The sequence below is a fragment of the Ranitomeya imitator genome, chromosome 1 (assembly GCF_032444005.1).
Source record: "Ranitomeya imitator isolate aRanImi1 chromosome 1, aRanImi1.pri, whole genome shotgun sequence".
Classification (NCBI taxonomy): Eukaryota; Metazoa; Chordata; class Amphibia; order Anura; family Dendrobatidae; genus Ranitomeya; species Ranitomeya imitator.
In genome coordinates, this window is record NC_091282.1 from 766047961 (window position 1) to 766192139 (window position 144179).

At 44.8% G+C, this 144179-nt stretch overlaps 1 protein-coding gene across 1 annotated transcript; it reads right to left on the minus strand.

Annotated features, from left to right (window-relative positions):
- Positions 1–44581: 44581 nt before the first annotated feature.
- On the minus strand, positions 44582–78576 carry VRK1 (VRK serine/threonine kinase 1). Its single transcript, XM_069735489.1, has 13 exons — positions 78479–78576; positions 57439–57614; positions 56661–56716; positions 54500–54569; positions 54333–54420; positions 53601–53709; positions 53410–53502; positions 52041–52173; positions 49333–49453; positions 49034–49092; positions 48105–48280; positions 45129–45198; positions 44582–44760 (listed from the first exon to the last, which is right to left on the minus strand). The coding sequence occupies exons 2-13, from the start codon at positions 57602–57604 to the stop codon at positions 44681–44683; spliced, it is 1221 nt and encodes a 406-aa protein (XP_069591590.1). The 5' UTR covers positions 57605–57614; positions 78479–78576; the 3' UTR covers positions 44582–44680.
- Positions 78577–144179: the final 65603 nt, after the last annotated feature.

Consider the following 144179-nt stretch of genomic DNA (forward strand, 5'->3'; position numbering starts at 1 on the left):
CCCTTCTATTCTCCCTACAGTAAAGTATCACCAAAAATAAAATATATTGCACTGTGACCGTTGTACAGTAGAAATGCCACCTGCAGTGGCCAACAATACAGTATGATGCCCCCTTATCTGGAACCAAAAACAGTATAATGTCTCCCATTCTGGCTCCCATATTGTTTAATGTGCCCCCTAATTCTGTCCCCCACATGCTTCTTTCTCCTCCATAGTACATCACAGACGGCACAATGTAGTAATGTCATTACGCCATCTGTGATGTCACTTATGCTGTGTAGAGCTATTGCAGGACGGATGCCAGTGGCCCTGCTCCTCAATATTTATCAGCTGGATGTGCATCTGATGACGTACAATCAGCTAAAACTAAGCGCTGCTACCAACGGGCTCCCTACACACTCAGCTTGGAGGAACCATCAACTTTTAGTGACCAATATGGTCTGACTCAGTGTCCCACCAGGGCTTTCCCCAGTCTCCCGGCAGACTAATCTAAGCCTGGATAGATTTGAGATAAACAAGTATGAGACAGTCAGATATTGAATAGATAAAAATATATAAGACAGATAGATAAATGTTAGATATTTTTTACGTGTGTAGCAATAATGGAATTCATGTATTCATGAATCACACCGTGCTAGCACACAATGTGCTTTGATAGTAAAATATAAGACAGGTGGATGTCTCCTGGAGATTTTTCTACCACCGCACACTCACACCACAGATAGAGTACATATTTCCCACCTCTCGGTCATCTTTATATTCCTCGAATGCCTCCGCTGTAGTCGCTGCCAGGAGTCACGCCATAATGGCAGCCTCTTAACTGATCTATCACTCATTTATTTAACCTTTCTTCTTTTTAATTACCTTACCATGGCCATTATGATATTTGGTCTTTGCCAGGAGTAGCGTAGTCACGGTATGACGGGCTCGCCATCAGGCATACTATTCTCTTCTTTCTCCAGTTCTCGGTACATTTTGCTGAATTAAGAGACATGAGGCTCGAGGTTCAGAAAAATTCTCCTGAAATGTCTCCAACTGCTGATATTTATCTCATACATTAAAATTCACAGTCACTTAACTTTTTCAAAGGTTGCACTCCGCTTGCCAGATGGCAGACATTAGAAGCTTTCAAGTCGGCGAGAACGGAACTCGCAAGTAAAACTTCTATTCTTCCTAATGGTAACAGTAGTTCTACGAGCCACGCACCAAATTTCCAATGTATCACCTTAATGTTAATGAGCGTTTGATCGTTATCCTGGGGCGTTAGTAAAGGACATCGGTATTTGCTGACCCCGTCTCCTATCCGCTGACCTCAAGATGGAAGATGACGAGGAAAAAAAACCTTAAGGAGCTATTCAGAGACTTTAATGAATCATACATTTAACCTTTTCTGCTAAGACACGATTCAACGTACTCCTTGGCATGTGGGCCTGGTATTAAGTGGAACATTTTTCAAGGAGATTAGATCAGGATGCCAGCTTTGTGCCAACTGAGCCTACAGTGAGACAGAGCCGGCATCGCTCACCGTGGTGTGTGTCATGGCTGCGTGATGATAGATAGCTCAAGAAAGTTAAGTCTCCATCATTAGGAAGGATGTTGTATCAATGCCAGAAACCTGCTGTAAAGCAGTGATTTCCTTCAGTTGCCAAAGGGGGGTTTAGGCCGGATACAGATTGTATCAATTTTCTAGTTTGGGGGCCATGTAATTTTTAGGATTTGCAGACTTTCCAATGTCTATAAGGGGCAAATGTCTATGCAACCCAGATGGGCCTAAAGGTCTATCAAGGACCATGTTTCAGGATTCCATGATCTACAATATTTGACAAACCCTGCTACATCGCTTCATTGGGTACATTGTTATACTGCTGGCTAGTTCTGCCTTGCATTCTGTGACAAACTCCACTCTGCAACATCTCTTTGTATTCTGCTGTACTGCTGGCAAGTTCTTGGACTTTGTGACAAACTCACCTCCGCTGTACTACTGTTAGATTTGCATTGGTCTCTGTAGTTTTTGGATTTGCCAGTAAGACTAATGACTTTGGGGGCACCTGTCATCACAATCTTGATATCTATAAAGATCTGTCAATGAAGCTATCTGCAGAGCAAGGAGTAATTGAGACAGAGGAAAACTGGAAATAGTGATATCAATGCCCTTACTACAGTGTCATCACTTAGTAGTCATTCCATTTCCCATCATTTTCCTGGTGTAAGGTGATATTTAGATCATTTTTCAAACTTTTTGAAGTTTGGGAGAGGATTAGCCACTGGAAATTTTTAGCACCGATCATCCTGTTTTTGCAAGTCACCATTCTTCACCCACAGGGGTGGATTAAGGGTAGCCAGGGCCCCGCGCTGTTCAGACAGTGTGGGCCCCCCGGTCATGTGGCGGGGTCATGATATACCTGAACCAGATTATTCCAGAAAAGTAGCTGCTGTGTGAAACTATAACCTGTCAAACATCCAGTGATCTAGTCAATTTACCCTTCAGTTAGTATTGTGTTGTTTTTTTCTTCCTATCACCATATGTGCCAGTATTCACAGGGGATCTGTACTTAGTAGTGTCTGTGTAGAGGTAATACAGTGATCACCGGTGACATTATACACAGGAGCTCTGTATATAGTATACAGTGTATAGTGTCAGTGTATAGGTAACACTGACTCACCAGTGACCTCTCTAGGTGAAGTCCTTCATCTTTCATCCAGCGCATACCGCCATCACTTCATCCAGCCAGGACTCGTCTCTGCAGAAAATAACACAGTTATCTCGAGCTCCGCTTGCAGAACACTTTACTTAATTTTTCCCAACTTCTACATTACACCACATGAAGAAAAAAAGCGACATAGTGTATCACTCTACACAGTAACAGGACCGCCCCCCATTTAAAACAGTGTCCTCAAAAAATAAAATAAATACATTACTGCAGTAATAATATCCCTTATGTTCTCCCATCCTGCCCTCATGAGTATCCATCCTGCCCCATATGATCTCCCCATCCTGCTCCATCAGTCTCTATCGTATCCATCCTGCCCCATGATCCTGCACGATCTGTCTCCAATCCTGCCCCATGTCTTTCATTCTGCCCCATGTCTCCAATCATGCCCTGTATCTACATTCTGCCCATGTCTCCAGTCCTGCCCCCAGTGTGTCCAGCATCTCTGCCCCCAATGTGTCCAGCATCCTGCCCCCAGTGTGTCTAGCAATCTGCCCCAGTGTCTCCAGCATATTGCCCCCAGTGTCTCCAGCATTCTGCCCCCAGTGTGTCCAGCATTCTGCCCCCAGTGTGTCCAGCATTCTGCCCCAGTGTGTCCACCTTTTTGGCTGTGGACACTTAGTCAAAAATCAGCGCCATACTTTTTACAACGCCCCACACAACCATGTATATTTAGATTCAAAAGGCTTACGCCGAAGCGTCTTATTATACAACGCCAATGGTATTAGTTGTGGGCGTTTAGATACTGGCGCTGTAGTGTGCCACTATCTATTTTTCTTAACGCTGCCTCATTCTGTGTAGCGTTATACTTTCACACTTATTGTACTTAGAGATCTTTTCTAATCGCTCATGTCATTTCTGCTGTTGTGCGCATGAGCGTCCGGCATTCTGGCGTCGGGGCCGCGGCGTCTCTGTGTCCTTGGTAACGCCATGAACTCAACATGTGCGTCCGGTCACATGACGCTGCGTCTCGGATTTCCGGTCTGCTTGGGCGGCGCATGTGCCGCTTAGACGGCGGGGATTTACATCAGCGTCCTCAGATACCGATATGGTATAAAAAGCCCCTCGGTCATGGAAACACACACTACCCCTGACGAAGGACTGCGTGTCTGAAACGTGCGCCGGGGTGCACATTACCTAGCCGCTGGCAGCCTGGGAACATTCCCCTGATTTATTGTAAGTAAATTGGCATTTCTATTGCATCTGCACATAGCACTTTATATTCATGGTTTTTTTGCTTGCATTTTGCACATATTCCTCTGGTGAGGATTAAGTTGTTACACATAGCACTTTACTTCACCATGATCTTCTGTGATTTTTTGTGATTTTTTTGATATTGATGCATATAATTACACATCACTAGGCACACACTGGTCTTTATATATATATATATATATATATTTTCACATTTTTTATATATATTTTTTTTTATCCCTGGTGTGCATACGTGATAGACGCCCATCTTACCCTGTAGTATATTATGAGGATCTGGCTTGACCTATTATTTACGGCTTGATTTGTGCACAAATTTCTTGGTAATTATTTATCTATGTATGTATATTTTTAATAATATTTTTTTAAATGTTTGTCACTATTGTTATGAAATAAATAAAATTTGATTTTTATACTATAATCATTCCCTGTCACGTTCTCATTGGTTCAGGATCTCTGTGTTGAGAGCTTTGTTCTTCCCAGTGTGTCCAGCATATTGCCCCCAGATTGTCCAGCATTCTGCCCCAGTGTCCAGCATATTGCCCCCAGTGTCTCCAGCATAATAGCATATTGCCCTAGTGTCTCCAGCATATTGCCTACAGTGTCTCCAGTATATTGCCCCCAGTGTGTCCAGCATATTGCCCCCAGTGTGTCCAGCGAAGCTCCCTCCACGCTTCTGAAGCGCGCACTCGCCGGCGACTGACAATGACATCAGACTCCTATTGGCTGGCGGCTGCTAACTATTGACGTGCGGGCGTGCGCCCGCATGTCAATAGCGTTAACTGCCGCAGCACCGGTAGGGGCCCGGTGAGCAGATAAGACGGGGCCCGATGCAGGCCCCCTCTGCCCACCGTGCCCATACGCCAGTCAGGGCAGTAATGCCTTGATGGCGGCGGTCAATCTGAGCGGTTGCCCAGGGCCCCCCCACACCACTGGGCCCTGGGCTACCGCCTAGATTGACCTCATTATAATCCGCCATTGTTCACCCAATGCACACCTATTGTCCAAACACCACCACCTCGAGATTCCAGGATACAAGAAACTTTACAAAACAGTTGATTTCTTGAAGATTTCAGATGGGATTTGCTAACGTTTTGGGGAATCTGGGATATTTTCCAACTTTGGATCCTCCTGGATATTCCTAGACAACTGACATGTATGAGTTAAATAAGTCATTTTCTTGGTGTTTTTTTTTTTGCTTTAGTCTTGTAATTCCTGCATGACTGATACATTTTTAACAAAATTATTATAATATAGCCATGATTACAAAAATTTAGCATGAAAGCTAAACAAAAACAAAAATTTGGATCCTCACTCACCTCTCTCCATTCCTGCTTCTAGATAAGGGAACTGAAGGTAAACTAATCAAATTTGCAGACGGTGCACAGCTAGGAGGGATAGCCAACACTAGAGAAGACAGAGAAAAGATTCAGAAGGATCTACATAAGCTTTAACAATAGGCAGTGACTAACAGAATGGCATTCGAGAGAAATGCAAGATTCTACATCTAGACAAGAAAAAACGAAAATTACATCTACAGAATGGAAGCAATAGAACTAAGCAACAGCACTTGTGAAAAAGACGGGTATACGAATAGATCACAGACTGCATATGAGTTAACAGTGTGATGCAGCAGCAAAAAAGGCAAACAGTTCTACGATGTATTAAGAGAAGCATAGAGTCTAGATCACGCAGTTATCCCCCTCTACTCCTCCTTGGTCAGACCTCATCCGGAATACTGAGTCCAATTCTGGGCACCACATTTTAAAAAAAACATTGATAAACTGGAACAAGTTCAGAGAAGAGCTACCAGGATGGTGAGCGGGCTACAAAGTATGTCCTACGAGCAACGGTTAAAGGATCTGGGAATGTTTAGCTTGGAAAAAAAAGAAGGCTAAGAGGAGACTTAATAGCTGTCTACAAATATCTGAAGGGATGTCACAATGTAGAGGGATCATCATTATTCTCATTTGCACATGGAAACATGAGAAGCAATGGAATGAATCTGAAAGGGAGAAAATACAGATTAGATGTTAGAAAAAACTTTTTGACAGTGGGGGTGATCAATGAGTGGAACAGGCTGACATGCGAGGTGGTGAGTTCTCCTTCAATGGAAGTCTTCAAACAGAAGCTGGACAGACATCTGTCTGAGATAGTTTAGTGAATCCTGCATTGAGCAGGGGGTTGGACACGATGACCCTTGAGGTCTCTTCCAACTCTAACATTCTATGATTCTGTGAAACCATTCTAAACCAAAACACAAAAGTTTCTGGTTGCCTATTTCCTTAAGTAAGCGCTACAGATCTTACCTTTCAATTTGACCCTCTAACATTGAGCCCATTACATATCTCTTGAGTGGATAAACCACTGTTCTACCAACAGATATTATTCAAATCATCATCCACATCAATCTTCACAAACAAATGCATATTGATCACTATTTGAGCCAAGTTGGTGTTATTTTCCTTTCCAGGATCCTTGGTTCCATGAGTTATTAGGTACTCTGCTATGCTGCTATGCACTGTGTCTACCATCTTCCTCTGTTTCCCTGCACATAGGGATGCCGTCGTAACCTGACGAACCTCTTCGACATAATTTTCTAGGAACATTCATGCTAATACTGTTATCAAACTCTTCATTCCTTGGTTCCATGAGTTAATAGATACTCTGCTATGCTGCTGACCACTTTTGAAATAGACTCTGTAATAAACTCAGCTCAGCCACATTATTAGGTCAACTCTGCTATACCACTGCCAGGTCTGCTTTGGATTTTGTGGATAAGTCAGCACTGTCACATCATTGAGTCAACTGTGTGATACCGCTGCCAGTTCTGCTACTTTTCTGAGTCAACTATTCTTTGGCCACCTGCATTGGACTCTGTGGCAAAATCAGCTTTATTGTTCTGCTGACAACTCTGCGTTGAACTTCTGCAAACTCAGTTTGATACTTTAGGTAGCGATAGAGGATCTTATGATTCCCATTTGCTCCCTGCATTGCAATTAGGCCATCACAGCTTTCGTTGTTCCATCTGGATCTCCCCCCTGTCCATGTCTTGTAGACCTCGTAGGACCTCAAAGGTCCACTTCACCAGGTGATAAAACAAATGGATATAGACATTGATGTAAATGCTGATATGAATCCATTCAAACTCCTCGTGTTTACAAATAGAATGTACCTGACAGAAATCAGAGGACAAGTAGTCATGAGAATCCCTCAGTAGTGCATCCATGCTGGGATCAATGGGTCTGCAAATTTAAGCCATTAGGTTATACTTGCTGGCTTTGAGTAATGACTTTTCAGGAGGTAGAGGATTGTTAAGTGTAAAGTATGGCGGTTTATCTACAACCACAACTCTTTCTGTGGGTCCTTAATTCTGTTACATATTGCATTTTCCTCCTCTCTTGAATATGTGGAGATTCCCCGAATCTCCCACCTATGCTCCTTTACAGGTTTTGGGTGGCCTTTGCACCTGGATGAGATTTGCCATCTGAGAGTTCACGTTCCCATTTTTTCCGAGACTCCAGGACGTTTTAGGAGAGAACGACATATGTTCCTCTATAATAGACTTTTCATACTGGCTTCCTACGGAATGACAGGCGTGACACTGAGGGTGAGTTTTATTCTCTCTTTTATGCCTTTTGTCCTTTTTTGACTTTTGTGCATTTTTTAAGCCCACACTATTATGTTTTATCTAATTTCAGCAACACAATAGAAGCATCTGGATCGATTTATGTGCTCCTCTGAGAGACCCCCGATGGCCCGTGTTTATCACCTTGGTCTTCAGGGCCGTGCCCTTAATTGGAGCTCAGTGTCCCATTAACAACGGTATCTCCAGAGGGTCATATGACCATTTTAGCACTGCAGTTATCTTCCCGCTTAATGGACTACAGTACAACAAAGGACTTTTGTCTTCCCGTCCCAGTGGTTCTCTATTAGATGTACAGCGGTCGTCAATTAGCCGCGAGTTTAGAGGAGAAAAAAAAATAATAACCCCGTGCGGTGAATTCAAAGGTTCTCTCGACTCTCTGAGCCTAAATTGAAAAAGATGGTTGTCTGAGGCTCTGTGCATGCATAAAGCCAGTCGTTGGCTGAGTAGCCACTTCTTTCAGATGCTGGCGAGTATCTCTTTCGCGGCATTAGGACTTGTGAAATTGAACCTGATTGTATCAGTGTTTCAGATTGTTGCTTCCTTCATTTAAAATTCTGCAAAGTGTCCTGCACGTAACTATCTATAGAATATGTGAGGCTGGCAGATAATATGGTAATGATGTCTCGGCTCGGTCCACCAGCACATTCCTCACCAGTAACCAAGAACAAAGGTTAACTGCTTGGGAAAATAATACATTTTAGTGTAAATCACAAAGAATAAAAAAATTCTCATAAATAGAAGCCCTCGCATCGTACGCTCCTAGCATGTTGTGAAAAATGGTAGCAAGTCCCGTAACCCTTCAAGCTTCTCTTGAAGGGTTAGGTTACCTGGTGATATAGTGATTAGTGTTGAGCATTCCGATACCGCAAGTATCGGGTATCGGCCGATACTTGCGGTATCGGAATTCCGATACCGAGATCCGATACTTTTGTGGTATCGGGTATCGGTATCGGATACATAGAGATGTGTAAAATAAAGAATTAAAATAAAAAATATTGATATATTTACCTCTCCGGCGGCCCCTGGTGAGTCCGCGGGTAACCGGCAGGCTTCGTTGTTCAAAATCAGCGCTTTTAGGACCTGAGAATCACGTCCCGGCTTCTGATTGGTCGCGGGCCACCCATGTGACCGCCACGCGACCAATCACAAGCCGCGACGTCACCGCAAGCTATTAGCGCGCTCATTTTTGAAAAATGAGCGCGCTAATAGCTTGCGGTGACGTCGCGGCTTGTGATTGGTCGCGTGGCGGTCACATGGGCGGCCCGCGACCAATCAGAAGCCGGGACGTGATTCTCAGGTCCTAAAAGCGCTGATTTTGAACAAAGAAGCCTGCCGGTTACCCGCGCTGAGTTCAGGGGCCGCCGGAGAGGTAAATATATCAATATTTTTTATTTTAATTCTTTATTTTACACATCCCTATGGATCCCAGGGCCTGAAGGAGAGTTTCCTCTCCTTCAGACCCTGGGAACCATGAGAATACCTTCCGATACTTGATGTCCCATTGACTTGTATTGGTATCGGATATCGGTATCGGCGATATCCGATATTTTTCGGGTATCGGCCGATACTATCCGATACCGATACTTTCAAGTATCGGACGGTATCGCTCAACACTAATAGTGATACAAACTCACAGAATGCCGCAATCCAACCAACTATAAAGTCATGGGAACTGTGCTAAAAAATTAGATCCTTAAGATTTAATAGTAATGGGGTATAAATGTGTATGAGGCTTTCCCAGAATCCTGAATAGTAACATTTACTAGATATGTTGCAAAACAAGGGAGGTATCAGTTGCATTTTCAGTGTCTCAGAGATGGACATTTAAAAAAAAAAAGATGATATCTAAAAGTTTTGTGGTGGCAATTGCAAAATATCTTAGCTTTTTAGAATATAACTAGCTGAAGAGCCCGGCATTGCCGGGCACAGTAACTAGCCGTGGTTAGTTATAACAAATTATAATGATTTTATTGCACATAAAAGCATTTCACATCATATATTCATCACTACAGATTTGCAACACAAATTACCTAAATGATTACCCAAGTATTGATAGTATTTTATTTTCACCTCATTCAAGAGCCGTTAGATAAACATTTTTGGTTTTTCCTTCCGATGCAAAGATGAACAGATTTTTGGCAGTTTGAACTCTTGAACAGGCCACGTAAAGTTGACCATGAGAAAAGCATGGAGATTGCAAATCGATCCCTACTACTTTCAAAGACTTCCCTGAGCCTTGTTAATGGACATTGCAAATGCCAGTTGAAGTGGAAACTGGGGGCATTTAAAATCAAAAGGCAAATCAGATGGAATGAGTGGAAATCATGGAAAGAAAATGTCCTCTCCTTTGGCACATTTTGTCAAAATGGTTGCTTCAATTACATTTGTAAACAGGTTCTCAATCAAGAGTCTTGTTCCTTCACACAGCTTTGGTGGATCTAAATTTCTCAACAGCTATAGCTCTATACACAGCCTCATACGGCAGCAGCACCTCACTTCTCTCATTTTCCCATCACGCCTCTCATTTCCCCCTCACATCTGTCATTTTCTCTCTCATTTTACCCCCTCAAACCTGTCATTTTGACCTCACACCTGTCATTTTCTGATCACTCCACTATTTTCTCCTCACTTCTCTCATTTTCCACTCACACCTCTTTATTTTCACCTCACACCTAATTTTCCCCTAACTCCTCTCTTCTCCTTACACCTGCACAGCAACTTCCTGTTATGAGCACATCAGTGTAATCCATGAGGCTCCTCTGTTTCCCTTGACATCATGCCTCACAGGAGCAACTCCATTCTAGACACAACGGAGCTAGATGTGGCCTGTGCCTGCTGCGCACTGATACTCTGAAGGTGGCGGCCCTAATTGTAGCTCGCAGTGGCTGAGACGTCGCAGCCGGTGAGTTTTGCAGGGTGGCTTTCGAGGTGAATGTGTCTCCGCCCGTGTGGACGGGGCTTTGCATGTGGAGTGAGTGTGGCTATGTGGAGTGGGCATGACTTGATACATACACACACACTACACTCAGTTTTATATACAGTATATAGATGTATGAACACTTTGACTCCACCTTCAGAACAGTGAGTGCAGCTCTGGAGTATAATACAGGATGTAACTCAGGATCAGTAATGTAAAATTTGTACACAGGTACTGCACTAGCAGAATAGTGTGTGCAGCTCTGAAGGATAATACCGAATCTAACTCAGGATCAGTTATGTAATGTATTTACACAGTGACTGCATCAGTAGAATAGTGAGTGCAGCTCTGGAGTATAATACAGGATATAACTCAGGATCAGTGCAGGATCAGTAATGTAATGTACACAGTGAGTGTAGCTCTGGAGTATAATACATGATGTAACTTAGGATCAGTAATGTAATGTATGTACACAGTGACCATCAGTAGAATAGTGAGTGCAGCTCTGGAGTATAATACAGGATGTAACTCAGGATCAGTAATGTAATATATGTACAGTACACAGTGAGTGCAGCAGCAGAATAGTGAGTGCAGTTCTGGGGTATAATACAGGATTTAACTCAAGATCAGTACAGGATCAGTAATGTAATGTACACAGTGACTGCATCAGCAGAATAGTGAGTGTAGCTCTGGAGTAGAATACAGGATGTAACTCAGGATTATTAATGTAATGAATGTACACAATGACTGCACCAGTAGAATAGTGAGTGCAGCTCTGGAGTATAAAACAGGATGTAACTCAGGATCAGTAATGTAATGTATGTACACAGTGACTGCACCAGCTGAATAGTGAGTGCAGCTCTGGAGTATAATACAGTATGTAACTCAGGATCAGTACAGGATCAGTAATGTAGTTACACAGTGACTGCGCCAGCAGAATAGTGAGTGCAGCTCTGGAGTATAATACAGAGGATGTAACTCAGGATCTGTAATGTAATGTATGTACACAGTGACTGTACCAGCAGAATAGTGAGTGCAGCTCTGGAGTATAATACAGAGGATGTAACTCAGGATCTGTAATGTAATGTATGTACACAGTGACTGTACCAGCAGAATAGTGAGTGCAGCTCTGGAGTATAATACAGAGGATGTAACTCAGGATCAGTAATGTAATGTATGTACACAGTGACTGCACCAGCTGAATAGTGAGTGCAGCTCTGGAGTATAAAACAGGATGTAACTCAGGATCAGTACAGGATCAGTAATGTAATGTATGTACACAGTAACTGCATCTGCAGAATAGTGAGTGCAGCTGAAAATATCAGGACCCATACATGCAAAAAACTGATAGAATACATTTTCGGAAAGAGAATCTTGAAGGAAGCCGGAGCTTCTAATCACGTTATAAAGATTATTGCGAGCGCTAACATTCACTATATGTGCCGGAATTATGTAAGAATAAAATTAGCCTCTTTCAATGGCTTATTTGAATTAAGATCACAGGAAGCGCTCATCTGCTTGTCATGCTTTGCATTAGAGTCAAATCGTTCTACAGTGAAGTGCCATGTCTGGGGTGACAATGACAAATTGTCACTAAATTACAAAGACTTCTGGCAAAAAGACAAGCTATTGGGGCTACAAGAACAATGATCAGCGCAGAAAATTGAAGTGTCTGTAGACTTCTGTTGCCACCAGTCACACACTGGTAGCTTTCTTGTGGCCCAATAACCCTTTCCCATAGACATTTTTGCAGAAAACTTACTTTAAAATGAGAATATCTGAGCTTTGCTGACGAAAAATCAATTCTGTAATGGTCATCTGTACATAAAGGAAGGCTGACTAAATACAATTTTACCAATCTTTAAACTCCATATTAAAGGGAACCTGTCACCCCGAAAATCACGGGTGAGGTAAGCCCACCGGCATCAGGGGCTTATCTGCAGCATTCTGTAATGCTGTACATAAGCCCCCGATGTTACCTGAAAAAGGAGAAAAAGGCGTTATATTATACTCACCCAGGGGCGGTCCCGCTGCTGGTCAGGTCGGATGGGTGTCTCTGGTCCGCTGCGGCACCTCCCATCTTCATTACAAGACGTCCTCTTCTGATCTTCAGCCACAGCTCCGGCGCAGGCGTACTTTGCTCTGCCCTCTTGAGGGCAGAGGATAGTACTGCAGTGCGCAGGCGCCGGAAAGGTCAGAGGCCCGGAGCCTGCGCACTGCAGTACTTTGTCTGCCCTCAACAGGGCAGAGCAAAGTACGCCTGCGCCGGAGCCGTGGCTGAAGATCAGAAGAGGACGTCTTGTAATGAAGATGGGAGGCGCCGCAGCGGACCGGAGACACCCATCCGACCTGACCAGCAGCGGGACCGCCCCTGGGTGAGTATAATATAACGTCTTTTTCTCCTTTTTTAGGTAACATCGGGGGCTTATCTACAGCATTACTGAATGCTGTAGATAAGCCCCTGATGACGGTGAGCTTACCTCACCCGCGATTTTCGGGGTGACAGGTTCCCTTTAAGTAAACTTTTTTCTAACGTGAAGCAAAGCCTAAGTACAGTTCTGATGACATAATTTTCATAACTTTTCATTTAGATATAGATATTTAGATCAACAAGTCTAACATAGAAGGGGCACTACATATACAATGAAACAAGAGGATTCCCATAAAGGAGGAATACAGGAATAAGAAGCGATCCCAAAATATTGAGCGGTAAAAACATCAATTTTATTAAACAATAATAAGAAACCTCTCACATGATAATTCAGAAATGCCGTTTAGGGGACACGTAGCATAGATCTCCAGGGGGAAGCAGAAGAGTATTTCAAAAGGTATAAAGTAAAAAACTGTACAGGGTGAATATAGGTACAGTGACTCCCTATAGCAGAAGATCATCCCCAATGTAAACATCAATATGTGCAATAAGATAAACACAAGCCCTTTACTGGATGGCCAACCTACAGGATAACCGGAAATGTCACTGTGCAATATACAGTGGGTGCGGAAAGTATTCAGACCCCTTTACATCTTTGTTTCATTGCAGCCATTTGGCAAATTCAAAAAAGTTCATTTTTTCTCATTAATTTAAAATCGCCCCCCATCTTGACTGAAAAAAAAAATAGAAATGTTTGCAAATTTAATGAAAAAGAAAACTGAAATATCACATGGTCATAAGTATTTAGACTCTTTGCTCAGTATTGAGTAGAAGCACCCTTTTGAGCTAGTACAGCCATGAGTCTACTTGGGAAGGAGGCAACAAGTTTTTTGCACCTGGATTTGGGATCCTCTGCCATTCTTCCTTGCAGATCTTCTCAAGTTCCATCAGGTTTGATGGTGAACGTTGGTGGACAGATGAACTCTTGAGCCTGGGAATGCCAGCTGATTTTCCCACGCTCAAGAGTTCAGTGCGGGTCAGGCTGTGAGCCAGCACAGCATCAGTGACATCACCTCTATTCACTGAAGGTGTTCTCGCAGCCGGCATGCTTTGACCCCATCCCTGGCATTTTCCCACATTCCTGAAGTCACAGCAGTTCATGCCGCTGCCTCACAGCCTGACCCGCATTGAACTCTTAAGCGTGGGAAAATCAGCTGTCCTTTTCCCACACTCGAGTTCATCTGAGTTCAGGCTGTGGGGCAGCGCAGCTTCAGTGACTACACCGCTAGTCACGGAGTCTGTGCCGGCAGCATTTCATTCATTCCCCAGTAGTTTACAGCTGGTGCGGTCGCATTAGCACCACTCCCGGTTGTAAACTGTATATCCCCTAGATATGGATTATGGCGTGGGACTGAACACCGGACGGACAGGTATGGTATATTGTTGGTTTATTATTTTTTCTTTATTACAGGAGATCGAGGGCGCTGCATGGATTAGCAGTATAATAAAGATGGCAAAACTGTGTGGTGCATGATGTCATTAAAATACTTTATTCTTACTGGGTGGTGTTTATTTAACCCTTTACCAACTATAGGATTAGTACAGGATAGGTGTCTTATTGACACCTCTCCATTACTAAGCCAGCTTGATGTCACCTTACAATGCAAAGGTGGCATCAACCCCCAACTATTACCCCATATGCTACCTCTACAGGGCAGTGGGAAGAGAGAGGCTAAGTGCTAGAATTGACGCATCTTAGAGATGCACCATTTCTGGCGTGGCTGTGAGCTCGTGTTCGTAGCCGGAGGGGGCCAATAACCATGGTCCCTTCCTAGGCTATGAATATCAGCCGACAGCTGTCTCCATAGCGTTTTATGGCTACTAATTATAGGGGGAATCCACATAAAATAGAGGGGCCCAGAAAAAAATTAATAGCCAGTAAAGGCTAAATATACAGCTGCGGGCTGATATTCATAGCCTGGGAACATCCATGGTTATTAACCCTTTCCTAAGCAATAAACAACGGCCTACAGTCCATGGCTTTCCCTCTATGGCGCAGAAAATTGCACAGGAACCCACGTAATTTTTCCCCCGAAAAGAATCTTTTATTAAATACAAACTTGTCCCCTAATTTGCAGACACACTATAATAATTGTATTGATCACACACATCTATATATCAAACTATTCTGCATGGATTTACTGTTTGTAAACCATGCCTCCGATCCTGTTGGCGCCTGCAGTGATTTTACAGAAGCCGACAAATAAATTAATGGCTATTCTTCTATGTATCTCTCCATGCAATATAAAGATATATATATACTAGCTGAAGAGCCCGGTGTTGCCTGGGCATAGTAAATATCTGTGGTTAGTTATAGCACCTCACTTCTCTTATTTTCCCATCATGCCTCTCATTTCCCCAATCACATCTTTCATTTTCCCCCTCACATCTCTCATTTTCTCCCTCACTCCTCTCATTCCCCCCTAACACTTGTCATTTCGACCTCACATCTGTCATTTTACGATCACTCCACTATTTTCCCTCACTCCTCTCATTTTGCAATCACACCTTTTCATTTTCACCTCACACCTCTCATTTTCACCTCAGTATATACATGTTAGTCATCTCCCTTATATATAGTATACACCTGTAGGTCATCTGCTCCTGTATATAGTATATACCTGTATGTCATCTCCCCTGTATATAGTATATACCTGTATGTCATCTCCTCCTGTATATAGTATATACCTGTAGGTTATCTGCTCCTGTTTATAGTATATACCTGTGTGTCATCTCCTCCTGTATATAGTATATACCTGTAGGTCATCTGCTCCTGTATATAGTATATACCTGTGTGCCATCTCTCCTGTATATAGTATATACCTGTGTGTCATCTCCTCCTGTATTAGACCGCATTCACACATTATTTGGTCAGTATTTTTACCTCAGTATTTATAAGCTAAATTGGCAGCCTGATAAATCCCCAGCCAACAGGAAGCCCTCCCCCTGGCAGTATATATTAGCTCGCACATACACATAATAGACAGGTCATGTGACTGACAGCTGCCGTATTTCCTATATGGTACATTTGTTGCTCTTGTAGTTTGTCTGCTTATTAATCAGATTTTTATTTTTGAAGGATAATACCAGACTTGTGTGTGTTTTAGGGCGAGTTTTGTTTGTCAAGTTGTGTGTGTTGAGTTGCGTGTGGCGACATGCATGTAGCGACTTTTGTGAGATGAGTTTTGTGTGGCAACATGCGTGTAGCAACTTTTTGTGTGTCGAGTTGCATGTGACAGGTTAGTGTAGCAAGTTGTGTGCAGCAAGTTTTGCGCATGGCGAGTTTTGCGCGTGTTGAGTTTTATGTGTAGTACCTTTTGAGTATGTGCAAGTTTTGTGTGAGGCAACTTTTGCATGTGTTGCAACGTTTGTGCATGTGGCAATTTTTCCGCGTGTGCAAGTTTTGCGTGTGGCGAGTTTTCCATGAGGTGAGTTTTGCACTTGTGGCAAGTTTTGCGGGAGCCTAGTTTTTGCATGTAGCGAGTTTTGCGCGTGGCGAGTTTTGAGCGGCGACTTTTGGGTTTCGACTTTTATGTGGCGAGGTTGGTGTATGTGTGGTGAAATGTGTGCTGAGGGTGATATGTGTTCAAGCACATTTTGTGTGTGTGTTCATATCCCCGTGTGTGGTGAGTATCCCATGTCGGGGCCCCACCTTAGCAACTGTACGGTATATACTCTTTGGCGCCATCGCTCTCATTCTTTAAGTCCCCCTTGTTCACATCTGGCAGCTGTCAATTTGCCTCCAACACTTCCTTTCACTTTTCCCCATTATGTAGATAGGGGCAAAATGGTTTGGTGAATTGGAAAGCGCGGGGTTAAAATTTCACCTCACAACATAGCCTATGATGCTCTCGGGGTCCAGATGTGTGACTGTGCAAAATTTTGTGGCTGTAGCTGCGACGCCTCCAACACTTTTCCTTTCACTTTTTTCCCCATTATGTAGATAGGGGCAAAATTGTTTGGTGAATTGGAAAGCGCGGGGTTAAAATTTCACGTCACAACATAGCCTATGACGTTCTCGGGGTCCAGACGTGTGACTGTGCAAAATTTTGTGGCTGTAGCTGCGACGGTGCAGATGCCAATCCCGGACACACATATACACACACACATACACACACATTCAGCTTTATATATTAGATATGGGTCACTGACATATATATACACACACACCTATTCTATGTGTATATATCTATTTTATACTGTACGCGGCAGATCAGTTGCTGGCTTTTAATCTACCTAATTATATATATATATATATATATATATATATATATATATATATAGTTTTAAAACGATGTGTACAGTTGTGTATTGCAACGCGATTTTAGCATGAGCTTCTACATACAGAGAACTGATGTATGTAAAAGCTCATGTTAAAATCACATTGCATACGGATGTCATACGGTTACTAGATGTGAGGAAATCGCATCCTCGCATTGCAAACGGATTACACACGGATCATCGTACTGAGAAGATTTGTGTGATTCTCGGCCGTCAAAATCGGACCGATTTTTTATACACTAAGTGTGACTCCAGCCTTACCGTCACATGCTGACGAGCTGCTCTTAGTAATTCTCTCAATGTTCAGTTAAACACTACAGTCTCTCACTCTTCAGAATGGCTAAGATGCCATACAGTGGGTGCAGAATTTATACATATGGTATGGGGATGTCCAGTTATCTTACCTTTTTGGAAAGAGATAACTTCATTATTGACCTCTCTTGTACATATTCCCGTCCCTTTGAATCCATTAGTGTGCTTATTTGGGGTACTGGAGGAAGAGATGTGGGGACACCATGTGCAAATCTTTTTGAGAGAGACCCCTTTCTTAGTAAGGAAAATAATAGCTTTATGTTAGATGGGCAATACACATCCATCTCTCAGGGCCTGCACTGAGCTGGTAAACTCAATTATACCTTATGAACGAACATTATACCAGAATAGGGGTTGCTTAGACTTAGGGAAATTTAATAAAATTTGGGATGTATGGAATTCGTCGTACCTCACTATGTCATCACGTGGTTAATAGCCTAGGTCCAATATGATAGAGCTGGAGGTAAAATATGCATTGGTTCACACTATGCTTCAGCATTAAATTATTAACGAGATGGGGATTGTTTTAGCAGTAAGATAGTTTTAGGGTTCTAATGTAGGTACTTTAGACGTACTGTAATATTTCAAGTTTTATATGACCAAGTCTATGTATTGATATTTGCATTAATGAAAACTCATTGTATACATTTACTGTTTTTCATAGCTATTATGATGAGTGCATATATGCTGAGCTGGTTATATGCAAAATATGTACAGTACAGACCAAAAGTTTGGACACACCTTCTCATTTAAAGATTTCTCTGTATTTTCATGACTATGAAAATTGTACATTCACACTGAAGGCATCAAAACTATGAATTAACACATGTGGAATTATATACTTAACAAAAAAGTGTGAAACAACTGAAATTATGTCTTATTTTCTAGGTTCTTCATAGTAGCCACCTTTTGCTTTGATGACTGCTTTGCACACTCTTGGCATTCTCTTGATGAGCTTCAAGAGGTAGTCACCGGGAATGGCTTTCACTTCACAGGTGTGCCCTGTCAGGTTCACTAAATGGGATTTCTTGCCTTATAAATGGGGTTGGGACCATCAATTGTGTTGTGCAGAAGTCTGGTGGATACACAGCTAATAGTCCTACTGAATAGACTGTTAGAATTTGTATTATGGCAAGAAAAAAGCAGCTAAGTAAAGAAAAACGAGTGGCCGTCATTACTTTAAGAAATGAAGGTCAGTCAGTCCAAAAAATTGGGAAAACTTTGAAAGTGTACCCAAGTGCAGTGGCAAAAACCATCAAGCGCTTCAAAGAAACTGGCTCATGTGAGGAGCGCCCCAGGAAAGGAAGACCAAGAGTCACCTCTGCTTCTGAGGATAAGTTTATCCAAGTCATGAGCCTCAGAAATCGCAGGTTATCAGCAGCTCAGATTAGAGACCAGGTCAATGCCACACAGAGTTCTAGCAGCAGACATCTCTACAACAACTGTTCAGAGGAGACTTTGTGCAGCAGGCCTTCATGGTAAAATAGCTGCTAGGAAACCACTGCTAAGGACAGGCAACAAGCAGAAGAGACTTGTTTGGGCAAAAGATCACAAGGAATAGAAATTAGACCAGTGGAAATCTGTGCTTTGATCTGATGAGTCCAAATTTGAGATCTTTGGTTCCAACCACCGTGTCTTTGTGCGATGCAGAAAAGGTGAACAGATGGACTCTACAAGCCTGGTTCCCACCGTGAAGCATGGAGGAGCTGGTGACACTGTTGGGGATTTATTTCAAATTGAAGGCATACTGAACCAGAATGGTTACCACAGCATCTTGCAGCGGCATGCAATTCCATCTGGTTTGCGTTTAGTTGGACCATTATTTATTTTTCAACAAGACAATGACCCCAAACACACCTCCAGGCTGTGTAAGGGATATTTGACCAAGAAGGAGAGGGATGGGGTGCCACGCCAGATGACCTGGCCTCCACAGTCAGCAGACCTGAACCCAATCGAGATGGTTTGGGGTGAGCTGAACCGCAGAGTGAAGGCAAAAGGACCAACAAGTGCCAAGCATCTCTGGGAACTACTTCAAGACTGTTGGAAGACCATTCCCGGTGAGTACCTCTTGAAACTCATCAAGAGAATGCCAAGAGTGTGCAAAGCAGTCATCAAAGGAAAGGTGGCTACTTTGAAGAACCTAGAATATAAGACATATTTTCAGTTGTTTCACACTTTTTTGTTAAGTATATAATTCCACATGTGTTAATTCATAATTTTGATGCCTTCAGTGTGAATGCACAATTTTCATAGTAATGAAAATACAGAAAAATCTTTAAATGAGAAGGTGTGTCCAAACTTTTGGTCTGTACTGTATGTCTTACTTTTTTGTTGTTTAATAAACAAATTTAAAAAAAACTACAATCTCTGCTACATTCCGAAAAGCAGAAGCTAACTGGCATGTGACGTGCGAGTAAATATGAAAATCAGGTTTGAGTGGTCAGGTGATGACCCCTGGAACCAGAAGGCAGAGCTGAATCCTGACAGTATTGCACGCTGTTGCAATTTCGCATTCTACAGTGCTTAAATTTATCATTAAATCTCCTAGAAAACAAGTGTAGTTATCCTCAATTTATTAGATGGCACAATACTTACATTAAAGGGAACCTGTCACCTGAATTTGGCGGGACTGGTTTTGGGTCATATGGGCGGAGTTTTCGGGTGTTTGATTCACCCTTTCCTTACCCGCTGGCTCCATGCTGGCTGCAATATTGGATTGAAGTTCATTCTCTGTCCTCCATAGTACATGCCTGCGCAAAGCAATCTTGCCTTGTGCAGGCGTGTACTATGGAGGACAGAGAATGAACTTCAATCCAATATTGCAGCAAGCATGCAGCCAGCGGGTAAAGAAAGGGTGAATCAAACACCCGAAAACTCCGCCCATATGACCCAAAACCAGTCCCGCCAAATTCAGGTGACAGAGTCCCTTTAACATAGCTCTGTATCATGTTACCTCACAAGTTATGGATTGCTACATGTGTACAGGATCAGAACAAATAACTGTACATATAGTAAATATATCACCAAAACCATCTATTGTATAGAAATACATCACCAGAACTATCATCACTACAAAAATACCTTACCAGAACCATCATCAGTACACAAATACAACAGCAGAACCTCCAACAGTACAGTAATAGATCTCCAGAAACATATATCAGCACAGGAATACATTGCTAAACTCTTCATCAGTATATGATTACAGCACCAGAACCAAAATCAGTACATGAACACAGAACCATCATTAGTACATGAATACAGCACTAGAACCACCATCAGTATATGAATACAGCACCAAACTAAGTACAGTGATCAATTGCAGTGTCAGGTCAGCCTCATATAAAATGGTATCGTATGAACCTGCAACTCCCTGTATTTTCTTAACAATGGTAAGGAGATACTGGGAGTTGTTATCATCAGACTGTGAACCATACAGGAACCATAGTAATTTGAGACAGTCAGTATTACAAGCAAACATTTACACCCAGTTACCTTATAGTTGACATGGTTTCTGATTAGTTGTTCTCATTCCATTCATTTCCATCTGGTCCAGACGCCATGATGAATTTTCACATCCACAGCTCACCTCTGCAGACTTTTATCTTTTCCAATCTTCTGCAATACATCTCGACGACACAGTGCCCTTGAAAATAAGTGTCATTATAATGCTGCTGAATATAAATATTAAAACATCTGCCCTTTGCTGTGCTACTAATCAACTGCAACTACAACGGCCACAGTCTGCCCTTATTAGATATAACCGCCATGCTGTCTCTATTTTAAGTGTCTCCTAACAAGCCACCCCTTTCTATATTGGGTCCCTTCTTAACATTGTCCCCTCACATTGGTTCCTAACCATGCTTCCTAGTTTGTATACTGTGCCCCTCCTCACACTCCCTCATTATATGTTGTTCCCTTACATTGTACCCCGTGCTGCCTCATCTCAATACTGCCCAACATACTACCCAGTTGCTGCCCTCCACACTTTTCCCTCCAGTACTGCCTCCTCGCCCATATCCTCTAATTCTGTCCCCTTGCACTTTCCTCCCCATACTGGTCACTCAACTCCCCCCATACTGTCCCCTTAAACTTTTCTATAATGTCCCTTCACACTTTCTTCCCCCCATACTGTCCCTACACACTTTCTTCCCTCCATACTGTCCCCTCCCACCCTTACATTTCCCCCTTATTGGCCCCTTACACTTTTTCCTGAATACTGACTCCTCACAAGATTCTATCCCCCAATAAAACTCCTCTATATCTTCAGCTCAATCGGAATGCCCTACCTTATTGCCAACCAGATCCTCTGAGGTACAGGAGTGACGAGGATCATTGATATAATTTAGACATAATTGCATCAAATTATGAACATCTGAGCAATAAGAAACACGTGTTATGATCCGGCATTGTTTAGCAGCGTGTCCTGCATACAGTAATACTGGTTCGTCACCTTGGCGTACCACATAGGAATAAGCCAGTATTAAATGTTTGTGTTTCTTAGGCAGCCCCTCTCCATGTGCCTAGTCAGGGCATTTGGATGTCATATAAGAGACTTTGACTTCGCTCTTGGTGGAGCTAGACAAATACTCCCAGTAAGTGTGGCCCCTTCTCTGGGGTCCCAGCTAGTCACTGCATGACATGACTGCTGCCAGAGTTGTATGAAGTGGGATTAAGATCTAAGTGTTCTCCATAGGCAGAAGGATCCAGCTGCCATATATACAAGTGGAGAGCCCAGTCAGGACAAGGGGGATACTTGGTACCGGGTCCTGCGGTTCACAGGGGGATGTCACAGTGGCTGACCCGGTCCGTGGCCCTGGGACGTCCATGTAAAAGGGAAGGGTCTTTAAAGGGATAAAGTTTATGTTTGTGACGCCACCTGTGGTATTCGGTCAAGGTGACCGACGCTGCTTTAAGGGGTCTGCTGGGGTGATGTTATGGCAGCTACATGGTATACCTTCCCATAGGTGAAGTATAACCCCAGGGCTTCCCAGTATGTAGATGGTAGAATGGTGAGAGGTGCAGTGAAGAACGAGGACACAGGTTGCAGTCTCTTTACCTTTACTGAAGACTTCAGCATACACAGTCCAGGGCACCAGATCACAGGGCAGATAGAGTACGGCCGGTTTGGAGGCAAGTCCAAAGTCCCTTTGTCCAGGTGCAAATCAATAGCCTTCCCTTGCACTGTAGTGGTGTAGTCCCTTACTGCATAATCTTCAAATAAGGGCCTCACAGATGTGGTGTCTCTCTCTCTGTCTCCCCCCCCCCCGTAGTCGGATAGGACAAAACCCGTATGACTGGTGGCTTGAAGCAGTTTGTAGGGACTCTAGCACGCCCTGGCCTCTGAGGGGTGCCACCGTGCCTCCTGGGTGTAGGTGCGGACAGATAACATGCAATTAGCTGTCCTGACGGTCTCTGAAGTAAGGCATAGAGGTCTTTACTACCTCAGTGTTCCGGCTACCGGTTATCTGCGCCTCAGAAGGAGGCAGCCTGCTCCTGGCTGGTCCCCTTCTGGTATCATCTCCTGTGCTTTGCTTTCCTTCATGCTCGCTGCAATACAAGTCTGCTTTCAAAATGTCTCTTTCTGGGAGCTGCAGCTCTGTGGGAATGCACAGCTCCGTGGACCCTCTGTCCTTCTCAGACGAATGTCTGGAACTAACTCACTTTCCCTACAGACTACCAGTTATATATATATGGGGAGTCACCTAGTAAAAAGGATCAAAAGCTCCCCCTGATGGCCTGGAGTATGAATGTGTTGCATGTTTGTGATATCTGGATGCAGTTATCCTTCCTTGCCTCCAAATGTAGCATCACTCTCCCCTGGAGGAAAGCAATACCACTGTGACGACCAGGACCCTGGGGCGCCACACAAGAGGCTCCTGCTGCAATGTCCAGGACTAGAGATATCTCCAATCCTGGTCATTAATCCCATAGTTTGTAAGCTTGCGAGCAGGGCCCTCACTCCTCTTGGTATCTATTTTGAACTGTGATTTCTGTTATGCTGTAATGTCTATTGTCTGTACAAGTCCCCTCTATAATTTGTAAAGCGCTGCGGAATATGTTGGCGCTATATAAATAAAAATTATTATTATTATTATTAAACCCCTTAGATGTCACGGTCAGAAAGAGGACACAGATCAAAAATTGAAATGGACTTTTGTTAAGAAAACAATTCATGGGATAATCTCTTTATAGTGAAGGACTGATCTTCAGACTACCAGGAATTCCGTACTATTGGATTCCAGATTACCAGAATTGTTCTGCATTAGTCTTTTGTTTCATTGGAGATTACAGCAGATATTTTCTATAAACTCTCAGCTCAGGCTCCAAGTGTTGAAACATTAGGGAGTTGCTGCTTGAGGTTGTGCCGATTGCTCATTCCTCTCCAGCAGCCGATCACAGTTTTAGCATAATAAGAGGCGGGCAGCCATTGCTGTACACAGCGGTGTCGTCAGCCCCGGATGTGCGGAGCACAGGAGAAGCAGAAAATAACAGACACAACCCTAACACTTGGAAAAAGGAGGCACCGCGACAGAATTCTAAATTTTCCTCTGAACTAAGAATTGTCCCACGTCACACAAGGAACAAACCACACAATGCTTTTTTATTTTTTGCAGGCACTTGAGACTTCATTTTTTTTTAACTTTTTTTTTTTTGCCGATTTCGGACAACATTAGTGGAAAAATAAGTATCGTGTCTTCCCCTTTTAATGACCACACAAGGCCACTAAACACAAACATTTCAAAATTTGCTCCCCATTCTGTTACAAATATTATTAAACATTGGACCCTTTTTTACGGGGGCGAGGCTGGTAACAGCAGCTTGGGTTTACATTGCCATTTTATATACACATTTTACTTTCTATATTTTTTACCTGTCATTTGTGATTTTAAACATTATAAATATTAAAATATTTGTATTTTCATCTTATTTCCCCTGTAATTGTGGCTGATATATTAGCCCCAGTTACAGGGGAAATGCAGCCTCTTAGCTGCATAGCAGAGCTGTCTGGATCTTCTATACACAGTGATCACATGGCCACCGTGTATGGAAGAGGAAACACCATCAGAACTTCCCATTACTGCAGACACAGTGGTGCTTTTTTTCTTTAGTGCTGTGAAATGGAAGCCACAAATGGAAATAAACCACCTCTGCTTTCTCTATGGGGACTTTGGCTGTCCCTGACATCCAGATCCCAACTCTTACAGCTACACAATCACAATGTAGCCGCTCTACTATGCAGAAACCTTTTAGAATGTCACGGCAGAATAGGAGACGGACCGCCCGGACGTTTAAAGTTTATGGGTGGTTGGAAGCAGTTAATAAATAAAACTAGTAATCTTTCAATTTTCACTGTGGCCACTGAGGATATTTTAGATTTATACTTCCTTTGCATTCAGGAAGAATTTTCAGCAGTTTCCTTATCTGCAGAGGCAGGATTACAATGCCAGGTAAACACCTCTATAAATAGTTAATAACACAGGATCCACAATTCACAATAAGTGATGTCACAGCTCACCTCCCCCTCCTGTACAATGACTGATAACACCTCTATATACAGTAGATAACACAGGATTCACCATTCACTATAGGTGATGTCACAGCTCACCTCCTCCTCCTGTACAATGGCTGATAACACCTCTATATACAGTAGATAACACAGGATCCACCATTCACTATAGGTGATGTCACAGCTCACCTCCTCCCCCTCCTTTACAATCACTGATAACACCTCTATATACAGTAGATAACACAGGATTCACCATTCACAATAGGTGATGTCACAGCTCACCTTCTCCTGTACAATGACTGATAACACCTCTATATACAGTAGATAACACAGGATCCATCATTCACAATAGGTGATGTCACAGCTCACCTCCTCCTGTACAATGACTGATAACACCTCTATATACAGTAGATAACAGGATCCATCATTCACAATAGGTGATGTCACAGCTCTCCTCCTCCCCCTCCTATACAATAACTGACAAAACCTCTATATACAGTAGATAACACGTTCACCATTACCTTTGCACACGCTGATTAGTTGCTTCATTACAACAGATATGGTCAGATCTGTTTATTGCTGCTAATGTACATGTGAAATTTCAGAAACATAGTAAGAGTCTTAAAAGCACAATTGGTCAGTGTGAAAATTGCAACATTTGCAAATTTTAATTTTTAATGCAAATCGGATGAAAAAAATTGCCAAAAATTATAAGAAAACAAAATCTGATTGAAACAACAGGTCGTTTCCTGATGACACATTCCCTCTAAGTTATTCTGTAAATGTAAGGGGTCCAGCCTTGCTGACAGATGTCCTTTTAATTATTCCATCTCCTTTCAATGTTTCTGATGGTAAAACGGGAAAAAAATAAATTCCAGATCTGGTTGCCTCCACTCTCTGATGTTGCCGGCTGTCTAGCACAAATATTTTCTCTACCAATTTACATTTTGAGAAAGACATGAAATAAAGATGATTTTCCGCACTGGGCGACTGCGCGAAGTGTCGCTGCCCATGTGCTGAGCCATTTGTTAAAGCCTCATAAACGGCATGTTGTTTTTTTTAATTAAACACATGGTAAGGGAAGGGCACGATCAATGTACTGTCGGATTTTAGTTGTTTTTTTTATATGGTGCACAGTCAGGTGGTCGCTGTAAGGAACGGGGGGAAGTGGGGTAATTTTATTTTAAAGAAAAAAATGCTTCATTATTCATATTTTGCTTTGACAATATGGACATGCATGTTACTTATAAAAGGGAAGGCAAAAAGAGAAGATAAAGGGGTATGCCCACCGTTTGAAGTGACGACATAGCCTTTCGAAATAGCATCAATTGTTGTGGCAGAGCAATGCAAGTCCTGCCTGAACGCTGAGCATTTAAGGGACCTGATTTTGGAGAGGGGCTCCTCGGGCCACCCTTTATTTATACACAGGACATATCATCAACAAGGTCCACCAAGTAATTGTTAATCATCCCATAAAAAATTGACTAGTGGCAAGTGATAAGCTCCAAATGGAGTCACCTTATACTGGACCTTTGGAATTCATTATTGTGACCCACTTGTGTGGCCTAACGACTCTGAATTGGGTGGTGTTTTAGTCACTTAAACAGCAGGAAGGTGGGAGCAGAAATATTCTGAGGATCAATTGGATCCCTTACAACCGGACACATATTACAGCTGGAAAGTTATCTTTGCATCGTGAAGAGGGAGCCATCACAAATATTCCCACATAGCCATGCCCCATTTCAAGTCACTTCTTCTCCCAGCCTCTTCCATGTATCTTCTGTGCCACATCTTCAAAGAAATTTTCCAAATGGCTATTTTTAATAAGGTTTCAAGAAAGAGTTTTTCAGATTTTCTAACACTTCAAACTTCTCAACGTCTATGGAGGTCTTCACTATTTCCAGTAGTCTCCAAAAGGTTTTGGGAAGGTTTGCAAGTTGGATCCCACCTACTAGTGGCATCTAATAGTGACTTTCCATCAAAACTAATGGTGGGGGAGGGAGAATTTGCTAAAAAACAAAAATGTCATGGGAATCTAAGTTCTTTAGGATCTAAGAGCAGCTTCTTGGGTCCTCCAGAACTGTTCTTCCTCTATAATTGGGGACTGGAAGCCAACACCTAACTCAGATCCCTCAGTCACCTAGCAAGTACATAGTGAAGCTTATTTGATCTGCTCTTCCTGTAAATTCTCCCCTGAGGAGCATATTAAGGCTCATGATGTGATCTGTGGGACCTGGAACTGCAGTTGATCTCCTTTTGCATCTGCATGTCAGAAATGGCAACGTATCTGTCCATCTCTCCCCACTGAATATAACTGCCAAGAGTTCCAAATTGGCTGAAAATGTCCCAATGTTACAAACACAATCCTGGCAAATTGGAAGCTGCCAAATAAAGGAGGAGTCCCATGAGGAAAACTCCAACCACAGCCAAAAGTGGTCATTTCCTCTTGATTTGGAGTCTTTCCAATACTGAATTATCGGCATTCTTATGCAAAAGACTTAAAAGTCCCTTTTTTGTCAACAGCAAAGTTGGTAATTGAGGCTGAAGCCTATGAGAGTTTTGGACAAGTCAACACCATGCACTCTCACGCCTTTAATAGCCAGAGCCCCGCGTATAGTCACTAGTTCATCTCTTCTTGGCTGGACACAATCACCAAAAAGCCAAAAGTAAGCAGCATAAACATTACCATGTATTAAACAGGTGGGGAACCTCAGGCATGCAGACCATTAATAGCCCTCGATGACCTTTAATCCGGCACCTGGGCAAATTCCTGGGGACCGTAGTGCTTGGGCCAGCAGCTGTATTTTGAAATATCCTAATGGCTCTTCGCAGGAAAAAGATTCCCCACCCTGATGTAACTGTAGCCAGGAAGTTCAACGCCCAAAAGGCTTATATTTTTGAAGGTATCAATAGCCACGTGGCTAGTGGATGTCCTGCGGCATGTGCCATGATGTTGCTCTAGCCATGATCCTGTGCTTACATGGGTTTGGCTTTTCTTCAAATACACAATGGATGCTTCCTTAGTTTCTATTAATTTCATTGGCGGTCACAGCATAAGATGAAATGGATGAAAGAGTATAACTCTAAAAGAACTTTGGTCCAGGGTGCCCTTCATTAATGAACCACATGTCACACATTGACTAGGGTCAATACTTTTGTGATTAAAGCCCTAACTAGCTCAAGAAAATCCCATTTTAGGTAACGTCTTCTAAAGTTGCGTCCTTCGTTAATGATGTTTTTGTCGTCTTGTTATTACCCCGTTCTATTTCCACTTAACCTAAGAAGTACCAAAGAACAGGAGGACAGGATACACAGAATTGTTGTAGGCGTTTACGTAGGTCGAATGGGTCTCTTTGGCTGACAGAAGCTATTCTTAAGGACACGTGCTGGATGCATCTTGGCAGGAGCTTCACTGAGCCTTTCTGCTAGCTGTTAACTCCTTGCAGAATAGAAGGCTTCCAACTTTTATTCCACAGGGCTCAGAAACAAAAGGAAGACAGTCCTGTACATGAAAGGAGTTGTGTTCCACAAATCAGCCCTTATTAATGCAAATGTTCAAAACAATGGCCATCCATTGACCTTCTGAGATCCAATAGTCCTTCACTGGACTGGTCATGAAACAGTAGACTGTTGTCACAACTCTGGTCCTTCTGGACACAAAATGGAATCTTCTCTATATAGATATTTAAGTTTGGTTTTTTCATCTATGACTTTCTGAAAGGAACTCGTTCATATTACTTTAGATTAGACCAAAATATTAGTTTCTAAATCTTGTTTGTTTGTTTTTTTAAATTTGCAAAATGTTAGTCTAGACCTTGTACAGAAAATTGTTCCAGGATTAGAAAAAGTGCCACGCCTGTGAACAGGTTGTGTCGGGTAGACAGATGAGATAGACAGATATGAGATAGTAGATGGATAGATATCAGAGACAGATGGAGAGATCTTTCTAGTCCTTCCACATCCTCTAAGTGACCTTCCCGATACCGTCAATAATTGATAGGAGTGCCGGTGACACGGCACATGGTGTGAGCGCACAAGCGATTGTACATGGGAATCAGTTGTAACGTGGATCCTGTCGGCACAGATACGGGGTAAGGCCGGAATAATTCTGTGCCGTCGCTCTCCGTGCCAGTTTGTGTACTTCTACACAGAAACATTGAGAATTTATAAGACAGCTGACACGGTCTGGCACAAAAGCCTCTTCTCAATGTGTTAAAAGGAAAATTCAATTAAAGATATGTTCAACTGCTGCGCGTCCAATGTCGGCGGGGAGCCGCGAAACACATGCTTTGCGCATTACTTCTCCCGTATGGAGCCCAGTCTCTTGTGTTCACTTTTATGGACCTCATATTCTTCCTAACACAAAGCAGCAACTTGGCTTTAAGACTGAACAGAATTATTTCTACATGACTGAATGGGGGGGGATGGGGAGTATATTCAAGAAGGATTAGAATAAAGCACTAACTTATTGTCCCCTACAGACTGTGCCCCCTCATCATCCAAGGACTGGATCTGGTAATGGTGCTTAATTCGTTTTTCCTTTGCATGGGACTGAGCTGCAATACCGTTGGACAGCTTATAAGACAAGGGTGGCACTGTTTGGGGGAAAGAAATATAAAAGAAAATGTTTTAATCTAATAAATCCATTCAATAAGGAGGCATGCCCTATTCCAGATTGGAAATCCTCTTCTCGGCACTAAATAAATTACTTCTGCACGTAGGGGGAAAGGATTGTCCAGAAGATGGAAAAAAAAAAAGTTTTCAAAGGTCTCAGATGGGTTAAAAAAAAAAAAAAAAAAAAAAAAGAGAGCTCCCGTTTTGACTTCTAAACTAAATCTGAGCTTGCACCCTTGAATGGGTGTTAACAAGTTTGAAAGTTATCTCCTATTGAAAGGATAAGGGATAGCTTTCCCATCGCCGTGGCCCCCATGGATCGTGAGAATGGAGGTCGATCATGCGCTCTGCCTCCCCATTCATTCTAATAACAGTATTGTGCACCGCAATCCTTGATGTTCCCATTAAGAATGAATGGAAAGGCCATACATGTGATCGACCTTCACTCCATTCTCAAGATCAGTGGGGACCATGATGGTCAGACTCCCAACAATGGGAGAATTTTCCCCTGTACCATGGATAGTGGATAACCTTTAAACACCCCTTTAAGGTCTTTATTCACATTAGACTGAAGACAGTAAAGGTCGTCGATATCGGCCTTCAGGCTAATGAGTATGGGGGACTCTAAATTCTCCCCCCAAAAGAGGACGTCAGAAAAGCATCCAATCTGTAGGCATTCTAGCGGACAATCTATTTGTTCTTCATGAGACAAGTCACTGCCAGCGGTTTGGTCATAGAGAAGGCAAGAATGATTTGCTTGACCCTCAAACAAAGTTATGGATGACCAGTAGTGAACGTGCTCAGATAAGGTGTTCATGCTCGGGTGCTAACCGAGTGTCTTCGGAGTCCTCGAAGAATATGTTCAAGTCCCTGTGGCTGCATATGCCACGGCTGTTCAACAGCCTCAACACATGCAGGGGTTACCAGATTGTCAGCCGCAAGACATGCAGCCGCAGGGACTTGAACAAATTTTCGAGCACGCCGAAGTCACTCCGTTAGCACCCGAGCATACTTGCTCAACACTAGCGACCAGGTGACAAGCGAAAGAATGGATGACCGTGGTAGAGGCTAGCTACTTTCTGTCCCAGGAACTGAAAAGCAGGAGAAACCTGAAAAACGTGTGATTGTAAGGAATGAAGGATACTTTGTGTATGGGTCAAGACCTGCTGGCTAAGATTCTGCTGTACAGCAGCAATCAGCTATATTTCCACATATGAATGATATCGTCATCATCTCGGATCTTCCCAGGCTGCCTCATTCCTCTCAATGCTCCATTGTGTGCACGTCCATCACGACGGACGAAATGGTGAGACTACATTGCAACCAGAAGGTGCATCAGATGGAGGCGGTGATAAAAAAAAATCATCTAAAAGAGGGAAGGTTGTCAATAAAACCTAACTTCATTAAGATGCCTGAAAACTCTGCCAGACACAAAAGGACACAATATAAGGCTCATCTGCAGAATCTACTGTTATTTGTATGAGCATTGCTGGGTTTATGGCCAAAATCTTACACCCACGAGGCTGGTTAATCATGACAACCCAAACAAGACTCATGGAAAAATAAAATCATTTTGGGCATAGGTTTCTGAACACGAGAGAGATCAGCTGAACAACCATGAACAACCACAATTGGATCCTCAGAAAATTATTATTATTTTATTTTTTTTTAATTAAAAACCTAGACTAAGAAAACATGAATACTAACAAAACAAAACTGAATCTAAAGCTTTGCTGTGTAGACTGAGACATGTCTGCAAAGTCATGTCCAATACTAGAGGAAAAAGGTGCCATACGTACAAACACAAATCACAATTTTAATGCACTATCTCATGCAACAGACCCCCATAATAAAGGCGGAGGCAGCACACGTACAAATACTGATGAAACAACCACTCACACAGCGACCAATCATGGAGGGGACGGTTGGATAGTATCATACGTGCACACAGATAAGTCTTGTATAGGGCACCGGTCACACAGATACATGCAGTGCACAGTGTCTGGCTTACAGCCTATTAGTTCTGCACTATATAAGTGTACCCCAACAGGACATATACCCCAATTCTCCCCACCAATACTACAGGGCCTGGCCTCAGCCTGCAAAAGCTGAAAAAACATGAGGCAATAGCTATTTTCGCCAATACACTCATGCTCACAACCAGGGCCGGTTTTAGGCAAAGTGGGGCCCCAGGAAACAGTTTAAAATGGGGCCCCAAATGCTAACATATTGCACATCACACAGAAGCATTTATGTTGTATTTACATGTGCCGAGTTCAGGCCGCTAAACGAGTGTGATCGACAATATTGAAGTCGCTCGCTTGTTTCCTGGCCTCTTTACATCAACTGAGAAAGAATGATGGGAACAGAACGATCACTATTAGACATACAGTATCATGTTATCAGCAGCACATCTACAGTTTGTACCAGCGATGTGCTGCTGAAAACAATGATTTTTCTTCCCATGTAAACAATCCAATCACTCAATGAATATGCAGCATTTTGTTTTTTTTTTAGTAAAATACACCCCATAGTCCTCTACATAGTATAATGTGCACCACAGTCTTCCATATTGTAAAATGCACACCCCATACCCCTCCATATAGTATAATACACTCCCCATAGTCCTATAGTATAATACACTCCCTATAGTCATCCATATATTAAAATACACTTCTCAGTCCTCCATATAGTATAATACACTCCTCATAGCCCTCCATATATTAAAATACAATGCTCAGTCCTCCATACAGTATAATACACTTCTCCTAGTGCTCCATATAGTATAATGCACTGCCATAGTCATCCATGTAGTACAATTCACTTCCCATAGTATAATGCATCCCATAGTTCTTCATATAGTATAATGAATTCCCCATAGTCCTCAATACAGTATAATGCAGCCCACATATAGCATAATGCTGCCACCCCAGACTATAAGGCTGCCGTCACACTAGCAGTATTTGGTCAGTAGTTTACATCAGTATTTGGAAGCCAAAACCAGGAGTGGGTGATAAATGCAGAAGTGGTGCATATGTTTCTATTATACTTTTCCTCTATTTGTTCCACTCCTGGTTTTGGCATACAAATACTGATGTAAAATACTGACCAAATACTGCTAGTGTGACGGCAGCCTTATGCAGCCACCCCACAGAATATAATGTAGCGCCCTGAGTATACTGCAGCCCTGCCATACAATATAATGTAACCCCTCATAGAACATAATGCAGCCCCCTCATATACACTGCTCAAAAAATAAAGGGAACACTTAAACAACAGAATTTAACTCCAAGTAAATCAAACTTCTGTGAAATCAAACTGTCCACTTAGGAAGCAACAGTTTGACAATCAATTTCAAATGCTGTTGTGCAAATGGAATAGACAACAGATGGAAATTATTGGCAATTATCAAGACACACTCAATAAAAGGATTGGTTCTGCAGGTGGGGACCACAAACCACATCTCAGTACCAATGCTGTTGTGAATTCTGTTGTCAAGCTCCCTCCTGTGGTCATGAATGGTACTTCGGCTGGTTCTGTCCATGGGCTTCCTCTGGTAGTTGTGAATGGGGCTGCGGCTTCTGAGGTTCCTTCCACAGGTGACGAGGTTAATTTGTTAGCTGGCTGCTCTATTTAACTCTACCTAGATCTTTGCTCCATGCCACCTGTCAATGTTCCAGTATTGGTCTGTTCACTCCTGGATCGTTCTTGTGACCTGTCTTCCCAGCAGAAGCTAAGTTCCTGCTTGTTTTTCTTTAGTTTGCTATTTTTCTGTCCAGCTTGCTATTTTGATTTTTGTCTAGCTTGCTGGAAGCTCTTGGACGCAGAGGGAGCGCCTCCGCACCGTGAGTCGGTGCGGAGAGTCTTTTGCGCCCTCTGCGTGGTCTTTTTGTGCTGACCGCAAAGTTACCTTTCCTATCCTCAGTATGTTCAGTAAGTCGGGCCTCACTTTGCTAAATCTATTTCATCTCTGTGTTTGTATTTTCATCTTTACTCACAGTCATTATATGTGGAGGGCTGCCTTTTCCATTGGGGAATTTCTCTGAGGCAAGGTAGGCTTTTTTTTTCTATCTTCAGGGCTAGCTAGTTCCTTAGGCTGTGCCGAGTTGCATAGGGAGCGTTAGGAGCAATCCACGGCTATTTCTAGTGTGTGTGATAGGATTAGGGATTGCGGTCAGCAGAGCTCCCACGTCTCAGAGCTCGTCCAATATTATTTGTAACTATCAGGTCATTCCGTGTGCTCCTAACCACCAGGTCCATTATTGTCCTTACCACCAGGTCATAACACAATGCTTTCTGGATGATGTTTTGGTCACTTTTGAATGTTGGTTGTGCTTTCACACTCGTGGTAGCATGAGACGGACTCTACCACCCACACAAGTGGCTCAGGTAGTGCAGCTAATCCAGGATGGCACATCAATGCGAGCTGTGGCAAGGTTTGCTGTGTCTGTCAGTGTAGTGTCCAGAGGCTGGAGGCGCTACCAGGAGACAGGCCAGTACACCAGGAGACGTGGAGGGGGCCGTAGGAGGGCAACAACCCAGCAGCAGGACTGCTACCTCAGCCTTTGTGCAAGGAGGAACAGGAGCATTGCCAGAGCCCTGCAAAATAACCTCCAGCAGGCCACAAATATGCATGTGTCTGCAGTTAGAAACCGACTCCACGAGGATGGTCTGAGTGCCCGACACCCACAGATGGATGATGTGCTCACAGCCCAACACCGTGCAGGACGCTTGGCATTTGCCACAGAACACCAGGATTGGCAAATTCGCCACTAGCACCCTGTGCTCTTCACAGATGAAAACAGGTTCACACTGAGCACATGTGACAGACATGAAAGAGTCTGGAGACACCGTGGAGAGCGATCTGCTGTCTGCAACATCCTTCAGCATGACCGGATTGGCAGTGGGTCAGTAATGGTGTGGGGTGGCATTTCTTTGGAGGGCCGCACAGCCCTCCATGTGCTCGCCAGAGGTAGCCTGACTGCCATTAAGTACCGAGATGAGATCCTCAGACCCCTTTTGAGACCATATGCTGGTGCGGTTGTCCCTGGGTTCTTCCTAATGCAGGACAATGCCAGACCTCATGTGGCTGGAGTGTGTCAGCAGTTCCTGCAAGATGAAGGCATTGAAGCTATGGACTGGCCCACCCGTTTCCCAGACCTGAATCCGATTGAACACATCTGGGACATCATGTCTCGCACCATCCACCAACGTCACGTTGCACCACAGACTGTCCAGGAGTTGGCGGATGCATTAGTCCAGGTCTGGGAGGAGATCCCTCAGGAGACCATCCACAGCCTCATCAGGAGCATGCCACACACACTACTGAGCATCAATTCCTTGTCTTGAGGCATTTCCACTGAAGTTGGATCATTCTGTAACTTAATTTTCCACTTTGATTTTGAGCACCATTCCAACTTCAGACCTCCATGGGATATTAGTTGTGATTTACGTTGATCACTTTTAGGTTTTATTGTTCTCAACACATTCCACTATGTAATGAATAGATTTACAACTGGAATATTTCATTCATTCATTATCTTGGATGTGGGATTTTAGTGTTCCCTTTATTTTTTTGAGCAGTGTAGTATAATGCAGCCCCTCCATAGAATATATGGTAGCCGCCTCAGAGTATAATGTAGCCCTCCTCATATAGTATAATACAGACCCCCTTAGAATGTAATACATCCCCCCCATAGAATATAATGTAGCTAACCCCCCCCCCCCCCCCCGAGAGAATGGCCCCACAGTCCAGTACTTACTCACTGATATATTTTAAAAAAAAAAACACAATCCTCACCTCTCCTCGTGCTGCTCCTGGCTCCGGTCTCAGCGACTGCACTGCCCGGCACACAGCGGGTGCGCGATGAAGTAACATCATTGCACACCTGCAGTGTCAGAGAGGAATGATGGGAGAGGGAGCGCCAGCTGACTCTCCTCCATCATTGCATTGAACTGTAAAGGCGTCATAGATGCTGGTATAGTTGAATGCGTCGACGCTGGCGGGGGGCAGTCGGCGCTGACAGAAGGGGTCGGCGCTGGTGGCAGGCGACTAGTTGGGGGCCCCTGAGGGAGCGGGGGCCCTAGGCAGCTGCCTAGTCTGCCTGCCGCTGATGCCAGCCCTGCTCACAACCTACGTCAAGGGTCCTATTGTCTTGCAAGTTCAGACCTTTCATGTGGGTTGCGAGCATTTCATTTTTGGCCAAAATATCAGCTAGTGCCTCATGTATTGTTTCATCTTCTGCAGATGTGGCCAGACCTTGTAGTGTTGGTGGAAAAAATTGGGTGTGTCTGTCCCTGTGGGGTGCACTTAAATAGTGCTTGGGAGCCCACCTGATCGAGTAGCATGGGCCTGACCAATAGGATGTCAGTTACACACTGCACTACACCTGTGTGATACAAGACTTATCTGTGTACATTTTTTTTTTAATACTAGGCAATCACCCTTCTCCATGAATGGTCAGTTTGTGAAGGCTTGTTCATCAGTATTTTGCCCCTGTACTGCCTCCTTCGTTTATCAATTGAGCTGCTGAACCCTGCCATGCATGGATAGTGGCCAGGGTTTGACAAGTAAGGATGCTTTTTTTCTGTCATAGTTTTTAGATCTATAGGGGTTCTCCAAGTAATAAAACAGCCCAATCCTAATCACAAAAATCTTCAGTCTAAAAACACCGCTCCCCAAAACCTGTGTCTCAACTGACAGAGGAGATGTATCATAAGCACATAAGCCTGTGAGCTGCCAGAGAACGGCTGGGACAAAAGAATTAATGTTATCCTCACTCAGGAGAGTTGCCAAGTGACAATCCAGAATAGGCTGTTATGACAGTACATAAAGAATAACACCATTTCAGGACATTATAATCTGTATTCTACATTTTTACTAATTTTTCCTCAGTAGGCGCTGTCTGATTTTCAGTGGTCTCTAAATGAGTGGGTGGAAACTAGCTGCTGTCTCTATGTAGCACTTGTTCAGAAGCAATGGCATGGAGGATATTATACTGCAGAACCAAGCTGTAAATCCATCACGGAGGTGAGAAACACTTACTAGAAAGCAAGAGTACAATCTGTGCTCCTCCCTCCCCCATTGACTTAAATAGGCAGCTGTAATCTAATCCCTCAGTGAGCTGGCAGTTAGTAATGGGCGATTGTGCTCGGTCCTGCGTGATTGAGTAGTGCTAAGTATCGAATGGTGCACAAGTCCCCCATAAGAAGCTCATCTGAGACTGGCTCTTTGTGTGCGGTTGAACGACACGGACAAAGACACAGCAGAAGGCCTCAGGCAAAAGATGGAGCAGCAAAGGTCTAAATCATGCCCCGATATAAGTAAGAACAAAAAAAAAAAAAAATCAGATCAGGCTCTGTATACAGATAAGACTTCAGGAGTGAGACATGGGTCAACATTTTATATTTTCAATGAGACTACCTGTCCATGGACTCTTCTGTCCATTAAATCTGTCTCATCAAAAAAATCTGCTTCTTTCTTCTCCTGGACTGATCCTTTACTCTCAATTCATGGGTAAGACCTATATTCAGTGAAGAGTCTCCATTATTAAAAAAGATGACAGTTGGTGCTTCTAAAATTCTACGGAGATAGGTGAACTAGAGACAGACACATTTTGCTGCAAGTTCTGCTTCTCTCTCCACCAGGATTAATCATTCTCAACTTGAAGGTAAAAATCTGTATTCAGGGAAGACAGATTTTTGCCATGACTGCGATAGATGACAATTGGTGCTCATAAAGTTCTATGAAGGGGAGGAGATCTAGTCCTCTATAAAGTATCCTATCAGCAGCAACTGTCATCACCTCTCTCAGTAATGTAACAATCAATCAGTCTTGGCTGAAAACAGATTTAACCCATGAACTGAGACTTTTGAGAATGAATGATCAATCATAGTGGAGAAAGTAGAACGTTCGCTCCTCACTAAAGCAGAAGTATCAGCAAAATATCTGTGCCCACCTCTAGCTATTTCCATCTCCATAGAAGTTTACAAGCACCAACTGTCATCACTCTCGAAAATGGGAAAATCTTCAGTGAATATAGGTTTTACCCGTGAGTTAAGAGTCAATGATCGTTCTAGGAAGAGAAAGAAGATACCGGATACTACAATTTCCATGTGCACTATTAAATTAAAAATTGAAGTGACTGACACTTTAGCTCCCATTTATTGCCTCCAACATATTAGTAATAATTTAAAAAAAAATATAGAAAAATAATCCACAAATGTAGCAAAAATGTAAATACACAAGCTTTATAATATCAGTCATGAAAGTTTCAGCACCGGCTTCCTTCTCTGTAAGCGTACAAACATCGTTAATGGAGGGAGCACACATTAGAGCTAGGACTTGGCTAAAGCATTGTTTCATTCGGCTATTAAAATTTAAGAGTCGCGTTAGACAAGACATCACCACCAGCAATGGAGCTCGGCAGAACGAGCAGAAGGGAATGGCAGCCTGTCTGGTCCTTCTCCCCCGGGGATCGGGAGAGGAGTCATCCAGATAGGGTTTCTCCATACTATCGATATTTACGACCTCCCAAATCTGGTGGAGGAGATGGAAAAATTCATAATTTATGGCGGATTATTCTTCATCTCCACGACCAACTGAGGACATGTTAAAGATTAGTGGTAGGAAGGCTATACACAGGAGAGGCTACACTCTACCGATACGTGGCTGCGCGAGGGGAACCGCTTCATTATCGATATCCTCATTAAGCCATCAGATGAAGCAACGAGCGGTTCCCCGGTGAAAACTTATCATATACAGTGGCCACTTTGAAACACAGGTAGTGGAATCTTTAACATTCAGTAGTCAAGTATCTCCCCGCTGCGCCTGTAAATGTCAGTCCAGTTTTTTCACGGCTGTGCGCACTGATTAGAAACAGCGGGGGATCTCGGGAGTACGACTACAATACCGGTAAGGACACTCGTCTTTGCGGCACTACTCAAGTGATTCTTGGAATGTATTACCCTGCTGTTTTCTAATATTTACACACAACTGGAGTCATCAAGAGCTGTAAATGCAGTCGAAAAGGCAGTTCTCCAATGCGGTGAGAAAACGCACGCATGTAGGAACGCAGAAGAAAAAAAGAAAAAAAAAAATGTAAACGGTAAATTTCCATATTTTATGAACTGTATTCACTAAAGATGGGAGAATCTATGGTCAACCCCACATCGGGACGCCGAGCATTGGACACTGCAGGAAATCAACCACTGTCCCATCATATGATTGATGTCGAGGGGGGGGGGGGTTTGAGGTCAATTTCTATAGTGCACTGACTTTTCTCAGGTCTCCAATAAAGCTGTAAGCATGTATAGAACTCCTAAACCGCCATTGATCTGTAAGGCTAAGTTCACATAGTAACATAGTTAGTAAGGCCGAAAAAAGACATTTGTCCATCCAGTTCAGCCTATATTCCATCATAATAAATACCCAGATCTACGTCCTTCTACAGAACCTAATAATTGTATGATACAATATTGTTCTGCTCCAGGAAGACATCCAGGCCTCTCTTGAACCCCTCGACTGAGTTCGCCATCACCACCTCCTCAGGCAAGCAATTCCAGATTCTCACTGCCCTAACAGTAAAGAATCCTCTTCTATGTTGGTGGAAAAACCTTCTCTCCTCCAGACGCAAAGAATGCCCCCTTGTGCCCGTCACCTTCCTTGGTATAAACAGATCCTCAGCGAGATATTTGTATTGTCCCCTTATATACTTATACATGGTTATTAGATCGCCCCTCAGTCGTCTTTTTTCTAGACTAAATAATCCTAATTTCGCTAATCTATCTGGGTATTGTAGTTCTCCCATCCCCTTTATTAATTTTGTTGCCCTCCTTTGTACTCTCTCTAGTTCCATTATATCCTTCCTGAGCACCGGTGCCCAAAACTGGACACAGTACTCCATGTGCGGTCTAACATACATCAGACTTTCTGCAGCCAATCCAAACCAAACTGTGGATTTTGGAGCGGATTTGTCTGCAGAAGTTGTTGGTAAAAATCTGCAAAAGTAATGACATGATGTGGAGGAAACAGAAAAAAAAAAAGTCAATGCGGCTGCATGTCTCGTGGCTGTTCGACAGTCGCAACACATGCAGGGATTGCCCAACAAACAGGAAATCAATCCCTGCATGTTTTGCAACTGTCGAACAGCTGTGACACATGCAGCCGCAGGGACTCGAACGTATTCGAGTACGCAGAAGTCACTTGGTTAGCACCAGAGCATGCAGACTCCTTATCCGAACACAGTCGCTCATCACTATTACAGATCTGATTGGAACATCTGCCAAACAGACACTAAAGGATTTGTCCAGGGTGAGGATGCATACATGATCCGCTGGTATCGTGCACATTCCTAATTTTAATAACTAGGATACATGAACGATACCTAGCAATGGCACAAACCTCACAGCAGGTACGTGGAGATTCAAAGTCAATGACACTCGCCTTTTGATGCAGAACCTTTATAGCCTAAGGAGGATGAAATTAAAGTATCTGGCCGGATACTATATCGACAAATTAGGGTAACGCTGCTGTCACAGTGTCTTGTGGTCCGATACATGGACCAGATGCGGGTCTTTAAACCCAAACTCGCCTCATTTCTGTCCATGTATGAGCAGGGTCCCTTCCAGCTTAGGTGGGCGACGCCACGGCCTGGTGTCCATGGGGGGGTTGCAGCAGTAGTGTGGCGGCGGCAGAGGTGCGGTATGGCATGCGCAGGGTCCCTTCCACCGGTGAGGTGACGCAGCGGCCCGAAATGCAATGTGAGCAGCAGAGCCGGGTTGAATATCGGTGGCGGCGGCCATCTTCCCGAGGCCGCGCGTACGCAGATGGAGTGCTCTGCTTCACGGAGCTTCAGGAAAATGGCCGCGGGAGGCCGCGCGTGCGTGACGTCACTGCTGTGCTTTACGGCCGGCGCTGAAACAGACACCGGAATGTAAGTATGTAGTGTTTTTTTTTCTTTTCTACACTTACACTGGTAACCAGGGTAAACATCGGGTTACTAAGCGCGGCCCTGATGTTTACCCTGGTTACCAGTGAAGACATCGCTGAATCGGCGTCACACACGCCGATTCAGCGATGTCTGCGGGAGATCCAGCGACGAAATAAAGTTCTGGACTTTCTGCTCCGACCAACGATGTCACAGCAGGATCCAGATCGCTGCTGCGTGTCAAACACAATGATATCGATATCCAGGACACTGCAACGTCACGGATCGCTAGCGATATCGTTGTTAAATTGTTCAGTGTGAAGGTACCTTTACTGGTCTAGATCTTGCGGCTGCTCTGATAAACAGTGTTACCCAAGGGTTGGCTGCTGTTTTCACAGTGCAATTGCTCCTAGGGCTGCTATCTGTACTTTTAAGGGTATGTTCACACGTTCAGGTTTTTTCGCGATAAAAACGCATTACAAACTGCAGACATAGGCATCCTATCATTTAGAATGCAGTCTGCAATTTTTGTGCACATGACGCATATTTTTCTGCAAAAAAAAAACATTGCGGTAAAAAAAAAAAAGCAGCATGTTCATTAATTTTGCGGTTTTTCTGCGTTTTTCCCGCTATTCTATGCATTTTGTAAAAAACGCACCAAAAACGCATGCGGATTTCTGGCAGAAATGTCCGGTTTTTGTCAAGAAATTTCTGCTAGAAAATACTGACGTGTGCACATGCCACAAAGGTACTTACTGAAAGGCCCAGATCTAGACCCTTTTGTAGAAATTCTAATATTTCAGCAATTGGGACCCCGTCTTGTAATCTTACCCCGGAGGTGGACAAAATTTTTTTCCAGGTTTTGCCATAGATTTTTGTGGACCTACTTTTCATTAGTGTAGAGACTAACTTATCCGAAAAACCCCTTTCCTTAAATAGTGACATTTCAAACTCCACGCTGTCAGGTGGAGATTCTCTGACTGAGGGTGGAACACCAGTCCCTGTAATAGGAGGTCCGGAAGAACCCTGGGATCGGTGACCGATAGCATCCTCATCCAGGAGAACCAGGTCCTCTTGGGCCAGAAGGGGGCTATTAGGTTGAGCCTGGACCTGTCCTCCCTGACTTTTCGCAGAACTGCTGGGATGAGGATAGTTGGAGGAAAGGCATACGCAAGAGTCTGTGTCCAAGGAATCGTGAACGCATCTACAGCCTGAGGGTTCCCCCTGGGGTCCAGGGAACAAAAGGTTTTTACTTTTTTGTTGTACATATTGGCAAAGAGGTCTATTACAGGGATTCCCCACATATCTGTGATTTTGTCGAAGATGCACTGATTTAGATTCCATTCTCCCTGTTTTAATTGGGTACGGCTCAGGAAGTCCGCCTTCTGGTCCTCTACTCCTCTTATATGCAACGCAGAAAGGGTTAGGAAGTTGTTCTCTACTAAACTGAAAATTTCAGAGGTGGTTTCTATTAGTGCTTGAGATCTGGTTCCCTCCCCCCCCCCCGGTGGTTTAGGTAGGCTACCACTACTCGGTTGTCTGAAAATACTCAGACACGATGCCCCTGTAACCTGTGTAGGAAACCCAACAAGGCGCGACTCACTGCCCAGAGTTCTTTTTGGTTTGAGGAGGCCCCGTGTTCCTGACCTGTCCAAACCCCCTGAGTGACCCTGTTGTCCAGGTGAGCTCCCCACCCTGTGGGACTTGCATCTGTGGTAACGATCCGAGATACCTCCATCACCCAGGGAATCCCTTTTGACAGGTTATTGAGATCCATCCACTAAGCTAGGGAATGAATAGTAGCTAAACTTAGAGTCATGTGACTTTCTAAACGTCCTTTTAGTATAACCTGGTTTCTCAGAATGTCCCATTGGAGAGGTTTCATGTGGAGTTGTGCCCACTGAACTGCTGGAAGGCAAGCAGAGAGGGGACCCCAGTAATGACATCGCCTTTCTCAGAGTCATGGAAGGATTTGAGCGAGCTTCTGACACTAGACTTACTATTTTTTGTTTAATCTGGACTGGGAGGTGGCATTCTTGAAAAATAGAGTCCAAGGTGAGACCCAAAAATTCCTGAACCCGGTTGGTTCTAGTTTTGATTTTTGAAGGTTTCCAAGCCAGCCTAAATTGGAGTATCTATCATTCTGTCGCATTGTTGGCAGAGTTGGGCCGAATTGCTCACAATCAGAAAGTCGTCCAAGTATGGGACTATCAAAATGTCTCTCTCTCTCAGATGGGCCATCATCTCCGCTATCAGTTTGGTAAATATGCGGGGTGCAATTGATCTGCAGTACTATTATAAAACAGTTTGGAAACAGGTTTTTGATCGTTGACTTTATTGACTCAATTTTGAATTTCTGGTTTCTTACATAAGTGTTTAGCTGTCGTAAGTTTATTATTGTCCGGAAGGACCCGTCCAGCTTTGGAACTAGAAATAATGGGGAGTAAAATACCACCCCTCTCTCCAGAGGGGGGCTTCCTGGATTTCAGCTTTGTCTATCAGTTTTATAATTTCCAGTTCTAGGGCCTCTTGTTGTTGAGGGGAGGACCTCAGCAGGGTTACCACGTAGTTTTGGGGAGGTAGGGAGAGAAAGTCTATTCGAAGCCCGAATCTTATTAAGTTTAGAATCCAAGGGCTGGATGAAATTTTCTCCCAGGCCGGGAGGAACTGAGATAATCTCCCTCCCACCCTGGGGGAGTTGTCACTTGGGGGGGGGTTCTCACTTGGGGGGGGGGGGGGGGGGGGTTCTATCCCGTGAGGAATTACAAAGGAACCCCTTGTCCCGTCATCCCATCTGCTCTGCTCCCTCGGTGGTCTTCTCCTAAAAAAATTTCCTATTCCGAAAGGGCCGTTTAGTGAATGGTGGGGCCAGATTAGGGAACCCTTTTTTCTTGTCACCTGCTTTCTGCAAGATATCATCCAGGGTCTCTCCGAATAGAAACTTGCCCTCGCATGGGATTGAGCAAAGCTTTTGTTTAGTTTGTAGGTCACCTGGCCAACTCTTCAGCCTTTTCACCCAGAGGTCAGGTTCTATGTTTTGTTTTCCCAGTTCTTTTCCTTGCCTAACATAAACGAAGAAGAGGGGACCCCAATTACAATAGTGAACTTTCACGGAGATCACTCACCAATCTGACGCAACCACGGATACCGGTTCTGGAGGAGTAGGTTCCTGTAGAGTAAGATCCGTAAGCGGTAGCTGGTTAACCACGCTGGAGCTTTTGCTGCGCTGCGTGGAATGGCTGCTGGACCTAGAACTCCGGGTGCCATCAGTTCGCTTTTTCTGTATATCCGGTTTTGCTCATTGGTGGTGGTGCTGCTGCGGCGGTTGCAGCTGCTGGTGGCTGTTCTCCATGGTATCTCCGTGGGACGGCATGCAGCAAGGAGCTCCTTAACCTACCCCTTTTTAAAATTAGCGCCTATTATTAGCCCCTCCCCGTGGCTGCGTTGCTGGGGGAAGCGCGATCCTTCCCCCCCCTTCCCCCTGTGCGCATGCTGCCAGGGACCCGGAAATGCTTATGTATAGATCCGGGGTGGCGGCCATCCCATCTTGGTGCACCTCATGCACTTAACTCCTCATGCGCACCCAGTCTCGGGAGCCCCTATCTCCTATCCGGAGACCCCTCGGTCCCAGCAGTGGCGGCTTCGGACACCGCACCAGCCGTGGAAGGCATCCCCGCTGCCAGAACTCGGACTGGCCGGCTCCTCGGTTTAAGCTTCGGAACAGTTTCAGGTACCGACCTAGCAGGTTCTCAGTCAGGGACAGGAAACCAAACTGATGCAGGGGAGAGGTACCGCCCATTTTATCCTGTAGGTTTCCTGTCCCTGAAGGGCGGATCCCCTCTCTGTGGTGCTGTCATGGGGGAAAAACACGATAGATCAATCCATATTTTTGTATATGCTTTTGGGGATTTACGTTCTCCCCTCTGAAGGCTTGGTGGGCTCCTGACTGCCGAGAACCCTGTAATATATTTTATTCCATTGCATGAATGAAGGATAGTACTACAGCCAGACACAGAGACCATTCATAAAACGTTTATTCTCAAAGATAATGTACACCTGAATAGTATTTCCCTACATATCATAAAAACACATGTAAAATAAACCACATAACAGACTTATTGTTTCTTCCCTCTTCCGCGTCCTCTTCCTTTCGGTGGCGGCTTTGGAGAAGTGGTGGCAGCTTTTGGAGGGCGCCCTGTACAGAAATCAATTTTAATATGGATGTTAGGAGTAGAAGTAGTAGTTTGTCAATAGATAAACGCAGCGACTACAAAGAAAACCTACAGCATGTGCGAAGGGAGTTTTGCACTGGAGTACCCCTGCCCATAAATCCAGCCCTGTGTATCGGTCCATGAGTACAAGGGTCCTCGCACCCTTGACAGCCATTGTGGTCAGAGCTCACCATGGAGAGAAGGATATGAAGACTGCCAAACCAATGACGCCCTGCCTCCTCTCCACAATAGGCAGCACCGGACATGTGAACGTGTGCGGCCCCCAATACTCGCCCACCATCAGACTTACCAAGTCCTAGGAGCAGGAGATAAATGTGTATTTGTTCCTCACCTCTGGGAGATTTTTTTTTCACATGCTTTTCTTCCACCTCGTCATCATCAGAAGCTAGCGGCACCTTTCTCTGCAAGACAAAAAAACAAAAAACAAAACAGCCACATTACTAGTCATAGATTGCACCTCCCAGAAGGAAGAAAACAGAGTTACAGGGCAGCGACGGAGAGGTGGCATTAGAGGCAGATTTCTACCTTCTGGAGGGGAGCAAACACAGGCAGATCCGGAGAAGAAGACGTCTGCCGTATTATCAGGTTACAAATGTCGGAAGCAGTGTATGCAGGATGCACTCACATCGGAGTCTCAACGCGTCTTTTCATGTTCCCCATTTCAGGCACATAGTTCCTTGGAAGTGACGAGTTACCGCACCCACAAGAAACATGCAAAAATAGGAGACGGAGGGAACCGCAGACAGCTGTGATCCTGATCAGCGCTGATCTCCAGATGTGCCGGGGACAGGTGAAAAGACAATCTATCACTTACTGGGCTACTTGCTGCAGTTTTAATAAAAAAAACCCTGTTCTTTCTGCCACAGATCTAGCAGTGCTCCAAATGCTGAGCCCTGCATAACCCAGCTCACACCACTGATTGGCAGCTTTCCGCCTATGCACATTGTACAGAGAAAGCTGCCAATCAGTGGTGTTGGCGTTATACAGAGCTCTTAAATATGGAGGGCCACAGGGCAGCAGGTTCATTAGTCCACTGGTAATCTACTGCTCATAAAACTTTTTATCAAAACTGCAGCAAGCAGCCCAGTAAGTGACATCACTGGAATCAGGGTCTCCGACTCTACAATGTGCAGCTCATGACCACAGGGACGTCCCTTCCAGACAACCATCTACCATAACTGGATCATCAGGGGAATCACCTAGGGGCTGTAAGACCGGGGGATTAATCCAAGACCCCGGGTTCTCTGTTCAATAAGGAAGTAGAAAAAAAATGTAGATTTAAATCACCCAACGGCCTGGTCAGGAAGGAGTTAAATGGACGCAATGACAGGAAACGAAAGCAAAGAGCACGAAAATCATCCACTTCTCGTGGCACTTAGCGCACCGCTACCAGCACACATCTGATCATCCTTTACCCCTCCATACTCTGCACGTCCTCACAGGACACCCCCGCATACTCTGCACGTAATCACGGGGCCCCCCCATACTCTGCACGTCATCACGGACCCCCCCCCCCTCCATACTCTGCACGTCATCACGGGACCCGCCCCCATACTATGCACGTCATCATGGGACCCCCCATATGCTGCACATCATCATGGGACCCGCCCCATAATCTGCACATCATCATGGGACCCCCCCCATATGCTGCATGTCATCACGGGACCCCCCTCATACTCTGCACGTCATCACAGAATTCCCCCCCATAAACAGCACGTCATCACAGGACCCCCCTCCATACCCTGCACATCATCACGGGACCCCCCCCCCCATATGCTGCATGTCATCACGGGACCCCCCTCATACTCTGCACGTCATCACAGAATTCCCCCCATACACAGCACGTCATCACAGGACCCCCCTCCATACCCTGCACATCATCACAGGACCCCCCCCCCCCCCCCCATACTCTGCACGTCATCACAGGACCCCTCCTCCATACCATGCACATCATCATGGGACTCCCCCTCAATATTTTGCACGTCATCATGACTGGAACCCCCATACTCTGCATGTCATCACAGAATTCCCCCCTTACACAGCACGTCATCACAGGACCCCCCTCCATACCCTGCACATCATCACAGGACCCCCCCCCATACTCTGCACGTCATCACAGAATTCCCCCCCCCCATACACTGCACGTCATCACAGGACCCCTCCTCCATACCATGCACATCATCATGGGACTCCCCCTCAATATTTTGCACGTCATCATGACTGGAACCCCCATACTCTGCATGTCATCACACATCATTACAGAACCCCCCATGCTCCATCCATGATGAGGAACACCTTGCTGTCCCCCCACCGAGGGCTGGTCTGTACACGTACGTAATTCCTGTGCCCCATGTGCAGTTACAGATTTCGCTCTCCCTGAGCATTGCTCTCGGACAATTATGTGGAATGACGCCGGTCTGACAATACGGACGGCAGCTGTATGGCCACATTGCTGATGGGGATAGGGGGTGAGGGGGTGGAGAGCGCCATCCATCTCTCACGGAAAGAGCGCTGCTCGCAGATTACCATCTAAACCCTGCTGGGCTGAACAGATTGGATTGATAATTACATACAATAACGGCGATGGGCAGGTAACCCTCAGCTGGCACCAGGCGGCCCCCCGTGGGAACTCCCATATGCAGTCTGCACTGATGGAGAGCATTAGGTCGGACTCTTCTGCCGCTGCACGGGCCTGATTATCGCCGGCGATGACTTCGAGGTTAGCGTGTCAGCAGATCTGTGATGCATTAGTCAGGAATACGCACAGACAGTTCTCATTCTGAGACCGGCTCATTACTGCACCGGCCTAATGGAAAGACGCCACATTAGAATATTCCTCAGCTATGCGCCGCTTGTTCCCAACGTTCCTCACCTGCACAATAGGTGGCATTAAAGCCACCGCCATGGAAAGCGTAAAACACTGCAAAAAGCCTCAAATCAAGTAGACAAATGGTAAAAGAGGACGAGGCTGCAAATCTGATAACTAATCTGCCCAGACAATTGGATGACGCAAGAGAAAAGCAGGAAAAGGACAGCGATGGCCATCAGACGTGACCGAACGCTCCATCCTAAAATCGGGCACTTTATGCCAAAACTGACCTGTAATGTCAGGCACAAACCAAGGGCCGGGGTGGCCAAGATTTTGTGTTTTAAATCTTGGGCAATTCCTTTAAGGACGTTTTAACAAATGGGTACAGTGGAGAATTTTGTAGAAATACACAAATGGGCCAACAATCTTCCTTCAAGGGATACGAATGGTAAAGTCTTGCAGCATCGATACCAAATTAATTGCAAGTCAATTACATACCTTCCGGGATTTTACCGAAACGTCTCCGTTCTGAGCGGAGGAGAAGTCCAGTTTTCCGTCATCCTTGGCGCCCAGTGCTTTCAGTCCCTGCAGGAGGATGTCTCTGAAGTGCTGATACTGAGGCTTTGCTGCATAACCCAGGGCTGCAACGGCCTCCATGTATCTCCCCATCTCATCTGCAATAATCGTACACGCAATAAATAGGCTATGTGCACACGTTACGGATTAGGCTTAGGAATTTCTGGTGCGGATTCTGTCTCTCCTGGCAGAAAACGCACCTGCGGATTCTTCGCGTTTTTTGTGCGTTTTTTTCTTGCGGACTTGCTGCGTTTTTTACCCCTGCGGTTTTCTATAATGGAATGGGTACAAAAACGCTGCAGATTCACAAAAAAGTAGTGACATGCTACTTCTTTTAAACTGCAGCGTTTCTGCAGCGGATTTTCGGCAATGTGTGCACACCATTTTTTTTTCTCATTGATTTACATTGTACTGTAAATCAATTGCGGATCTGCAGCGTTTCTGCACTGCAAAAAAACGCTGCGGATCCGCAGAGAATCCGCAACGTGTGCACATAGCCTTATAGTTAGAATAGAACAAAATGTGGTATGGGACAAAGTTAAGCAAAAAAAAAAACCAACACCAGATTGCAATCACGTCTGTAAGGATACTGACTGCACTGGTTGTTACCAAGATTTTACAATAGCCCCTGTCGATAGGATAGAGCATGAATTAGTGAGAGAATTGGGGTCTGCAAAGGCTTTTTGGAAAAGTGGAGAACATGCTCAAGCTCTGCAGAGACCCCGTTCTGGGTGCACATTATAATGAGACAGGACTATCAATAGAAAGGGAGAGAAATTAAAAAATCAAGACCACCTCTTTATTGCCCCCATACTAAACGCAATTGGCCAATGACCACATCTCAGACCTACCTGGCCTCTTTTTGCCTGGAAAACACGTTTCTATAAGTGAGGGAATGTCATCAGAGTATCTAAAGAAAAAAAAAAAAAAAGGACATGTACTTCAATAGGAACAAAGTTGTAGTACACAAGAATGGCCACTACCACATGCATTGCGCTGTGGTGGTCGCCATAGCGGAGGGCCGTTGACAACTGGAGGTGCTGAATGCTGGACCCCCGCTGAACTGATGCCTCATCATAAAGGTCAGCATCGTAGTCCCAGACGAGCCCTTTAAAGGGTTACGTTTTAGGACCTCGGCAAGAGCAGGTACCTCATTTTTGAGCTTGCGACGTAGTTGGGGTCCGTCAGTTTGTCTTCCCATGGAAGTTTCCCGCACAGCCACTGGATCATGCAATAGCCGAGAATTTCCAAGTCTCCTCTTCTGGAAGGATCTGAAGACAAAGAGCAAAGTCTGTGAAATGCTGTGTGGTGCCATTCAGTGACAGCAAGCAGGAAACATTCACAGCACAGGAAAATAAAGGGGCCCGTACGCGAGACAGCTGAGAGCCGAACCAAGATGCTCTCGCGACCCCACAACACATGGACCCTCTGCTCAATTCGGTATGTGGAGGCGAGGCAGCCCCCGTACACGTCGAATAGTCCTGGCGACATTAGCATGGGGCCTGTAGAGGACGCGACACCTCTCCTGACATTATACACTATAATGGATGACTGCTCAGTGTTGTGCCATCCCCATGTTATTCCTCCTGGAAATTAATTGATTCACACAATTCCAGGAGGAATAACAGAGGAACTGCACAACTTAAAATTGTGAAAAAGATGCCCCAGAATGGTAAAATTAGGTATTAGTGCAACAGACCAATCCGTCGTGGCGACAGGTGCCCTTTAACCCCTTCATGCAACCTGCCGGTCATGTAGATCACAGTCAAGGTGTGGGGGGAGGGGCTAGAGTCAGCCCAGGAGCTGAGCCCGCTCCATAAACCGCAGACGCAGGCAGCCATGTATTACATCAACAGGAGTGATCGGCACCAGCAACAATCCCGGCTGTTTAACCAGTTAAATGCCGCTGTCAATCTCATAGCGATTGCAGGCACTTAAATGAAAGATCAGTCAGTCAGTCTCAAAGTGGTTAAGTTCTACTTTGAAAACTTAAAGGGGTGTATTCCACTCCTGAAAAGTAATGATTGAGAGTCTGACTTCTGTAACTCTAAATGAAGTGAACGGGGCTGAGCTGCAAAAACCGGACACAACCTGAGGACAGGAGTTGCTTCTTTTTTTTGGACGAAAGCATCCATGATCTTCTACTGTACAACCCCTTTAATTACTCCACTAAGATTAGTAGAAGAGGTGTCGGGGGTAGGAGGTGGATCGCAGACTCTGGTCTGCAGACAATGGACTACTGACGGAGACGCAGGGATCTTGTTACTTACCTTCATAAGAAGCCATTCACCCACATTTTAAGGCACTTTCTTTGGTGCCCAATAGCAGGGGATTTTGGGACTCTAAAAGCAATCAGCTTACGTCCAGATCTACATATACAGGAATGACAGTTGGGCAGCCATCTCGCTGGTGAAACCTTCGCTCCTCACGTGAATTGTTTGGGTTGGATGTTTTTCACCAGCCAGATAAAGCCCAGAAAAATAAAACTAATTTTCTCCATCAGTCTGGAGAAATGCGATTTCCAAGACTCCAAAGGATGTGACACACGAGTGCTGTGCCAGGGAGATTTACATACTGTATGTAGGAGGCCTAACAAGTTGTTTGGACAGAAATATAAATTACTTCTGCAATAACAGCCCCCCACCCTCCGCAGCAGAGCAAGTGAGCAGCCGAGCCAAGCGCCTCAGTGCCACGATTGTGAGGAACCGCAGCGGACACCAGAAGCGTGGCCTGTCCGGTTTCCTCGTAAGCCGCAGGAATCGGCAGCGACTGGAGCAAGCTCAGGTTGCTACCCTTACAGGCGATCAAGATCTTGAGCCCACTCCATGCATCCCTCAGCGACCCCAGATAAAAATCTACATCACAGGGCATTAAGTGGTTAATTTTATATTTTGATAGATTGGACTTTTACCTATCAAAAAAAATACCAAATATACATACATACATACATACATACATACATACATACATACATACGCTTCTCACAGAATTAGAATATCATCAAAAAATGTATTTCAATTCTTCAATACAAAAGAATGAAGCTCATATATTATATATAGTCATTACAAACAGAGTGATCTATTTCAAGTGTTTATTTCTGTTAATGTTGATGATTATGGCTTACAGCCAATGAAAACCCTAAAGTCATTATCTCAGTTAATTAGAATAATTAACAAAAAACACCTGCAAAGGCTTCCTAAGTGTTTAAAAAGGTCCCTTAGTCTGTGTCAGTAGCTCCACAATCATGGGGAAGACTGCTGACTTGACAGATATCCAGAAGGTGAATTGTACCAAGATAGCTGAAGTCAGATAACTTAAGAGATTTGGATCATTTTCGGCAGCCAAAAAGTCGTATGAAAGTTTCTCCAGGTGTGGATCTGCGCCATGCTGCTCTAGTATTATTTACTCTAAAAGTTGACGGCCATCTCCTCTGCGTAATACACGGACAATTTTCACTATGAGTGCGGAGGAAAGGCCCAACGTTTTAGCAATCAATGTAATGCTCCATCGTGCGTTTTACCATTTTTTTCATTCAGTTTATACTGAGAGTTGGATTAAGCTCATCACAACATGTGGGTCTGTGTTTTATTGCAACATATTACAGCAAATGAAGCGTGACAAAGAGTTGGGCACGAGAAGTGTCCACCCTAGGCCGTCTCTAAATGCTCACACTGCAAGAATGCAGCCGGTCTCTACATGTTGGATTATCGCCATCTATACCTAAAAAGTCCATGTACATTGGTCCCGACACCCAACGGGACCATCATATGGGACTATATTCACTGTTACGCTGTACATTGCCGCATATTCTCCCACCAAAACTGGGAAGGAGAAATCCATTCCCATAAATCTACTTACTAACGCCTTTGTGAGCATCGATGCTTGTGAACTCGATGGTACCATTGTGACATCTCCGGGGATCTTCTATATACTCCTTGTGCACTCCCTCTGGACTGTATCTGTAGGCGAGGCCATAATCCACCAGGAACACCTGAAGAGGTAAGAAGGAATGGTGCTGTAATAACGGGAGAGATCGTATGAATAATGGGAAGCGTCCTGGCCAGCAGCCGACAGACGCTTCTGTACATTTGGATACTCTGGAAATAAAGTAGCTGGGGGTTAACACCAGATATTCAATGCAAACTCTGCAGAAGAAAACGAGTCTACAACCTCCATGTAAGATATGGTCATGCAACCAAGCAATTCTTCGCTCTGGGTAACAGAAGGGCTCCCAAGTTCGGCATCCTTCTGGACGAGATCCGCATGCCCTACTGTTTGTGACAAAGGTCATGCGGTCAGAGATGGCTCTACATTGCAGAGTACTTCGGGGGAATGCAGTCACATTGTGACACACAGGAACCATACAAGAGACAGTCACAAGATATCCAATTGGTCCCAGCTTGCTTGTCACATTGCACTACGGCTCAGTCACCGTGATCTATGGCCACTCGACCAGTGTCGCAGCCAAAGCCACCATGTAGCTCCAGCCTTAAACCTCCACTCATATTTGTTAGTGTTGGCAGCACACGCAGATATTGATGGATTCAGCAGACACCCTAAGGGCACAGTCAGACGGACAATTAAATGGGGCCGAGATTTATGCCATAAACATCCAACTGGCCGGCGGCTCTCCAGACCGGAGTATGACAGTTGCATACAAATACATGATGCAGCTACCCTCAGGTCAGGAGAGCCACAGGCCAGTCCATGCACGGCGTTTCCATCTTGATCCGTCTGTGTCCTAATTGTATATGAGGTGCAGGATGGACAACTGATTGTCAGGGTAGATGTTGCTCAGGCAGATCTGATTTCAGACCACCAACTTGGAGATAAGCTGTCAGCAGTGATGTCTATCAGTAGTGGGGTGAGGGCTCCTGAGACATCTGAAATAGGTGATGGCTGAAGCATTGCTTGTCAAGAAGCCACCTAATGTCTATGGGGGCCATTAGGGTTGTTCTAATGGATTGGCAGAGACCAAAAGTGTATATACGTGTGATATCTTTTTGTTTTTGGAAATTGCATTGACAAAAATGGAGTGAATTCCCCGTTACTGCTCTCCTCCTCCCCACACAAACTCAGTAAGGGTGCATTCACAGGGCCATATTTCACGGTCTGCACTACGGTCGCAGTGTCAGGGACTATGAGGCCGTTCCGGTCAGGAGACCCACAGTTAAGTCAGACACTGCGTCTGTGACATAGAACGTAAAAAACATTGTGCATAACATACCTGATCTGGATGTTTATGATGCAGGAGAAGGTTGGAGGCTTTAATGTCTCCATGGACGTATTCATGCTCATGTATATACTCCAGAACATCAATCTGAAAAAGAAAACGCACCATAACATGGGATCATAATACGAATGAATAAACCGCATTGTAGAAAGGAATGAAATGTAACGCAAGGCCGTGGTACTGACCAGTCTCAGTCCTAACTGCAGCACAGTTTGGTGGGAGAATCGCCTGGAACTCTCCTCGAATATTTTCTGCAAATCCTTCCCAAAACGATCCATTACCATAAACCTGTAGCTAAAAGGGAATTTCACATTTATTAAAAACTTGCCCTCGTTATTATTATTATTATTTATTGTTATAGCGCCATTTATTCCACGGCGCTTTACATGTGAGGAGGGGTATACATAATAAAAACAAGTACAATAATCTTAAACAATACAAGTCATAACTGGTACAGGAGGAATGAGGACCCTGCCCGCGAGGGCTCACAATCTACAAGGAATGGGTGAGGATACAGTAGGTGAGGGTCGTTATACCCTTGTGCAGCTAAGGGCCGGCCGCAACGCCTGTGATCTGTCTCTGCTGCCGGAGATGGATTACCCCTGACAGCAAGCAGAGGATACGAGGCTACACAGAAAGGCGACACAGCGGGAAACACTTTGCAGTGATTTGTTTTGGTCCAAACAAAGTCGTTTGCAGTCTTGTTATACACGATATTGACCATCAGTTGAGCCTAAACAGCCTAAAAATGAGAACATTTTGCTTACACCCAGAGAGAAACGCTGCAGTCCATAAACTTCAGGGGTTACTATGTATCGGAGCCCTGCCAATCTGATATTAAGGACGGGATGTCTGGACAAGACTTAAGAAAAAGCTGATACTTTCTTGATTCTTTCGTGTGGTCACTCTTGATTTACCTTTTTCCATTTTTGCCATGGAGCCCAGAGCCCCAATATTTGGGTACGCCAAGGTATTTTAATTTATGACTGCTCGTCCATTTCTGAACTAGAAAAAATAAGAAAAGAACTTTACTTTATAGCGAGGAGTTAAACATGAACGTGATAAAAAGGGGTTACCTACTTACTCATGTCAGGTTTGGCAGCTCGCATGTAAAATTTGAGTTCAGAGAAGAGAGGTCCATTGTCGCTTGGTTCCTAAGGTTAAAAATACAAATATATTATTTACTGCGGCTTTTTGATGAATGCAATTTCCTCGCCAGTATCCTGGAATTGTCATCTTTCCCCAGAATCGCACCGAATGCTTTACTACAAGTAGTTGATGATCGAGGTTGTGTTACCTGATCTTGAGCAGAACCTCCCGGGTAACATGTCCTTAGATGAAAGGAGATCATACATGACAGGTGTCCTATATATATTCTATATAATGAATATGATGTTAAATGGTGACCCCCATCATGTGAGATTGTTCACGATACCCCCCTACATGAAAAGGCAGACCTGATGGGAAGGGTAGTCGGATTATATCAATACCTGATGTCAGATACCACTCATCCAATGAGTATTGTCACAAGACTGAGCGCACAACAGCTCACCCAGATCCTACCACATTTCTGCAGGGTTGTCAACTCACCCAGATCCTACCACATTTCTGCAGGCTTGTCAGCTCACCCAGATCCTACCACATTTCTGCAAGGTTGTCAGCTCACCCAGATCCTACCACATTTCTGCAGGGTTGTCAGCTCTCCCAGATCCTACCACATTTCTGCAAGGTTGTCAGCTCACCCAGATCCTACCACATTTCTGTAGGGTTGTCAGCTCTCCCAGATCCTACCACATTTCTGCAGGGTTGTCAGCTCACCCAGATCCTACCACATTTCTGCAGGCTTGTCAGCTCACACAGATCCTACCACATTTCTGCAGGGTTGTCAGCTCACCCAGATCCTACCACATTTCTGCAAGGTTGTCAGCTCACACAGATCCTACCACATTTCTGCAGGGTTGTCAGCTCTCCCAGATCCTACCACATTTCTGCAGGGTTGTCAGCTCACCCAGATCCTACCACATTTCTGCAGGGTTGTCAGCTCTCCCAGATCCTACCACATTTCTGCAGGGTTGTCAGCTCTCCCAGATCCTACCACATTTCTGCAGGGTTGTCAGCTCACCCAGATCCTACCACATTTCTGCCGGCTTGTCAGCTCACCCAGATCCTACCACATTTCTGCAAGGTTGTCAGCTCACCCAGATCCTACCACATTTCTGTAGGGTTGTCAGCTCTCCCAGATCCTACCACATTTCTGCAGGGTTGTCAGCTCTCCCAGATCCTACCACATTTCTGCAAGGTTGTCAGCTCACCCAGATCCTACCACATTTCTGCAGGGTTGTCAGTTCTCCCAGATCCTACCACATTTCTGTAGGGTTGTCAGCTCACCCAGATCCTACCACATTTCTGTAGGGTTGTCAGCTCTCCCAGATCCTACCACATTTCTGCAGGGTTGTCAGTTCTCCCAGATCCTACCACATTTCTGTAGGGTTGTCAGCTCTCCCAGATCCTACCACATTTCTGTAGGGTTGTCAGCTCACCCAGATCCTACCACATTTCTGTAGGGTTGTCAGCTCTCCCAGATCCTACCACATTTCTGCAGGGTTGTCAGTTCTCCCAGATCCTACCACATTTCTGCAGGGTTGTCAGTTCTCCCAGATCCTACCACATTTCTGTAGGGTTGTCAGCTCTCCCAGATCCTACCACATTTCTGCAAGGTTGTCAGCTCACCCAGATCCTACCACATTTCTGTAGGGTTGTCAGCTCTCCCAGATCCTACCACATTTCTGCAGGGTTGTCAGCTCTCCCAGATCCTACCACATTTCTGCAAGGTTGTCAGTTCTCCCAGATCCTACCACATTTCTGCAGGGTTGTCAGCTCTCCCAGATCCTACCACATTTCTGCAGGGTTGTCAGCTCTCCCAGATCCTACCACATTTCTGCAGGGTTGTCAGCTCTCCCAGATCCTACCACATTTCTGCAGGGTTGTCAGCTCTCCCAGATCCTACCACATTTCTGCAAGGTTGTCAGCTCACACAGATCCTACCACATTTCTGCAAGGTTGTCAGCTCTCCCAGATCCTACCACATTTCTGCAGGGTTGTCAGCTCTCCCAGATCCTACCACATTTCTGCAAGGTTGTCAGGTCTCCCAGATCCTACCACATTTCTGCAGGGTTGTCAGATCACTGGGCGACTACTTTTTAGTTCAAACAGAATTACGCAGCAAATAATGGCGGCCAACTTACCACTTTAATGACGTAAGGAGCATCAGGTCCTACCGTTTTGGAAGAGTTTTCATTCGCTGTTGTGCAAAAAGAAAATATGTTAGAACTTGGTGTCCCACTATGGTGAGATTTATGGCTAATATTAGAACAAAATGTGGCTGTAAGCAATAGTGATGATACATGGTTTATGGGGGCAGGCTGATCGGCCCCCCAAAGAAAACAACTTGGATTTTAAAATGATTAATCTTTACTCCACTGGAGGGGATGTGTGGAGACAGCATGAGTTTGTGACACAGGATAGGGCATGTTGAAATCCAACATATCTGATCCTTCTTCCCTGCTGTCCGGAGAGAATAGAGACAGCACTGTACACACTAAGTAGTTGGCCACTTCTGCTGAAACCGGCAAGTCTGGCCAACTTATAGGAGCAGATCTGAACTTTAAAGGGTTTGTCTGGTGTCACTCGCTTGCACATCAGAAAGATGGTGTCGATAGTGTTAGGTCCACACATACATGCAGGGACACAGCCACCATCATGCACCCGTCCTGCTAACCTGTGGGAGATGCAGTGTTGTCCTACCAAAGAATCTTATGTGACAATCAGGGTCACTATCTGGAATTTGAGGGTGTACAGATCTGATGAGGCCAATACTGATCTCTATATAGACTGTGCACCAAAGCAAAAAAAGATGGAGGCGCTAAAAGGGGGAGAACAAGCCGCCTATGACTCTGTACTCCTCTGCCTCCATCATACTAAAGCACTCTAGTGACCGGGCCAGAATAACAGCAAAGATCTTACCAAGGTAAAGACGTCCAAATCCACCCTGGCCGATGGGCAATCCCAATTTCCACTGCTTTTTTGCAGAATCGGTGAGCACTTCTCCTTGTGGAAACTCCTCGGCCAGCTTATATTTAGCGGGGGCCTTCCTGGCAGCGGGTGCCGCCCCTTCTTTCTTACGAGGCATGGTAGTTACTCTGCAAAAAAACATTAGAAATCTGAAAATCCCAGCAACCGGTTCCAGATCATAAAGGCAAATAACAGGTCTAAGAAAATTAGCCAATCACAGGCCTCAGTGATCATATCTTCCCCCTAGTTCCAGCGTAGACCACAAGGGTAGCCTACACTGAATCTGGGGGGGGGGGTTACTGCTCAGCTATGACTTCTTACACCATGAATGGAGCACAGGCTGAGCATTGGCACCTCCGATCCTTTTCAGACCGAATACTGGGATCCATTCTCTTTTGGGAACGAGGGGGGGGGGAAGGGGGGGGGTTGCAGCAGTTTGACCCTCCATGACCAGTAACTAATCACCTAATCCCAGCACCAGGGGTTATCGTCAGATTTAGAGATTGACCCTATTAAGTCTTTTTATGCAGCGTGTGAATGGGGGCTGCAGAAACAACAAACACAAAATACTTATGCAGATTTCAGTGCATATTCTGTGGACACAGCGCCCAATAAGCCCCATGAAACGAGTCTGAAGTACCAGGCCTATGTTACTCCTCCTTAAAAGCTAGGACTAAACTGACAACTTAGTCCTCAATCAGACATTTGTTATTCAGAGACATGATCTGTGTTTTTAGGGATATCTCATGACCAACGTGGCCCATAATAATAATTTTTATTTATATAGTGCCAACATATTCCGCAGCACTTTACAATTAAGCGGGGACATATACAGACAATAAATTCAGTACAAGTTAAGACAATTTAAACAGTGACATAAGGAGTGAGGTTCCTGCTCGGAAGCTTACAATCTACAAGGAAATGGGGGACACAATAGGTGAAAAGTGCTCGTTATTTCAGGTATGGCAATTATAATAAATAGGGATTTTGATATAAAGCTGCATGATCCGGTCATCAGCCCGTGTGTTTAAGTGCAATAGTCAAGTATCAAGTGCAGTTATCATGTGCATGGAGGGTGTGGAGACAGATGAATAGTAGGGTGCAGATTCACATGCAGATAATATTTGGAAGGAGGGAACAGGACACAGTTAGTTTACTGAGTAGTTGATGTGGTAGGCTTGTTTGAAGAGATGGGTTTTTAAAGCACGCTTGAATAGGTCGGTGCTAGGTATCAGTCTGATCATCTGGGGAAGTGCATTCCAGAGAGCTGGCGCAGCACGAGAGAAGTCTTGGAGACGGAGGTGCGAGGTTCGGATTACGGGGGATGTTAGTCTTAGGTCATTTGTAGAACGAAGGGCACGTGTAGGGCGATAGACGGAGATGAGAGAGGAGATATAAGGCGGTGCAGAACTGTGGAGAGCTTTGTGGGTGAGAGATGAGTTTATACTGGACCCTGTAGCGAATGCGTAGCCAGTGTAATGACTGGCAGAAGATGGAGGCATCGATGAAGCGGCTGGACAGAAATATGACCCTGGCTGCCGCATTCAAGATGGATTGGAGAGGAGAAAGTTTGGTAAGAGGGAGACCGATCAGAAGAGAGTTGCAGTAGTCCAGACGAGAATGAATAAGAGCGACAGTAAGATTCTTAGCAGTTTCAACGGTGAGAAAAGGTCGGATTCTGGAGATGTTTTTAAGATGCAGGTGACAGGAGCGAGTGAGTGATCGGATATAGGGAGTAAAGGAAAGTTCGGTGTCGAATATAACCCCAAGACAGCGGGCATGCTGCTTGGGAGTTATGGTTGAACCCTCCAGGGTAATTTCGATGTTGGGTGGAGCGAAGTTAGTAGAAGGGAGAAACACAAGTAGTTCAGTTTTGGAAAGATTTAATTTCAGATAGAGGGAGGACATGATGTTAGAGACAGCAGACAGACAATCCTTGGTATTTTGAATTAGAGTGGGGGTGATGTCAGGGGAAGAAGTGTATAATTGGGTGTCCTCAGCATAGAGATGGTACTGGAACCCAAATCTGCTGATTGTTTGTCCAATAGGGGCAGTGTATAGAGAGAAGAGGAGGGGGCCTAGGACTGAGAGAAGAGGAGGGGGCCTAGGACTGAGCCCTGCGGAACCCCGATAGTAAGGGGACAAGGAGAGGAAGAGGAGCCGGCAAAAGATACAGTGAAGGAGCGGTCAGAGGGGTAGGAGGAGAGCCAGGAGAGGGCTGTGTCCTTGAGGCCTGTGGAGCGGAGCATATTGAGAAGGAGCTGGTGATCCACAGTATCAAATACGGCAGAGAGATACAGGAGAATCAGCAGAGAGCAATGACCTTTGGATTTAGCTGTTATTAGATCATTAGAGACTTTAGTGAGGGCAGTTTCAGTGGAGTGTAAAGAGCGGAAACCAGATTGTAAGGGGTCAAGAAGAGAGTTATCCGAGAGATAGCGGGTTAGGCTTGTTTCACATTTGCGTTTTTTGCCGCTGCGTTTTAGCGCAAAAAAAGCATGCGTTTTTTCCCCCAATACTTAACATTAACCCCTTTACCCCCAAGGGTGGTTTGCACGTTAATGACCGGGCCAATTTTTACAATTCTGACCACTGTCCCTTTGTGAGGTTATAACTCTGGAACGCTTCAACGGATCCCAGTGAATCTGACATTGTTTTCTCGTGACATATTGTACTTCATGACAATGGTAAAAATTATTTGATAGTACCTGCGTTTATTTGTGAAAAAAACGGAAATTTGGCGAAAATTATGAAAATTTCGCAATTTTCCAACTTTGAATTTTTATGCAATTAAATCACAGAGATATGTCACACAAAATACTTAATAAGTAACATTTCCCACATGTCTACTTTACATCAGCACAATTTTGGAACCAAAATTTTTTTTTGTTAGGGAGTTATAAGGGTTAAAAGTTGACCAGCAATTTCTCATTTCTACAACACCATTTTTTTTTAGGGACCACATCTCATTTGAAGTCATTTTGAGGGGTCTATATGATAGAAAATACCCAAGTGTGAAAACTAAAAACTAAACCCCTCAAGGTGCTCAAAACCATATTCAAGAAGTTTATTAACCCTTCTGGTGCTTCACAGGAGTTTTTTGAATGTTTAAATAAAAATGAACATTTAACTTTTTTTCACAAAAAATTTAATTCAGCTCCAATTTGTTTTATTTTACCAAGGGTAACAGGAGAAAATGGACCCCAAACATTGTTGTACAATTTGTCCTGAGTACGACAATACCCCATATGTGGGGGTAAACCACTGTTTGGGCGCATGGCAGAGCTCGGAAGCGAAGGAGCGCCATTTGACTTTTCAATGCAAAATTGACTGGAATTGAGATGGGACGCCATGTTTCGTTTGGAGAGCCCCTGATGTGCCTAAACATTGAAACCCCCCACAAGTGACACCATTTTGGAAAGTAGACCCCCTAAGGAACTTATCTAGAGTTATGGTGAGCACTTTGACCCACCAAGTGCTTCACAGAAGTTTATAATGTAGAACCGTAAAAAAATCATATTTTTTCACAAAAATTAACTTTCCGCCCCCAATTTTTTATTTTCCCAAGGGTAAGAAGAAATTGGACCCCAAAAGTTGTTGTACAATTTGTCCTGAGTACGCTGATACCCCATATGTGGGGGTAAACCACTGTTTGGGCGGATGGGAGAGCTCGGAAGGGAAGGAGCGCCGTTTGACTTTTCAATGGAAAATTGACAGGAATTGAGATGGGACGCCATGTTGCGTTTGGAGAGCCACTGATGTGCCTAAACATTGAAACCCCCCACAAGTGACACCATTTTGGAAAGTAGACCCCCTAAGGAACTTATCTAGAGGTGTGGTGAGCACTTTGACCCACCAAGTGCTTCACAGAAGTTTATAATGCAGAGCCGTAAAAATAAAACAAAAAAATTTTCCCACAAAAATTTTTTTAGCCCCCAGTTTTGTATTTTCCCAAGGGTAACAGGAGAAAGTGGACCCCAAAATTTGTTGCCCAATTTGTCCTGAGTGCGATGATACACCATATGTGGGGGGAACCACTGTTTGGGCGCATGGGAGGGTTCGGAAGGGAAGGAGTGCCATTTGAATGCAGACTTAGATGGAATGGTCTGCAGGTGTCACATTGCGTTTGCAGAGCCCCTAATGTACCTAAACAGTAGAAACCCCCCACAAGTGACACCATTTTGGAAAGTAGACCCCCTAAAGGAACTTGTCTACATGTGTTGTGAGCACTTTGACCCACCAAGGGCTTCACAGAAGTTTATAATGGAGAGCCGTGAAAATTTAAAAAAAAATCTTTCCCCCAAAAATTATTTTTTAGCCCCCAGTTTTGTATTTTCCCGAGGGTAAGAGGAGAAATTTGACCCCAAAAGTTGTTGTCCAATTTGTCCTGAGTACGCTGATACCCCATATGTTGGGGGGAACCACCGTTTGGGCTCGGAAGGGAAGGAGTGCCATTTGGAATGCAGACTTAGATGGAATGGTCTGCAGGCGTCACATTGCGTTTGCAGAACCCCTAATGTACCTAAACAGTAGAAATCCCCCACACGTGACCCCATATTGGAAACTAGACCCCCCATGGAACTTATCTAGATGTGTTGTGAGAACTTTGAACCCCCAAGTGTTTCACTACAGTTTATAACGCAGAGCCGTGAAAATAAAAAATCTATTTTTTCCCCACAAAAACTATTTTTTAGCCCCCAGTTTTGTATTTTCCCAAGGGTAACAGGAGAAATTGGACCCCAAAAGTTGTTGTCCTATTTGTCCTGAGTACACTGATACCCCATATGTTGGGGTAAACCCCTGTTTGGGCACACGGGAGAGCTCGGAAGGGAAGAAGCACTGTTTTACTTTTTCAACGCAGAATTGGCTGGAATTGAGATCGTTTGGAGAGCCCCTGATGTGCCTAAACAGTGGAAACCCCCCAATTATAACTGAAACCCTAATCCAAACACACCCCTAACCCTAATCCCAACAGTAACCCTAACCACACCTCTAACCCTGACACACCCCTAACCCTAATCCCAACTGTAAATGTAATCTAAACCCTAAGCGTAACTTTAGCCCCAACCCTAACCCTAGCCCTAACCCTAATGGAAAAATGGAAATAAATACATTTTTTAAATTTTTCCCTAACTAAGGGGGTGATGAAGGGGGGTTTGATTTACTTTTATAGCGGGTTTTTAAGCGGATTTTTATGATTGGCAGCCGTCACACACTGAAAGATGCTTTTTATTGCAAAAAATATTTTTTGCGTTACCACATTTTGAGAGCTATAATTTTTCCATATTTTGGTTCACAGAGTCATGTGAGGTCTTGTTTTTTGCGGGACAAGTTGACGTATTTATTGGTAACATTTTCGGGCACGTTACATTTTTTGATCGCTTTTTATTCCGATTTTTGTGAGGCAGAATGACCAAAAACCAGCTATTCATGAATTTCTTTTGGGGGAGGCGTTTATACCGTTCCGTGTTTGGTAAAATTGATAAATCAGTTTTATTCTTCGGGTCAGTACGATTACAGCGACACCTCATTTATATCATTTTTTTTATGTTTTGGCGCTTTTATACGATAAAAACTATTTTATAGAAAAAAATTATTTTTGCATTGCTTTATTCTCAGGACTATAACTTTTTTTTTTTTTGCTGATGATGCTGTATGGCGGCTCATTTTTTGCGGGACAAGATGACGCTTTCAGCGGTATCATGGTTATTTATATCTGTCTTTTTGATCGCGTGTTATTCCACTTTTTGTTCGGCGGTATCATAAAGCGTTGTTTTTTGCCTCTTTTTTTTTTCTTACGGTGTTTACTGAAGGGGTTAACTAGTGGGCCAGTTTTATAGGTCGGGCAGTTACGGACGCGGCGATACTAAATATGTGTACTTTTATTGTTTTTTTTTTTTATTTAGATAAAGAAATGTATTTAGGGGAATAATATTTCTTTTTTCATTATTTAGGAATATTTTTTTTTTTTTTTTTTTTTTTTTTTTTACACATTTTGAAAAAATTTTTTTTACTACTTTACTTTACTTTTTACTACTTTACTACTACTTTTACTCACCGATCTGAGAGCAGTGCAGGCTGCTTCACAGTGCCTGCTCTGAGCAGGCTCTGTGAAGCCACCTCCCTCCCTGCAGGACCCGGATCCGCGGCCATCTTGGATCCGGGCCTGGAACAAGCAGGGAGGGAGGTAAGACCCTCGCAGCAACGTGATCACATCGCTTTGCTGTGGGGGGCTCAGGGAAGCCCGCAGGGATCCCCCTCCCTGCGCGATGCTTCCCTGCACCGCCGGCACATCGCGATCATGTTTGATCGCGGTGTGCCAGGGGTTAATGTGCCGGGAGCGGTCCGTGACCGCTCCTGGCACATAGTGCCGGATGTCAGCTGCGATAGGCAGCCGACACCCGGCCGCGATCGGCCGCGCTCCCCCCGTGAGCGCCGCCGATCGCGCTGGACGTACTATCCCGTCCGTGGTCATGGGGGCCCACCCCACCTCGACGGGATAGTACGTCCGATGTCAGAAAGGGGTTAAAAACGCATGCGTTTTGCCGCCGCATGCGTCTTTTCTATGCATGCGTTTTGTTGCAGAAATGCAACATGTAGTAATTTTTAGCTGCTTTTTTTGCGGCAAAAAAAGCATGCCTTTTTTGTGGCAAAAAAACGTATTGCTGTCTATGAAAACGCATTCGTTTTTAAGCACATGCGTTTGCATGCATTTTTAAACGCATGCTTTTTAATAGAAAAACACAAGAATACACACTGATAATCAAACCCTCAACCCTAACCCTAAGGGATCCTAAACCTAACCCTAAGGGTTAGGATGGGTTCGCGTCAGGATCCCTTAGGGTTCGCGTCAGGATCCCTTAGGGTTCGCGTCAGGATCCCTTAGGGTTCGCGTCAGGATCCCTTAGGGTTCGCGTCAGGATCCCTTAGGGTTCGCGTCAGGATCCCTTAGGGTTCGCGTCAGGATCCCTTAGGGTTCGCGTCAGGATCCCTTAGGGTTCGCGTCAGGATCCCTTAGGGTTCGCGTCAGGATCCCTTAGGGTTCGCGTCAGGATCCCTTAGGGTTCGCGTCAGGATCCCTTAGGGTTCGCGTCAGGATCCCTTAGGGTTCGCGTCAGGATCCCTTAGGGTTCGGATCCCTAGGGTTACTAGGGATCCAAACCCTAACCCTAGGTATTTCTGTTTATAGTGGGTTTTCTTGTTGACTTTGATGATTGGCAGCTGTCACACATTTCTCATCATGCGTTTAAAAAACGCAAACGCATGAAAAAACGCATGTACATGCGTCAAAACGCCGCGTTTGTATTAAAACATGCAAAAACGCATGCGTCAAAAAAACGCAGCGTTTTAACGCCTTTACATGTGTTTTTTCACCAAATGCGTTTGCGTTTAAAACGCTGCGTTAATAAACGCAAATGTGAAACCAGCCTTAGACGGGAGTGGACCAAGCGTTCCAGGAGTTTAGAGATGAAGGAAAGGTTAGAGACAGGTCTATAGTTAGCTGTGCAGTTCTGGTCCAGGGAAGGCTTTTTAAGTAAAGGGGTAATGATGGCATGTTTAAATGAGGAGGGAAAGATACCTGAAGAAAGAGAGAGGTTAAATATTTTAGTCAGATGAGTGGTGACCACTGGTGAGAGAGACTGCAGGATATGTGAAGGAATGGGGTCACTGTTGCAGGTTGTAGGCCGAGCAGAAGCGAGGAGCTTGGAAACTACTTCTTCTAAAACAGGCTCAAAGATGTCTAATGAGCTTGAAGTGCGGCAGGGAAGGGGATCCAGGCACTGAGGAGATTGGGCTGAGATATTCTGATGGATGTGGTTGATTTTTTTCTAGGAAATAAGTGGCCAGGTCCTCACCACTGAGGTTGGTGATGGGGGCCTGTACTTTAGGTTTCAGGAGGGAGTTTAAGGTTTCAAAAAGTCATTTTGGGTTGTTGGATAGTGAGGTGATGAGGGTGGTGAAGTAGGATTGTTTGGCCAGAGAAGGGCAGAGTTATAGGTTTTTGAGCATGAACTTATAGCGGATGAAGTCTTCTGCTACGAGAGATTTTCTCCACTGCCGCTCTGAACACCTTGAGCAACGCTGAAGAAAACGTGTTTGCATAGTGTACCAGGGCTGCCGTTGTCTGTGTCGGATCTTTCTGCGTGTAGAAGGTGCTGCTTCATCCAGGGCATTCTTCAGTGTAATATTGAAGTGTGACAATGCTAAGTCTGGACAAGAGAGTGAGGAGATGGGGGCTAAAGATGTGTGGAGGTTGTCCATAAGCTGCTGGGTATTAATGGTACGTGTATTCCGATAAGTGTGGTAAGTGGGGGTGTCCTGGGTGAGGAGACAATTCTTGACAGAGAAGGAAAGAAGGTTGTGGTCCGAGAGGGGGATGTTAAAGTCTCTCATGATGAGGGTGGGGATGTCACAGGATAGAAAGTGAGTAAGCCAGGTGGCAAAGTGGTCTAGAAACAGGCGGGAGGAGCCTGGAGGGCGATAAACAACCGCCACCCACAAGGAGAAGGGCTTAAAAGAGTCTGACGGCATGGACTTTGAAGGAAGAAAATGTAAGTGAGGGAATCGGGGCCCATACATGGATGCCATCCGAGTGGTGCCTGCTTTTATTCTTTAATGATTAGGAAAAGCTTGGATATTTTTTCTATTCGCAAATGAGAAAACTGGACGAAACCCTGATTCCAAAAAAATGGAAGTCACTGACTGTACAAGCAAATGACCAATAAATCCACTGCTCCCAACGCAAGGTTACGGCAGCTACAGACCAAGACGACCATCTCAGGAGGCGGCCCACTGGCAAAGGAAGATCAGATGCAGCTTTTCAAGTGAATTATACAGGAAAGATTTTTTTAGTTTTTTCTAGTTATACTACAAAAAATGCCACATGTGATAGCAGCTCAACACCAAGCTGCCATTATATCTGTACATTTCCAGGAGGAACAACATAAGATCCCACAATGCAGACCAAAGAGAAAATGCTCCAGAAGAGGTGTCATACGACAACCAGTGACTGCAACACCCGATGGAGGCAGAGAGACGCCCAGGAGGGCTGATCGTGACAGCGCCCCAAACCTTAGTCATGTGACAGATCCTCCAGGGGGCTGGTCGTGACAGCACCTCAAACCTTAGTCATGTGACAGATCCTCCAGGGGGCAGATAGTGACAGCACCTCAAACCTTAGTCATGAGACAGATCGTCTAGGGGGCAGATAGTGACAGCACCTCAAACTTAAGGGTACCGTCACACTAAGCGACGCTGCAGCGATACCGACAACGATGTCGATCGCTGCAGCGTCGCTGTTTGGTCGCTGGAGAGCTGTCACACAGACAGCTCTCCAGCGACCAACGATCCCGAGGTCCCCGGTAACCAGGGTAAACATCAGGTTACTAAGCGCAGGGCCGCGCTTAGTAACCCGATGTTTACCCTGGTTACCAGCGTAAACGTTAAAAAAACAAACACTACATACTTACCTTCAGCTGTCTGTCCCCCGGCGCTGTGCTTTCCTCTGCACTGTCAGCCGGAAAGCAGAGCGGTGACGTCACCGCTGTGCTTTCCGGCTGGCCGGCGCTGACACAGGATGCAGGAGGAGTGCAGAGAAGCAGAGCGCCGGGGACAGACAGCTGAAGGTAAGTATGTAGTGTTTGTTTTTTTAACGTTTACGGTGGTAACCAGGATAAACATCGGGTTACTAAGCACGGCCCTGCGCTTAGTAACCCGATGTTTACCCTGGTTACCAGTGAAGACATCGCTCAATCGGCGTCACACACGCCGATCCAGCGATGTCAGCGGGTGATCCAGCGACGAAATAAAGTGCTGGACTTTCCTCAGCGACCAACGATCTCCCAGCAGGGGCCTGATCGTTGGTCGCTGTCACACAACGATTTCCTTAACGATATCGTTGCTACGTCACAAAAAGCAACGATATCGTTAACAATATAGTTATGTGTGACGGTACCTTTAGTCATGAGACAGATCGTCCAGAGGGCTGATAGTGACAGCACCTCAAACCTTAAGGTACCGTCACACTGAACGATATCGCTAGCGATCCGTGACGTTGCAGCGTCCTGGCTAGCGACATCGTTCAGTTTGACAAGCAGCAGCGATCAGGATCCTGCTGTGACATCGTTGGTCAGAGCAGAAAGTCCAGAACTTTATTTCGTCGCCGGACCTCTCGCAGACATCGCTGAATCGGCGTGTGTGACGCCGATTCAGCGATGTCTTCACTGGTAACCAGGGTAAACTTCGGGTTACTAAGCGCAGGGCCGCGCTTAGTAACCCAATGTTTACCCTGGTTACCAGTGTAAATGTTAAAAAAAAAAAACAAACACTACATACTAGCGAGGAGATTGGAACAAAACAAAATCCTCTAAACTGCATGCTCGCAAACGCCAGAAGCCTGACAAACAAGATGGAAGAACTAGAAGCAGAAATATCTACAGGTAACTTTGACATAGTGGGAATAACCGAGACATGGTTAGATGAAAGCTATGACTGGGCAGTTAACTTACAGGGTTACAGTCTGTTTAGAAAGGATCGTAAAAATCAGAGAGGAGGAGGGGTTTATCTCTATGAAAAGTCTTGTCTAAAGTCCACTTTAAGGGAGGATATTAGCGAAGGGAATGAGGATGTCGAGTCCATATGGGTCGAAATTCATGGAGGGAAAAATGGTAACAAAATTCTCATTGGGGTCTGTTACAAACCCCCAAATATAACAGAAATCATGGAAAGTCTACTTCTAAAGCAGACAGATGAAGCTGCAACCCATAATGAGGTCCTGGTTATGGGGGACTTTAACTACCCGGATATTAACTGGGAAACAGAAACCTGTGAAACCCACCCATAAAGGCAACAGGTTTCTGCTAATAACCAAGAAAAATTATCTTTCACAATTGGTGCAGAATCCAACCAGAGGAGCAGCACTTTTAGACCTAATACTATCTAATAGACCTAGCAAAGTTTGACCAGCTTAGAGATGCCCTTAATCTGGTAGACTGGGACAATATCCTCAGAAACAAGAATACAGATAATAAATGGGAAATGTTTAAGAACATCCTAAATAGGCAGTGTAAGCGGTTTATACCTTGTGGGAATAAAAGGACTAGAAATAGGAAAAACCCAATGTGGCTAAACAAAGTAGTAAGACAGGCAATTAACAGTAAAAAGAAAGCATTTGCACTACTAAAGCAGGATGGCACCATTGAAGCTCTAAAAAACTATAGGGAGAAAAATACTTTATCTAAAAAACTAATTAAAGCTGCCAAAAAGGAAACAGAGAAGCACATTGCTAAGGAGAGTAAAACTAATCCCAAACTGTTCTTCAACTATATCAATAGTAAAATAAAAACTGAAAATGTAGGCCCCTTAAAAAATTGTGAGGAGAGTATGGTTGTAGATGACGAGGAAAAAGCTAACATATTAACCCCTTAGTGACGGAGCCAAATTTTTTAAATCTGACCAGTGTCACTTTATGTGGTAATAACTCTGCAATGCTTCAACAAATCCCAGTGATTTTGAGACTGTTTTTTCGTGACGCATTATACTTTATGATAATGGTAAATTTAGGTCAATATGTTTTGTGTTTATTTATAAAAAATATGAAAGATTTGGGAAAAATGTAAAATAATTAGCACTTTTCAAAAATTTAATGATTATCCCTTTAATCCAGATGATCATACCACAGCAAACCATTAATAAATAATATTTCCCACATGTTGCCTTTACATCAGCACTATTTGTAAAATCTTATTTTATTTTGTTAGCATTTTAGGAGGTTTAACCCCTTAACGACCGCCGATACGCCTTTTAACGGCGGCCGCTAAAGGTACTTAAACCACAGCGCCGTTAGTTAACGGCGCTGTGGAAAAAGTAAATAGCGCCCCCCAGAGTCGGATTTTCTCCAGGGTCTCGGCTGCCGAGGGTAGCCGAGACCCCAGAGAACATGATTGGGGCTTTTTTTACCGACCCCGCATTTGCGATCGCCGGTAATTAACCGTTTACCGGCGATCGGAAAAAAACAAAAAACGCGATTTCTTTTTAATTTCTCTGTCCTCCGATGTGATCGCACATCAGAGGACAGAGAAATGGGGTCCCAGGTAGCCCCCCAATACTTACCTGTCTCCCCCGGTGCTCCTCGTGGCTCCCGATGGACGCCGCCATCTTCAAAATGGCGGGCGCATGCGCAGTGCGCCCGCCCGCCGGCACCAGGAGAATCTTTGGGGTCTCGGCTGCCGGGGGTAGCCGAGACCCCAAAGAACATGATCGGGGTCGGTTTTACAGACCCCTGTTTTGCGATCGCCGGTAATTAACTGTTTACCAGCGACCGCAAAAAAAAAAAAAAATCAAAGTGTAATTCTCTGTCCTCTGATGTGATCGCACATCAAGAGGACAGAGAAATAGGGGGATTCGGGGACACTATTATACTTACCGGTGTCCCTGGGTCCTCCTGCTGCTCCTCCTGGCCGCCGGCGTCTTCTTGGCAAAAGAAAATGGTGGGCGCATGCGCAGTGCGCCCGCCATCTGTCGCCATCTGCCGGCCGGCAGGAGAAGAGCAGTTGGGGCTAAAATTAGGGTTAGGGCTAAATTTAGGGTTAGGGTTGGGGCTAAATTTAGGGTTAGGGTTGGGGCTAAATTTAGGGTTAGGCTTCTTTCACACTTACGTCGGTACGGGGCCGTCGCAATGCGTCGGCCCGACATACCGACGCACGTTGTGAAAATTGTGCACAACGTGGGCAGCGGATGTAGTTTTTCAATGCATCTGCTGCCCAATCTATGGCCTGGGGAGGAGGGGGCGGAGTAACGGCCACGTTTGCGCGGTCAAAAATGTCGGACGCGATGTACAAAAAACGTTACATTGAACGTTTTTTGTGCTGATGGTCCGCCAAAACACAACTGATCCAATGCATGACGGACGCGACGTGTGGCCATCCGTCACGATCCGTCGGCAATACAAGTCTATGGGCAAAAAACGCATCCTGCGGGCACATTTGCAGGATCCGTTTTTTGCCCAAAACGACGGATTGCGACGGATGCCAAACGACGCAAGTGTGAAAGTAGCCTTACGGCTAGGGTTAGGGCTAAAGTTAAGGTTAGAGTTGGGATTAGGGTTAGGGTTTGGATTAGGGTTGGCATTAGGGTTACGCTTGGGATTAGGGTTAGGTTTGGGATTAGGGTTAAAGGGAAGGTACCGCGTTTGTAGGTCATTAATAAATCACTGTAATGTAGCATAACATGCTGCTATAAGCAAGTTTGAAATGCATGTGAAACAGATTTCATGTGTTATATGAGTTTAAAGAATGCACTGGGGGCTGACATCTTGGTTTTGCAGCAGTAGCAGGGCCCTATCAGTGTCAGATTACGGCACCCCATGGACATAGGGTCAGCGCCGGTCTATTATCTCCTATCTGTAACATTGCAGCAGCATTAGCAGTGAGCTGGGCACGCCTCTGTGGGCTGCACAACCCACTGCTGTAGGTGTGACTAGCTGCCATTTTATTATAGCCCTGTGCTCTCTATCGCAGGACAGAAGAAGCCCTCACTGCTCCTCTGTACTCCAGACAGGCATGTCCTCTGCTCCTCACACCCTGCCCTGTGTGCTTCTCCTGCTGTGTCTCCCCCTCCCCCTCACACACAGTCCCTGTGATCACAGCCTGCAGAGAGGGAGGTGACACCTGGAGAGAGCAGGAAGGGCAGCTGACAGGACAGGGATTAAGGTGGGGGAAGGGGGATGGCAAGAATGTTATTCACAAAAAATGCTGCCGAGCCCACTGTGCTCTGCTCCTCTGTAAACAAGCTGTGCCTCTGATGCAGTAACTGCTGGTGATAGCAGGTCACAGGGCAATCACACACAAAATGGTGCTGCCCTGCGATGCTGCTCTTCATTCTTACTCTTAGCAGCAAAATTGGGGCAGTAACTGCTGACATCACCATTTCCCTCCCCTTTTGGGTGGTCTAATATCCCTGGGGCAGAGCCGCTAAATCTTACTGTAGCTGCTTGAGGTCTTAAAAAACGGAAAATTCTCCCCCTAATGGTAAATATGTATATTTGTAGAAAAATATATAATATTTTTCATATAGAAATGTTTGCAAAGAGTGCAAACATTGCATTAATACATTTTAATTACTATTTTAAGCTTAATTTCACAAAAAAACAAAATGCAAGAAAACTGGTGGCACCTTCCCTTTAAGGTTAGGATTAGGGGTGTATTGGGATTAGGTTTGAGGTTAGGGTTGAGATTAGGATTAGGGGTGTGTTGGATTTAGGGTTTTGATTAGGGTTATGGTTAGGGTTGACATTAGGGTTGTTTTGGGGTAAGGGTTGTGATTATCGTTAGGGTTAGTGATTAGGATTATGGATCGGGTTGGGATTAGGGTTAGGGGTGTGTTGGGGTTAGGGTTGGAGCTAGAATTGGGGGGGTTTCCACTGTTTAGGTACATCAGGGGGTCTCCAAACACGACAGCCAATTTTGCGCTCAAAAAGTCAAATGGTGCTCCCTCCCTTCTGAGCTCTGCCGTGCGCCCAAACAGTGGGTTACCCCCACATATGGGGCATCAGCATACTCGGGATAAATTAGACAACAACTTTTGGGGTCCAATTTCTCCTGTTACCCTTGTGAAAATAAAAACTTGGGGGCTAAAAAATATTTTTTGTGGAAAAAAATATATTTTTTTATTTTCACGACTCTGCATTCTAAACTTCTGTGAAGCACTTGGGCATTCAAAGTTCTCACCACACATCTAGATAAGTTCCATGGGGGGTCTAGTTTCCAAAATGGGGTCACTTGTGGGGGGTTTCCACTGTTTAGGCACATCAGGGGCTCTGCAAACGCGACATGGCGTCCCATCTCAATTCCAGACAATTCTACATTGAAAAAGTAAAACGGCGCTCCTTCACTTCCAAGCTCTGCGGTGCGCCCTAACAGTGGTTTACCCCAACATATTGGGTATCGACGTACTCAGGAGAAATTGCACTACAACTTTTGTGGTCTAATTTCTCCTGTTACCCTTGTGAAAATAAGAATTTGTGGGCAAAAAGATCATTTTTGTGTAAACAAATGCGATTTTTTATTTTCACGGCTCTACGTTATAAACTTCTGTGAAGCTCTTGGGGATTCAAAGTGCTCACCACACATCTAGATAAGTTCCTTAAGGGGACTCTGTCACCTGAATTTGGAGGTAACAATCTTCAGCCATGGAGGCGGGGTTTTTGATTCACCCTTTCCTTACCCACTGGCTGCATGCTGGCTGCAATATTGGATTGAAGTTCATTCTCTGTCCTCCATAGTACACGACTGCGCAAGGCAAGATTGCTACTACGGAGGACAGAGAATGAACTTCAATCCAATATTGCAGCCAGCGGGTAAGGAAAGGGTGAATCAAAAACCCCAAAACCCCGCCTCCATGGCTGAAGATTGTTCCCTCCAAATTCAGGTGGCAGTGTCCCTTTAAGGGGTCTAGTTTACAAAATGGTGTCACTTGTGGGGGGTTTCCACTGTTTAGGCACATCAGGGGCTCTCTAAACGTGACATGGCGTCCGATCTCAATTCCAGCCAATTCTGCATTGAAAAAGTCAAACGGCGCTCCTTCACTTCCAAGTTCTGCGGTGCGCCCAAACAGTGGTTTACCCCCACATATAGGGTATTGGCGTATTCAGGAGAAATTGCATAACAAAATTTATGGTTACATTTCTGTTTTTACACTTGTGAAAATAAAAAAAATGGTTCTGAATTAAAATGTTTGCAAAAAAAAGTTAAATATTCATTTTTTCCTTCCACATTGTTTCAGTTCCTGTGAAGCACGTAAAGGGTTAATAAACTTCTTAAATGTGGTTTTGAGAACCTTGAGGGGTGTAGTTTTTAGAATGGTGTCACACTTCATTATTTTCTATCATATAGACCCCTCAAAATGACTTCAAATGTGATGTGGTCCCTAAAAAAAAGTGTTGTAAAAATGAGAAATTGCTGGTCAACTTTTAACCGTTATAACTCCCTAACAAAAAAAAATTTTGTTTCCAAAATTGTGCTGCTGTAAAGTAGACATGTGGGAAATGTTATTTATTAACTATTTTTCGTGACATATCTCTCTGATTTAAGGGCATAAAAATACAAAGTTTGAAAATTGCAAAATTTTAAACATTTTCGCCATATTTCCGTTTTTTCATTAAAAAAAAAAAATCGCAAGTAATATCGAATAAATGTTACCACTAACATGAAGTACAATATGTCACGAAAAAACAATCTCTGAATCGGTGGGATCCGTTGAAGCGTTCCAGAGTTATAACCTCATAAAGTGACAGTGGTCACAATTGCAAAAATTGGCTCGGTCATTAAGTACCAAATTGGCTGTCACTAAGGGGTTAAAAATGTAGCACCAATTTTTCATTTTTTCAAGGAAATTTACAAAAAAAAATTTTTTTTAGGGACTTATCCATGTTTGAAGTGACTTTAGGGGTCCCATATATTGGGAAACCCCCAAACGTGATACCATTTTAAAAACAGCACCCCCTGACATATTGAAAACTGCAGTCAGGTAGTTTATTAACCCTTTAGGTGCTTTACAGGAATTAATGCAAAGTGGTATGACAGAAATGAAAATGTGTATTACCACCTAAATGCCTGTAACTTCTGACCAGAAGAAAACTACAGCCGTCAGACTAGACTCTAAGGCCACTATTTGGTCGTGAATTGCCACAGCAAACATCAGGTTCACAAAATCATGTTCTGAAGGCACCAATTTGGATAAAGAAGCCCCCACACTCTGTTAACTATTTATAATGATGTAGTCACTATTGACAGCAGCATCTAAGGGGTTAAACAGATTTGGACGGGGCAAACACTGATCGTGGCTGATGCAGAAAGCTGTCAGCTATAGTGTACAGCCAACAGCTGCGGGATTGTTACCTGTATGGGGATGCTATTCTCTTATATCTCAGGTCAGTTAAAAGACGTATTGGCGGTCATTAAGGGGTTAAACACCTTCTTCTCCACAGTATTCACGGTGGAAAATGAAATGCTAGGTGAAATCCCAAGAAACAATGAAAACCCTATATTAAGGGTCACCAATCTAACCCAAGAAGAGGTGCGAAACCGGCTAAATAAGATTAAAATAGATAAATCTCCGGGTCCGGATGGCATACACCCACGAGTACTAAGAGAACTAAGTAATGTAATAGATAAACCATTATTTCTTATTTTTAGTGACTCTATAGCGACAGGGTCTGTTCCGCAGGATTGGCGCATAGCAAATGTGGTGCCAATATTCAAAAAGGGCTCTAAAAGTGAACCTGGAAATTATAGGCCAGTAAGTCTAACCTCTATTGTTGGTAAAATATTTGAAGGGTTTCTGAGGGATGTTATTCTGGATTATCTCAATGAGAATAACTGTGTAACTCCATATCAGCATGGGTTTATGAGAAATCGCTCCTGTCAAACCAATCTAATCAGTTTTTATGAAGAGGTAAGCTATAGGCTGGACCACGGTGAGTCATTGGACGTGGTATATCTCGATTTTTCCAAAGCGTTTGATACCGTGCCGCACAAGAGGTTGGTACACAAAATGAGAATGCTTGGTCTGGGGGAAAATGTGTGTAAATGGGTTAGTAACTGGCTTAGTGATAGAAAGCAGAGGGTGGTTATAAATGGTATAGTCTCTAACTGGGTCGCTGTGACCAGTGGGGTACCGCAGGGGTCAGTATTGGGACCTGTTCTCTTCAACATATTCATTAATGATCTGGTAGAAGGTTTACACAGTAAAATATCGATATTTGCAGATGATACAAAACTATGTAAAGCAGTTAATACAAGAGAAGATAGTATTCTGCTACAGATGGATCTGGATAAGTTGGAAACTTGGGCTGAAAGGTGGCAGATGAGGTTTAACAATGATAAATGTAAGGTTATACACATGGGAAGAAGGAATCAATGTCATCATTACACACTGAACGGGAAACCACTGGGTAAATCTGACAGGGAGAAGGACTTGGGGATCCTAGTTAATGATAAACTTACCTGGAGCAGCCAGTGCCAGGCAGCAGCTGCCAAGGCAAACTGGATCATGGGGTGCATTAAAAGAGGTCTGGATACACATGATGAGAGCATTATACTGCCTCTGTACAAATCCCTAGTTAGACCGCACATGGAGTACTGTGTCCAGTTTTGGGCACCGGTGCTCAGGAAGGATATAATGGAACTAGAGAGAGTGCAAAGGAGGGCAACAAAATTAATAAAGGGGATGGGAGAACTACAATACCCAGATAGATTAGCGAAATTAGGATTATTTAGTCTAGAAAAAAGACGACTGAGAGGCGATCTAATAACCATGTATAAGTATATAAGGGGAAAATACAAATATCTCGCTGAGGATCTGTTTATACCAAGGAAGGTGACGGGCACAAGGGGGCATTCTTTGCGTCTGGAGGAGAGAAGGTTTTTCCACCAACACAGAAGAGGATTCTTTACTGTTAGGGCAGTGAGAATCTGGAATTGCTTGCCTGAGGAGGTGGTGATGGCGAACTCAGTCGAGGGGTTCAAGAGAGGCCTGGATGTCTTCCTGGAGCAGAACAATATTGTATCATACAATTATTAGGTTCTGTAGAAGGACGTAGATCTGGGGATTTATTATGATGGAATATAGGCTGAACTGGATGGACAAATGTCTTTTTTCGGCCTTACTAACTATGTTACTTACATTCCGGTGTCTGTCCCCCGGCGCTGTGCTTTCCTGCACTGGCTGTAAGCGCCGGCTGGCCGTAAAACACAGCGGTGACATCACCGCTCTGCTTTACGGCTGGCCGGCGCTTAGTGCAGAGAAGCACAGCGCCGGGGGATAGACACGGGAATGTAAGTATGTAGTGTTTGGTTTTTTTTACGTTTACGCTGGTAACCAGGGTAAACATCGGGTTACTAAGCGCGGCCCTGCGCTTAGTAACCCAATGTTTACTCTGGTTACCAGGGGACCGGCATCGTTGGTCGCTGGAGAGCTGTCTGTGTGACAGCTCTCCAGCGACCACACAGCGACGCTGCAGCGATCGGGATCGTTTTCTAGATCGCTGCAGCGTCGCTAAATGTGACGGTACCTTTAGTCATGAGACAGATCGTTCAGAGGGCTGATAGTGACAGCACCCCAAACCTTAGTCATGTGACAGATCATCCAGGGGGCAGATAGTGACAGCACCTCAAACCTTAGTCATGTGACAGATCATCCAGGGGGCAGATAGTGACAGCACCTCAAACCTTAGTCATGTGACAGATCGTTCAGGGGGCTGGTTGTGACAGCACCTCAAACCTTAGTCATGAGACAGATCGTTCAGGGGGCTGATAGTGACAGCATCCCAAACCTTAGTCATGAGACAGATCGTTCAGGGGGCTGGTTGTGACAGCACCTCAAACCTTAGTCATGAGACAGATCATCCAGGGGGCAGATAGTGACAGCACCTCAAACCTTAGTCATGTGACAGATCGTTCAGGGGGCTGATAGTGACAGCACCTCAAACCTTAGTCATGTGACAGATCATCCAGGGGGCAGATAGTGACAGCACCTCAAACCTTAGTCATGTGACAGATCGTTCAGGGGGCTGATAGTGACAGCACCTCAAACCTTAGTCATGTGACAGATCGTTCAGGGGGCAGATAGTGACAGCACCTCAAACCTTAGTCATGTGACAGATCGTTCAGGGGGCAGATAGTGACAGCACCTCAAACCTTAGTCATGTGACAGATCGTTCAGGGGGCAGATAGTGACAGCACCTCAAACCTTAGTCATGTGACAGATCGTTCAGGGGGCTGATAGTGACAGCACCTCAAACCTTAGTCATGTGACAGATCATCCAGGGGGCAGATAGTGACAGCACCTCAAACCTTAGTCATGTGACAGATCGTTCAGGGGGCAGATAGTGACAGCACCTCAAACCTTAGTCATGTGACAGATCATCCAGGGGGCAGATAGTGACAGCACCTCAAACCTTAGTCATGTGACAGATCATCCAGGGGGCAGATAGTGACAGCACCTCAAACCTTAGTCATGTGACAGATCGTTCAGGGGGCAGATAGTGACAGCACCTCAAACCTTAGTCATGTGACAGATCGTTCAGGGGGCAGATAGTGACAGCACCTCAAACCTTAGTCATGTGACAGATCGTTCAGGGGGCAGATAGTGACAGCACCTCAAACCTTAGTCATGTGACAGATCGTTCAGGGGGCTGATAGTGACAGCACCTCAAACCTTAGTCATGTGACAGATCATCCAGGGGGCAGATAGTGACAGCACCTCAAACCTTAGTCATGTGACAGATCGTTCAGGGGGCAGATAGTGACAGCACCTCAAACCTTAGTCATGTGACAGATCATCCAGGGGGCAGATAGTGACAGCACCTCAAACCTTAGTCATGTGACAGATCGTTCAGGGGGCAGATAGTGACAGCACCTCAAACCTTAGTCATGTGACAGATCATCCAATCAGTCCTGTGCCATCAGGTCACATGACTACATCATTCGTGGTCCGAAATGACAGACGATGCCCTGCAGCAACCGGTGGAGTGGGAATATCCCTCTAACATGACCCACGTACAAGAAAATCTGGAAATCACCGTGGTAACCGCACCGGCCAGCTGTGATGTCAGCCAGGCGGTTACATTTAACACCTTCCCGGCCCCTTCTGCGTCACTTCCGATCCCAGACAGCGGCACGGAGGAGACGCGATCCCTCCGGTGCCATCATTATACTTTGTCTTGCTGCACACTATAAAAAAAATATCAAGCAAAGAAGCGCTGTGTTTACAGCATGCCGTAAAGGACATGGCATCATGTGACCGAAGCAGCCAATCATATCCTGCCGTAATGCGGTCACTATGGGCAACAGGTCCCAGCACCTAATGTACGCGGGATCCCGAGCGTCACCGCAGCCATCCACGTCCACAGCGCAGAGGAGCGCACACCAGTGACTGCTGCACACACCGCCCGGGCCCCCCCCACATACACAGCCGGGGCCGCACTACTACTCACAGCCGCTCTCTGCTCCGGCGCGGGAAACTCAACTGTGCACTGTGTGCAGCAGCTCAACCTCCAGTGCGCGCGTCTGCAGACGTAGCGACGTCCTGACGTCACTGTCACATGACCTGCACTTCAAGCTGAAGCTGGGGAGGGTTTCCCGCCAATGAGTGTGAGGAGGACTCAGGACTGGAGGAGATTGAGAAAGTGAGTCAGCGGCTCAGAGGGGGAGGGAAACCTCAGTGTGAGGGGAGCGGCCCCATGGCGGAATATCCCCCGTGTCAGGGGCTGTACAGACTGCGCTGTGCTAGAAAACGCAAGACTGCTGAGCGGGAGCAGAAGGAGGGCAAACCGGAGACCGAAACCCAGGCAGACCCCCTAAACTAACAGCTACAAACCACCTATATGACTACTAGATGGTGGCCCGATTCTAACACATCGGGTATTCTACAATATGCATGTCCACGTAGTGTATATTGCCCAGCCACGTAGTATATTGCCCAGCCACGTAGTATATTGCCCAGCCACGTAGTATATTGCCCAGCCACGTAGTATATTGCCCAGCCACGTAGTATATTGCCCAGCCACGTAGTATATTGCCCAGCCACGTAGTACATAGCAGAGTCACATAGTATATTGCCCAGCCACGTAGTATATTGCCCAGTCACGTAGGATATTGCCCAGCCACGTAGTATATTGCCCAATCACGTATATTGCCCAGCCACGTAGTATATTGCCCAGCCACGGAGTATATTGCCCAGCCACGTAGTATATTGACCAGTCACGTAGTATATTGCCCAGCCACATAGTATATTGCCCAGCCACGTAGTATATTGCCCAGTCACGTAGGATATTGCCCAGCCACGTAGTATATTGCCCAATCACGTATATTGCCCAGCCACGTAGTATATTGCCCAGCCACGGAGTATATTGCCCAGCCACGTAGTATATTGACCAGTCACGTAGTATATTGCCCAGCCACATAGTATATTGCCCAGCCACGTAGTATATTGCCGAGCCACGTAGTATATTGCCCAGCCACGTAGTATATTGCCCAGCCACGTAGTACATAGCAGAGTCACATAGTATATTGCCCAGCCACGTAGTATATTGCCCAGTCACGTAGGATATTGCCCAGCCACGTAGTATATTGCCCAGCCACGGAGTATATTGCCCAGCCAAGTAGTACATAGCAGAGTCACGTAGTATATTGCCCAGCCACGTAGTATATTGCCCAGCCACGTAGTACATAGCAGAGTCACGTAGTATATTGCCCAGCCACGTTATATATTGCCCAGCCACGTAGTATATTGCCCAGTCACGTAGTATATTGCACAGCCACGTAGTATATTGCCCAGCCACGGAGTATATTGACCAGTCACGTAGTATATTGCTCAGCCACATAGTATATTGCCCAGCTACGTAGTATATTGCCCAGCCACGTAGTATATTGCCCAGCCACGTAGTATATTGCCCAGCCACGTAGTATATTGCCCAGCCACGTAGTATATTGCCCAGCCACGTAGTATATTGACCAGTCACGTAGTATATTGCTCAGCCACATAGTATATTGCCCAGCTACGTAGTATATTGCCCAGCCACGTAGTATATTGCCCAGCCACGTAGTATATTGCCCAGCCACGTAGTACATAGCAGAGTCACATAGTATATTGCCCAGCCACGTAGGATATTGCCCAGTCACGTAGTATATTGCCCAGCCACGTAGTATATTGCCCAGCCACGTAGTATATTGCCCAGCCACGTAGTATATTGCCCAGCCACGTAGTATATTGACCAGTCACGTAGTATATTGCCCAGCCACATAGTATATTGCCCAGCCACGTAGTATATTGCCCAGCCACGTAGTATATTGCCCAGCCACGTAGTATATTGCCCAGCCACGTAGTATATTGTCCAGTCACGTAGTATATTGCTCAGCCACATAGTATATTGCCCAGCTACGTAGTATATTGCCCAGCCACGTAGTATATTGCCCAGCCACGTAGTATATTGCCCAGCCACGTAGTACATAGCAGAGTCACATAGTATATTGCCCAGCCACGTAGGATATTGCCCAGCCACGTAGTATATTGCCCAGTCACGTAGTATATTGCCCAGTCACGTATATTGCCCAGCCACGTAGTATATTGCCCAGTCACGTATATTGCCCAGTCACGTAGTATATTGCCCAGTCACGTAGGATATTGCCCAGCCACGTAGTATATTGCCCAGTCACGTATATTGCCCAGCCACGGAGTATATTGCCCAGCCACGGAGTATATTGCCCAGCCACGTAGTATATTGCCCAGCCACGTAGTATATTGCCCAGCCACGTAGTATATTGCCCAGCCACGTATATTGCCCAGCCACGTAGTACATAGCAGAGTCACATAGTATATTGCCCAGCCACGTAATATATTGCCCAGTCACGTAGTATATTGCCCAGTCACGTAGGATATTGCCCAGCCACGTAGTATATTGCCCAGCCACGGAGTATATTGCCCAGCCACGTAGTATATTGCCCAGCCAAGTAGTACATAGCAGAGTCACGTAGTATATTGCCCCGCGACGTAGTATATTGCCCAGCCACGTAGTATATTGCCCAGCCACGTAGTACATAGCAGAGTCACGTAGTATATTGCCCAGCCACGTTATATATTGCCCAGCCACGTAGTATATTGCCCAGTCACGTAGTATATTGCCCAGCCACGTAGTATATTGCCCAGCCACGGAGTATATTGCCCAGCCACGTAGTATATTGCCCAGCCAAGTAGTACATAGCAGAGTCACGTAGTATATTGCCCAGTGACGTAGTATATTGCCCAGCCACATAGTATATTGCCCAGCCACGTAGTATATTGCCCAGCCACGTAGTACATAGCAGAGTCACGTAGTATATTGCCCAGCCACGTTGTATATTGCCCAGTCACGTAGTATATTGCCCAGCCACGTAGTATATTGCCCAGCCACGTAGTATATTGCCCAGCCACGTAGGATATTGCCCAGACACATAGTATATTGCCCAGTGACGTAGTATATTGCCCAGCCACGTAGTATATTGCCCAGCCACGTAGTATATTGCCCAGCCACGTAGTATATTGCCCAGCCACGTAGGATATTGCCCAGACACATAGTATATTGCCCAGTGATGTAGTATATTGCCCAGCCACGTAGTATATTGCCCAGCCACGTAGGATATTGCCCAGACACATAGTATATTGCCCAGTGACGTAGTATATTGCCCAGCCACGTAGTATATTGCCCAGCCACGTAGTATATTGCCCAGCCACGTAGGATATTGCCCAGACACATAGTATATTGCCCAGTGACGTAGTATATTGCCCAGCCACGTAGTATATTGCCCAGCCACCGGTGTGTTGCCCAGCCACGTATGTCACAGGTTAAAAAGAAAAAATAAACATATACTCGCCTTCCGAGGGAGCCCTTGTAGTCATGTCGCCTGTGTGCGGTGCACTCGGCAGCTTCCGGTCCCAGGGTTGGTAGCGCAGGACGCGTGATGACGTTGCGGTCACATGACCGTGACGTCATGGCAGGTCCTTCTCGCGCAGGCGCGTAGGACCTGTGATGAGGTCGCGGTCACATGACCGTGACGTCAGGTCCTTGTCGCATACCATCCTTGCCACCGGAACCTGCCGCTTGCATGGAGCGTTGCAAGGAGCGGGAAAGCCGGCGGAAGGTGAGTATATGATGATTTTTTATTTTTTTTAATTATTTTTAACATTAGATCCTTTTACTATTGACACTGCATAGGCAGCATCAATAGTAAAAACTTGGTTACACAGGGTTAATAGCGGCGGTAACAGTGCGTTAACCGCGGCATAACGCGGTCCGTTACCGCTGGCATTAACCCTGTGTGAGCGGTGACTGCGGGGAGTATGGGGCGCCGGGCACTGACTGCAGGAGAGTAGGGAGGGACTAATCGGACTGTGGCCGTCACTGATTGGTCGCGGCAGCCATGACAGGCAGCTGGCGAGACCATTCAGCAACTTGGATTCCATGACAGAGGCCGCGACCAATGAATATCCGTGACAGACAGAAGGACAGACAGAAAGACGGAAGTGACCCGTAGACAATTATATAGTAGATGTGCACACGCTGCGGATTAGTCTGCAGATTTTTCCGGACTGATGTTGGTACATCGGCACTGTGGATTTACCGCTTTTTTTTGTGCGGATTTCACCTGCGGTTTTACACCTGCGGATTCCTATTGAGGAGCAGATGTAAACCGCTGCGGAATCTGTACAAAGAATTGACATGCTGCGGAAAATACAACTCAGCGTTTCCGCGCGTTTTTTTCCGCAGCATATGCACTGCGGATTTTGTTTTCCATAGGTTTACATGGTACTGTACAAAACATGGAAAACAACTGCGGATCCGCAGCGTGTGCACATACCCTATAAATACAGTCACCAGAACCCCTGATAAATACTCACTCGGTAATAAATACGTACTCCAGACCACCAATAAATCCAGACCCCCAGTAAATACAGACACCAGACCCCCTAATAAATACACACTCTTTAATAAATACAGACACCAGATTCCCAATAAATACTAACACTAGACCTCCAGTAAATGGACACTAGACCCCCTAATAAATACAGACTTCAATCCCACAATAAATACAGACACTATAATATAATTACAGGCCACCCTAGTAAATACAGAGACCCCAATAAATACTAACGCCAGACCCCCAATAAATACAGACCCCCTAATAAATAAAGATCCCAATAAATACGGATTCCAGACCCCCAATAAATACAGACTTCAGACACCAAAAAATACAGACTCCAGACCCCTAGGCTGGGTTCCCATTGCGTTATGGGACCGCGTTATACGGACAGCGTTGCACGGCGAAATTAACGCCGTGCAACGCGGCCGTTAACGCGCCCATTCACGCTAATGGGAACGCGCTACACTAGCGCGTGCCATGTTCGGCACGCGCTAGCGACGCGCCGGAGATTCCTGGCGTGCCGCGGACGCTGCTTGCAGCGTCCGAGGCGCGCCCGCGGTCCGTTCCCCGCTCTCGCAGATCGGGGATCTGCGAGAGCGGGGACGTTACCGCGACCCCGAACGCGGCCCCATAAAAAACATTGCGTTAGCGCAATCCGCTAGCGCTAAACAGATTGCACTAACGCAATGTGACCCTAGCCTAAGGCCGGCTTCACACTTGCGAGTTTTACGGACGTAAGAGCGCAGAAACTACGTCCGTAAAACTCGCAAAAAATACGGCACAATTACTCTCTATGCCCCTGCTCCTATCTGCCGTATTAAACTGATCAGTATTATACGGCTTTCTACGGCCGTAGAAAATCGCAGCATGCTGCGTTTGTCACCGTATTGCGCAAATAAAACGCCAATGAAAGTCTATGGAAGCGCCAAAAATACGGATTACACACGGACCAGCAGTGTGACTTGCGAGGAATACGCAGCGGTGTTAGAGAGAAAAGCCGGCAATTCAGTGCGGTGTACAGTAAAATCACACTGACAGCTGACATTAGCCCCTTAGTGACCGAGCCAAATTTTTGAAATCTGACCAGTGTCACTTTATCTGGTAATAACTCTGCAACGCTTCAACAAATCCCAGTGATTTTGAGACTGTTTTTTCGTGACACATTATACTTTATGATAATGGTAAATTTAGTTCAACATTTTTTGTGTTTATTTATAAAAAATATAAAAAATTTGAGAAAAATGTTAAAAAATTAGCAATTTTCTAAATTTGAATGATTATCCCTTTAATCCAGATAGTCATACAACAGCAAACCATTAATAAATAATATTTCCCACATGTCTGCTTTACATCAGCACCATTTGTAAAATGTTATTTTATTTTGTTAGCATTTTAGGAGGTTTAAAAATGTAGCAGCAATATTTCATTTTTTCAAAGAAATTTACCACATTTATTTTTTAGGGACTTATCCATGTTTGAATTGACTTTAGGGGTCCCATATATTGGGAAACCCCCAAACGTGATACCATTTTAAAAACAGCACCACTAAACATATTGAAAACTGCTGTCAGGTAGTTTATTAACCCTTCAGGTGCTTTACAGGAATTAATGCAAAGTGGCATGACAGAAATGAAAATGTGTATTTTTACCACCTAAATGTTGCTAACTTCTAAACAGATTACTACAGCCGTCAGACTCTAAGGCCGCTATTTGGTCATGAATTGCCATCGCAAACATCAGGACAACAAAATCATTATCTGAGGGCACCAATTGGGATAAAGAAGAAGCCCCCACACTCTGTTAACCATTTATAATGATTTAGTCACTATTGACAGCAGCATCTAAGGGGTTAAACAGATTTAGAAGGTGCAAATACTGATCGTGGCTGATACAGCAAGTTGTCAGCTATAGTGTACAACCAACAGATGCTGGATTGTCATCTGTATGGGGAGGCTATTCTCTTATATCTCAGGTCAGTTAAAAGACGTATTGGCGGTCATTAAGGGGTTAGAATAGGTATAATAAATATGTACACATAGAATAGGTATATATATATATATATATATATGTAAGTGAGACACATATATGTATATATATTCTTACTTCATACAGCCGCGATATAGCAAAAAGCCGGTAATTCAATTACCGGCTTTTTCTTTCTCCTTCCTAAAACCCGACATGATTTGAGACATGGTTTACATACAGTAAACCATGTCTTCTCTCCATTTTTTTTGCAGATTCCACACTACTAATGTCAGTAGTGTGTTTCTGCAAAATTTGGCCGTTCTAGCTCTTAAAATAAAGGGTTAAATGGCGGAAAAAATTGGCGTGGGCTCCCGCGCAATTTTCTCCGCCAGAGTAGTAAAGCCAGTGACTGAGGGCAGATATTAATAGCCTGGAGAGGGTCCATGGTTATTGGCCCCCCCCTGGCTACAAATATCTGCCCCCAGCCACCCCAGAAAAGGCACATCTGGAAGATGCGCCTATTCTGGCACTTGGCCACTCTCTTCCCATTCCCGTGTAGTGGTGGGATATGGGGTAATGAAGGGTTAATGCCACCTTGCTATTGTAAGGTGACATTAAGCCTAATTAATAATGGAGAGGCGTCAATTATGACACCTATCCATTATTAATCCAATTGTAGTAAAGGGTTAAATAAAACACAAACACATTATTTAAAATTATTTTAATGAAATAAAAACAATGGTTGTTGGAGTATTTTATTCTACGCCCAATCCAGTCACTGAAGACCCTCGTTCTGTGAAAGAAAAAACATAATAAACCAACAATATACTTACCCTCCGCAGATCTGTAACGTCCAACGATGTAAATCCTTCTGAAGGGGTTAAAACATTTTGCAGCAAGGAGCTTTGCTAATGCAATGCTACTCCTCGCTGCAAAACCCTGGGGAATGAGTCTAAATATAGATCAATGAGCTATATTTAGCTTCATTTGCGGTGAGGCGCCCTCTGCTGGATGTTCATAGATCGTGGGAACTTTCCTAGAAAAGGCTTTTTTCTTTTTGGGACACATGGATCATTTCTATAGCGGTATGTTGGTTTTGCAAGCCTGCGAGAAAACCACGCAGTACGGATGCCATACGGATTACATACGGAGGATGCCATGCGCAAAAAACGCTGACACACCCTGCCTACGGAGGAGCTACGGACCACTATTTTCGGGACATTTCAGCGTATTACGGCCGTAATATACGGACCGTATTTTCATACGCTGAGTGTGAAGCCGGCCTAATAGATACAGACTCCGGATCCCCCTAATAGATACAGACTCCGGATCCCCCTAATAGATACAGACTCCGGATCCCCCTAATAGATACAGACTCCGGATCCCCCTAATAGATACAGACTCCGGATCCCCCTAATAGATACAGACTCCGGATCCCCCTAATAGATACAGACTCCGGATCCCCCTAATAGATACAGACTCCGGATCCCCCTAATAGATACAGACTCCGGATCCCCCTAATAGATACAGACTCCGGATCCCCCTAATAGATACAGACTCCGGATCCCGAAAATTGATGAATCCAGCAGGAATGTAGTAAAATCAGTAAATTTATTTCTTCATTTTTTAAAAAAAGGAAAGGGTTGTATCCTATGGTACACCACTTGTAAATAAGTTATAATTTCTTATAGCATTAGGCTGCCGTCACACTAGCAGTATTTGGTCAGTATTTTACATCAGTATTTGTAAGCCAAAACCAGGAGTGGAACAATCAGAGGAAAAGTATAATCGAAACATATGCACCACTTCTGTATTTATCACCCACTCCTGGTTTTGGCTTACAAATACTGATGTAAAATACTGACCAAATACTGCTAGTGTGACGGCAGCCTTATGCACACATAGCAGCGTTCTTCCGACGCGTTTCGACTAATGTCTTAATCATGGTTAATCTGTGGACTGAGTGCTCAACTTTTCCGTGCAGGAACAGGTGTGGAATAGCTGATATTGAGGTGAGCTGACTATCTTTTGTTTGTTTTTTGTCAATAGATACAGACTCCAGACCACCAATAGATACAGACTCCAGACCACCAATAGATACAGACTCCAGACCACCAATAGATACAGACTCCAGACCACCAATAGATACAGACTCCAGACCACCAATAGATACAGACTCCAGACCACCAATAGATACAGACTCCAGACCACCAATAGATACAGACTCCAGACCACCAATAGATACAGACTCCAGACCACCAATAGATACAGACTCCAGACCACCAATAGATACAGACTCCAGACCCAAAGAAATACATACTTCAGACCACCAATAAATACAGACTCCAGACCCCCAATAAATACATACTCCAGATCACCAATAAATACTGACTCCAGACTACCAATAAAGACTCCAGACCCGAAATAAATACAGACACCCTAATAAATACAAGCACCAGATCCCCAATAAATGGACTCCAGACCTCCAATAAGTGCAGAGTCCAGGCCTCCAATGAATACAGATTCCCTAATAAATACAGACACCAGACCCTCAATAGGTGCAGACTCCAGACCACCAATAAATACAGATCCCCTAAGGCCGGTTTCACACGTCAGTGGCTCCGGTACGTGAGGTGACAGTTTCCTCACGTACCGGAGACACTGACACACGTAGACACATTGAAATCAATGCATCTGTGCAGATGTCATTGATTTTTTGCGGACCGTGTCTCCGTGTGCCAAACACGGAGACATGTCTGTGTTCGTGGGAGCGCACGGATTACACGGACCCGTTAAAGTCAATGGGTCCGTGTAAAACACGTACCGCACACGGACGTTGTCCGTGTGCAGTCCGTGTGCCGTGCAGGAGACAGCGCTACAGTAAGCGCTGTCCCCCCCACTGGTGCTGAAGCCGTGATTCATATCTTCTCTACATATATAAATAGGAGAAAAACTGGAGTAACCAATAAATAAGTAAGAAAGTACAAAATTTATTTAAAAAAATCAAAGAAAAACACATATAATAAAATTGTCAATCAAGACAAGGACACAGAAGTACATACAGTAGTGAGGTGCACATGGGAGTTGAGAGGTAGTACATCTATCTGATTTACATTTGAATGCTTGTCCATGTGCTAGGTAAGTAGAGCCAAAAATAAGGCACAATAAATAAAGCCCAAGTATTGTATAACAATGCAGGGATCCACAGAAGCAGCGGGAGCTCTATAGCAAGGTTTAAAGCCAAAAGTAAGGCAAAAAAAAAAAAGGTCAGGGTAAATCAACATAGATCAAGCCCAGCTGGAGATCCGCAGAGTAAAGGGACTGTATCATAAATTAAGGGCAAAACTTACCAGGCCCAGTGCACAACACTACTCAGATGGTAATGAGCCCCAAATGATGGCGGGTCACCCGCCGGCTCCCTCGTTGGCTGGCACTGCTTCCTGTCCTGGCCGCACCTTCTACTGTATGAGCGGTCACGTGGGGCCGCTCATTTACAGTGATGAATATGCGGCTCCACCCCTATGGGGGGTGGAGCCGCATATTCATGACTGTAATCGGCGGCTGTTGTGAATTCTGTTGAACTCCCTCCTGTGGTCGTGAATGGTACTTCGGCGAGTTCTGTCCATGGACTCCCTCTGGTGGCTGTGAGTGAAGCTGCTGCTTCTGAGGTTCCTTACACAGGTGACGTGGTTTATCCTTTGGTTGGCTGCTCTATTTAACTCCACTCAGATCGTTACTCCATGCCAGCTGTCAATGTTCCTGTGCTGGTTCAGTTCGCTCTTGGATTTTTCTGGAGACCTGTCTCTTCCTGCAAGAAGCTAAGTCCCCGTTTGTTATTTTCTGTTCATGGTTTTCTAGTCCAGCTTGCTTTCATGATTTTGTCTTGCTAGCTGGAAGCTCTGGGATGCAGGGTGGCGCCTCCGCACCGTGAGTCGGTGCGGGGGTCTTTTTGCACACTCTGCGTGGTCTTTTGTAGTTTTTGTGCTGATTACAAAGATACCTTTCCTATCCTCTGTCTATTTAGTTAGTCTGGCCTCACTTTGCTAAACCTGTTTCATTTCTGTGTTTGTGACTTTCATCTTAACTCACAGTTAATATTTGTGGGGGTCTGCCTTTTCCTTTGGGGAAATTTCTCTGAGGCAAGGTAGGCTTTATTTTCTATCTCTAGGGCTAGCTAGTTCTTAGGCTGTGCCGAGGCGTCTAGGCCTGTTAGGTACGCTCCACGGCTATTTCTAGTGTGTGTGATAGGATTAGGGATTGCGGTCAGCAAAGTTCCCACTTCCCAGAGCTTGTCCTGTGAGTTTAACCAGCAGGTCATTCCTGGTGCTCCTAACCACCAGGTCATAACAGGCGGCCCCACGTGACCGCTCATACAGCGTGGCGGCTGGCGCACAGGGGGTGGGAGGGGGGTGGGGACATGGACCTTTATTTTAAACACGAGAAACAAAAAAAAAGGATTATTCATATCTTCTTTACAGCAAACGCTGCTGCAGAGAAGATATGAATCGCGGCTTCAGCACCAGATGCAGGTGACCGCGCTAAACTTTAGCGCTGTCTCCTGCACGGTGCGTGTGGTACCCAGTGGGTGTGCCGCATGTGTGCCACAGAAACGCACGGGCACACGGACACGGATAATTCCGGTACCGATTTTTCCGGTACCGGAATTATCTGGACGTGTGGGACTGCCCTAATAAATACCGACTCCAGACCCCCAATTAATACAGACCCCATAATTGACACCACCTTCATGCATAATTAGCAAAGCAGTACTCTGTAGGGTTATAGCATGTAAACATGAAATACCGTATATGAAATCTGAACTGCATAACTGCTCTAGTTAATAAGAAAAATAGAGAATATTTAGCATAAATTGGCCACATCATATACGTCCAGAAGCCGAGGCAAGACAATCTTCTTAGCTGGGATATGGGCATACATGAATTGGCCAATTTATGTGCTAAGTATCTTTGTTGTTTTTCTTTTATCTAGAGCAGTCATACAATTCCAATTTCATATATTGCATGTTTTTTTATACTATAGGTTTGCCGAGTGCAGCTTTTTTTGTTTGTTATATATGGAGATGGCCGTTCTTAGCTTGCACCTGTTCACACCTGTTTTCTGTTTGGAAGTGATGGTCGGTTTTTGATATAGTATACATACGCTCTCTGACTGAGTACTCCACCCATCCATCAGCCTATGGCAGTTTTAATCACAGCAGGATCCTACCTGCCTATATGCCAGCAAAGAGGATTGCCTTCTCGTTGGCTGCTGGGCACACATGATTTGGCCAATTTATGAGCTAAGTATCTTCGTTTTTTCCCCTAATAAATACAGACTCCGACCCCCAATAAATACAAACCCTGTAATAAATATAGACTCCAGACCCCCAATAAATAGAGCCTCTAAATGCAGACCCCCAATAAATACAGCCCCCCTAATAAATACAGACACGACCCCCAATAAATACAGACCCCCTTATAAATACAGGCGCCAGTCTAGAGCCACTAATATATACAGAACTCTGACCAGAAGCCCAAAATAGGTACAGATCCTCCTAAACTAAGAGGCACCAGACTGCCTAATAAATACCCCCTTTTAATAGTTACATAGACCCAAACTCCTGGAGCAGCATGTCCACGCTGAACTTTCCTCCCACCTTATCTAACTTGCTCTTTGACAATCTACAATCTGGGTTCCGCCCCCATCACTCAACTGAGACAGCCCTGACCAAAATTACTAATGACCTACTTACATCCAAAGCTAAGGGTACCGTCACACTATACGATTTACCTACGATCACGACCAGCGATACGACCTGGCCGTGATCGTAGGTAAATCGTAGTGTGGTCGCTGGGGAGCTGTCACACAGACAGCTCTCCAGCGACCAACGATGCCGGTAACCAGGGTAAACATCGGGTTACTAAGCGCAGGACCGCGCTTAGTAACCCGATGTTTACCCTGGTTACCAGCGTAAAAAAAAACAAACAGTACATACTTACATTCCGGTGTCTGTCCCTTGCCGTCTGCTTCCCGCACTCACTGACTGCCGGCCGTAAAGTGAAAGCACAGCACAGCGGTGACGTCACCGCTGTACTCTGCTTTCACTTTACGGCCGGCAGTCACTGTGCAGGAAGCAGACGGCAAGGGACAGACACCGGAATGTAAGTATGTACTGTTTGGTTTTTTTTTACGCTGGTAACCAGGGTAAACATCGGGTTACTAAGCGCGGTCCTGCGCTTAGTAACCCGATGTTTACCCTGGTTACAAGCGAACGCATCGCTAGATCGCATCGCTAGATCGGTGTCACACACACCGATCTAGCGATGACAGCGGGAGATCCAGCGACGAAAGAAAGTTCCAAACGATCTGCTACGACGTACGATTCTCAGCAGGATCCCTGATCGCTGCTGCGTGTCAGACACAGCGATATCGTAACGATATCGCTGGAACGTCACGAATCGTACCGTCGTAGCGATCGAAATGGCACTGTGTGACGGTACCCTAATGGACAATACTCTGTACTCCTCCTTCTAGACCTGTCCTCTGCTTTCGACACAGTTGACCACTGCCTCTTACTACAGATCCTCTCCTCCTTTGGCATCAAAGACCTCGTCCTATCCTGGATCTTCTCATACCTTTCCAAACGCACATTCAGTGTCTCCCACTCCCACACTACTTCCTCATCCCACCCTCTCTCTGTTGGAGTCCCCCAAGGCTCTGTTCTAGGACCCCTACTCTTCTCAATCTATACACTTGGCCTGGGGCAACTCATAAAGTCCCATGGATTCCAGTACCACCTTTATGCTGATGACACTCAGATCTACCTTTCTGGCCCAGACGTCACCTCTCTGCTGTCCAGAATCCCTTAGTGTCTATCAGCCATATCCTCCTTCTCCTCTCGCTTCCTCAAACTCAATATGGACAAATCTGAACTCATCATCTTTCCTCCATCTCATAGATCTTTCTTACCTGACCTATCGCAAATTAACGACATCACGCTTTCCCCCTTACTGGAAGTCCGCTTCCTCAGAGTAACCCTTGACTCTGCCCTGTCCTTCAAACCGCACATCCAAGCTCTTTCCACCTCCTGTCTTCTCCAGCTCAAAAATATCTCCAGAATCCGTCCTTTCCTCAACCGTCAATCTACTAAAATGCCTGTGCATGCCCTCATCATCTCCCGCCTTGACATCCTTTTCTGTGGCCTCCCTGCTAACACCCTTGCACCTCTCCAGTCCATCCTTAACTCTGCTGCCCGACTAATTAATCTCCTCGCTACTCTTCCGCTTCCCCCCTCTGCAAATCTCTTCACTGGCTCCCATTCCCTCAGCGTATCCAGTTAAAATTATTAATACTGACCTACAAAGCCATCCATAACCTGTCTCCTCCATATATCTCTGAACTAATCTCCCGATATCTTCCCTCACGTAATCACCGGTCCTCCCAAGACCTCCTTCTCTCCTCCACACTTATTCGCTCCTCAACCAACCACATCCAAGACTTCTCCCGAATATCCCCATCCTCTGGAATTCTTTGCCCCAACACGTCCGACTATCAACCACATTCGGATACTTCAGACAGAACCTGAAAACCCACCTCTTCAGGAAAGCCTACAGCCTGCACTGACCCCGCTGCCTCCTCACCAGTACCGAAGCTACCGCCTCACCCACACCGGAGCTCCTGCAACCCTCAACCTATTGTCTCCTTCCCCACCATCCTGTAGAATGTAAGCCTGCAAGGGCAGGGTCCTCGCCCCTCTGTATCAGTCTGTAATTGTTAGTTTGCTTACTGTAAGTGATATCTAATTTGTATGTAACCCCTTCTAATGTACAGCACCATGGAATTAATGGTGTTATATAAATAAATAATAATCCAGATCCACTAAATAAATACAAATGCCAAAAATAACTACCGTATTTTTCGGACTAAAAGACGCACTTTTTCCCCCCCAAAAAAGGGGGGGAAATGGGGGGTGCGTCTAATAGTCGCAATGCAGGCTTACCTAGGTGGCAGAGGTCCGGTGGCAGAGGTGCGGTTGCGGGGGTGTGGCGGCAGAGGAGGCGCAGTAAGCGGGGTCCCTTTCCCCGGTATGGTGATGCAGCAGGCCCGGTATGCAGCAGAGCCGGGTGAATCCTCTTGTTATCGGTGGTGGCGGCCATTTTCCGGAGGCCGCGCGTGCGCAGATGGAGCGCTCTGCTTCCCGGGGCTTCAGGAAAATGGCCGCCGCGATCTCCATCTGCGCACGCGCGGCCTCCCGCGGCCATTTTCCTGAAGCCCCGGGAGCAGAGCGCTTCATCTGCACACGCGCGGCCTCAGGAAGATGGCCGCGCCCACCGATAACAAGAGGATTCACCCGGATCTGCTGCATACCGGGCCTGCTGCATCACCATACCGGGGAAAGGGACCCCGCTTCCTGCGCCTCCTCTGCTGCCACACCCCCGCCACCGCACCTCTGCCACCGCACCTCTGCCACCTAGGTAAGCCTGCATGGTACGCCAGGGACCCCTCTCACGCCATACTTCTCACTGCACCTCCTGATCCCAGCACCTCCTGATCCCAGCACCTCCTGATCCCAGCACCTCCTGATCCCAGCACCTTCTCATCCCAGCACCTTCTCATCCCAGCACCTTCTCATCCCAGCACCTCCTCATCCCAGCATCACCCCACCTTGCCTCCTGTGACCCTGCTCTGCCACCGCCATAAGATACTGTAAATTCGGACAATAAGACGGACCCCCATGTTATAAAAAATCTTTTTTTCTGCAATTTTCACGCCAAATTTGGGGTGCGTCTTATGGTCCGGTGCGTCTTATAGTCCGAAAAATACGGTATATACTGTACATAGACACCACACCCCTTCCATAGATAGGGTGGGTGTTAGGTGGATTCATAGATCGGACCCAAAGAGTGGTCGTAAATTGCTGCATATCCAGTTGGAAGAATGTCTCAAGTGAGGTACCACAGGGTTCTGTCCTGAGCCCTGTACTGTTCAACATCTTTATCATTGATTTAGATTGAGGTTACACCGTTTAAATTTGCTGATGACACAAAGCTAGGAGGGATAGTTAAGGCTACTTTCACACTAGCGTCGGGCTCGGCCCGTCGCAGTGCGTCGGGCCGAGGTTACCGACGCTAGCGTTGTTTGCGCCGCACAACGGGTGCAGCGGATGCAGATTTTCATCGCATCCGCTGCCCCATTGTGAGGTGCGGGGAGGTGGGGGAGGAGTTCCGGCCGCGCATGCACAGTCGGAAAAAGCGGTCCGTCAGCAGCAAAAAAACGTTACATGTAGCGTTTTTTGCTCCCGACGGTCCGACGCAACCGTCGTGGCAATGCGTCGCTAATGTTAATCTATGGGGCAAAAACGCATCCTGCAAACAACTTTGCAGGATGCGTTTTTTCCCATAAACGATGCATTGCGACGTATTGCAAAAAACGCTAGTGTGAGAGAGGATTCAAAAAGATATAAATAAACTGGAGCAGTGGACAGCAACTAAGGCTACTTTCACACTTCCGTCAGTACGGGCCCGTCGCAATGCGTCGGGCCTACGTACCGACTGACGTGAAATAACTGCAAGACGTGGGCAGCAGATGCAGTTTTTCAACGCATCCGCTTCCCATTCTGCAGTTCGGGGAGGAGGGGGCGGAGTTTCGGCCACACATGCGCGGTCGAAAATGGCAGACACTTCGCACAAAAAATGTTACATTGAACTTTTTCATGCGTCGCGTCCGCCAAAACGCGTCGGGTCCGTCCGCAATTGAATTACCGGCTTTTCTGCTATCTAGCGCTGCAATATATATAATATATATATATATATATATATATATATATATATATATAGGTGTCTCCCTGACATATATATATATATACCTATTCTATGTGTATATACTCTAATCTAACCTGTCCGTGTGATTTTACTGTACACCGCGCTGAATTGCCGGCTTTTCAAAGGACACCGGTGCGTAAAAATCGGACAGCACTCGCATGATGTGAGTGCTGTGCTTTTTTTTTGTTGCACCCATTGACTTGCATTGGCGAGTCTCGTCCGAGAATCGCAGCAATACGCAGCATGCTGCGATTTTTTTTCTCAGTCCGATTTTGGCTGAGAGAAAAATCGCAAATGAAAAGACACCTATTGTCTAACATTGGTCCGAGTGCAATCCGTTTTTTTTATCGGATTGCACTCGTCCGTTTTCCTCGCAAGTGGAAAGGAGCCCTAACACATACTGCTCTCCATAAACCCCTTTCTTTCACTCAAACTGCACCACCTGCCCCTTTTTATACATACTGCTTTCCGTTTCCCATCCTCTATTAGACAGACTGCTCCATTCTGTTATGCAGATTTCGATCCATTCCTCTCTCTTTTATACTGACTTTCCCCTCTGGCACAGAGACTGCTCCACCTTTCTTTTCTAGACTGTTCCCTCCAGGTTCACTGACTGCTCCCCTCTGTCACACAGACTTTCTCCTCATACTCCCCTCTGTTACACAGACTGCACCTTCCAGCTATGCTGACTTCCTCATACTCCCCTCTGTTAACAGACTGCTCCCTTCAGGTACACAGACTACTCCCCTCTGTTACCAAGACTTCTCCCTCCAGCTACACTTACCTCCCCATACTCCCCTCTTTTACACAGACTGCTCCCTCCAGGGTACATAAACTTCTCCTCATACTCCCCTTTGATAGACTACTCCCTGCAGGTACACAGACTACTCCCCACTGTTACTCAGACTACTTCCTCCAGATACACAGATTACACCCCTCTGTTACACAGACTGCTCCCTGCAGCTACACTGACCTCCCCATACTCCCCTCAGTTACTCAGACTACCCCCTCCAGGTACACAGACTACTCCCCTCTGTTACTCAGACTGCTCTTTCCAGGTACATTGACCTCTCCATACTCCCCTCTGTTCCTCAGACGACTCCCTCCTGGTACACTGATCTCCCCATACTCCCCTCTATTATACAGACTGCTCCGTCCAGGTACAAAGACTTCTCATACTTCCCTCTGTTAATCATACTGCTCCCTCCAGGTACACTGTCCTCCCCTTACTCTTCTCTTTTACACAGAATTGTCCCTCCAGGATACACAGACTTCCCATGCTCCCCTCTGTTACTCAGACTGCTCCCTCCAGGTACACTGACCTCCCCTTAAGGTACCTTCACACTAAACGATATCGCTAGCGATCCGTGCCGTTGCAGCGTCCTCGCTAGCGATATCGTTTAGTTTGACACACAGCGATCAGAATCCTGCTGTGATGTCGTTGGTCGGGGCTAGAGGGCCAGACCTTTCTTTGGTCGCTGGCTCTCCCGCTGACATCGCTGAATCGGCGTGTGTGACACCGATTCAGCGATGTCTTCGCTGGTAACCAGGGTAAACATCGGGTTACTAAGCGCAGGGCCGCGCTTAGTAACCCGATGTTTACCCTGGATACCATCCTAAAAGTAAAAAAAACAAACGCTTCATACTTACCTTCTGCTGCCTGTCCCTCGGCGCTGTGCTTTCCTGCACTCACTGTGAGCACAGCGGCCGGAAAGCAGAACGGTGACGTCACCGCTCTGCTTTCCGGCCGCTGTGCTCACAGCCAGAGCAGAGAAGCACAGCGCCGGGGACAGACAGCGGAAGGTAAGTATGAAGTGTTTGTTTTTTTTACTTTTAGGATGGTATCCAGGGTAAACATCGGGTTACTAAGCGCGGCCCTGCGCTTAGTAACCCGATGTTTACCCTGGTTACCGGCATCGTTGGTCGCTGGAGAGCGGTCTGTGTGACAGCTCTCCAGCGACCAAACAGCGACGCTGCAGCGATCCGGATCGTTGTCTGGATCGCTGCAGCGTCATTTAGTGTGAAGGTACCTTTACTCTTTTACACAGATTCATTTCTCCAGGGTACACAGACTTCTTCCCATACTCCCCTCTGTTATACAGACTGCTCCCATCTGGTCCCCAGACTTCTCTCCATACCCACCTCTATCACACAGACTGCTTACATTTTTGGGACTGCCACAAGTCTCTATAAGCCCATGTGCAGAGCGGAAGCTGTTTAGTCCAACCCTTTGTGAAGAGCGCTGAAGACAGACCTTTCCAAGAAATCGGCAATTGGAAGAAGAGTCGGCGGCGAAGCGGAGAGCTCAAGCAAGAAGTGGTCATAGTCAATCTGAGAAATCCAACAGAGAGCTAAAAACTTGAAGGGCCTGTTTTCAGGCCAGAGCCCCATTCCAGCTGAGTGACTGTTTCCAGGTCATTGTGGCTTTAGTACTAGTAACGGCCGGTGTACCAGTCTACAAGAGCAGCTATATTCCACCCTTGTCAGAAGAACATGTACGGGGCCTACTTAACCAGGAAAGGGGTGTGTCATCCAGGGCATAAAGGGTTCTTCATTTTTGATTATTGTAAGAAAATTGTTGATGTTAATGTATGTAATGCGCTGCTGAATATGATGGCGCTATATAAGCAAATCATAATATATAATAAAATTTATTTTCAGTAACCCAGACATTTTATAGGTAACTCCTTTAATTTTAGTAGAATTTTGCTGCGTTTCTCAGGTTTTTCCTTCTTTGAGGTGTTATTTAGAATAATAGAATATTACAGTTGGAAGGGACCCCCTGGGTTAGCATGCCTAACCCCCTGCTCTATGCAGGATTCACTAAATCCTCTCAGACAGATGTCTGTCCAGCATCTGTTTGAAAACTTCGGTTACAGAACTCACCACCTCTTGTGGCAGCCTGTACCACTCATTGGTCACCATCACTGTCAAAAGGTTTTTTTCTAATATCTAATGTTTATCATCTCCCTTTCAGTTTCATTCCATTGCTTCTCGTCATGGCACAGCTGTCGTGTGTTACGGGATCAGGGACTCCTTCCCTGTCCCTAACACGAGGGTTCGCCCTAGCTCACACTGCTCCCTGGGATACTTCAGATGGCAAAGATGCCGGGGCCTCTGCCCTTGCCTTATCTCCTGAGTTAGCCCTTCGTTTGTTCTCTTCCCCCACTCAGGGAAGAGGGGCGCTACTGTGCACCGTAGTACACCAACCCGACAAACCAGGCAACACAAACAAGGGTTAACAGAAAATTCCAGGCATACAAAATATTCACTCACATATAACAGGAATGCACCAGGGTGTGGAGGTAGGGTAATAAACCAAAATAGAGTAGGATAGGGAATTACCAAACATACAAACCAAACAACAGTCACACAACTCCTCCAACTCTCCTTATATGAACTCTCCCTCTTAGCCATGCAGCAAATGCTAGCTCTGACAAGGATTTGTAACAGCCCAGATTATAAAGGGAAAGCGAGTGGCTAACCGAGCTCTGCTGTGAACACAGGGATTTCCTACATGGCGGATTAACTCCTGTTCTGCCCGAAGAAATAAACACATTTAAAATGAAGGAGAAGTGCTTCTCGGCACTGGAGTAGGAGCAATCAGATGCTGCGGTCTTCTGTCTCCACACTGTCGCGGTAACCCCGTGACACTTGTGTTTCCATGTGCAAATGAGAATAAGGATGATCCCTCTACACTGTAACATCCCTTCAGATAGTTGTAGACAGCAGTTACCGTATATACTCGAGTATAAGCCGAGATTTTCAGCCCAAATTTTTGGGCTGAAAGTGCCCCTCTCGGCTTATACTCGAGTCACGGTCGGCGGGTGAGGGGGAGAGAAGTCTGAGGCATACTTACCTGCTCCCGATGCTCCTGGCGCTCCCCCTGCCCGTCCCACGGTCTTTGGTGCTGCAGCTCTTCCCCTGTTCAGCAGTCACGTGGGACCGCTCATTAAACTTATGAATATGGACTCCACTCCCATAGGGGTGGAGTCGCATATTCATTCCTATGATGAGCGGTGCCAGTGACCGCTGACAGAGGAAGAAGCTGCGGCACCCGAAGACCAGCTGTCTGGGAGAAGGAGCGGGACGCCGGGAGCAGGTAAGTATTACATATTCACCTGTCCATGTTCCACACGCCGGGCGCCGCTCCATCTTCCCGTCCTCTGGCTCTGACTGCAGGTCAGAGGGCGCGATGACGTATAGTGTGCGCGCCGCCATCTGCCTGATCAGTCAGTGCAGAGAGACGCTGGGACGGGATGCTGAGGAGCTGCAAGCAAGAGAGGTGAGTATGGCATTTTTTTTTTTTTTATTGCAGCAGCCGCAGCATTATATATACCGGTAGCACAGTTTTATATGGCACATCTATGGGGCAATAATGAACGGTGCAGGGCACTATATGGCAGAGCTTTCTATGGCACATCTATGGGGCAATAATGAACGGTGCAGAGCACTATATGGCAGAGCTTTCTATGGCACATCTATGGAGCAATAATGAACGGTGCAGAGCACTATATGGCAGAGCTTTCTATGGCACATCTATGGGGCAATAATGAACGGTGCAGAGCACTATATGGCAGAGCTTTCTATGGCACATCTATGGGGCAATAATGAACGGTGCAGAGCACTATATGGCAGAGCTTTCTATGGCACATCTATGGAGCAATAATGAACGGTGCAGAGCACTATATGGCAGAGCTTTCTATGGCACATCTATGGGGCAATAATGAACGGTGCAGAGCACTATATTGCAGAGCTTTCTATGGCACATCTATGGGGCAATAATGAACAGTGCAGAGCACTATGGCAGAGCTTTCTATGGCACATCTATGGGGCAATAATGAACGGTGCAGAGCATTCTAGATGGCACAGCTTTATATGGCACATCTATGGGGCAATAATGAACGGTGCAGAGCACTATATGGCACAGTTTTATATGGCACATCTATGGGGCAATAATGAACAGTATGGAGCATTATATATGGCACAGCCTTATATGGAGCATCTATGGAGCAATAATGAACAATATGGAGCATTATATGTGGCACAGCTTTATATGGAGCATCTATGGGGCAATAATGAACGGTATGCAGCATTATATGTGGCACAGCTTTATATGGAGCATCTTATGGGGCAATAATGAACGGTTTGGAGCATTTATTTTTGAAATTCACCGGTAGCTGCTGCATTTCCTACCCTAGGCTTATGCTCGAGTCAATAAGTTTTCCCAGTTTTTTGTGGCAAAATTAGGGGGGTCGGCTTATACTCGAGTATATACGGTAAGTCTCCTCTTAGCCTTCTTTTTGTGCATGTTCACCATTTTGGTAGCTTTTCTCTGAACTTGCTCCAGTTTTTCAATGTATTTTTTAAAATGTGCCCAGAGCTGGACACAGTATTCCAGATGTGGCCTGACCAAGGAGGAGTATAGGGGGATAACTAGTTTACGTAATCTAGACTCTATGCTTCTCTCAATGCATCCTAGAACTATTTGCCTTTTTTGCTGCTGCATCACACTGTTGACTCGTGAGGGTCCTTCAAAGGTTCTACTGGCCTTGGTGTCACCGGGAGATTGTTAGTTATTGTCAGTCCTGTTCTACATGTCAGTTAACTGTTCTTGTGTCCCTCTTTTGCAGTCCTCTAGTTCCGTTATTCATTATAGAAGTCCCATTTGACCGGATTGCCATGGACATTGTAGGACACTTTTTTAAGTCTGCCAGAGGCCACCAATACATCTTGGTGGTAATGGACTATTCAACACGGTACCCGGAGGCGGTACCACTTAGGAACTCCTAAGCCATGACTATAGCCTGAGAGCTAGTCCATATTTTCTCCTGGACAGGCTTGCCCAGGGAGATTCTAACGAATACCCAACTCAAGACTTCTGTGTACCATCCACAGATGGATGGACTCGTGGAAAGGTTCAACAAGACCTTGAAGTCTATGCTGAAGAAGGTCGTGGAAAAGGATGGCCGGGACTGGGATTGCCTGTTACTGTACCTTCTGTTTGTTATCGAACATGTGGCCCAAATGCAAGACAGTATCTCGAGTGTAATGCCGATTGTGAGGGAGAGCCTTCTTCAAGCACAAGAAGCTCAGGCGTTGGTCCACAATTGGTCGTCAAGACAGATAGTTTAGCCCTGGAGATCAGGTGTTGGTGTTGATCACCACAGTGGAAAGTAAATTCTTGGCTAAGTGACAAGGGCCATACAAGGTGGTTGAAAAGTTGAGTGATGTCAGCTAGAAGGTCAACCAACCAGGGAGAAGGAAGCCATACCAGGTCTACCACATTAATCTGCTGAAACCTTGGTGAGACAGGTATCCGGTGGAAGCAACCTGCCTTTGGGAGAATATGAAGCCAGGGTCGAGGATGTCAAAGTGGCAGAGACACTATTGCCGGCCCAGAAACAATAGTGACGTGAGTTGCTTTAGCGGAACTGGGACCTGTTTCCGGAGTTACCAGGATGTATGCAGGTTGTGGAGTACGAAATCCTGATGGAACCGCATGTGAGGGTGAACCAAAAGCCGTATTGGATTTCTGAAGCCCACCGTGAGGTGATCCCCAAGGAGGTGAGAATGTTGAGCCTGGGCATCATCAAGGAGTCATAAAGTAGCTAATTTAGCCCTATTGTCCTTGTGCTTTTTAGGTCCATCATGACGTCTCTTGAGGCCTAGTAAGCCCTGGAGGTATCTAGGATAACAGTCAGCATAGGTGAATACTGGCTGCCATGGAGGACCTGGACATCACAATTCCAATTGCTTATCTTTGGGCCTCATTCAGACATCCAATTTTCACGTACAAGTGCTTTGTTTGGTTTTCATGGGTAGCACTCATATCTGTGATAGTCTGTGATCATTCACATGTCCTGGATTTTATCGCGGTCCGTGGAAAATCACAGAGACACGACTGATTTTGATCTGAAGGTCAGATTAAAATCGACTGTGCAAGTCTATGAGTCCATGAAAAAATCGTACCTTACGCGGATGACATCATGGACTGAAGGAAGAAGGTGGAGAAACTTTTTTTTCTTCTTGTTCGAGAAAAACTGATCAAACTCTGATAAAAATAATCAGTCTGCTTTTCTCGTACGTGAGAAAAACTCAAGTCCGTATGAGCCCTTAGTAATATATTTTTTAATAAGTTTGGATGGATTTTTAGCCTCTAGACATAAACAAGTATGTTCCTGTTTGCTGACGGCAAATCTCGGTCACTGTGAGAAATTAAAATGCAAAGTAAATTAGAAAGTTGTAGAACTTTTAGGCTAGGTTCACATTGCGTTAGTGCAATTCATTTAGTGGATACGCTAATGGATTGCGCTATTGCAATGTCCAAAAAGGATTGCGTTCGGCAATCCTGCTAGCGCAGGTGCCCAATCTGCGCTAGCGAGGAAAGGACCCTGAACGCTGCAAGCAGCGTTCGAGGTCCGTCCGAAACTAACGGCACATCGCAGACGCATGCCAAAAATGGAATACGTTTGCGATGCGTTAGGGAGCCGTTAGCACATTGCAGTCAATGGGTGCGCTAACGGATCCGTTACATAGCATTAATTGCGACAATTGCGCCATGTAACTGAGTCCGTTAGCGGGCACCCACTAACGCAATGTGAACCTAGCCTTACACCCATGAGATGAGGACTGGTGGCAACTACGCAAAATGATAGTTATTGCAACCACTTGGGTAAAGATTTTATATTCATGTTGGTGTCGTATAGTAGCTGAAATGTGATATTTTCACTAAAAAAAAAGAAATCTGGAAAAAGGGGGCAAACCTCATCCAGTTCTGAGACTCAATCTAAAGCCATTGAGCAGCCATACCTCCTGTATCATTACAGGGTAAAGAGTGTGGAGAAAATAAGTAAGCACAGAGCGGCATGTTGTGCCGGGTGCTCTCCATTGTGCATCATCTCGGTCCTTTCAATAGACTTATCGCTTTCTAATGAGCTCTGGTCCCCGTATTATCTCGTATATAATTTGTAAACACACACAGGCGCCCATAAACTATATGGAGTGCTCCCGCAACAATGCAAACATTTTCTGTTTATCACCAAACATTTCATTTATCCCATTACACGCTGAAAGAATTATTATCTCTCCTGTTGCAGCAAAATAAAAAAATGCGCAAAAAACACGGCTTTTTTTTATCCTTTCTCCTCTAATAGAATTCTGTTTTGGAAATGTATTTTGGTATTATAAGGTTCCACTTTCTAGTGAGTACGGTTCAATCAGTGATCTAAAAGGCACTTAAATGCTTTGAACAAGACACATAAAAAGCTTTTTATTGCAAGCGCTTTGCTGTATGTACCAATTTTGACATTGATCTCATTCCATGTCGGGGTATTTTGGAAGCAGCCCATAGCATATAAAATCGCATGGTGGCTTTTGATCTCCAGCTGGTGATTAAACCACATGATGGAAGTTAGAAATATTCTTGTGCCCATTAGCATACCCCTAAAACAGTTCTGTGATAAATGCAGCAGTGGCTTCCTTTTTTTTCCCCCTAATAGGAAACATTTACATAGAGGAGATCACAAAGTTACACCTGTTTATTTACATTACTGAGTAATGGAGCGCGGTGGATGGCGGTGAATTCATTAATACGGCTGGGCTTCCCTAAACGAGGCACTGCAGAGAATCCGACTTCTCTCTACGGTTATGTAAAACTTTACATATATAACATGCTCACACAGGAAAAGTTTATATGTACTTCTGTGTTTCACTTTCTCACAGTGTCTCTGCTGGCTGTCAGTGAATAGGATCAGTCTTGCTTACATCTAGAAGCAGAACTCAACCACTAGGCACCAATGCTGTTCAAGGTCCGGTAACCACACATATACTTGGCTCTCTTTAGGAGTTTTGGAAAGAATTTTGGAGACGTTTTTTTTTAACTTAAAGAGGTTGTCCAGGACTATTATATACATATTTATTTTACTATGGGCTTAAACGCTAACAGGCAGGTAGTTACTAACAGAGGCCTGTTTTCAACAACTGCTCCTGCCGGCGATTCACCTGCACCACATCAACAGAGCAGCTCTTCTTCCGGGCTGGTCTGCCAACGGAGCGTGACTGCCAACATGCTGCTGATTTACAACCGACTCCCCACAGCTATGCAGCGGGGAGCTGGCTGACAATCAGCATGACATTGGCTGTCACACCCTGTCAGCAGAACTTAGCGGACGAGAAACCACTGTTCTGTCGACGTGACATCACTGGAAGCTGCTAAATCACCGAAAAAGTGTTAATATCTTAAGAATGGCTGCAAACTTCAATAAGCAGTAATTGAATTAAAAGCAATAAGTGCTTTTTTATGAGCTCTATCCAACAATATCCATTTATGAAGATGGGAATAGCATTTTAAGGCAAATACACAGGATACCTTATAAATGAGTGGTAAATTTTTGTCCCACCATTGGAACTTGCATTTACATTGTTTGGAAATTCTGACTGCCTTATCAGTGAAAGCAGCTCATGATGGGACACCGTTCTCCATGTAGATGTCTGCATCGTCAGTACATTTACGACGTGTTTGTACCAAGTGTGAAAGTTATTGGGGTCCCACTGATACCGAGAATTGGAATGTTACAGGGTCCTGTCTGAAATTAGCTACGGCGTAGCAAATCGTTTTTACTTTGTCCAAGTTCATACATTCGTGAAACGCCCAGGTAGGAGCCCAGTCTGAAACTTCACTTGCCAATATGAGGATATACACATCAGCTATAGGTTTTGCATTCAGAGAGGAGGACTATTTTGTGTCATTAGCTGGGGTTTTTCCTTTTAAAGAAGATAATTAAATCAGTCCTCAGCCCCAGTGTCTCGAGATCAGAGCTCGGGGACTGAATTTTAATGCACTATACATTAGGAAATGGAGGGTCTAGATGAGCTCTTGTCACTTGAGCCATATTTCATGTAATGGCACTAAACCCATTTAATGGAATCCACAATTGTTATTCGAGACACCTTTTTGATGTCTTACATTATATCTTGACTGATGTTTAAATATAAAACATAAAGGATTCATACGTCTCTGAAATGTAAAGAAGAAGTAATAGTAGAGCATGAAAATGTAAAGAAAGGGGTTGAATGTCTACTACTTATGCTATGCTGTATTTTTCGTTAGCGTGTTTGTCATCAATGGTTTATTGACATTACATATGACCTCCTTCCCCCAAGAGAAAGCCAGAATACTGCTCCCATTTTGGAGGAGCTGTGAAAAATAGCAGTTTTTGCTCTTATTTTTTTCCTATTGCTCCCCTGACTATTCTTTTTTTTAGTATTTTGTTTTAAATCCACCATAAGGTCCCAGAGATATGGACCTTTTTATTTAGTGTGTTTCCTAGGGGGAGTGGCTCATAGGGCAATTATGCAGAGCAGCCCCTAGACACGCCCCATAGAATCCTGTGAGCTACACCCCTTTATATTAACCATAAAAGTATCTCTGGAATCATATGGCGGATTTAAAAAAAAAAAAAAGACACCAAAACAATACTCAGAAGCGGCAAGAATTTAATAATAGCAACGCAAAAGCTAGGTGGCAGAGTTTTGGAAGTATGTCCACTCCAAAAAAAAAGGCTGAAAAACTCTTGAAAGACTAATGCTATTTCTTTCTACTGTAAAACTGCTTTGATGTTCACATTTTCAGTCTTTTGCGCTGTTTTACCACTTTGGATTTTGAAAAAGTCTTGGTCCGAAAAAAAAAAAAAAGGACGTGCATGTCAGTTCTTTGGGGAGGCTCCGTCCTAGTGGAAAATGCTCTGAATTAGGCACCGTCCAATTAAAAGTCTGCACAAAAAAGAAAACACTTCAGAAAAAAAAAATCTCCAAAACATATGTACACACAACCAGGGATTGAAGCTTGAGGAGGCCAATTTGCATATTCCAGGTGCCTTCTGGGATAAGCGAAGAGTCTCCCTCAGCAAGAAGATCGTTGGGTACAGCTGGGACCAGCTGCTTGGAAGGCATCGCCAACGGGGCACTGTAATTTTTGCTTCTAGGACATTATTGCAAGAAAGCTTGGCTGATTGAGTAGATTACACAAGAAGGAAAAAGCACAGCAGATCACAAAAGAAGGAAGACACACAGTAAGCAGTATCTAAGAGCAACATGGCAGATGTGATAACCTACATTGTGAGCTGCAACATGTGTTACATGTTCATAGATCGACCAGAAGAAGAAGAATCCAACTTCACCTGCCAGAACTGTAGACTACTGGCCCTTTTAGAAGAAAAGGTGCGGGGTCTGGAAGAAAGAATTGCAACATTGAAACTCATCAAAAAAATGAAGACTTCCTAGACAGAACAGAAGCATCTCTACTGGTCACAGAAGGTGAAGAAAGTGTCAGAGAACCTCCAAAAGCAGACGAGTGGAAACGTGACCAAAAGAAGCAAGAAGACCATGTCTATATCACCAACCACACAACTGAGAAACCGATACCAAGGCCTTGTGGAGGATGAAGATGGCACACCTAAGGATGAGGCACTATCAGAAAGCAAAAAAGAAAAGGGCACACAGCAACACCCAGAAGTGACAACAAAAAGTACAGCCAAGAATCGAAGAAGAGTAATAAGTGGTGGGAGACTCACTACTGAGAGGCACAGAAGCAGCCATCTGCAGACCGGACATGACCGCAAGAGAATATACTTGCGAGATGTACACTGCTCACAAAAGCTCCTTGATCGTTCTCTCGGCCATGACATTTTAATGGACACTTAATAATGACAAGTCAAGTTCCAGTTCGGTGAGTGCCTTCCTCTTTTTTTCTTCGTCTTGCAAGTATATGGCCTTATTTCAAGCTTCCTGGAGGAGCACCCGGTAACTGGAGGTGAATGATTTATAGTGTTTTCCCTAATAAATACACCTGATTTGCATGCAAGCTGAAGGTCGGCATGTGGAAGGCAGTGCCGCCCACTTTTTTGTTTCTTGTTTAATAACCGCAAGAGAAGTATGCTGCCTCCCAGGTGCGAAGATCAAGGATGTGACCGATAGGATACCAAAGCTCATCAGTTCCACGGACGTCCACCCATTTCTTCTGATACATGTTGGCACCAATGACACGGCAAGGAAGGACCTACCAACATGCAAAGACTTTGAAGAGTTGGGGAAGAAAGTAAAGGAACTGGATGCACAGGTAGTTTTTTCTTCTATCCTTCCAGTAAACGGGCATGGCACCAGGAGATGGAACAGGATCCTTGATGTGAACATCTTGCTAAGACGATGGTTCAGACTACAAGGATTTGGATTCCTGGACCACGGTGTGAATTACCTGTATGATGGACTCCTCACCAGAGACGGACTACACCTCAACAAACCTGGGAAACCCACATTTGCCAGAAAACTCGCTTCACTCATCAGGAGGGCGTTAACCTAAAAGAAGAGGGGATTGGAAGAAAAACGTTAGACATGTACATAATGCCAGAATATATACTGATGAAGGATATGAGGTGCGGCAAAAAAGACCCATGACAACATATTCCGATGGGAGGTAAGAAAATTTCTAAAACAATCCACAGGGAGGAGATTGGAACAAAACAAAATCCTCTAAACTGCATGCTTGTAAATGCCAGAAGCCTGACAAGCAAGATGGAAGAACTAGAAGCAGAAATATCTACAGGTATCTATGACATAGTGGGAATAACCGAGACATGGTTTGATGAAAGCTATGACTGGGCAGTTAACTTACAGGATTACAGTCTGATTAGAAAGGATCATAAAAATCGGAAAGGAGGAGAAGTTTGTATTTATGTAAAGTCTTGTCTAAAGTCCACTTTAAGGGAGGATATTAGCTAAGGGAATGAGGATGTTGAGTCCATATGGGTCGAAATACATGGAGGGAAAAATAGTGACAACATTCTCATTGGGGTCTGTTACAAACCCCCAAATATAACAGAAATCATGGAAAGTCTACTGCAATGCAGATAGATGAAGCTGCAACCCATAATGAGGTCCTGGTTATGGGGGACTTTAACTATCCTGATATTAACTGGGAAACAGAGACCTGCAAAACCTATAAACGTAACAGATTTCTGCTAATAACCAAGAAAAATTATCTGTCACAATTGGTGCAGAATCCAACCAGAGGAACAGCACTTTTAGACCTAATACTATCTAATAGACCTGACAGAATAACAAATCTGCAGGTCATCGGGCATCTAGGAAATAGCGACCACAATATTGTACAGTTTCACCTGTCTTTCGCTAGGCGGACTTGTCAGGGAGTCACAAAAACACTGAATTTTAGGAAGGCAAAGTTTGACCAGCTTAGATAATCCTTTAATCTGGTTGACTGGGGCATGGTCCTCAGAAATAAGAATACAGATAAATGGGAAATGTTTAAAGGGAAGGTGCCATCAAAAAAAATTTTTTTTTCAGAAATTGTAAAAATGTAAAGAATTAATGATTACATTTTCTTAAAAAATATAATCAGTTGTTTATAATTTAGTAAAATATGAAAAATAATTTGAAAAGTTTTGGAATTTCCACTTTTCAACACTAGGGGGAGCAGCTGCTGAAATTTCAGAAAAACCTAGTGTACAAATAGCTCACATTACTGCACTGCAGTAATTATGGGCGGAGTCTGCTGACGTGTGTGATGTCTCCTCTCCTCCCCTTCTGGGTGTTTGCTAAGGGATTAGAGAGGATGATATTCAGGAACCCAGTAAGCAGCCATTTTGTTGGTGACTGCATAGTATGGCTGCCGTCACACTATCAGTATTTGGTCAGTATTTTACCTCAGTATTTGTAAGCCAAAACCAGGAGTGGAACAAATAGAGGAAAAGTATAATAGAAACATATGCACCACTTCTGCATTTATCACCCACTCCTGGTTTTGGCTACAAATACTGAGGTAAAATACAAACCAAATAATGATAGTGTGAAGGCAGCCTTATACTGACAAGTAGACAGTCACCAAGGATGGCAGGCAGCAAAAGGATTCTGGGAGATATGTGGTGGAGGGAGCAGGGTGACAGCAGCACAGAGTATTTCAGGAGAGCAGTGTGCTGGTCTATAGGGGCCCCCTGTTTGGTGCGCGGAGCAGCCAGGGATTGTACATAGAGCGCTGTCTTTTATACACATGGATGGACCGTCTGCTCCACAGAAATCCAGGAAACATTTCTGCGGATTGATGGCCTGGTCTGATCCAGACTTTGCATGCAGACCCCATTCCCCTCCTCAGATCCTGTCTTCTCCATCCTGTCCTGGCGATGTGTGAAAGCGAGGCGACAGGCGCAGTCTGGGGTGACGCTGGGAAGGAAATGTAGCCATATAGTAACGATAAAAATGAGTCCCCTCTCTTCAGCTGCCTCACCAGCCTTCCCCTGACTGCACCTAACTGGAGGTCATGCTTTACCCTCTATTACCCCAGACCCGCGTGCAGGTGCTCAGCCAGAACCACCATAGAATGGGTCCACTTTCTGAAGATAATACTGCCATAGTGTTCTCGCATAATACCGCCATATAGATCACACACAATACTATCAAATAGATCACACAATACTGTCATACAGTTCTCACATAGTACCACCATATAGATCACACATAATACCGCCAGTGTTCTCACATACCACCATATAGATCACACATAATACCGCCAGTGTTCTCACATACCGCCATATAGATCACACATAATACCGCCAGTGTTCTCACATACCACCATATAGATCACACATAATACCGCCAGTGTTCTCACATACCACCATATGCTTCTCACATAATACCGCCATATAGATCACCCATAATGCCGCCACATAGATCTCACATGTATTGTAAATAAAGACTCGGCCAGAATAAAGTCCTTTATTAATCTTTTTTATACCATACTGAACGCATAATCCTCGACTCCCTCATCTCCCACAACAAAAATAATAAACCACAATGGGGAAAGACACGCAGGGGGGAGAGGAGTGCATAGGAGAGGATTAGATACTGACTGCTGAGCCGTGTATCTAATCCTGTCCTGTGTGATACTGTGCTGCGCCGTGTATCTAATCCTATCTTGTGTGATACTGTACACAGGACAGGATTAGCTACACAAGACTAGATTAGCTACACAGGACAGAGGTAGCAGTGGTAGATGGTATATAGAGGCAGGCAGCAGTGGTAGATGGTATATAGAGGCAGGCAGCAGGGGTAGATGGTATATAGAGGCAGGCAGCAGTGCTAGATGGTATATAGAGGCAGACAGCAGTGGTAGATGGTATATAGAGGCAGACAGCAGTGGTAGATGGTATATAGAGGCAGGCAGCAGTGGTAGATGGTATATAGAGGCAGGCAGCAGTCGTAGATGGTATATAGAGGCAGGCAGCAGTCGTAGATGGTATATAGAGGCAGGCAGCAGTGGTAGATGGTATATAGAGACAGGCAGCAGTGGTAGATGGTATATAGAGGCAGGCAGCAGTGGTAGATGGTATACAGAGGCAGGTAGCGGTGGTATACAGAGGCAGGTAGCGGTGGTATACAGAGGCAGGTAGCGGTGGTATATAGGGGCAGGTAGCAGTGGTATATAGGGGCAGGTAGCAGTGGTATATAGGGGCTAGTAGCAGTGGTATATAGTGGCTAGTAGCAGTGGCATATAGGGGCTAGTAGCAGTGGTATATAGTGGCTGGTAGCAGTGGTATATAGGGGCTAGTAGCAGTGGTATATAGGGGCAGGTAGCAGTGGTATATAGGGGCAGGTAGCAGTGGTATATAGGGGCTGGTAGCAGTGGTATATAGGGGCTAGTAGCAGTGGTATATAGGGGCTGGTAGCAGTGGTATATAGGGGCTAGTAGCAGTGGTATATAGGGGCTAGTAGCAGTGGTATATATTGGCTGGTAGCAGTGGTATATAGGGGCTAGTAGCAGTGGTATATAGGGGCAGGTAGCAGTGGTATATAGGAGCAGGTAGCAGTGGTATATAGGGGCTAGTAGCAGTGGTATATAGGGGCTGGTAGCAGTGGTATATAGGGGCTAGTAGCAGTGGTATATAGGGGCAGGTAGCAGTGGTATATAGGAGCAGATAGCAGTGGTATATAGGGACTAGTAGCAGTGGTATATAGGGGCAGGTAGCTGTGGTATATAGGGGCTAGTAGCAGTGGTATATAGGGGCAGGTAGCAGTGGTATATAGGAGCAGGTAGCAGTGGTATATAGGGGCTGGTAGCAGTGGTATATAGGGGCTAGTAGCAGTGGTATATAGGGGCAGGTAGCAGTGGTATATAGGAGCAGGTAGCAGTGGTATATAGGAGCAGGTAGCAGTGGTATATAGGGGCTAGTAGCAGTGGTATATAGGGGCTGGTAGCAGTGGTATATAGGAGCAGGTAGCAGTGGTATATAGGGGCAGGTAGCAGTGGTATATAGGGGCTGGTAGCAGTGGTAGGTGGTATATAGGAGCAGGTAGCAGTGGTGGATGCATAAGAAAATAAAAACCCTGTACTTACCTTCAGTCCTCTCCCAGGAAGTGCTGAGTCATGTTCAGGGCAGAGCAGTGTGACGATCTCCCTGCTCTGCTCTGAACAGGTCGGCAGTGAGCAGTGATTGCAGCCTGTGCTGTAATACTAAGTACAGGCTGCAATCACAGCTCCTGGCTGCAGATACTCACTCCGAACCTCTTTTCCCAGCAGCAGCTTCTCCCTGGCAGCTGCTGCTATGATCGCACACACTGAGCTGTGTGTGCGATGACAGAGGAAAAAAACAAAATGGCCGCGATCTCCTCTCACAGCTGTGACGTAGCAGCCCAGAGGGCGTGCCCAAGTCACAGCTGAGAGGCAGGAGAAGTGGTCGGAGCCCGACTGTTGGCTCCTATGCCCATGGCTGCCGTAAGTCAGGTGTGCAAGTGTCGTGTCCAGACACTTACACCCACACTAATGAAAATGGTGGCCTCCAGTGGCAAAAGTAAAAATGAATAAATAAAAAAGTATTATAGTACTACATTTACTTTTGTATTAAAAATAATTGATTATATAATCAATAATTATTAATACAAAAACTAAAATCACGGCACCCTCCCTTTAAGAACATCCTAAACAGGCACTGTAAGCAGTTTATACCATGTGGGAATAAAAGGACAAGAAATAGGAAAAACCCAATGTGGCTAAACAAAGAAGTTAGAGGGGCAATTAACAGTAAAAAAGAAAGCATTTAAACTACTAAAGCAGGATGGAACTGCTGAAGCTCTAAAAAACTATATGGAGAAAAATAATTTATATAAAAAACTAATTAAAGTTGCCAAAAAGGAAACAGAGAAGCACATTGCTAAGGAGAGTAAAACTAATCCTAAACTATTCAACTATATCAATAGTAAAAGAATCAAAAGTGAAAGTGTAGGCCCCTTAAAAAATTGTGAGAAAAGAATGGTTGTAGATGACAAGAAAAAGCTAACATATTAAACACCTTCTTCTCCACGGTATTCACGGTGGAAAATGAAATGCCGAGAGACAAAGAAAACCCTATATTAAGGGTCACCAATCTAACCCAAGAAGAGGTGCGAAACCGGCTAAATAAGATTAAAATAGATAAATCTCTGGGTCCGGATGGCATACACCCACGAGTACTAAGAGAACTAAGTAATGTAATAGATTATAATATTATTTCATATATTTAGGGACTCAATAGCGATGTGGTCTGTTCCACAGTACTGGCGCATAGCAAATGTGGTACCAATATTCAAAAAGGGCTCTAAAAGTGAACCTGGAAATTATAGGCCAGTAAGTCTAACCTCTATTGTTGGTAAAATATTTGAAGGGTTTCTGAGGGATGTTATTCTGGATTATCTCAATGAGAATAACTGTTTAACTCCATTTCAGCATGGGTTTATGAGAAATCGCTCCTGTCAAATCAAACCAATCTAATCAGTTTTTATGAAGAGGAAGAGGTAAGCTATAGACTGGACCAAGGTGAGTCATTGGACGTGGTATTTCTTGATTTTTCCAAAGCTTTTGATACCGTGCCACACAAGAGGTTGGTACACAAAATGAGCTTGCTGGGTCTGGAGGAAAATGTGTTTAAATGGGTTAGTAACTGGCTCAGTGATAGAAAGCAGAAGGTGGTTATAAATGGCATATTCTCTAACTGGGTCGCTGTGACCAGTGGGGTACCGCAGGGGTTGGTGATGGGACCTATTCTCTTCAACATATTTAGTAATGTAGAAGGTTTACACAGTAAAATATCAATATTTGCAAATGATACAAAACTATGTAAAGCAGTCAATACAAAAGAAGATATATCTACAGATGGATCTGGATAAGTTGGAAACTTGGGCCGAAAACTGGCAGATGCGGTTTAACAATGATAAATATAAGGTTATACACATGGGAAGGAGGAATCAATATCACCATTACACACTGAATGGGAAACTACTGAGTAAATCTGACATGGAGAAAGACTTGGGGATCCTACTTAATGATAAACTTACCTGGAGCAGCCAGTGCCAGGCAGCAGCTGCCAAGGCAAACAGGATCATGGGGTGCATTAAAAGAGGTCTGGACACACATGATGAGAGCATTATACTGCCTCTTTACAAATCCCTGGTTAGACCGCACTTGGAGTACTGTGTACAGTTTTGGGCACGGGTGCTCAGGAAGGATATATAGGAACTAGAGCGAGCGCAAAGGAGGGCAACAAATTTAATAAAGGGAATGGGGAAACTATAATACCCAGAGAGATTAGGGAAATTAGGATTATTTAGTCTAGAAAAAAGGCGAATGAGGGGCGATCTAATTAGCATGTATAAGTATATAAGGGGACAAAACAAATATCTCTCCGAGGATCTGTTTATACCAAGGAAGGTGACGGTCACATGGGGCATTCTCTGCGTCTGGAGGAGAGAAGGTTTTTCCACCAAAATAGAAGAGGATTCTTTACTGTTAGGACAGTGAGAATCTGGAATTGCTTGCCTGAGGAGGTGGTGATGGCGAACTCAGTCGAGGGGCTCAAGAGAAGCCTGGATGTCTTCCTGGAGCGTAACAATATTTTATCTTACAGTTATTAGAATCTTTAGAAGGACGTAGATCTGAGGATTTATTCTGATGGAATATAGGCTGAACTGGATGGACAAATGGCTTTTTTCAGCCTTGCTAACTATGTTTCTATGTTTTTCAGATTGCAAAAAACGACATTATTGTACTCATGTTCAGTCTTTTATTAATTGTTTTAACCACATTGGGGCTCAGAAACCAAAGTAGCATTTTCATTCTTTGGGCGGCTTCCGCTAGTTACAATTTAAATTGCAGAATAAAAGCCACCACAAAAATTATGCCAAAACCGCCAGCGAAGCCACTTCAGGAAAAAGACTGCCTGCTTTTGTGTGAAGAGGACTTGCCTAGAAAAACATTGACAATTGCGCCTGCATGTCACGTGCACATATCCAAACTCTTCTGCTTCATGAACCAAAAATTCCACAAATGAGCATTTTATTAAGTGGCTTCCAATTGAAAACATAATTTTTGATCACCTTAAAAAAAACAGTGTGCACAAATCCTCAAATGTCACTGACAAGCAGAATTTAAGTGGCGTGATTCACATCAGAGTCTGTGGGGTGCCATCACAGCCAGATTTTTTGCAAACTTTATACTTTCTTGAAAAACATCCTGGGCTCCATAGGAGTTTGTACATTTCACTAATTAGATATGTACTATAGTTCTTCTGGTTCTCAATGTCTCTTATCCCATGTGCAAGGAACTGCAGTAGTTTAGGTATCTATGGTTACGACCACTAGCAACTAGTTAACTAACCGTCACTTTATGAGTGGTCGCAACCATGGATACCTAAGCTACTGCAATGCCCTGCACATGGGGTAAGCAACACTGCATATCAGAAGAATTATAGCACGTTTCTAATTGGAGGTATTTGCTAATATTATTATTATTACACCTACTACATATTGGGAAAGGATCATGGAGATGGGAATACCCCTTTAAGGGACTAAAAAATATACATTATTTAAAAAAAAGTTTTTAATAACATGAAAAAAATGGAATCATCATCTTCCTTAGCCCTTTAGAAAAATAGAGAAATTTATAAAATGAGTTAAGAGAAAAAAATAGAAACAAAATTGGTGTTTTTCAGTCACTGTACTTTCCCCACAAAATGCAATTACAGGCGATCAACACTTTGTATGTAGCCAAAATGATAACATGGTTTCAAGTCTTAGAAAATTACCATAAATATATATTTTTTACAACATTATTAACTTTTTTTTACCAATAAAATAGTAAAAAAAAAAAAAAAACACATTTGGTTTCACCATAATCGCACTGATCTGAAGAATCGTATTACCTGGTCATTTTTACCGCATAATTAACGCCTTAAAAACAAAACAAACAATGGAAGGATTGCATTTTTCTTTTTACTATTTAACCGCACATTAATTTTTTTCCTCCTATTTTTTAGGACATTTGCACTTTGGTCCTGTTTTATATGGTCATTAGGAGCGAGTGAGGCCATATCAAAAAGTCATCAAAACTTTTATGACACACCAGGACATGTTTAAGCGCTAGATGGGGGCAAAACGGCCATAGTCCACAAGCTCTCCTGCATACTGCATAGATGTCCCGAAGATTTGAGAAATAAAGGACTTTCTATTTTAAAGGATTGGTGAGTGCTGTTCTTTCTCCTTCTTTAACCCCTTTATCTCCAAGGGTGGTTTGCACGTTAATGACCTGGCCAATTTTTACAATTCTGACCACTGTCCCTTTATGAGGTTGTAACTCTGGAACACTTCAACGGATCCCGGTGATTCTGACACTGTTTTCTCGTGACATATTGTACTTCATGATAGTGGTAAAATTTCTTTGATATTACCTGCGTTTATTTGTAAAAAAAAAAATGTCCAGCTTTGAATTTGCATGCTCTTAGATCACACAGATATGTCACACAAAATACTTAATAAGTAACATTTGCCACATGTCTACCTTATATCAGCACAATTTTTGAGCCAAATTCTTTTTTGTAAGGGAGGTATATGGGTTTAAAGTTGACCAGCGATTTCTCATTTTTAAAACACCATTTTTTTTTGCGACCAGATCACATTGGAAGTCACTTTGAGGGGTCTACATAATAGAAAATACCCAAAACTGACACCATTTGAAAAACTGCACCCCTCACGGTGCTCAAAATCACATTCAAGAAGTTTATTAACACTTCAGGTGCTTCACAGGAATTTTTGGAATGTTTAAAAAAAAATGAACATTTAACTTTTTTCACAAAAAATTTATTTTAGCTCCAATCTGTTTTATTTTACCAAGTGTAACAGTAGAACTGGGGCCCCAAAAGTTGTTGTGCATTTTGTCCTTAGTACGCTGATACCCCAAATGTGTCAACCGGAGCACCGTTTGACTTTTCAACGCAGAATCGGCTGGAATTGAGATCAGATGCCATGTTGCGTTTGGAGAGCCCTTGATGTGCCTAAACAGTGGAAACCTCCCACAAGTAACTCCATTTTGGAAACTAGACCCCAAGGAACTTATCTAGATGTGTTGTGAGAACTTTGAACCCCAAAGTGTTTCACTAAAGTTTATAACGTTTTGCTGTCAGAAGGTCTTTGGTCACTTTGATGAGTGCAGTTTCTGTCGAATGTAGGGGGCGGAAACCAGACTGTGAAGGGTCTAGGAGGGAGTGAGTGGAGAGGTAACGGGTAAGGCCGGAGTATATCAGGCGCTCCAAGAGTTTAGAGATGAAGGGGAGACTGGTCTGTAGTTGTTTGTGCAGGATGGGTTGAGGGAGGGTTTCTTTAGTAATGGAGTAATGATAGAGTGTTTGAAGGACGAGGGGAAAATGCCAGAGGAAAGGGAGAGATTAAAGATTGTAGTTAGGTGAGTTGTAATGACTGGAGAATGAGACTGGAGGAGATGTGAGGGAATGGGGTCGGTGGTGCATGTAGTCGGACGAGAAGAGGAGAGGAGCCTGGAGACTTCTTCTTCTGTGATGGGATCGAATGTGGAGAGTGAGCCAGGGGAAATGCAGGGAGGGATGGGAGTCACTGAACTTGGTGATTGGGAGCGGATTTCCTGACGGATATTATCTATTTTCTATATAAAGTGGGAGGCCAGGTCATCAGCACAAATGTCTGTGATAGGGGCTTGTGCTTTTGGCCTGAGGAGGGAGTGAAAGGTGTTAAAAAGTTTCTTGGGGTTGTTGGATAGTGAGGAGATCAGGGTAGTGAAGTAGGTCTGTTTGGCGAGGTAAAGGGCACAGTTATAGGTCCTTAACATAAATTTGAAGTGTATGAAGTCTTCTTGTGTGCGTGTTTTCCTTCATAAGCGTTCAGCACACCTAGAGCATCGCTGGAGAAATCGGGTTTGCGATGTGAGCCAGGGCTGTTTCACTCTGTGTTTGGAGGTTCTGAGGGTGAGGGGAGCTATTTGGTCAAGGGTGCTTCTAAGAGTGTCATTGAAGTGATGTACTGCCAGATCAGGACAGGAAAAAGAAGAGATTGGAATATGGTCACTAATGCAGGTAGTGGGGCAAGAAAATACAAGGAGCCTGATTACTTCTTATTCCTTGACTGGTTCAAAGACAGAGATTAAGCTTGATGCAGTGTGGGAGGGAGGAAAGTACATAGTATGAGTGGATTGGGAGAACATTTCCTATTGGATATAGTCAATTTTTTCTTTTAAATAATTATCCAGATCATTAGAGCAGAGGTCGGTGGTCGGGGCTTGAAATCGTGGATTGAGTAGGGAATAAAAAGTGTCAAAAAGATGCTTAGGATTCTTGGATAGTGAAGTAATGAGGGTGTTGAAATAGGTTTGTTTAAAGAGGTGAAAGGCAAGGGTTGTATGTTTTAAGTATAAACTTATAATGGATGAAATCTTTGGCCAGATTGGATTTTCTCCACAGACGTTCGGCGCACCTGGTGCACTGCTGAAGAAAACGTGCTTGCAGCATGTGCCAGGGTTGTTGCCGTCTGTGCTGTGGTGTTCTAGGTGTAGGAGGTGCAGCTTCATCCAGGTCACTTTGCAGGGTTTCATTATAATATTTCAGTGCAGAGTAAGGACATGAGAGGGAGGAAATTGGTGCCAATGATGACTGCAAATACCTTATGAGTTTCTGGGTGTTAATGACACGTAGATTTCTATAAGTATGGAAAGTGAGCGGGACAACAGTTATTGACAGAGAATGAAAAAGGTTGAGGTCAGAAAGCGGGAGGGGGGAGTTGATAACATCATCCCGTCTGTCTGAGAACACATGAAGAGACAGAAGGATCTGCACCTGCCTTATACACAGAAGATCTGAGGTCAGTTCTCCAAGAAGTTTGGAGCAACCTCCTGCCAAGGTTCTTCAAAAACTGGTACAGCTTTTGAAGAGCTGATGAAGGCAAAGGGAGGTCACTCCAGATATTGATGTGATTTAGATTTCACTTATTCAGTGTTTTCAGTATTTTTTGAACACCTGTCTAAAACTTTTGCACAGTGGTGTGTGTGTGTATGTGTGTGTATATATATATATATATATATATATATATATATATATGTATATTCATACACATGGTATTGTAAAGATTTTAAAGAAAACTTTATACAGGACATATCTATATATAGAGAGAGCGAGAGACATCTATGTTTATATGTCTAATACATAAAATAGACAATATATATTAACGTTAAAAATAGCTTTAAACCAATAGATTTCTGACAATGAATTTCCTTTAATAAAATGTGACCTTTTCCTTTGCCCCTGTATTTGCAGCCAGCACCCACTAGAGGGCATGGCTGCCTTTCCCAACCCTTGGTGACTAAGGCATCAGTCAAGATTTGAAGTGACAATGAAGAGATTTTCTGCTGGATTGTAAAGAGCGAACAAGGTACTTTTAGCTCAGATCGAATCCGCTCTCTTTATGTAAAGTATTCGTAATGATACCGTACATTTACTCTGGTGACGAGAAGGAACATTTCTAGCAATTTTCAAAAAGTGTTCAGAACGCACTATAACATATGGCCACGGCCTGTACAATGCGTGGCAGCCACTTATGTCACTTCTATGTATAGAACGCTAAACTGAATGCATTTTCATGTCAAGATTTTTTTTCTTTCATTACAGATTGTTTTAAGTTTACAAAGCAAATACCTAAAGGAATATGACATTTTCTTATTTCCAGATTTCCGAGGTGAAATGAAACCTTTTTTTATTTATAAATAAAATGAAGAAATGAATGCCATGATTTAAAAAGAAATCACATTAAATGGCTTTATTCTGATAACCCTGTTCTACATATTTTCTGAAGCTGTCAGGTTCAGTTATGAGATGAGCCATTTCTTATTAATTTTCACCACCTGAATTCAAATCTGACAGTAATAATTTGTAGTTTGTTCTTATTTCTATGATATCCAAGTTTTCCTTTTACTGCTACTTATAATTAGTGCATAAACGTTTCAGTACTTTGAAACTTTATTATTATTTTCACAAATATAAAGATGCAGAATATTTTGTTATGACAATTTTCTGATAATTATTTAAAGGAAACTTAGCAATTCAAATAGCTAAAACGTGTAAACACTATTGAGAATGATAAGCAACGACAGAAATTGCTGTACAACATTTGCTCCTCATTCAGGAACGACTCATTTTTGCTTGTCTCTTGCACTGCATCGGATCATCTCTTACAATTGTCCAACAGTGATCTGCAAGCATTGATGGATTCCATCTTCGTGATATCTTTTCTATATAGCCTCTATGGCTTGGTGAAATCTCCCACCGTGCTCGTTGCTCACTGCTCTGCAGTTTGGTGGTAAAAAGTCTAGATGCGAATGTAAAAAATGTTTCTTTAAGGAAATGTTACAGCCAAGATCCTTAAATGTTTCGAGATTTTTTACCAACCCTTCATAGTTTTCTACTCTTGAGTTACCACTAATGTGTTCGTGACCCATGCAGCTTTTTACTTGCCCTGCAACAAACAGAGAAACTCCTCATCTTGAAGAAGCTTACGAATCTGAGGTCCAATAAAGACTCCTTCCTTTATCTTTGCTTCACTCAACTGGAAATTTATCAATGAGATACTTAAATGCTTTTGCATTTTTATCCATTGCCTTTACAAAGTGATATGCAATGGTGGTAACAAAATCTTATGTGGTCAACAAGTGCTGGATGCAGGACATTTTTACTCTTTCCTGGCTGAAGTGAATGTTGGAAAGACCAGCGTCTTATTGTAGTAATATTCTCTTGCGTGACTATTTCACTCACACAGAAAGCAGCAGGACTTTGTGTATCTACCCTGGAGACCAAGTAATAGGGCAAACACCTTTAAGACACCACAGAACAGTCAAAAATGTTGGTAATGGTTCAGGCCCCTCAACAGCTGTTTCATGTTGTCATAGGTTTCTTTCATGTGGACAGCATAACCAACTGGAATTGAAGGTAGCACATTGCCATTATGCAGCAATACGGCTTTTGGGCTTGTTTTGGATGAATCAGTGATGAACTTCCATGCCTCTGGATTATGACTTAGCTTCAGATCTTCCATTAACCCCTTAACGACCAGAGCTATTTTCGTTTTTGCTCTCCTTCTTTCCAGAGTCATAACTTTTTTTTTTTTCAGTCAATATGGTCATGTGAGGGTCTGTTTTTTGCAGGACAAGTTGTACTTTTGAACGACACCATTGGTTTTAACATATCATGCACTGGAAAAAAAATGGCTTCATTTTCCAAGACCTACATTTTTCATGATCTGGGACTGGGTGGGGGCTTATTTTTTGTGTGCCGAGCTGACATTTTTATTGATACAATTTTGGCGTAGATACGATCTTTTGATTGCCTGTTATTGCATTTTATTGCAATGTTGCGGAGACCAAAAAAACATAATTCTGACATTTTGAATTTGTTTCTCGTTACGCTGTTTAGTGATTGGGATAATTCTTTATATTGATAAAACAGGCGATTCTAAATGCGGCGATACCGAATATGTGTATTTTTTTATTGTTTTATTTTGAATGGGGTGAAATGGGGGTGATTATTGTACTTGTTTTATTATGTATACCCCTCCTCACATGTAAAGCGCCATGGAATAAATGGCGCTATAATAATAAATAATAATAATAATAATAATAATTTGAACTTTTATATGTTTTTATTTGCTTAACTAGATGGAGGCCCGATGCTATCACATCAGGACGGCGGTAATGTCACGATGGGGGCAGGCATCCTGTGATAATCTAATGACTTTTGCATCAGGGGACTCATGTGCTTGATGCCTAAGCTTATATTCATTGATTTTGTCCCAGCAATGCTGTTGCTCTTCAAGTGTCTCATTTGCCCTTTGTTGTCTTCAACGTTGTGCCTTTGCTGCTTTCCTTTCATTGTCATTGGCGTATGTTGCATGTTACGGCGTCGAGGGATCTAAAGTGATCCTTCATGGTTAACTCAGTGATTTCCAAATTAATCTACAGGGCGTTGCCCTCAACTGAAAATGACCAGACGGAGATGAATGTCTCTGTTTGGGGGGGATCAAGCAGATCTCTGGGCCCCCGTTTATTGTCTATGACTTTTCATAGTCATAGAAATTATACTTCAACCAATGAGCATAAGAACACGTTCACAGTTCTTAACCTATAAGAATGCAGGAACAGTCTGTACGTCAAAGTCTCGTAGAACAATGCACCCTCAGTCTCATGTCCTGGCAGATTGCAACAATCAAGGTCTCATCAAGGTCTCATAACAGCTGTAAATTTTAGCCTAGTAACAAAATTTATATCAAAACAACAAAATGGAGTCGTAAAGCACAAAATGGAGAATCCTTCTTAATATATTCCTTCACATTCCCCCCTAGATAAATTTTGTTAATTAATGTCCAGCATCAGAGGCACTATCCCAAGCTATAAGCTCGAGGGGTACTGGTCTTCACATGGCTGGTGCCATGTTGCCAGCCATGGCTGTTGCGGCGTACCCGTCCCCCCTGTATACTAGAATTTACGAATAACAATTATTGATAACAGTGGTGGGGATCTTTTGAAGATAGCCATGCGCTTGGCTTCAACATCTTCATCAGGTAACTTTGTGAAATCGGTGTAGAGAAGAGCAGGGGTGGTAACGCTTTTGGTTTCATTATTAGTTGTCTTAGTGCAGAATTTCCTAATACAGACAGAAATACACCAAAGAACAAGTTTTAGTATTACATACATGACAAGGATAAAGGCAGCGATATGTAACAAACTTTGCAAGATTTCAGCTATCCAGCCCCCAAGTTCCTTAAACCAATTGGCTGGATTAAAAAAGGAGAAGGTGTCTGCCCACAGACTGTCCCTATTACGGTCATTGTCTTTATCATATTAATCTCTGAGTCTTTGAATATCTTCTAACTTTAACTTTAGAGTACTATTGGGATCTGTATAATGACAGAAAGCGGGTCCAATAACCTAACACATACCACCCTGTGCTGCTGTTAAGTAGTCCAGTACTACAGTGTGTTGATTAGTGACTATGATAAATTGGTTTTGTACAGCAACAGTAGTATTAAGTATATCCAATATATACCATATTTGATCATCTAGATATCTGTGGCCCTAAGCAATTTATCCCATATTTGTGTAATCATAGGGTAAATGAAAATAGAACTGACAATTTTATTGGCTATACCCATCTGTATTACTAATCTTTCATAATATTGTACAAACTTATTATTCAAGGGTGTTGGGGAATTTAGGCTGTCCCATGCGGTTATCAATATTATTATATGGAAATACGAAAAACCAAAACATTATGTCCCCTTATTTGCTACTAGTCTGTTTGACCAGCTTGCACTGCGATACGTGGATCCATGTCGGCCTTCCTTCTAGCTTTACTGACATAGGAGTAATGAGGAGGACTTGGTAGGGACCGTCATACAAGGGTTCTAGTCCATGTTTTCTGACATAGCTTTTCACGACCACAAAATCACCAGAAGTTGTGACAAGTATCGGTTTCTGCTTAATCTGGAAGGGAAGAAAAAAACTAAAACATGGGTGTTAGCAAGATTTTTACAAAGCTGAATAACATATTGAACAGCACGGTCAGTTTCTTCTAATAACTACTGAGGCTGGAAATTTGCAACTAGGGGCCTAGCACCAAACAATATCTCATATGGGGACAGGCCATGTTTTGCAATAGGCGTAGTATGAATGTGGTACAGTACAATGGGTAGGAGCCCTGGCCATGGAGCCGTAGTCTCCTGCATCATTTTGGTCAATTGTCCCTTCAGTGTGCCGTTCAGCCTCTCAATTTTCCCACTAGATTGTGGTTGGTATGGAGTATGGAGGGCTACAGTGGATCCAAGCATTGTCAGAACCTCCTCATACACATGAGAAGAAAAGACCGGGCCTTGGTCACTTTCGATGACTTCTGGAACACCATATCTGCATATAACTTCCATCACCAGTTTCTTCGCTGTGGTTTTTGCAGTCATGTTGGTAACAGGGAATGCTTCTGGCCAACTGAAGAACATATCAACAACCACCAGACAATATTCATACCTTCCAGACTTAGGCAACGTGATGTGGTCCACCTGGAGCCTTTGGAAAGGATAGTCAGGCTTAGCAAGATGCTTTGGGGGTACACGTTGAAGTTGACCAGGATTGCAGGTCTGACAGATGTTACATGCACGGTTGAGTGCTGTCAGGACTGTAGAAACACCTGGAGTCCAGTAGAATTTTTTTTACCAGGGCTAGGGCCTGTTTTTTCCTCGATGTGTGGACCCATGTGCCCACATGGCAATAGCAGGGTACATCCGCTTAGGGAGACACACAAGTTGGTCCTTTTTCCAGAGACCATTGTCCATACATGCTCCATCAGCCTTTCACTGCTTCACTTCTTCCTTTGGGGACATTCTCTGCATCATCATTAAACGGTCTCGCGGGGTCCGACTGAAAACCTCAGTCTGTCGTGGATGATCAGGTTCCTGTAGAGTCAGTGTTTCTTGTAACTGTTTACGCTGAGAGCGTGTGGTCACCATAGCTGGTATGGTCGGGTCAACGGGTAGGAGAGCAGCAGCGTTTGCTTGCATATCCGCAAAGGTGTTACCAACAGTCTGTGGACTACTCCTAGGACCGTGCTCCTTAACTTTGGTAATGGCCACCAGAGTAGGTAATTTGATTGAGTCCATGAGGGTTTTAACAGCTTCAGCGTTCTTCACTGGAGTCCCGGCGGTAGTAATCAACCCTCGATTGGTCCATAGGGCTCCGAAATCATGAGCAATACCAAATGCATACTGTGAGTCCGTGTATATATTAGCCTGCCTGTCTTTGGCCAGAACACATGCAGTAGACAGAGCCTGAAGTTCTGCTTCTTGTGCTGACTGTGAGGGAGGGAGTGCAGCTCCGTGCACTACAGTGTCTTCCATAGTAACAGTGTATCCGGTGTGGAATCTGCCAAAATCATCAGCATATTTTGAACCGTCTTTCAGGGCATTGTAGAGAGGTTGCATTATGCGGGATGCGTCCGGTATCCACTGACGACAATAAGTACATAGTCCAAGAAAACGCTGGAGTGCAGTCTCATCTTTCGGAAAAGGAAGGGAGCTGACGGCTATTTTTCTTTCTTCTGTGAGGTGTCTGGCACCCTGAAGGAGACAGTGACCCAAAAATATAACTTGACCAAGGCAGAACCGAAGTTTCGAGGCTGAAACCCGACAGCTCAGATCTGCCAGATACTTGAGGAGGCTAACAGTGGCAGCAATGGCTTCCTGCTCTGTTCGTGCACCCAACAAAAGATTACCCACATACTGAAGCAGCGTGACATAAGGATATTCTAACTGCCAGGGTAAAAGACACTCGCCCATATTTTTTGCAAACTGATAGGGACTGTTTTGGGCCCCTTGTGGCATAACTGTCCACGTCAATTGTCGTCCCTGATAAGTGAATGCAAACAGAAACTGGCAATCTGGGTGTAATGGAATGCTGAAGAAGGCATTGGCAAGGTCGATAACTGTGAACCAAGCAGCATCTTGAGGTATCTGGGATAAGAGTATGTGGATTAGGCACCGGAGTTTCCAGAACAGTAGCTGCATTAACTGCCCGTAGATCTTGTAAAAGCAGGTACACAGGGGGTTGTCCGGGTGGGGTCTTTTTCTTAACGGGAAACAAAGGCGTGTTACATGGGGAAACACAGTACCATTATCGAGTAACGTTTGTATTTGACCCTTGAGGCCCCGCTCCTGATCCTGTTTCAAAGGGTACTGATGGACTTTGGGAAAAGGGGCACCAGATTTGAGAAACACTTTTACTGGTTCTACAGGCGTTATTGGGGGTGGATCTGGGCCAATCAGGGCCATCATAACCGTGGAAAGGGCGTGTAAGATACACATCTCATTATGTTCATCTGCATAGAGGTTATATAACGTAAATACCATCTGACCATCATCTTGGAATTATATTCTGGAGCGGAACTGTGATAATAAGTCTGCCCCCAGTAAATTTACCGAACATGAGGGAGAGATTACGAACTGAGCAATAACTTCAGGGAAAGGTCCCACAGGGATGGGTTTTGTGAGAGTATATTTATTGGGTCTGCCATCTACTCCAATTAAAACAAGCTCTTGGTCTGAGAATTAACATGGCGAGGGAGATTCCCAGACATAGGGTTAAAAAGGGATATTGGCGTATGGGACTGGATTTGTGTAAGGGAGGAGGGCTGGAGCTGGAGTCTGGGCCACTGATAAGGAACCAGCTGAGTCCTTGTAACTGTGGGGGGGCTGAGATTGGAGCAGAAATCGCTGCGGCTACTGGTTTAACCCTTGCTTTCCCTGTTGATGCAGAGCGGGTTAAGTTCTGAATCTGAAAACCTTTTTTTTTTTCTTTACTACTTTTAATGCATCATCCGGAGTGGAAGTCTCAATATCGGGTCTGACTGACATTATTGCCTCTTTCAATTCAGATTTAAGGCCGGACATCAAAGCTACTACAAAAAGGTGTGTATGGGCTTTATTTTACAATAAGAATCCCAGATCTTTAAATACTGCCATAAGATGCCCATAGAACTTCTCGGCAGTCCAGGATATATTGGTGCCTTGGGGTTAAGGGGCATAGGGCTTATAGTCGGGAGTAGAGGCTTAACTTCCTGGGGAGGGACCATATTATCTAGCAGAGAGCCCCCCGTGTCCCAAATTTTTAATTGTTTGCTTTCCCAACACATTAATCTCAGTCACTTTCTCAGTTCCTTCTTGCACCACAAACATCCAGTTTTTTGTCATAGTAATAGACAAGTTTCCTTTTTCAATGTAACAAAAACAAATCCGAATTCACTTCCTCTGTTAATCCTTAATTTGCTATATATCAACCACTCAACTTGAAGCAGGTGAATCTTTTACCAATCTTTCAATCACACTGATAACCAAACTATCACTTACAAGTTTCCTTCTAAAACAAGGCACCATATTTTACTTTAAACTTACAATATTGTTGTTTTAAACAAAACACAGATCTCCCAGCGCGTTCTACACCAAGGACATAAAATTCAGAGAAAACACAGCTATGTGCCCCCTCCATACCAGAGACACAGAACAGATACGAATTTACAGCATTCCTCATTACAGAAAGAAGAAAGCAACAGCTTGACCTACCCCTCCCATCGGGTATCTTGAAAATCTACACACAGAAACAGAATACAGCAGTTCTCAGACTTAATTAATTTCTACAAAACCTTCATCACACAATTCACATGCCAGAACACCTTAGAAAAATCAATGATTCAGAATATTTTCCTGCATTCCTGACAGATTTCTTTTCCCGTCTTTGGGCTAACAATATCAGATTCATCACACAACTTCAAAGTCTTCTTTTTGTACCACGGAAACTGATTCTACTTTAGAGCTAAATATCCTTACTTTGTCGTGCACAATACCAGAGCAGCCGTTTTAGTTTGTTCCACTAGGTTTACCTGTCCCCCTCTGGGACAACCCAAAAACGCGGTACTCAGCGAAAGGAGGAGGGCGTCTCAAACTAACCCTCCGGATACCTCTAGAAATACACACATATATATATATATCTATATAATCCTGAGTTACGCATCCTACCCATCTTCGATCACCTCACCGCGCCTGATTCTAACAGTGATCAGGAATTCAGGATATTTTGACTATAAAGAGAATTACATCACTGGTCAATCCGGGGTGTCCGTCCCTTATGAGGTACGGTTCGAGCACTGGGCTCCCAATGGAACTACACCTCTATATGATTCCACCCAAGAATCACACCACCATCGGGGACAAACCTCAGATCCTCTTTGCAGCACAAACACAGGAAAACCACACGTCGGTCTGAACAGTATAACTGCCAACTTACCGTGGTTGTTGTGGGGGATGATCAGTCCCAATTTTCCAGTGCCTGTGTCCGGTCCTAGGGTCCTTTGCCTTGTTGTCCTCCGGGGGGCAGAGGCGTTCCTGTTTGGGGCCCCACGTTGGGCACCAACTGTCGAGGAAGGATCTAAAGTGATCCTTCATGGTTAACTCAGTGATTTCCAAATTAATCTACAGGGTGTTGCCGGCAACTGAAAATGACCAGACGGAGACGAATGTCTCTGTTTGGGGGGGATCAAGCAGATCTCTGGGCCCCCGTTTATTGTCTATGACTTTTCATAGTCATAGAAATTATACTTCAACCAATCAGCATAAGAACACGTTCACAGTTCTTAACCTATAAGAATGCAGGAACAGTCTGTATGTCAAAGTCTCGTAGAACAATGCACCCTCAGTCTCATGTCCTGGCAGATTGCAACAATCAAGGTCTCATCAAGGTCTCATAACAGCTGTACATTTTAGCCTAGTAACAAAATTTATATCAAAACAACAAAATGGAGTCGAAAAGCACAAAATGGAGAATCCTTCTTAATATATTCCTTCACAACGGAACCACTCAGCACTCAGAATATGTTGTGCAGTTATATTTATAATAGGTTCCATGTGAGATGCATGTCCCTAATGCATCAGCCCACAGGCTGCGCCCTGGGCAGAAGGGACACGATATTCCCCTTTTGTCCTCCCCCCACCTTTGTAATTCCCACAGTAAATAACGGCAGGCTCCGGCCACCTGCGGCTATTGTAATGTATGTCTGTCCTGCCACTTTTCTATTGGCCTGCCCTCTGTATCTGTGTGATATATTCTGTGTCCTGTGAGTAAAGTTTTGTCAGACTGGAAATACATGGAGAAGCAGTGATCTTTTATATGCGCCCATGTAACCAAGCAATTCCAGCCAGCGTCCTTCATTCAGACTCCAGCCAAAGCAGAGTGGACCTCCTGAAACACGGGGTGGTACTGAACTAGGTACCCCAGCTTGGTAGACCCCATTACACTGGTGGCAGACAGGGGGATATTATACCCCTTCTACAGGAGGAAAGGAATGAATGGAAAACAACTACCAGAAGTTAAAGAGGACTACAATAAGGCTATGTGCACAAGTTCAGGTTTTTTCGCGTTTTTTCGTGTTTTTTTGCAGTAAAAACGCTATAAAAATTCATTAAAAATGCATACATAATGCATCCTATCATTTAGAATGCATTCTGCATGTTTTGTGCACATGATGCGTTTTTTTCCGCGAAAAAAACGCATCGCGGTAAAAAAAGCAGCATGTTCATTAATTTTGCGGATTTTCTGCGTTTTTCCCGCTATTCTGTGCATTTGGGAAAAAACGCACAAAAAGCGTGTCAAAAACGCATGAAAAAACGTGAAAAAACCGCATGCGGATTTCTGGCAGAAATGTCCGGTTTTTGTCAGGAAAATTTCTGCAAGAAATCCTGACGTGTGCACATACCCTAAAAGATCTGGTGGAAGCCCGAGGTTTGATCGCCAGCAACAAAACAAAAGCGGATTTGATAGCAGCCATCATGGAACACGACAGTGTAGCGCCCCCCAATGTCAACGTGCAGGAGACTGAATTCCAGAGGGAGGTAAAGAACAGACTGGCATTCTATGGCCCAAACCCTGCAGTAGAGATCATGCGAGAGGTGATGGCTGATGTGCGTACTGATCTGAAGGAAAAGATGGCCGAGCGGACCAGGATAGAGCTAGCCAAGATGGAGATGGCAGAGCGGAGAGAGGAGACTCGGCGAGCAGGGGGAGCTCTGGCCTTCGACCAGGTACCTTCAACAGTAAGCCACAAAAAGATCCAGTATAATGCCTTCCGACAGTTGGGGGAGGCAGAGGAAGACATTGATGGCTTTCTGCAGGACTTTGAGCGGCAGTGTGCCCTTCATCAAGTGAAGCCGGAGGGTTCAAATTCCGGCCAGCAAGCTGACAGGCCGGGCAGCGGACGCCTATCGCACGGTACCTGATGAGGACTGTATGGACTATGAGCGGATCAAAGAAGTGATCTTGGCCCAGTATGCGCTGACACCAGAGGCATACCGCTAAAAGTTCCGTGGACTTATAAAACGTGTAACCGATACCCACGCTGAATGGGCCTGTAAATTACGGCGGTCACTGCTACAGTGAGTACAAGGGAGCCAAGCAACCACTAAGGAGGACGTTCTCCAGCTCTTCTTGTTAGAACGATTCTTTAATGGACTAAACCCCGAGACACAGGAATGGCTTCGGGACAGGCGGCCAATGACTCTTGAGAAAGCCACTCGTCTGGACGATGAACATCATGATGACAGGAGGCCTCAGTTGTCCGGATCAAAGATGGTCACTAGGGGTCCGCCCATGGACCTGGAGGGCCCCAAACCACCGAAGATTGTAGGGGGACCAGCTAGAAACCCGGCCTACCACAGTCCACCTGGGGTGCGATGCCACACCTGCCGTCAGCTGGGCCACCTGCAAAGACAATGTCCCAACCGGACTCAGCATACCCAGTGGCCAATGGCGGGAACAGCTACCTTCAGCCGGGCTGCTGTACACTGCTACCAAGGCGAAGCTGACCCGGCATTGGGGGCTACGACTAACCAAGGGGTGGAAGAGATGGAGGAAGTGCTGCATGAAGTAGACCCCGTGCAGGCAGCCCGGGCAGATAATCGACAACAGCATCGACAGGTCGTGTGGGTTAATGGGAAACGTATGCAGGGACTAAGAGATTCCGGGGCAACTTTGACCCTTGTGAAGCCTCATCTCATCCGGGACCAAGAGAAGACGGACCGGACAGTGGCAATCCGTGTAGCAGGGGGAGCTATACATCGACTGCCCACTGCCAGGATTCACCTGAACTGGGGAGTCGGGAATGACCCAGGCTGTACGTGAGAACATGCAGGAGACCCAGCGGCGCCAGCGCGTATGGTAAGATCGGAGGGCCAGAGAGCGCACCTTGGAAATAGGACGGAAGGTCCTGGTGTTAGAGCCCACTAGGCAGAACAAGTTCCAAGCTGCATGGCAGGGGCCCTACCAGGTAGTGGGGAAAATAGCCGACACGACCTATAATGTTGCCAATTGTGACGACCCCAGGGTTATCCGCATGTTCCACGTGAATATGCTGAAGCCCTACCGGGAGCGCCCTGAAGAGGTAGTGGCCATCTGTGCACCTGAAGCAGAGGATTTAGCCGGACTTCCCCTGCCAGATGTCTTAGGGGAAAGGACTCAGTCTAAAACATGGGACCAGGTACACTTGGGTGTAGACCTAGGCCCCTGGGATCGACAGCAGGCGGAGGAGTTGTTGAGGTCGCGACAGAGGATGTTTTCGGGGAGACCAGGGTACACTCGCCTGGCACAACACAAGGTTGAGACCCAGGATCAGACCCCCCTGCGACTAAACCCCTTCCGCATCCCTGAGTCTGTACGAGAGGGGATGAGACAAGAGATACAAGAGATGTTGTGTTTAGGGGTCATTGAAGAGTCAGATAGTCCCTGGGCTTCCCCCGTAGTGTTAGTGCCCAAGAAGGATGGGACTACACGGTTTTGTGTAGACTATCGTAAGCTCAATGAGAAAACAGTGACGGATGCATATCCCATGCCGCGTGTGGATGAGTTGTTAGACCGGCTGGCGGGGCAAAGTATTTGACCACCATCCATCTATTCAAAGGCTGCTGGCAGATTCCCCTTAGTCCTGACGCTATTCCCTGATATTACAGCAGGAGATCGCAGAGGATACATTTTGTGAGGTAAAATATTTTTTAAAAACGGTCAGTGAAATATTTTACCTCACAAAATGAATCCACTGTGATCCCCTACTGTATTGTCAGTATTATCTTTTGCTTCCTCCCCTGCCAAGGAGATGTGGTATGCTTCGTACAGACACGTCGTGCATCTGCCGCCGGGATCAGCCGAATGATTCACTGCACCTGCGCGTAATTCACGCAGGTGCAGTAAATCAGACCGCCACCATCTTTGTGCAGACAGATAGCGGCGGTCACATTAAAACTGTGCATGCACTCCTCCTGTACAAAGATGGCGGCGGTCAGTGAATCATTTGGCTGATCCCGGCGGCAGCGTGTTCCCGACGGTGTTCTGCTGGTGGTACCGCCCAAGAGGCTGCGTGAGTTTGAATGAGAGTGTGAGTGAGTGTGAGTTTGAGTGTGAGTGTATGAGTGTGAATGTGTGTGTGTGAGCGTGTGTAAGTGTGTGTGTGGTGCATACGGCATATAGAGTATGTGCGTGTGTGGTGCAACGGTGTTCCGCTGGTGGTACCGCGCAATAGATTGTTACCAGCAGCAGTTTCCATATTGAGACACCCCTCACTTGGGTGTCCCAATATGGTGGTCGGTGAACTTCCTCCGCTTGGAATTCTGGGATACGGTGACATCTGGACAGAATAGGAAATGAAAACGTTACAAGGCAATTATATAAATAGATATTTTTAAACACTTTTTTTAACTTTTTGCATGCTTCAGCAGTCTCCATGGGAGATTAGAAGCTGCACTACTTTGATCTCCTCTGCTACACATAGGCGATGGATGATCAGATCTCCTGTGTATAGCAGAAATGCTCACTTGCTGTGAGTGTCCACCACTGGGCGGCACTCATAGCAATCCTGCATTGACAACCATAGACGTCTGCTGGAGACCTCTGGTTGTCATGCTGACCCATCGGTGACCCGCGATCATGTGACAGGGTCACCAATGGGCAGGATTAGTGACGCACTTCCGGTAAGCGTGAGTTAAATGCCGCTGTCAGATGCTGGTGGATCACGATTCCACATGCGACTGTTGCTGGCACATATCAGCTGTATAAATCAGCTATAAAGGCATGGATGATTGACCTCGTGGAGACCAAAACATCCAACACCGCGGAGACACCATCACGTGTTTCTCAACGCAGTGATCCAGAACACTGCCCCCAAATATGCAAATGCATGTAGAGGAGCTGCGGAGACACCATCACGTGTTTCTCAACGCAGGCAGTGAATAGCCAGGCCTTTCCCCGGGAAGGAACAACCAAGGGAAGGGCAGCATCCAATAAAAGAAAACCACCTATGCCAAGCATGGTATCCATCCACAGACAGCTGTTTCGGGGTGTTTGCCCCTCATCAGTGTAGAGTAGGAAACTGGCTATCAGCTGACATGTGCAAAGAAAAGTGTGTTCTCAGCGCCGGAGCCTGCACCAAACAGAGGGAGTCTGACATCGGCGTACTATTACACCCGATGTCGGAAAGGGGTTAAACAGTTGGCTCAATAGACTAAATAGATGGTGTAATACTGGAGCTACTAACAATGCATTAACGAGGAGGGAATAATAAAGACGCAATTTTTCTAAAAGTTGCATTAAAGGTGTCTTAAGTAATTGCAACCTGCTCTGCATCTTGAAAATTAGAGGCGAACAGCAAATTAAAGTACAGTATCATATTTGTTTCAATCATATCAAGCTACTGTATTTTTTGGACTATAAGACTCAATGGACCATCAGACACACCCCTAATTTTCAAGAGTAAAATAGCGGAAAAAATGTAATATATCAAATGGAGGTCCGTCTTACAGTCCGAATTCAGCTAACCGGCGGCAAGAGCGTTGGCTGCTGTGGAGATCGGTCACTGTAGGTGTTCAAGGGCTGTGAGTCCAATCCCAGGCTGGTAGCAGGAGGTGTTTGGCAGTATGGGAGCTCTGCCAATATTTTGTGAAAGCCCGGAGCACTTGCATTTCTATGGTTTCAATGTGGTGGACTCCGGGAAAATGGTATACTAGAGGCGGTGCGTTTACACATTTCAATCTCGGGAAATTTCTGTGCCAAAATCTCAATCTGCTCGTGCTCCTCTTCCGGCGGCCATTTTCCTGGAGTCCACCACATAGAAACTGCCGAGCACTCCCTACTACAGGCCTGGGACTTGGAGCATCGCCGGCAGGGTCACACCTCCTCCCAGCCCAGAGTCTGCAGCATTGCCCACAGTATCGCCCGACTCCGGTCGCCGGCCACCCCCCTAGTAAGCTACATGCGGACTATAAGACACATCCCCATTTCCCTCCCAAATTTTTTGGGGAAAAAAGTGTGTCTCATAGTCTGAAAAATCCGGTAAGTTCAACTGTTTTCTTCTCTGAACCAATTTGACTGTAGAGCAGTGTAATTTGTCTCTTGATTCCGAACTGAAGTTATCCACTCATAAAGGTAGGAATAATAAATCTTTTTGACTATTAATGCTCTGCATTCAGAATGTTTAGTAAGTTTTATGGGAAAAAAAATCTATTACAAAATTGTTCACAGGATAATTTTTCAGGTACGCAGTGCTCCCCCTGCCTCTAGGTTTCCTGCTTGTCGTGGGAGCTGTGTGTTTTTGAACATTGACAGTTCGGATCAGTGACATGGATGCTACGCTTGCCCAAACTGTGCACTTTTCCATCCTGCAAGCAAAGGCAGCGTTAGAGGAGGTCAGGGCCCTGGAATTTGGCGGGATCCAGCTCTTGCAAGTACTGGCTCCTTACCAAGGAGACCAACTACCGTGACAGCCTACAGAAGTGGCCAGTAAGCAACGAGGAGTAAACTATACATTAAAAATACCTCTGTTATTGAAAACAGAACGCATTTTTTAGAAGAGGTAAATTGCAAAGTTGCTTATTTTCACAAGCACTTTGCATTTTTTTTTTACCATATATCATGTTGAAACAACCCATTTTAAACAATTAAGTCCCCAAAAAGGCTCTTCTGACAGCATATAAATGTAAAACAAAAATTGTAAAATTGAAAAATCATACTGAATAAATAAACAATTAAATAAGTGTCAGCTAAACATATGCAAAGTCTCATGACATTATGTAAGGCTTTTCATATGTTAAAATAACTGCAACAGTTCTTGACTCATTAATGGTATTTATACATTTTCATTTATTTATGGACTTGGTTGTCACCGATCAGACATGCAACCTGCACCATACATTTAATATGTTGTGACATTAATGAGAACATGCCACTTGCTTTAAAAAAAATACCTAAATACCTTGTGAAAATCCTTAAGCTCTCCTGATTCTGCGACTGTTTTCTGTTTTGCTATGCGTTGCTCCAGCGCAGAGATATTCACGTCTGTTCCTTTTGGTGTGCAAAATGTGAAATCTCTGCTTGCAGTCCTAATGGTCGTTTCGCTAGAGTCTTCTCTGGGAGTGTGAGGTTTCCCCCTCCCTCCAAAACATGCCAATCACATCTCAGCTGTTGAGCTGCGATTGGCAGTATCTGGGAGGGAGAAATGAAAGTGCACTCCCCCAGAGGAGACTCTGGAGAAACATTCAGTTGCGCTACAAGCAGAGATTTCACATACTGCGCTCCAGAAGACATGTAAATATCTCTGCAATTGAGTTACGCAGCGCAAAATGAATCAGTGGAGCACGGAGATTTTTACTAAGTATTTAACTATTTTTTTGGAAAATGATGGGTCCTCTTTAAAATCAGGATCATGAGATATGCATTAATGGGGTGTGGTCCACAGAAAGCTTTTGACATGTTGAAAAGTGCAATACTCCTTCTCTTTTTCAGATGTTAAATTGACCGCACTCTCTGTGAAAGTTTATGCAGAAGACTTAAGTTTAAAGGCGATGTCCAGTGAAAAGAAGTTATCATCTATCCACAGGATAGGGGATAGGTTATAGATCGTGGGCGTCCTCCCGCATCAATCACTGTCGCTCATTTCTAAAACACACATTCAAATGAATAGGGAGCTGCAGTTTTATGCACAGCTGGGTGGCCAGGAGCGCCTCATGCAAGGAATACATAGAAAGGATATGCCTCAAAATCAGAGTTGCGACCCCTTCATTCTCAGGACTATTGGTGTCCCATAAGTCATAATGTGATGGGGATGGTCTAGTAAGACTTATGTGTTAGCACAAATTATTACTGTGCATGTAGTTATTTTGTGGACAATCGAGCTCATGAGCCATATTAATAGATTTTCCCCGGACTCCATTTCCATCGTCACCTCGCTCTGGATGGCCATGATCTGTACCATCAGCCTATGACAAAGTATATTTTCTTCTGGACACTCATGCAAATACAGGTTTTTTTTTCCCAATCAAACCAGCATTATTGCAACTTACTGTTTTTTTTTTAATCTGTCGGCTAACAGCAGCCACAGAGTTAAGTCAACAAATAAAGGTAAAACTTTGGAGTGGATGTAGGAGCCAACGTGAGTACACATATAACAAATGAGATTAGAATGCGCCATTGTTTTGCCACCTGTTCCATTCGATGACGGTATTAACTTCATTTTGTGTTTTATGATTAACCAGAAATTTTCTCCTATTAGCCCAACTATTGTGAAGCAATTTACCTTGAGGAAAAAAAGCATATTAACTTCATAAAGTTCATCAAAAATCATGTTCCTGGATACTAAAAGCTTTCTTCTAACAGGCGAGAATTCAGTGTGCTACTGATGTATCACAATGGATACAGAGAAATACAGATATTAGACAGATAGAAATAAAGAACACAGGGAAACAGATAGATAGATAGACATGATGTAGGAAGATATTCTAAGAGAATGGTGCCCCCCGTTTGTCTCTGTCACATGAACTTAGTAACATGTCGGGGCATCGGTCATCATAATTTCCTAGTAAAACAATTTCTATCGGTTTTCCGCACTGGGAACTTTAAGCTCGCAATCGAATTATTAACTGCAGAAAGTGATTGAAATTGCTCTCAAGGCAGTATATGAATTTTAATAACCATTTGGCACATTCTATTTTAAAAGTAACAATCTGATAACATTCTGTGAAGTTTCTTATTTCTTCGTGAAAACTCTTGCTGCTCGAGAGAAGTTTTGAGTTCAATATGCTACAATTGGCAATCAGCTTTGTCTTTGCCAACTGGCACTACACTTCAGGATCACAGCTGTTTCCAGAAAGAGAGAGAAGGAGAGACATCTTTTCTTTTTTTTCTTACTTTTTTTTGCAACAGAATTCTCACTATTTGAGTTTTCCTACATGAAAGTTTCCAACTGTGACACATTCGTAGCTGACACAACATAGGTGATCTGTCACGTAGGCTTGATTCACAGTAGGAGAAAACCCAAGTATATGCTGGAAAACACATGACCAACAAGAAAAAGACACGCACCCACTTGGCGAATGGTTATTTTGTAGGAATGAGAGTTTCAAAGGTGCAATGTCCAATATAGAGGGGGTGGCATAGGAAAATCATAAGTGCGGCTCACATTTTGTTTTGCACATAATACCAATCTAATGATCCCAAGAAATAACTGTCACATCCCATGAAGGTTAGAGTGCCCATGAGGGAAAAAAAGGACTGTGTTATTTACCTTTCCTGGCTCCAGTATCGGGCTCTCCATCTTGTTTCTGCTCCAGCCTGGTTCCTTTTCCCTGCTGCATGTTGTGTTACCTGGCTTGCACCCCAAAGGTTCGCTCTAAAGCTTTACAGACCAGCACAAGCAGCTGAGTATTTAGGTAGTCGCTCCATTCTGCTTCTCCAAGATGCCTCCTGACATAGTCAGATCTGCTACATAGCTGGGTCATGCTACCTCTCCTCTCTGCTAATAACAGTAGTGTTCTGATAAACTCAGCAATGCTACGGCGCTAAGCTCGCTACGCTGCTCCACGCTGATAATACCGCTAGTATCTTGATACACCAAGCTCTGCTACATACCTGGGCTCTGCTATACCACTTTACATTTCTAATCCCTGGAGTCTTCTGAGATACCCAGTTCTGCTACATAGTTAAGTACTGCTCCATTCTGCTTATCCTTTGAGCACCCTGACATGCCTAGCCTTGCTTCATAGCTAAGCTCTGCTATACTACTCCACTATGCTAATACCTCAAGCATCCTCACATGCCTAGCCTTGCTACATAGCCAGACTCTGCTACACCAATCAACTCTACTGATCCCTCTAGTCCTCTGACACACCCAGTTATGTTACTTCCTTCCTGTGCTCTGCTACAACACTCCTCTCCTTGAATCCATGGTGTCTCTTGAGATAACTAGTTCTACTACATTGTTGTTGCTGCTATTCTATTTCTGTTAACTCTGCAGATAATCTACGGTATATATTAAGCTTAAAGGGGGTCATTCTCATCATTCAACCTTGCTGACAATCTCTGCATTAATCCTCTTCACATGCTCAGCTGAGCTACATCATTAAAAATCGGGTCAGTCCTATCTTGGACTTCACCACACAATTCTGAGACAACTACCATACTGCTACACTAAAGAAGTCTACTATTCCATTGATCAGTTCTGCTTAGGACTCCCTGACATATTCAGCTTTCTCTCATTGCTAAGTCTACTCTGCAGCTATCTCAAATCTGCTTCATCAGTCTCTTTTCAAGGAAAATCTATCTTCTTTTGGGGTTACTATTCTACAGTTGCCTTCCAGCCTCTACAGGCTCCAACCAGAACGCCTTATTGCATCAACACCATCTGCATCATCTTGTTGGGTCATGGGCTTTCAAAATTCCACCCCACCAGATGAGACATAACATTGTACACAGCAGATGTGTAGATAGGGTTTTGGTTGAGGGGGAAGAAACTTCTGAGTGGGCCCCTAACCATGTAACCTTGATTACAACTCGGTGACGCACCCTAATAGTGGATGTAGGAGAACCTCAGCAGATGACCGAGCTGTTACTGAAAATATTCTCTATATAAAGACCAACATGGTTATTACCGCCATATGGTCAGTGGTAAATACCAGTCCCTCAGAACATATAAGTGATTACTGCACAGTTATAGATGGTGACTTACTGCTGACGTTCTTGCTGATAGAATCATTCACTTTTCACATCTTTTCCATCTGGCCCAGACCGACATGACAACTTCTTACAGCCAGGACTCGGCTGCAGAGATTACAAGAAAGACACATTTCACATCTCATATTTTCAGCACCGTCACCATCTATTCCCAACCTGCACAAACTCCTTATTCTGCTGATACCCTAATACTGAGCGCTGCTGCCGTAAGTGTACCTATTAATGCATCTATTCTGTGGTACTGTATGCCCTTTAAATTCTAAAGCAACCCTCTAGAACAGGGGTCCCTAACCTGTAGCTCGGGAGCCACATGTGGCTCGCGGTCCCATGAATTGTGGCTCGCGGCTGTCTGTCAGCTTGGTGCATTAGCTCCAGTTCTAGCAAAATGGTATGAAGAGCACATTTGAAAATGGTGAATTTTATGAGCAGCCCTGCATAGAAGAGCAGATCTGGACGCACGTATACTGGTCTTAGGGCTTTTCAGATGATTTATGTATGGTACGCTGGAGACAAGATGACACCACCTGTCAAAGGAGGTGTTTGAAGCTGAATGTGACAGTGTCTTGGGAGTGCTTTATAGGAGAATACTGAATGGGGGTATTGTAGGAACCCCTGGATCTTTGTATACTGCTTTAGGGTGATTGATTTTTGTGGAAAAGCTTTGGTTCCCACTATGCCTGTAATGGGGGCTTTGGTTGCCACTTTTGTGAGGGGGTGGGATCTGAATGTGGCTCGCGACCATCTCTCAGAGCTGAATGTGGCTCTCAAGGTCTGAAACGTTGGGGATTTCTGCTCTAGAATATAGTAATGCCGGGTGCAAGTGCCATAGAAAACAGTGCCTACATTTTGTCCCCTAGAAAGTAATAGTGACCTGTGTGCCCCTTTGACAGTGGCAGTAACCTGAATTCCCCTATAAGTGCCCACTTTACATTTAATAATGTCCTGAGTCTCCCCCCTGTACAGCTCCCCTATACACAGTATGATGCTTTCTTATACAAAGTATAATGCCCCCTCACTGTATATATACTAACTCCTTAGTATCCACCAAACTGTATGATGGCCGCTCACTGTAATCTCCACACTGTATGATGGCCCCCAGATAGTATAATGCACCAGTTAGGCCTCAATATAGTATAATGCATGCCCCATAGGCAGACTCTATGTTAGGTGTCGAGTTCCTGCCGCTACACAGGGGAAATCTTGAACCATGTCCGCTGCGGTCTCCCATTCTCCAGCCACAGTGGAGCCTCCTCAGCGGAGACGTCGATCCCAGCATCTGGCTCAAGCCGATACTGTGCGCTTAGTTTCTGCTGTCTTTCCAGTCTCTGCATTTGTAGCCAGCACTGATCAGCAGCGAACAGGCGTTTTTTGGACTAAGTCCTGCTTTCCCCATACTAAGCATGCCCACTGGACGACCTCCCATTGTAGGTCGGGGGTCACATGCTCAGGTCCTGTTGCGACTCCTTTTGGACCATCTGGAAGGTCCCGGAGCGCTACTACTATAAAAGGTTCGCATGGCCTCTCGGCCATGCACTAGTGTAAACCAATTATTGTGTGTGTGTGGATGTATGCCTGTTCTGGTGAAAGCTCCGAATTATTCACATCCCTAGAGTTGTTGAATGTTAGCGAATGTTGGAGCTGCCTAGCACAATCTCACAGCGTCCTTAGCAGCGTTAGCCAGTGCGGCACCGTGCTCAACCAGTGCGTTTTCCAGTCCCTAGTTAGGGCGGTTAGTGGTGTCCGCCAGAGCGGCGCTGCGCGCACCCAGTGCGCTAACTCTATTTAGATTAGTTTTTTCCCTGACACCACTGTAGCAGTGTCAAGCGCAAGAGGTCTAGAGGGACTTTTACCCTGAGTCTTGGGGCAGAGTTCTGTGACTCCTTGCTTGCGCTCTCTGTGCGGTATTGCGGCTCTGTGACGCAACACGGTTCGCTTCCTTCATACCGGGTGAAGCTAACCCGTGTGTGTCTTCTCTTAATACTGCCATATAGTCCGTCATTACCGAGCAGCAGGTGTCTTTTCTGCACGGTGGACCTTGGACTGTGAACGCATCTTATATCGCCTCTAATTAATTTTTGGTGCGTTCCGCCAGACCTAACATTCTATAGTATAATGCACTCCCCATAGGCAAACTCTATATAGTATAATGCACCCCCCACAGGCAGACTCTATATTGTATAATGCAGGCCCCCATAGGCAGACTCTATAGTATAATGCAGCCCCCCACAAGCAGACTCTATAGTATAATGCAGCCCCCCTAGACAGACTGTAATGTAAAGCAGCCCCCATAGGCAGACTGTAATATAATGCACCCCCAGGCAGACTGTAATATACTGCAGCCCCCCCATAGGCAAACTGTAATATAATGCACCTCCAGGCAGACTGTAATATAATGCAGCCCCCTATAGGCAGATTGTAATATAATGCACCCCCAGGCAGACTCTAATATAAGGCAGCCCCCCACAGGCAGACTCTAATATAATGTACCTCCAGGCAGCCTCCAATATAAGGCAGCCCTCCATAGGCAGACTGTAATATAATGCAGCTCCCCATAGGCAGACTGTAATATAATGCACATGCACCCCCATAGGCAAGCGCTAATATAATGCAGCCCCCATAGGTAGACAGTAATATAATGCACCCCAGGCTGACTACTATAATGCACCCCCCATAGGCAGACTGTAATACAATGCACCCCCCAGGCAGACTCTAATATAAGGCTGCCCCCATAGGCAGACTCTAATATGATGCAGCCCCCATAGGCAGACCGTAATATAATGCACCCCCAAGCAGACACTAATATAATGCACCCCCTCAGGCCTCTCTAGTATGATGCACCTCCATAAAAAAAATGAAAACAATACTCACCTCTCTTCCTCCTGGTTCTTGCTCTGCTCCGCACTCCCTCTCATTTGACAGCAGGCGCCGGGTAGTAACGTCATCGCGTTCGCTGTCAGTGTCTGCGTCAGACGCTGAGAGGGGGATGATGGGAGAGGGAGCGTAACGCTCCTCTCATCAATGCAGTCAGCTGTATCGGCATCCAGCCGATACAGTTGAACCTGCGATCACGGGTGGGGGCCCCCTGCTGGCCATCTCAGTAAGACAGGTCATTGATCTCCACTCACTTCTAGCTAAGGGTACAACAGAAAAGAACATCAGCGCAGTAAAATCCTTGTTAAAAAATGCATATTTTGCTGCATATTTACCACTGATTTTACTTTTTGCATATTAACCAGTGAAATCACTAGCATTGATTAAAAGCATGTGCATGTCAAATCCTCATTGCCTCTGAAGTTGTGGTGCAGATTTTTTCAGCATGGTTCGATTCCTGAATGTGTTTTCGTACCCCTGATACTACTACTCTATTACTTTGCAGATTTTCCATTTCCATCCCATGTCGTCATACACTTACCCTCTTCTTGCTAGGAAGATATCTGGACTTGAAGCTCTCACCACAGCCAGCTGTACACAAGATGCCAACCATTACCAACTTCTGGCTAATAAAATGTCTTGACTTTATTGATCCAAGACAAATACAAGTTGCTAGCCCCTTCCAACCTCATTGTAAGATTTCTGCACCTTGAAGTTACCAATGGCAAAACACAATGCTAACCTTTGCGCACCACTGGCTCATATGTCCGGTCCTTGTCGATCCCACACAGCTGTCAATCACATTCTACCAGTATCTACCCTCCTTTTGTTAAGGAGACGTGAGCCTTATAGATTCCACCAGAGCTGGTAGAAAGCTGCTAGCAACCACTACCCACCATTTATGAAGACATCTGGACCTTAAAGTTATCATCGTAGCACTTTAGATGCAGTCTACAAACCTCTGTCTACCTATCGCTGTCACAAATCATTAAGGGATTCATGACAGCTCTGGGTCTGCTGGAATTTAAATGTAGTTTTTTTTTTTCCTTTGGTCCAGCAAGAGTTAATGTCAGTCTCTTGCTGGCAGCTTCTTTTAGGCTGGTCACCTGATGTTGATTGGTAACCACTCCCACCTCCCTTTAAATAGTCAAATGACCCATCAGCTGATTGTTGGTTATAGAGTTACTTCTATCCAGACCAGCTAGGTGTGTAGAGCTCTCCAGTGACTGTGGTATTTCCGCTATTGAAGTCCTGTTTACCTGGTGCCGTTCACTCTGCTGCTGTTAAGAGTAGCAGCGGATTCTGAGCTGAGTTGTATTCTTTCTGTCATTCTCTTGTTTTTCTTTTTCCCTCTGTTATATTACCTTCAGCGGCAAGGTTAGCGTCCTTACCGGCCAGTGTACTAGCGAGGGTTAGCAGAGGTGATGACGGTGGGGGGAAGGACCCGCATAGGGTGTTAGGGGGAGTTTAGGGACTGACACTGGTTGGTGTCAGGAGGTGTCCCATCCCTCGCTCCCTACTGTTAGAGCCTTCCTCTCCTGTTATGAAAGGCAATTCAGTACCACAATGGACATAGCGGTCAGAGCACATACAGTGATCTGACAATAACTCAAAATCATAGAACGAGCTCTGAGACGTGGGAACTCTGCAGACCGCAATCCCTAATCCTCTCCAAACAACACTAGAGGCAGCCGTGGATTGCGCCCAACTCTGCCTATGCAACTCGGCACAGCCTGAGAAACTAACTAGCCTGAAGATAGAAAATAAGCCTACCTTGCCTCAGAGAAATACCCCAAAGGAAAAGGCAGCCCCCCACATATAATGACTGTGAGTAAGATGAAAAGACAAACGTAGGGATGAAATAGATTCAGCAAAGTGAGGCCCGACTTTCTTAACAGAGCGAGGATAGGAAAGATAACTTTGCGGTCTACACAAAACCCTAAAGAATACCACGCAAAGGGGGCAAAAAGACCCTCCGTACCGAACTAACGGCACGGAGGTACACCCTTTGCGTCCCAGAGCTTCCAGCAAAACAATTAGACAAGCTGGACAGAAAACATAGCAAACAAATAGCAAAGAAGAACTTAGCTATGCAGAGCAGCAGGCCACAGGAATGATCCAGGGAAAAACAAGTCCAACACTGGAACATAGACAGGAATCCAGGATCAAAGCATTAGGTGGAGTTAAGTAGAGCAGTACCTAACGACCTCACCACATCACCTGAGGTAGGAAACTCAGAAGCCGCAATACCACTTTCCTCCACCAACAGAAGCTCACAGAGAGAATCAGCCGAAGTACCACTTGTGACCACAGGAGGGAGCTCTGCCACAGAATTCACAACACTCTCCCTTTATCATCCTTTTGTACCGCCAGATTTACTCGTGTGCGTACTTGACATTATACTGACCTGCACCATTTTACTGACTTCCTATGGCTCAAGCTGAGGCTTCTGCATGCCTGATTCAGACCCTCACAGATGAGGTTACTGAGTTGCGGTCTCAGGTGATATGCAAATTGCCTCTTCAGAGAAAAAGAGGACTTGAACCTGCCACCTGTTGGAAGTAGCGATCCTACAAGTCACAATCAACCCTTTAACGAGTCTAGCAATATTACTTAGGATAAGAGCCAAATCAGTATCTCAAGTCGCAGACGCGGTGTTTCTGGCTGTTGGCCCTCGTCAGTGCGAAGCATGAGAACTGATTTGGCTAGGCGAGAGGCTCAGGACTGAGGTCTAAGGGGTAAGGTTTTTCCTTGTGGAGAGTGACCTACCAGTCTCGGGAGATGCAGCAGTTTCAGCATATGTCTGGTTTCTTGGTCTCAGCTCATGCCCAGGCTCAACCATAACTTAAAATATCTTTCCCCGACGGGTTCTCTGGAGGGAGAGTTAAATTTATGGTTTTTAGGGAAACATATAAATTATATTTCAGGCTCCACTCTCATTCCCGAGGAAGTGAGAAACAACGTGTGGGGATTGTAGTCTCCCTTCTTAAGGGTGATTTGCAGTCGGTGGATGAGTTTTTTCAGCTTTGGCTCTGGTGTGTGGTGATCCTGATGGCATCTCCCTGGCTGAGTCCAAACTTTGTAAGATCAAGCAGGGGGCCCGGCCAGGTGAGAAGTACTGCTCGGAGTTCCGGAGATGGGCCACTGACACTCATTGGAATGACCTTGCCCTTAGGAGTCATTTTTGTCAGGGTTTGCCAGCCAGGCTTCAGGATACTCTGGTTCAATATGCTACTCCAAGGTCGTTGGACGCCACTATGGCCCTTGTTATCAGGGTGGATAAACGCCTCAGGGAGAGACATACACGGACTCTGCCTCCTGTTGTTATTCCTATGGAGGAGGTCACACAGTTGCTGTCTGACGAACTCATGCAGTTGGGGCATGTCTCCTTTCATACTAGGTTGTCTGTGTAATAGGCTGGGTGGTCAAACCACTGTGCCGATGACCTAGAGGGGCATGACTAGGAGCCTCACCCAATCTGACCACGGATCCACAGCAGCTAACGACACCGAGATCTGAAGTGAGACAAGGAAAATGGTCCAGGTGCTACTCCAGGATTGACCTTAGCTAGATAGCAGCTGACCCCTAAGCACGGGTATCTGGGGCGCCCCATGGGGATGTCCAACA

Bases quoted from the DNA above. Each gene is read 5' to 3' on its own strand.
- VRK1 (XM_069735489.1), bottom strand. From the start codon at position 57,604: ATGCCTCGTAAGAAAGAAGGGGCGGCACCCGCTGCCAGGAAGGCCCCC. The intron at 53,710-54,332 runs GTAAATCAAGAG...ATTCCCTTTTAG, and splicing joins CATGGCAAAAATGGAAAAAG to CTACAGGTTTATGGTAATGG. The intron at 44,761-45,128 runs GTGAGGAACAAA...ATTTCTGTACAG, and splicing joins GAAAAAAAAATCTCCCAGAG to GGCGCCCTCCAAAAGCTGCC.